Here is a 125,534-nt window from a genome sequence, read left to right on the forward strand (position 1 = left end):
TTGTAACATTAACATTAATTAACATATTTAATACTTTTTAATAAATAATACATTCTTAATTTATAATTAATACTTTTTGTAAATAATACTTTTTAAATCAGTTACAACCGACTTAGAAGGTATGATTTCAATTTTTTCTTAACGTTACAAGGAGTAATATGTTCTCGTACAACGTAGGTAGTTCATTAACAAAATTAAATCATTCCAGCTGTTTAAGCGTGAAGTGAAACAGACAGACTTTCGATTTATAATATTACTATGGATTATATACTAAAACCTTCTCCGAAACGCGTTGCATCCTCTCTATAAGTGTTATGTGTAAAGATTGAAAGATAAAATCTTGTCTAAAAGGTTGGTCTATAAATATTACTAAAAAAAATTCGATGGACTGTATGAACTCCGCTAAAACACATGGTGAGGTGAACTGAGGTCATTCCTTTCGACATTTTAGTGTAAAAGTACACTTAAATAATACTTGATATATTATATATTAATAGCGTAAGCCGATTTTTGTCCCAGTGATTATGGGACGATAGCTGCACATAAACATGACTCCTGGTCGAAGAGGATTCTTGAAGGCAATTAACTAAATTGTTACGATTTAACAAAGATCTAATTTTAGAGAGAGGAATAAAGGTACTGGCCTGTTGGAGAGCGGTACTACAGCTTTGTAAGAAAATAATGAAAAACGTAAACAAAATTAGGTAAAGTTAATTGTTATCAACAAACTCCAATTCTAACTGACTGATGATTTATTTATAATTGATTGAACTGATTCATTTAAATGATGACCTCCGTGGTCGAGTAGTGTGTACACCTGTTTTCATGGGTACGCCGAAGTCCCGAGTTCGATTCCCGGCCGAGTCGAGTTTTCTATGTTGTCTTGGGTCTGGGTTTATATGGTACCGTCGCTACTTCTGAACTTCCATAACACAAGTGCTTTAGCTACTTACATTGGGATCAGAGTAATGTATGTGATGTTGCCCAATATTTATTAATATTTTATATATTTAAAAGGTTTCATCATTTTGGCACCGAATGAAATAAGATGAAACATTTCTTGCCATATTATATGTATATCGAATATGGCATACCTAAAAATCTTTTGAATAAACGCGTAGCTTCGCGGGAGACCGACTAGTATATTTTAAATCGATTTAAATCTGTCAACTTTAAATGCAATGCAAAATATTCATTCCGTTCTCCAAACACGAGATGACTACACGTCCGAACTCCGAGTTTAACTTGAAAATGTGTATTAACTAAGTTAACATACGTGTCTAACTTAGCTCATAAGCTTTGGTATGTCGTTATGAATTGTTTGGAAACATGAAACGTTTGACGTTAAGTTGTTTGAGTGATGCTTAAACTACACGCAGTATCGGCGTCATCTTAAATTACCCAGTACCATGAAATTCACGATCGCCACGTCAATAATTAATATTTTATATCACTTGGTGGTAGGGATTTGTGGTATCTCGTCTGGGTGGGTTATTCATTAGATATTCTACCGCCTGGCTGTAGTGCTCAGTATTGTTGTGATCCTGTATCAACGGTAAGTGGGCCAGTGTAGCCACAGGCAGGGCCGGACCTTAAGTTTAGGGGGCCCTGGGCTAACTCAACTTAGGGGCCCACCTAAGACATATCTGAACGTAGACTTGAATGAAATTAATTGAATGGGTTTGATTAATTGCAGGACTCGCAGGGCTGCCAACCATACGATCTGTTTAATTTAATAAAGTTATAGATTATTTCGCATTATAAATCATAGCTTTGCTTTGCAGTTTCACGCACTTTAAATTTAGACGATTGACTTTTGTTTAAAAGAAAAAAAAAACAACAAATATTATCTAATCTGTATTGTTTTGCTGTCGTTACTCTTAGTCTCACGCACACTAAGAAAGCTTGTAAACACGAATGTCAGTCACTCAATAATGCGCGCAGATAATAATTAAACAAGGGGGGGCGCGCCTTCTTAAATAAATACATCTATACATATAATAACATTGGAGTGTCTGTACTAAATGCATATGTATTATACACAGTAGATATACAAAAAGAACATCATTTTCAATTTTTGACTGTCTGCCTGTTTGTTCCGCCTAATCTCTGGAACTGCTGGATCGATTTTGACGGAACTTTCACTGGTAGATAACTGATGCAATAAGGAGTAACTTAGAGTACAACAATAACTTTTTTGTTAAATTCAAAGGCGCACGAAGTCGGGGGCACAGCTAGTCTATAATATAATAAGTGCTAATCCGTATCGGTCAGTGTACAAACACGTAGATAGGGGAACTATGACGTCATTACTGATAAAATATTAGCGGGAATCCGCCATCTTTGATGATTTCGTGGTTTCGAAATATCAACGGTTTAACGAGCTTTTACAATTAAAATATGTTTATTTAATTTGAATTACATTTAATACATATTTAATATTTATTAATACCTAAGTTTTTATTTAATATATAGGTGACATATACAAATTATCCTTTCTGAACGTACGTGACGTATGGCGATAATTTTAAGTTATAATAAGCTTAAAATATTATTAGTTAGTTTTCAGAGTTTATTTTTTGTGTCAAGAATAAAATATAAAGAGAATAAAATAAAAACATAACACACACTACGATACGTTTAACAAACACATGCTTATGTATAGTCCATTCTAATCGAAGTAGGAATAAAGATAAACAAACCTTAGATTTACGTATTCCATGTGATTTGCTAATAGCTCAGCTATATTGTGTTATAAGAGTTTATGATGAATATATATTTATTTATAATACAACATTCCTACGTATCTTTCGAATGAACGCATCTAATATTTTATTGGCAATGAATTACGAATTTCGACCAGTGGTTAAATATTAGTAAGTTAAATATCAAGCTACCATTTTGGAATTGAGGAAGCATTGAGCCGAGATGGCCCATTGGTTAGAGCGCGTGCATCTTAACCGATGATTTCGGGTTCAAACCCACACAGGCAACACTGAATTTTCATGTGCTTAATTTGTGTTTATAATTCGTCTCGTGCTCGGCAGTGAAGGAAAACATCGTGAGGAAACCTGCATGTGTCTAATTTCAACGAAATTCTGCCACATGTGTATTCCACCAACCATATCCCGCTGAGTTTCTTTCGCCGGTTCTTCTCAGGTCCGAGGTGCTGAATTCCGAACCGGTGGTAGATTTTTGACTATCAATAAGCAAGTGCAAACACTTCTATATTGAATAAAGATTTTTGACTTTGACTTTGACCAGCATTGGAGCAGCGTGGTGGAATAAGCTCCAAATCTTCCGCTCAAAGGGAGATGAGGCTTTAGCCCAACAGTGGGAAATTACAGGCTGCTAATGTAATGTAATGTAAAAAACAACAAACGTTATACCAATTCAATGATAGAAGTTTTGAATACAAAAAAAAACCGTTCCTAGAATTCATCGAGCCGCTATCAGCCACCGTCGTTTTAAGCACATACAAACATCGTCCTTACGCCTTTACAATAAGGATGTATGTCCTTTACAATAAGGATGTATGTCCTTTTTGATATGAAGGACGATATTAGCTTTAGTAACGGATTTAAAACATTAAGAAAAAGCTACATTTTTTACATTTAACAGTCTAGTCAAAACGAGAGGACAAAAGCCAAATAAACAACATTCGACAGCAACTTGACGCGTTATCATTGGTCGAGAGCTTAATTAATCTATGATATTCATTATGAATTTGCGGAAAAAATGCGTTTTAAACGTTAACGAAATTGCTATCGGAACTTTGGAAGTTAAATTTAAATAGGTATAAGTAATTGAGTGGAATCTCTTCTATAAAATAACATGTCCTTTTTTTAATAGTTGTAATGGAATAGGCGTTTGTCTTCAATCTCACCTGATGGAAAGTGTAGATGAAGACGAAGGTGGTACACGCCCAGCCAAAAGAAACCTGTTCACTCTACTCTTAAAGGCTTCATAAAGTTCAACTCATCGGGAAAAATAGACCCAGAAAGGTCGTTCCAAATTTTGGCGACTCTCACCAAAAAGTCCTGCCTGACTGACTGATTCATCATCGCCGAGCGTAAATTATTAAAGTTAGGGCCAAGAAATTTGGTGATTAGCATCGTTTTATTGAGTAAACACCCTCTAAGGAGTAGATTTTGGAAATCCTACTCTTAAAGGGGTAAAACAAAGGTTAAAAGTCGGTATGGGAGTCCGCCATTTTTTTGTTAGAAACATGTAACTTCATTTTTTGGATACTGATTAAAAATAAGTAGATACGTATTTTAGCGTTTCTGGATATTCTACAATAAGGGTTGAAATACGCACCAATGTGGTATACAAAGAGGCCTTAAATCTTTACATAGTATAAAACAAAGTCGCTTACCGCTGTCTGTCCCTGTGTATGCTTAGATCTTTAAAATTGCACCCGTGCGTCGCTAGTTTAATATAGATCAATATGGCCCTTTACAGCATGTAATTTTAATGTATATTTTCGAAGATATTACAGATTTAAAACACAGGGACGTAGCGGCTTGTATTGTTACAACATGTTAGAAGATATTAGTATTCATTATCGTACTAATATCTATTGCCTCTGACCATCAGGTGGCCCATTCAACCAATTCTACCTATACGACATTAAAAAACTGTATAATTAAACATATCTGTGAATTTTAAGTAAATCGTAAAAACATTTTTATCGTTCTCCAACTTTAGAAGAGATAAAAATACTTTGACGGGTTTTTATTATACACAGATCTGAGGTATTCCGCCGACAGGTAACGTTGCCCTAGACAATGAGAGAGTACTACTTACAATTACCAAAAGGCACAATTTATTCCAAATGCAGTTAAGATAAACCTAGCATACATTTACATATTCCTTTTTGTTGCTGGTAGGGCTTTGTGCAAGTTAACCTGGATAGGTAGCACCCACTCAACAGATACTGCTCCTCCTAACAGCAATGCTTTTGTTATGTTTTGGTTTGTCAGTCACAAGGGACATAACATCTTGGTTTCCAATGTTGGTGGCGTATTGGCGATGGAATGTTTAATACTTCTTACAGCGCCAATATTTGTGGGCAATGATGACGTTTGATTAAAATAGGTACCCTGATCGATGCTAAAATAACTCTATCTGTTGCTAACTCTAAGGAAAAACATAGAAAAACACTTAACGACTGACCGCTAAGACATGAAGCCGCGGACGTCAACTAGTCTTAAATATTAATAGCGTAAGTTGTTTTTTGTCTCAGTGATTACGATACGATGGCTGCTCATTACGAAACAGTTAAAAGAGGAATCTTGATTGTAATTTACTAAATTGTTACGATTAAATAAATAATTAATTTTAGAGCTTGGAAAAAAGTAACTAGCCGGTTAGAGAGCGGTACTACGGCTGTAAAAGAAATAAAATGAAAACGTAAACATTCTAACTGAACGAATGTTGATATTTGATATTAAAAAAAAAAAACATTTAAAAGAGGTTTCATGATTTTGGCGCCAAATGTAGATTAGTGACTTGCAGTTTACAATGAAATGAAATCAAAACAAAACCTGTCAAAAGTTTCGATATTGCTAAAAAATATTTTAAAGTATCGCGGGAGACCCACTAGTAAGTAATGAAGTGTGTATTAAAACTACAATTGCTTAGAAATATTTGTATCTACCTCGGATAGCATTTCCGGTGACGACGTTATACAAACAATTTCCGAGAACCTGGCGATACCGTAAAGTTTAAAATATTTCTGTTAGGCGTATATCATCCTTACGACGAAACGATACTGCACGGAATAAATCAAGAATCAATCTTTAATATACGTGTGACTAGTAGAATTATTGTTATTTATTGAAATAATATTTACTAATAATTTTACGAGACGGTTTCATTGTAATGTCTAAAACTTATTAGCATTAGCATTAGCATTAGCATTAGCATTAGCATTAGCATTAGCAGCCCGTAGATGTCCCACTGCTGGGATAAAGGCCTCCTCTCCCTTTGAGGAGAAGGTTTGGAGCATATTCCACCACGCTGCTCCAATGCGGGTTGGCGGAATACACATGTGGCAGAATTTCGTTGAAATTAGACACATGCAGGTTTCCTCACGATGTTTTCCTTCACCGCCGAGCACGAGATGAATTATAAACACAAATTAAGCACATGAAATTTCAGTGGTGCCTGCCTGGGTTTGAACCCGAAATCATCGGTTAAGATGCACGCGTTCTAACCACTGGGCCGTCTCGGCTCTTATTAAGCTAAAGGATATTACAAAACTAATGACTTTGATTGCAGAGCTTGGGAACGAGATGATCGCCTGCAGACAGTTTCAAATAATGATAATATTTTTGTATGATAACGATAATTGTAAACAAAATCCTGCTGAGTCTATCTCTGGTTCGTCTCAGGTCGGAGGTGTTAATTTCCGAACCGAGTCTAAAATTTTGACAATCTATCAAAAAATCAAATCTGTAACATCTTCGGAAATATTTATAATTACATGCTGTGAAGGGCATTATTGATCTATATTAAATGCACAATGTATTTAAGGTACTTAATTGGATAAGGATAAATACTGTATTGTTTAAAATCGCTTCGAAAATAAGCTATTATTTCTCGTAAAAAGTAATGAATAAATAATTGTTATTGTTATGCCTAAGAGGTAATCTTTTCAGGGTGTACAATAATGTAGAACATTATTTTGATCTATCTCAAAGGGTTCAGCCAGCGTTTGCCATTTAAGCACAAAAAATGAGTTTATTTACGACATCGCTTTGGAAACCTCTAAAATTATCAGTGTTTCTCTACTATATTGTGCATGTATTATACATATAAACATTTATCTTGAATCAATATATCTATTATAAAAAAAACCGCGTCGAAATCCGTTGCGTAATTTTAAAGATCTAAGTATACATAGGGACAGACAGCGGTAAGCGACTTTGTTTTATACTGTGTAATGATATTATAGAAGAAAGGTCTGCACTCCCTTATGTTGTTTAGTGCACTCTCATATTCGATGGAACAGCTAACCGACCTAAAAGAGTTCATACGCAACACCAACGGTTTTAAAACGGTGTATAAACCGCCACCTTCCAGACTCCGGGCTGTTACTAAGAAATTTTCGACAGAAAAACCCGATCACTTTGCATAAATAAAAAAAAAAAGTTTGTCTGTGTAATAAGTAATTAATAAATTTTGTGTTCGATTTCATTTGGTTTCATCGAATTTCAAATCACAGACATTCAAAAAAATATCACTTTAAAAAAAATCAATATACGATTTAAGAACACTAGCGCCGCGATAAAATATCTTTTTTATTATATGTATCAAAGAAAATAATCATACAGCCATCGGAATATTATGTAATTTCATTAATACAAAACATTTGAAGATAAATATTTACATTTATAACATATAATATAATAACAATTGCAATGCCAACTGTTTAAAGCAGCCAAAGACCACGTGTGTCCGAACAAAAAGCGCGCGAAATGCAATACGGGTAAAACTCAATCTTAAAATATTTTAATTAAAGTTTATTTTCCCTTGTTCAGAATCAACTGCTTACCGTCACATTGTAATGTAGATCGTGAGAATAAAATAATTACATTGAAATTTCAACCTTATTTTATAAACAAATAAGTCGTGATTAAAATGACGCCTAACGAAATACCTGTTTGCTGACCGACAATGACCTCTTGAAAAAGCGAGCGAAATGTTCTTTGATATGATTAGAGCTAATGGAAGAATTTATGCTTTATTTCAAAAGAGATAAAGTTGAAATTTAATTGAATACTTCCATGTGACAGTCAGCTGACGTACAGATTATGCAATAATAAATCACTATAAATTCCTATTTCGGCTTTAGATATTTTTTAATCGATCAAGGCAAAGGGGGTAACGCCTTCAGCCGATTTGAGCTTATACCTACTTAGACTAAGATGTTTTTATACCTCGATGGTTAAGAGGGCTTTGAAAATTTGGTGTTATACATGAAATAAATATAAGTTGTCATAACTATTGATAGACATGACCGATTTTGATGAAATAAAGGTTAAAAGGTGCTTGGTATATTTATTAAATTAATTCAGTGATATATTTATAATGTTGAAGAGTTATACGAACGAATAATGACAACTAAATTTAAAATAAATTGTTATCTTGGTTTTAACTTACAAATAGACATAAATTTTATAAGCGGCAGTTATTTTTAAATTACAGGCGGGCACTTTAATTTAGAACAATCATGTATATAATATCTAAACCAATTTCATTGTCTGTTGTCACCGACGTCTTAACCAGGCTGCATATTGAAAAAAACTCGGGCGCCGCGCAATGGGGACCGCTTCGCCGATATTGGTTAAGTCCTGGATCATCGGATCATCGGAGTTGGATCATTGAAATATTTTGGGGTTCTCTGTCACCAATGATTTCATGTTTTTTTTTTTTTTATATATTGCAAGTATAGTTTGAAATTCCGTCTCGCTCAGTTTAACTCTTTTATTTAACTGTGTTTATTCTTAGATATACTACGAAGAGATAAACACGTGTTAGCACTTCTGCCTGGGCTAATACTAGTGGGGCCCCCACTTAAGACACACCTGAACGTAAACTTGAATTAAATTAATTAAATGGCTTTTATTATTTGTAGGATTTGCAGCGCTACTAACCAAACGATCAGATCAGTTTAATGAAATGATGGATTCTTTCGCGTCATCGTCTATTTTTGACTTTGACTTGATTTAGCTGGGGGCCCCTTGAGTCCACGGGGCCCTAGGCTGAAGCCCAAAAAGCCATACGGTAGATCCGGCCCTGACTTCTGCGTTTATTTTTAATAATTTGGTGGTAATTATGGTAAGTTACCCCTGAAATATTAACCATTCCTATCATCACCAATGCGACATCAACCTTGGAACTAAGATTATATCTGGCTCAGATTATGAAACAAAAGACAATAGCACGTGCACCATTATTAAAGCAATGAAAGCAAATACAAACTGCAAATAAAAAATAACGAAATATTTTTGTTAATAAGTAATTATTAATAATTGAGATGACGTCATTTTTGACGTAAAAAATGATGCGTTGTTGGCACAGACTCACTCACTTCAAACCGGAACACAACGATATAAAGTATCGTCTTTATAATATTGGTACAATTCAAGGATGCGCCAAGCATTTTTGATTGTCAGTACAAGTCTATCAAGATAATTAAATGGCACCCCGTTTCGGAATGTAAAAGAGAAATATCCTGTTATATTTTATTTCGTATATACTTATAGCGGTTTAAGAGTAAGACGGCGTATCTACAACGAAAATTACAAAGAATTCTGAGCCGATAAAATACTCATTTATTTATTTAAGACACTAAACAGTCAACGACGCAATAATAAATAAATACACAATTTAAATTATTCACTAAAACATAGCTGGCTTCGTCGAGTACGTTGTGTTGCTATTTAAAAAATTAAAGTCGTAAATATTGAAATAATTATCGTACGGAGACCGTCAAATGGTCCATAGAGAATTGTCAGCCATTTCGAAACAAAGATGTTACGTCCCTAGTGCCTGTAGTTACACTGACTCCTTCAACAACAACAATACTAAGCATTGTTGTTCGGTAGAATATGTGTGGGTGGTACTCGGATGCCTCAAAGCTCAGTCACTTATATAGAATTATCAAATTATTTATTCGTCTTTATTCTTCTTCTGCGCGGTTAAGGAAACATGAAAATAAATAGTTCAATTTGTCTGTTTATATGTAGGGGGTAATATCCGGAAATAATGATCAAAATCATTTACTTTATTTAAGTAGGCTTTTACTAGCACATTTAAATCGTCATTTAACAAACTATTTGAAGTTAAGCTACCATCGGTTCGGAATGTAGATTCTACTGAGAAGAACCGGCAAGAAACTCAGTAGTTACTTTTTTCAATCCAATTCTAAAATCACTGGTACAAAGCTACATTATTTCTCAGCGATATAGAATAACAATTATATATAAATAAGAAAAAAATATCTAACAAGTCATAGAGACATATCTCTTAAAACAGAACATATCTCCAATGTGAAATGGTCGGTCGGACATCTGTCCGTAACAATCGAATATTGGCCTTTGTTTATTTTAAAAACAATTGAAAAATTGCACTCATGCGAAGCCGGGGCGTGTCGTAGATCACTTGTCATCTGGTGGTCTGTCAGTACATATTCTAGTCTAACACTTAATTACTATTTTATTTAACAAAAGCACAAAATTCACGCTTGTCATGTCAATAGTCTTAATTTACGGATCAAACTTCTTGTAATAATAATGTTATATATTAAAACCTTCTCCGAAAAGCGCCGCGTTGTCTGTTATAAGTTTTATGTATATTGGTTAAGCAGTTTTTTCAGTTAACTATTAAAGTAATAATGTCTTCTCCTTTATTACTAGTATATTATTTTACGTGAATTCTTTACAAACAATAAAAGTAAATTCTCAAATAATGTTAAACATAGAACAATTCAAATAATCTAATTATTATTCACGTCAAACCTTATCCGCCATTATTAATTCGACGTAAAATTTCTCAAGAGGTCATAGACATTTATAATACACTGACAAAGGCATTAATTCGTACAGCCAATATAGAAACTATTTTGTCTAAACCTCTAAAGACCTACCTGCACGCCCAGAGGTCGTTTAAAAAAATATTTGTAACCAAAACGTTCCTACGTTCCCAGAAACGTTACAAAATAAAAGAAACCGGCATCAACGCTCGGAACCTGTTCAATGGTAATGACGGACAAAAAAGGCCAGTTCTGTAAAAAAAAACTTCGCCTATCAGCTGATTTCGCCGCGTTGAGGCGCCCTTGTACTATGGTAGCGAATTCCTTAGCTGTCGCTAAACTATCGCTAAATTATCACAAGTATAACTAGCAATAAATATAAAAGAAGATCTTTGTTCGAATGTTTTATACTACAGTACTGACTCACAAAAAAAGTATCCTTATATTTAAACATTGTTAACATAAACAGAATTAGTAAGTTAAGTTTACAATAATAGTTTTTAAAGCAGCAAGTATTTCAAGGTTATAAAAACATTGCGAAATCAATAACATAGTAGAAGTCACGTGTGACGTGTTCACAGCTGATTCCCGCCAAAACCGGCGTCACAGCGCCGGCCACCATTTTGTAAAGATAATAAAGAAATATTACAATCGTCCTATTGTCGAAGAGAATCTTGTTTTCGCGTTGACAATAAATGTTTGTTAAGCAATAACGCTGTAAAGAGTTTAAAACGTCCCACGACGATAACAGCTGATTTCGACCAGACGTTAGCCATTTTGTTCCGGCCCGTTCGGAAACCAGTTACGTTGCTACGCCTGTGATTTAATATGTTCATTTCGTCCTCATTAACGTATCACTCGATATAATATCGAACGATTAATTCAAAGAGTTTATAACCAATAAGTTTTGTTATGAAATATTTTAGTTGCAAGTGCAATGTTTTTTTTGTATTTAAAAAAAAAACCTTGGGATAATTTTATATGTCCTTTGTTATTTAAGAATGGCCTAGCGGTGAGAAGGTTGGATTGTTTGAAAAAAACATGGGCTGGAGCCGATCTTTTGTGATGTCCACTCGTGAAGTCATATTTGTCTGGTTAAAAGGAAAATGGGATAATATTGCAATTTGGAACTACGATTAAATATAATAGGTCCCTTTTATTGTAACATATACATAAACCCTTAAAAGTGAATACAATTTGTAGATATTTTAAAAAGAGGACAATTCTTTTATATGTTGCACGTCCATATCTAAACTATGAATTGAAAAGTAACAATATATTTTAGATAATTTCTAAGACGCTGAAACAATTCTACGAGTTTAAATTCATTATAATTCATCAGGCTTCATCTTCGGTACTAATAAAGGGGAGTATTTAAGCTACTCAGCCGATGTAAGTACTTGTCATACCAAGAAGGTTTTAGTACGTAAAGTATATTTCAAATTCAGGAACCACCGAACCGAAATTGATGCTTCTTGACTTTCATGCAGGATATCTTTACATAGTATAAAACAAAGTCGCTTTTTCTGTCCCTATGTCCCTTTGCATGCTTAAATCTTTAAAACTACGCAACGGATTTTGATGCGGTTTTTTTAAATAGATAGAGTGATTCGAGAGGAAGGTTTTTATATATAATACATAGATTATAGTTAAGTAACACTGATAATTTTAAAAGTTTCTAATGTGATGTCGTTAATTTATAAATTTTTTTCGCTTACATTGTAAACGCTGGCTGAACCTTACGAGATAGATCAAAATAATATACTTCAGTATTGTACACCTTAAAACGGTCTTCAAAAAAGTCCGCGATGGTATATGTCTATCTCTTAGGGATTACCCACATTGCACCCGTGCGAAGCCGGGGCGGGTCGCTAGTATTATATATAACTGTATTTAAGTAACACTATGTATTTCAAATGTGGGATAAGAGTAACTACTGAGTGAAAGAAACCGGAATACCGGTATACCTATACCTATAATACACAAGCAAAGTCGCGGGTTTTATTATATAAGTAGGTATGAAAAAGAATTAGTTCTTTCTTGTACTTCAAGCCTGCTTCAAACCAAAGTTCATCAAATCAAAATCTAATTACATTTTATTCATGTAGGCGTTTACAAGAACTTCTGAATTGTCATTTTACAGAACGTAAAAGTAAAGTTCCCTTCGTTTCGGAATGTAGATTCTACCGACAAGAACCGGAAAGAAACTCAGTAGTTACTCGTTCAAGCTTGCTTCATATAAAATTTAAAAGCACTACAGACAGACAGAGATACTTTCGCATTTTTAATATTAGTATAGATTATCGCTATAGGGATAAGAAGATAACTATACAAGACCTTCTGGGTGGGCTACTTTGAATTGGAGTGTTCCGGTTTAATCATTGAGCCGCTGTGATACATAACATCAATTAATTATATCATAATCATAATTTGTAAGCTTTGTTAGCTTCTACCAGTGCCAGTCTTTGATAATTTAAAAGCTGAAAACGAGATAAAAAGAATAGCAACGAACAGTTGGACACTAAGTACACGCACACTAGTAAAGTAGTATGATCTTTATGACGTCACGCGTACAGAGATAATAAAGTCGGCCGATTGTTTTAGTTCTTTTGTAGATATTTAAATTATCTAAGATAGAAAAGGTACAAGGACTAAAATAAGGGCGTGTAATTTTTTTCGTTGTTGTCAATTTTATAAATAGACAAAGACAAAACAGCTTAGAGCCTTTATCTCCAATGTTTGTAAACTAATTTTCTTTTCTGTCATTTGATAGTAATTGATAATCTTTAGTTTATTAATTTACTGTGCGAAAATAATAATTGAAAATTTCAGACAACTCAATATGTCTGTATCGTAGTTTATAGAATTAATTAACGTTAACAAAGCAATTATGTTGATTATTTATTTATTCATAGTTTAGGGATTAGGATTCTTTATAATTCAATCCTCATTAATTATAGAATTAGTAGTAGTATAGAAAACCACTTATCTCTACATAATATAAAACAAAGTCGCTTAATACCGTCTGTACGCTTCGATCTTTTAAAGTACACAACGGATTTAATGTGGATTTGGTCAATGAACAGACCGATTCAAGAGGTTTGTATTTATTTCAACTTTCCTATCTGGATAAAAACAAGAATTTTCATTTTATGTTCGTTCATCAACTTAAAAGTTGTGTATGGAACCTTATTGTCATATTGTGAAGCCGGGACATTTAATTATATTTTCTAAATTTGTATTGTGAACCACATAAATGTACTCTAATTGCTTTTAATTATTTAAGATTTGCGTGTCATTTGGTTTTGGTAATGGTTACCAATAAATATGGCCCTATAATAATTGTTGCCCTGAAACATAATTTGTAAACTATTTATTTCTCATTAACTTTCCTCAGTCTGGTAATCGTATATAAGTAAACAAACAAATAAGTCTATGAAGTTAAAAATCTAGCTTCATAATTATTATTATTATCATCGGACATAAAAATGGACAGAAATTGACAGAACATTCTCGTGAAAAAAAGCAGGTACGGCGTGACGTTATTGATGACGTGAAATAACTTGCTCCTTACCGAATTTGATACGGTTCGGGGTGTTTTTGTGGAGATATCTGATAAAGGCGCCAAGAAACAATAATAAAACGATTTTTTTATCATATTTTCGCAATCCCATGCTTGGACAATGGCTTCGCTAATAACTGGGAGATCGATTCGCAAAAATGTCTGGATTTCCAGTGATTATTATTTTTGTTATAGTTTTTTCGGCTCAAAAGTGTTTTTTATTAGATATTCTAGGTCATGCTAATCTTCTTTCCTTGTTTCTATTGTAGCTGAACCTGCTGCTTTACCCGCGTGAAATTTATAAAACTTTACCAACATAAACTCACTAACCTCACAAAACTATATCTACACCAAGTTTTATCTAAATCGGTTCATCGGTTTAAGTGCGAAGAGGTAACAGACAGTTATTCTCGCATTTATATATTAGTATCGATAAATAACAGTGACTATACCTATACAGGCTTTGTGCAAGCCTCTGGATTACACACATCAGATATTCTACCGCCAAATACTTAATATGGTTATGATCTGGTTCGAAGAGTGAATGAAAGTACAGGCTCAATAACCTCTTGGTTCCCAAGGTTGGTGGCAGATTGGCGATTTAAAGGATTGTTAATATTTCCTACAGCGCCAATGTCTACGGACAGTATATTCCATCATGTGGACTGATGAACTACTTTCCAAAAAATTAAATCAATGTCCGGTCAGCTATGGGTTCCAGGATGATAAGTCTCTTGTATCTGTTATTATATTGGCTCAGTCATCATTCAATCAATAATACAAACGATTTTTGTTTCGTTATGGAATTACTGTTATGCTCTATAGCATATAAATGTGGCGCTTTTAATACAATGATTGGGATAATGAAGGCAGCACTTAATTTGCAATGTTACGTCCAAAATATCTATCTATACATTAGTATAGATTTATTCGCATTTATTAAAATGCGAAAGTAATTCTGCCTCCCTGTCGCTCTTCCATGGCAAAACCACTTAACTTAAGTTTAAATTTGGAGTTTTATATTTGTGAGATTAAAATTTCGAATCTTAGTAACGTTTTTGCTAAATGAGTCAGATGCAAAGCTAATGAATACCCTGATGGATCAGCACTAAGATAATTCTACTAATATTATAAATGCGAAAGTAACCCTGTCTTTCTGTGCTCTTTCACGGCTAAACCTAATTTGATTATATTTGGTATGAAGCAAGTTTAAGCTCCAAGAAAGACATAGACATTTTCACGATAATTTCAGTATTTTTATCGAATTACTCGTTTTAATGTTTTCATACTTGTCAATAAGTCTTTGTATGTAGGTTCGGTCGGCCGTGACATTCCAAAAATGCAGCCTCGTGCATAAGTTTTGTCTTGATTTTATGGTGTTTGGGCTCAGGTATATTTAAGTACCATTTACGGGTTGAGTAGGTAAATCTATCCTTCACAGTAGTAGCGAAAGCGATTTCGTGACGCCCGCCGACGAGACGGAGATGGTACCTCTGGTTTTTTAGTAGGTATTCCAGTACTAGGGCGCGCTAGGCGTCCTGGGCACTATTGAGTCTCACAAAGCGCTTCAAATGGGGGAAACGGGTTAGTCGTTCTTACAGAGAGATAAAAAAAATATCTGCTGGTAAATAACGTTGTATTGCTGTTAAACAATGATGGTTACGTAAGTCTAAACTAAATACTAAATAAAACTAGATAGTTTCATACAATTTAAAGTTGTGTCAATGTTTCTACAATTGCTGATGTCATTAGGAGATGATTAACTCAGCTCTTTCGCTATATTCTCTGTTCATAGTGTTAAATGAACAAGTTCTGTGATTTAAAAATTAAAAAGAGTAATCATTTTTTATATTTGTCTTAATAAATGGACTGCACTAAATAAGCTGGTGGACGTTTTATGAAGCATTACTGCTAGTGTCATTAAAATTCATCACTTGTCTAATTTTCGGTCAATACCGTACCGTAAATTTGACACTGTAAAGTTTTCTTTTGTAGCGTTAATGTTGTACACAATTTGAGTGATTCTTCCCAATTAAAAATTATAACTTTGTTGACCTTTTCATAATAAAATAAAGAAATCGTCTTCTAAGTCTTATTTATAAATCAATAATGGCGCCATTCGATACCAACTCTTGGAACTGAGATGTTACGTCCCTTGCACCTGTAATCACACTGGCTATACTTTAAACTGGATCACAACACTAAGTACTACTGTTTGATGCTAGATAATGTGATGAGTGGGTGGTACCTACACTTTCAAAAGCCCTACTACCAAGTAAATGTTTACAACAGACCCAACACATGTATAAAAATGTTTACATACTACTAATGTAGTGAAACACTTATTAGAAATGATTAGCGCAGTAAAGAGATTTAAGTAGTTGTTAAAAAAATCACAATAGGTTTATACTTGAAAGAAAATCGCCATACAATATAGGATTCGTCTTAATACTGCTCACTGTCTTTTATTTCTTTGTCTCGCTTTGAAAAGTCGCTAAAGAATTAACATTTAAGGCTGCGACGGCTCAATCTCTCATTGTGGTTTTGAAATATGACTTTAGATTTCTGAAACAGGGTTAAAAATGCACAAAGAACACAATTTTAGCAAGAATTTGCTGTATTTAAAACGTAATTATAAGCTTTTTGAGTAATTAATTGCAATGAAGGTTTTGTGAATGTGAATTAGTTTTATTGTTACAGACGGACGTGTTGTTACCGTAGAACAACGACGGATAATATATGTTGAGTTATAAATTAAACAGAAAGAAAGTTTTGATTAGTAATTAGTTATATCTTTTTCTAAACAACGACCTTTTTTACACAATTCCCAGACATTTTGACCAATAATAAACGTAATTACTACGACTTAAAGACTAAAGTATACCCAATGAACTGACTAATTAATCTTACGTACGAAACAACAGAGATTACCAATGATATCATCATAAAACATGGAACAAACGAACCGCGTTAAAATACGCACGCAAGGAAACAAACAATAACACACACGCAAAAACCATATAGTGAGCAATGTAATTAATTAATAATGCCATACGTATTTATGTGACGTACCACGAAATTTCTAATCAGCTAGTTAGTAATCATTTTTGATGACTTCATCATCGATACACATCGGAAGGAGGGGGGGACTCTTTCATCAAACCATACATTTTGTAGGAAATTTTTTTTTTTCAAATAATTTAGATGATTATTTTGAGATAATGCCAGTTAGTAATCATTTTTTGAGAACCATCGAATCGACATATTTTATTCCTGCTGCCTGTATTAGCTACCACAGTCGAGAGTTTTCGTACAGGAAACTGTTGGGCGTCTCATCATAATGAAGCTACTTACGAAATATTAGGTTGATAGTAAACAAGTGCATTGCAGTAAGTATTATAAAAAAAAAAACAAAAAAAAAATTCTATATGCAGTATTTTTATATAATATATATTATCATAATTATATTATTTATCATGGATCATTTATATATTATTTTAAAATGAAAAAAAAAGTCTCTCAAAATCCAGCGAAGATCTGCTGTGGTTCAGTAAAAATATAAAATAACACCAAAATTAAAAAGTAAAATGTAAAAAAAGGGACGGGCAACTGTGATCCAGTGGATGTTGTAAATTAAATAAAAAAAAAATTAAAAAAGAAAGTAAGCAAGTTCAAAAATGGACCCTGGATCCTGGTCTAATATAGATATTAGACCAGGATCCAGGGTCCATTTTTTAGTCTTGTAATAAATATCACTAAACAAATTAGATATACAGTTAATAGTATTGCATTGTGATCGTACATATACTATTGTATCTACCAGGATCTACGTTTTTAAATTTCAGTCTCCGCAGTGATAATATATAATACTATTTGTCGCCTGCGGCTTCGCTTGCGTTTTAAAGGGGTTGGTTGTCATGTGTTAGGCAAAAAAGTATCCCATGACCGTCCTTGGAGTTCAGTTTTGCTTCTGAAAGAGCGACAGACGGACAGACAGACAGAGTTACTTTCACATTTATAATATTAGTATAAAATAATATAATTTGATAATTAATAAATTTACAGCTCTTCTCAAAAAATCATTGATAAACAAGGCATATTATTCAATACAAGATTATATCAATGATAAAAAAGCGTGGATTAACATATGTATGGATAAAATTTAATTGTTCTTTAATTAATTAAAATAATTTCTCCCTGTAATTAAATTAACATGGTGGAATGGAGTAACTACTGAGTCTCTGACATTTCGTTTCGATGGAATCTACTCTCCGACTCGACACGACCATTCAAAATTCTTTGAGCCTACTTGAATAAAGAATACTTTCATTTGACTTGATTATGGAGTAAATTCATTCATTTCTGAATTGGAATTTGTGTTTCGATGTTATACAAAAATATAAATAAGTAAAATGACAAAGCAATCGGTTTAACGGCTTCTGTGTTATAGCGCCATCTAGTGTTCCGGTACGGCCTTATAGTGGTATTTATACCAAACTAGCGACCCGCCCCTGCTTCGTACGAGTGCAAAGTGGGTTATCCCTAAGAGAAAGTCCCTTTTAAGATGTACAATATTTACTGTAGTACATTATTTTAATCTATCTCGTAGGGTTCAGTCCACGTTTGCAATTTAAGCGCAAAAAAATATGTTTATTTACGACACTACATTAGAAACCTTTAAAATTATCAGTATTTCTGAACCATATAATGCATGTGTTATACATATAAACCTTCCTCTATAATCACTCTATCTATTAAAAAAAACCCATCAAAATCCGTTGCGTAGTTTTTAAGACCTAAGCATACATAGGGACAGACAGCGGGAAGCGACTTCGTTCTGTACTATGTAATGATATATGGTGTTCGGTACAACAGTGTTAGTCGTCAAGAACAACAATCATAAATCAGTAATACTTATTGTTGTGTTGTTGTGTTTGAAGGCTAAGTCAGTGGAACTACAGGCACATCTTAGCTCCCAAGGTTGGTAAGGAATGGAAGAAAAGGAATATTATTTCCATGGGCGGTGATGACCACTTATCAGGTGGCTCATTTGCCCGCCCGCCAATGTATTACATAAAAAAACGTAATCTTTATTTTATTAGTACTTTAATGCACATTGTGTACACTAAAGATCACAACAGAGTCACACAAAACGAAATATCTGCAAGAAAAAACGGTGTTCGAAGTCGTTCGTATCTCACTCAGATAACCTTTATGGGAGAAGTTAGACAATAGGAAAGGGGCCGCCATTATTGACATAAAAAAAAAAACTTTTGTACTAAACTAATTTACATGAAAACTTTTTGAGCAGATCAAGATATATTAATAAAATAGTTATTTATAAATATCAACGAACATCAACTAATATTAACAAAATTTCAAATAATCAGCCATAGTTATTCAATAGTCTAAACTTAAAGCGTGTGAAAAACCTTTCTGATAATATTATATACTAAAAACTCCTCCGAAACTTAAACGTAAAAAATCGTATCACATTCAATAATATAGATCTAATATTATTCGACGAAAACTTGTTATAAATCGCATGCAATTTGAACAGGAAATGACGTATGAGTTCTAATCGAATTTATCACAAGATTAATACATCGTGATATCGAATAACGTCAAAATAGTCCCGATTTAATGTAGCATTACAATTGCTCGTCCGAATTCATGTATTACGTAATGACGCGAAACGAAACATATGTCTGTCTCTTTCTTGCCAAAATATAACCTAAACTAACATGTTTTTAATAATATTGTTAATTATTTCGTTGATTTATTTATTTCATTATTAAAACTATTGAGAAATTGAGCTTCTTTGGGTCGTAGTGTTTATCAACAGTCTTCTGTTAGGCTAGGAATCCTTTAGAGACGAAGGTTTATAACCAGAGGTTCAGTATGTTAAGGGGCTCAAGATCCACTCTTAAAAACAATACACGCAATGCAGTGCGATTCTGTAAGAATTCATTTCGTATCTCGCTCGTGAAATGACTTTCCAATGACAAATGACAATCGACCTTCAGTGATACGCCATTTTGATACGTGTATAAAACATTTGACATAAAACGCTCATTATCTGCGGTGAGATTCGAAATTTTATAAAACATGAAACTTGAATGCGTTTTAAACTAAATTGAATGCTCCGTTAACAATTATTTAAAGCCAAACAAAGATTTAAATTGAAATCTTTGCCGCCAAACAGTAATAATCAGTATTGTTGTGTTCCGGTTTGAAGGGTGAGTGTCTAGCTACAGACACAAGGGACATAACATCTCAGTTCCCAAGGTTAGTGGTGTATTGGCGATGTAAGGAATGGTGACTATTGACTAATTCTTATAGCGGTCTTACTATCAGGTGGTGAATTTGCACGCTACATATTTCATAAAATATTATCGAAATTAATCTACACTAATATTATTTTTTATTTTACGGCCTAGCGATTGAACCGAATTTGATGAAATTTGTTATGAAGTAAGTTTAAACCACAAGGGATCATAGGCCACTATTTATAACCGTCATTTGTCAAAAAACACTCTTAAACGCGACCGAAGCCGAAGGCTACACCTAGTACCTAATATTATAAACGAGTATTTTTTTTTAAAATTGAAATAAAGGTATTATTATAATAAAATATTTGAGTAAAGTATATTTTGATTATGATAGATTGAAGTTATACTTCTCCCGGCCAAGTACGAGTAGGACTCGCGCACGAAGGGTTCCGTACCATTATTTATAAAAATAACGGTTCACGGTTTATGCATGATATTTTTGTTAATGTTTTTATTTTTTTATTTGAGTTGATTGAATGAAAGGTAAATTGCGGTTTACGATTTATGACGTATTAAAAAATACTACTTACTAGATTTGGTTGAAACCAATTTTCGGTGGAAGTTTGCATGGTAATGTACATCAGATATTTTTTTTTATTTTTTCATTCTCTTATTTTTGAAGTTACAGAGAGAGACACATATTTTACCACTTTGGAAGTGTCTCTATTCAGCTTAGAAAAAAAATGATATTAGAAACCTCAATATCATTTTTGAAGACCTATCCATAAATACCCCGCACGTATGGGTTTGATGAAAAAAAAATAAATGTTTCAGTTCCAAAATTAATTTTAATTTTATTTATTTAATTTAATTAAATTTATTTATTGTTTTTTTTTTCTATTTTTGTGCGGTTCTTTTATCTATCTTAATGCGGCTTACAGAATACATCTACATACCAAGTTTCAGCAGTATAGTTCTTATTGTTTCGGAAAAAAATGTCTGTGACGTACGGACAGACAGACAGACAGGCATGACGAATCCATAAGGTTTTCGTTTTTTGCCATTGGCTACGGAACCCTAAAAACATGTCAGTGTATTTTTAAGACGCGCGCGCACGATGACATAAAAACTACACGGTGAAGTTGCTCGCTAAACTGACAAACAAGTGTCAATTCGCTCGAAATAGACAACTTCACACCTCATCTTGTTTTACAATGTTTATTTTATTGCAAATTTAAATTGTGTATGTTCAATTTTGTGTGTGTGTGAGTAGTCAAAAAAGAAGAAATTAAGTTTATCATAATAATAATAACTATTTTATTGTAATTGATTTATGACATGAAATTAAAATTAAGCCAAGATGGCCTAGGTGGTTAGAACAAGAATTATCAATTAATTATTTTGTGTAAAATATCGTGAGGAGACCTGCATGTGTCTATTGACAAAGAAATTCTGCCACATGTGTATCCACCAAACTGCATTGCAGCAGCGTGGTGTAGGCTCCTCAGAAGGTAGAAAAGGCCTTAGCTCAACAGTAGGACATTTACACGCTGTTATTTTCATTAAACACTAACTTTCTCACGCGAGTGTGTACACGCAACTTTGTTTTCTCAAAGGGACAACATCCTCCTCACAATTCAAAAGTTCGCAGTTGTTTCTGCAAAGATGTGCTTTCTCATGAACCGAGCTGTTTGCTTAAAGCCGGCACGTTCAAATAGTAATCATTGTCTTTACAAATGTTGCTAAGTCGAAGTCGGAACGTCCCGTTAAACATGAACGGTATTTAAATTCAAAATTATTAAATGTATTGTCTATTCCAATCGATGTATAAGTTAAGAGACCTTCTAAGATAGGCATATCATCAGGGAGGCACCTGCACCCTGGATTAACAGCACTAACTGGATGAGCTTGTAAATAAATGCATGATAATTTCAGGTCAAAATGTACTTTATTCGAGTGCTTTAGAATTGTATTACGTAAATTAAAACTTTTTGGAATTTATGGAATCTTTTATTTTGTACATTTTTGTTACACGCTTGCTTGTAGACTTTGGTCTGAGTCCCAACCTCTTATCAGATATTATACTACCAAAGCAGTATTCAGTATTGTTGTGTTACGGTTTGAGGGTGAGCAGTGTAACTATAGGCACAAAGGACTTAATATTAGTTCCCAAAGTTGTTGTCGTATTTCCGATGTAAGGAAAAGTTACGATACGAATTGGGAACCTTCAAGAAAAGAGCGTACTCCTTCCTTAAAGGCCGGCAACGCATCTGCAATCCCCCGGGTGTTCAGATGTCCATGGGCGATGGTAGTCACTTTTCATCAAATGAGCTTCCTGCTCGTTTGTCACATGGTTCACATTTCTTACAGAGTGGTGACCACTTCCCATCAAGTGGTCTATTTGCTCGTCCGCCTACATATATAATAAAATCCAACTCATACGATACATCTCCCTACTAGAATAAACAGTCTCACATAACAGGAAAACGTTTGCTCAAAAGTCCAGGAATATTTCGTTAGCAAACTTAAGTTTGCAAGACAAATATAAACGCCTGTGTTATCTCGTTACAGTGAAGCTCTTCGCTGCGACTGTTATGGAATTTATGCTAATTCCTTTGTACATAATGAGCTATCCGTCGCGACTTCGCACGGAGAATAAGGGGCTTCATAATAGTTCGTATCGTAATATATTTAACTCTGTGTTAAACTCATAGTCGGATTTAAAGGTATCGAGGTCCTTGGGCTACAAAGGAGTGGAGGCCCTAATAATTATATTATGAATTAATTGGAATATTTTATTTAAAATAGTTTTTTTGACTTTATGTCGGAATTTCTGTCGTGGCCCCTCTCAAGTGAAGGCCCCGAGGCAGTTGCCCCGGTTGCCCCAAAATCCGGACCTGATTAAACTCACAGTCCGCATGATGTACTCCGACATTAGTGTTGCATATCAATACTCCACTATCAATAGACAATCGATATATCGATAGTATCGTCACGTGTGAATACTATCGATAGTATTGCAAAATCCATTTTTACCCACAGCCTTTTTTGATATCGATAGCCAGTGATTTTTCGCTGTTACTCTCTCAAGATAAGCAATTTAGTAAGCCAAGTGACGACACTATATTTAAATAAGTGTAATTAAATTTACGCCATTGAAACTAATAATCGTTAGTATAAGATTTAATACGATTTGTAAAAGATATAACGTTTAAAACTATGTTGGATCGACATCTTCAATAACATACTGACATTTAACAATAAATCACTTGTAGAGAGAATTGCCTTTAAGACGTTTGCTATCGCCTTTTTTTTCGAAAGGACAGTGACTGTTGGCAATAATGGCGTCCACAGCGTCATCTGGTGGGTAGGTATGTTAGGAGCCCACTGAAGAGCTTAGAGTGCACGCCTCCTGTGAGGCCAGACTTCGGCTTAGGATCCCGACGACGTCTGGAGGGAGGAAATAGTGTGCTATGAACCCAATACTACGTCTAAGCGCGGACGGCTGATAATTCAAGAGGGTCCTTGACCCTCCGGTGGGGTCGGTGTGTTTGTAACTACAAATAATAATTAATTGCTATCAACAAATGTATTAATAAAAAATTTGAGACACTATACAAGTAGCGCCATCTCTTGGCAGTAATCGGAACTATAACCGACAATGGTCATTATTTATATATTTATAGTTATATGTGTAATGTGTGTTATATATGTAGTATTTTATTTATTTGTAATTTAAAATAATTGTACCCCATCCCACATGTATTTTACAAGTCCTCAAAGATTGTCTGGGAGAGATCGCTGCTTTAGCGATATGACCGCCAATTGCACGTCATGCAACTTATGTTAATACAAATGTCAAATTTAGTTTTAAGTATTGGTGTGCGATAAAGAATACATAATTCATCGTCATATTTCTGCATTCAGAATAGCTCCGCCCATTCGTGGAAACCGTAGGAAAATCCTTTAAGAATTAATTAGGACTGGAGGCCCTTCGTTACGGTAGCATGCGAAAGCGATCCTGTGATTCCCGCCGAAGAATGTAGAGGGTACCGCTGGTTTTTGGAGGATTTTATAGTGTACTGGGGCGCATTAGACGTTTTGGGCACCGTTGAGTCCCACATATCCTCCTTTTTTTTCACTGGAAAATCGCATGACGCTTTTCCCCTACATAATGTGTGGGGTATGTGGGGCTCGCCGGCGCTGAAGGCGCCGGAATACCCACTAAAAAACTAGCGGTACCCACTCAGTCTTTACGGTGCGGTGGCCGCATGCTACCGTAACGCGCCGACGGTTGGCCCACCATGGGCCTCCAAGCTAAAGTAGTTCCCAGGGTACAGAGTACCCTCCTACACCCGGCGACGTTTACCCCGGTCCCACATATCCCCCTACTTCATGTGGGGGAAAACCGCAACACGTTTTCCTTAGAGAAAAAAAAATACTGGAGGACCTATTATTCTCCAAATATGTAAAATATTAACACATCAATTTATTGTGTGGATTAATTATATGCAAGAATTATTTTTATATTTTACTAAATTAATAAAGATTGTAGAGTTGGTTTTTCTTATAAATATTTAAGTACCTATATTTAATTGATATATTTATTCTATATTTTTCAAACTTTTATTATCTGTGTGGCTGAATATTTTAAACAATGTCTTAACTGTCAATATTAAAACATCGTTAAAACATTTAAACATTCGTTTTAGGAAATATATTGTTAAGTACAAAGACCTCTGTGCTATGTCGACGCAGGGCTGCCAATATTTAAAAACAAAGATAAGAATTGAGAAATAATGAATATTATTTCTTAGTATAATATCCCTGACCTAACTTCGTACGAGTGAAATAAATTTTAATAAAATTTTACAAGCTGATCGCAGCGCCATCAAGAGTTCGCTTAAATCACTCAAAAAAGTCATCAGAATGCGATCCGTTTAGGAGCAGTTCAGTGACAGACACACGTACAGAATGATTATATATATATAATAATTATTAATAATTTATTTGTGACATTGTTTGTACATTCGATGATGATACTTATTTTATATAAGAAACAACACTCAATTTTAATTATTTGGTGGCAGGGCTTCCTGCAATCCCGTGTCGGTAGGTACCACCAATTCATCATATATTCTATCGCCAACTGACTACAATGAACATCTCAGTTCCCAAGGTTAGTGGCGCTTTTGGTGGAATTTATTTCAAACAGGTATAGACTTATCCTTAGACCAGGAGACAGTGGCTGAAAATTGTATTTCATTTGTTTAAAGTATTGCGACCGTTCAGAGGTTAAATGTATTTCTAACAGATCATAAAAAATCTATACAATTGGGTAGGCAAGGTGGTACGACGACCTGGTGAAGGCCGCTTGTTGCACAAGACCGCCGTTGTGGCGATCTTTGGGGGAGGCCTAAGTCCATCAGTGGACGTCTTACGACTGAGATGATACAAGATACATTTATAACAAATTAGTCTTGTAAATAATAGTATATTATTAATAATATCTAATTAATATTTGTATTTTAATTGACACAAATGAGCAATAACGACTAGTAGAGATAACCCCCAGCTTTCTCGAGTCACGCCTCCTGGACTATAATAGACATCACACAAACAAATCGAAACATAACAGTACTAAGTGTGCCGTCTTGCTAGATATAACCCAGACGGGGTTATATCTACTAAGACGGGCTTGAACAAAGCCCTACCTACAAGTCATAATTAGTGAGTTTTTATAAAACCACTATTTAATTTGTGCATATATTTTAATGATAATATCGAAGTGATACGAAGACATTTTAACGCCGAACAGTATTGGTATGTTCCGGTTTGAAGGGTGAGTGACTTCAACTGCAGACACAAGGGACATAACATCTCGGCGCCCAAAAGCGGCGACGTATTGTCGTGATCTACGGAATGAGTATTATTCCTTACAGCGCCAACTTACCAACATACTTAAGGTGGTCCACTTGCCAAACAATTACATAAAAAATGAAGCTTTGGAATGCCGTATCCCTTATCTAATGGTCAAATTTAGCAGCAGCCCTGCCTGCCGGCCTCTCACAAGGTACTAATCGCCTCTGCTCGCTTCCGTTCCATTCAAAACGGACAATAAACAGACTGGCGAAATTCCCTCAAGACCCCATTCATTGGAGTATTTGTACGTTCAAGAAAATAGTAATATTACAAAAAAAAATGTATTGAGTGCGCTATTTATAGTTTTCGTGGTATGTTGATATGTGTTTTTTTATTTATTTTAGGAAGTCAGTGTATAGACCATTTGATTTTAAGTGGTTGCCACTTGCACACTAAGGAATACTAGTAATAAGTAGATGCCCCAAGCGGCTTCGCCTTCGCTGTCCTCTTTCTGAACCGATGTAATGTTAAAGTATAACAAATTATATTTATAATATACTAGCGACCCGCCCCGTCTTCGGACGGGTGCTATGCTGCCACTAAATATTCTACAGAATGTCTTACAACGTTCACAGTTTTTCAGTCGTTAGAAAAGACTAACCGCTAGGTCCTTGCGTTTTAAATCTGTAATATCTTCGAAAATATTCATTTAAATTACATGCTGTAAAGGGCCATATTGATCTAAATTAAATGCACAATGTGTTTAAGGTACATAATTCGATAACGATTAATGCTGTATTGCTTAAAATCGCTTCGAAAATAAGCCATTATTTCTCGTAAAAATAAAAATTAAAAAATGATTGTTGTGGGCTATCCCTAAGAGCTAGACATATACCATCAGTCTTATTTGAAGACCTTTTGAAGCTGTACAATACTGCAAGCGTTTGCAATGTTTTGCAAGAAATGTGTTTTATTTACGACATCACTTTATAAACCTCTAAAATTATCAGCGTTTCTCTACTATATTATGCATTTATTATACATATAAACCTTCCTCTTGAAACCTCATCAAAATCCGTTGCGTAATTTTAAAGATCTAAGCATACACAGGGACAGACAGCGGTAAGCGACTTTGTTTTATACTGTGTAATGATGATGATGAAGATACCTAAATTCAGTTTGTCAATGGATTCGTCGTGATTTTGTTTAATACAATTTATCTACGGCAGTTTTCCTAATTGTAGAACACTCTACTCTACCTTGATTGAATATCAATTAAATCAGTGATGACTTTATAAAAAAAACCTTATAAAACCACAAATAAATAAAGTATACTCAATAAAATATTGTATTGATGACTAGTTGTAGACCGCGTCATCGCTCGCGTTTTAGGGTTTAGTTGTCCGGTTTAAGGCATGTCTGTCGCTCTTCCACGGCAAAACCATAGAACGAAAGTTTAAAGTTGGATTTATACATTTGTAAAATTTAAATTTCGAATCTGAATAACGTTTTTGTCAAATCTAATGTGAATACCCTGATATATTAGTACAAAGATAATCTGTATTAATATTATAAATATGAAAGTAGCTTTATCGGTCTGTCCGTTGCTCTTTAACGGCCAAACCACAGAACCGAATTTGTGAAGGAATGAAAGGCTTTATATACCTAACACCTAACGACCAACCACTAAAACTAAAAATTACGTATTTAAATAACGCGCGAAAACGCTACTTTGACAATATGTCGCTGCAATGGGGTCGGTGACGTCACTTGCCTGTATTGTAATCTGTGGCACATATAATCCACGTACAGTAGGCAAACGAGGTTAACACAGTTAACAGGTTAGTGACGTCGTCATAAGCCCGACCAATCAGGAGCGTTTTGTGTCACGTGACAAACGTTTAAAAAATGCATTTTTATTTACGGATTTTTGGATAAATTAATTATTATTTTCAACTTTCGTTAATAAATAACCATTTTTAAACTCATAATATATACTGATTACAATAATTGACACTTTAATTTTCGCATTGTCAAATAGCCTATTGCAAGTACGAGAAAGTATATAATAATGAGTTAACTTTAAAAGCCAAACATGTGTCTATTATGGCCGGCACGTTTCACAGATAACAATAGCCGGCAGGGCTGCCAGCAGCTCAATTTTTTTAACGCTGGCTCACTGAAATTATACAGACTCAATTTTGCAAACGAAAAAAAAAAACATAAGTTACAAACGACCTCGTTTTTTTCCTTATCAATATGATAACAATGGCGGATTTAGGAGACCGGGGCAACTGCTCTGGAGCTTCCACAAGAGAGGGAACAATAGAGTTAACAATTTTAATATAATATGTGTTTAGATATCTAGATAAAGTCAAATTATTATAATATTACTAGTTGTCGCCCGCGGTTTCGCTCGCGTTTTAGAGGTTTGGTTGTCATGTGTTAGGCAAGAAAAGCCTATGTCCTTCCTTGGAGTTCAAGTTTGCTTCATACCAAATTTCGTCAAATTCGGTTCATCGGTTCGGTAGTGAAAGAGCTACAGACAGACAGACAGAGTTACTTTCACATTTATAATATTAGTGTAGATCAAATACTAATTTAAAAGTTACAGATAGTAAACATCATATTGACAAATTGATTCACAGAAATGAAAATGTTTAAATTAATTTGTAAATTGATTAGGGCCTCCTTCCTCTGTCATTGCAGGGCCTCCACTTAATTGAGGCCCCAAAGACTCTAGGACTTCAAATCCTCTAGATGAGAATGATTTTTTATCACAATTGTTATAAATTTACTTAGTTGATTGGGCTTTGTGCAAGTCCGTCTGTGTAAACACCACACACTCAGCATGTATTCTACCGCGAAACAGAAATTTGGTATTGTTGTGTTCCGGTTTGAAAGGTGATTGAGTCAGTGTAAGTACAGGCACAAGGGGCATAACATTGTTGATATGAGAAATTATTAATATATCTTTTAGTACCAATGTCTATGGATTGTGTGAAAGACGATATGGTTAGAATGAATGTTACTTGTGAGATGATGTCCGACAGAGAAGTATGGAAGAAGAAGACCTGCTGCGCCGACCCCAAGTAAAATAGGGATAAGGGCAGGAGAATGATGACGATGATGTCTATGGGCAGTGATGACCACTTACCATTTGACCTTGATACTCTAGTAACTCACGCAAAATATATATGATTTTTTATTATTTATTTTTATTATCTGACAACCCTGATAGCAAATGAAAGTTAAGATGTCAATCCTCTATTGTCTATGACTTCCGGTGCCCTTTGACGATCTATTTACATTATGCTCTTGTAGAGACGTAAATATTTTTTTTATTGTCTTTTTCTAAAGCTTTTAAACGCCCATTGACCAAATTAATATAGTGTGGATTTTTTTTATTTCCAAAATCATTATGTCATCCTGACCGATTTCGGTCACGGTGAATCTCAAGGGAGACCAGCCAACTAAGGTGGACATTTTACAGTGCACAACTGTGCGCAAACAGCACTCGCTATATACTCACTCCCATAATCTGATGGGACGCTAAATCCGAAACGACCGAAACATTTCGGGCGCATGACGAACAATTTTAACGACCTTGACGACGCACGGTAGTGTCTTCCAGACGCCGTGCTGTTACTGAGAACGTTTCGAAGGAAAAACCCAATAACTTAATGGGTCTGAGCTGGGGGTTTGATACGTTCAAGACCCAGGTCGCATCGATCTCCGTATTTGTGGCCTTATATTTAGAACATATATAATTTCTAAAAAAATGATGAGCTACTTTTACATCACGGAATCACATTTCTTATGAATTCCAACCAATTTTGTTTTTGCGAACATTTTCTTAAATTTAAAATAAGCGGGCTGGCAAGTGGAGCACACGTAGATCTAAGGTAGTTTTCATCGCAAACGCTCCACTAATCTTGGTAACTAAGATGTCATGTTTCATATCCCTGTAGTAACACTCACTCAACCTTTAAACCGAAACGCAATAATTCGTATTGCTATTTGTCGGTAGAATAATGTGCTACGTACAAAGACGGGCTTGCACAAAGCTCTACCATTAAATAAATTGAGATATTATTTATGATGCCATAGTCGAAGCGATATTTATTAGTTCAGGCACAATTCTAATAGAACAGAAAACGCATTTTGTAAACCCCGAAGACAGTTATCAGCTGATAGGAGGTCGTACTGTGTACATCTGATATAATTTGTATAATGTAAAGCTTTGAGGCATGTTGCGCTAAAACTGGACTATGGAGTGATAGAAAAAGTATTAACTTATTGTCTACTAATAACCGAAAAAAATCACCCACAACTACAAACACACACTCACGCACACGAACGCTCGCAAATATGCACATACACGAGAACAAATTACCATTTCTTAATACTCCAAATTGATAATGTAATTCTTAAGTTTAGTCTTTCTTATATTTATTGTAGAATTAAATAAAATGTTCTTATCCTAGAAAGAGACCCTTAGCTCAGGGCAAACGTTTAGGCTCCTGCCTGCCGCACACAATTGTACTTATTAAGGCATGATTTTTTTTGTATATTTGTAATGGAATAGGCGTTGGTCATCCATCTCACCTAATGAAAAGTGTAGATGAAAACGAAGGTGGTACACGCCCATCCAAAAGAAACCTGTTCACTCTACTCTTAAAGGCTCCAACTACAGAGTTCAACTTATAAACTGTAATATCTGTGGAAGAGAATAAATAAAGTTATTACTATTATTGTAAACTTCAATTGTAATAATCAAGACTTTATTTCACAACAGGATTGTACATCGCCTTGTAAATATTTCTTTTTATTTCGACTTCATAATCACTAATACTATCATTATTATCTCTTAAAATATCTTTAATAAACTTCCTAGTGTCATTCGTTTTAAAATTAATATTATGTATCATTGCGTCACGAATATTAGCTTTTAAATAATCTTCTTCATCGACACTTGCGTCTGTGTTGATAAGTTTATTAATTCTCGGCTTTAAATGTTTATTGGTATTTAGGTCATTGATATCTGGAGTAGATCTAGTAAGATCTGTTGTATAGTATCCAGTTTTGTAAATTTTTTTATTGGTATTACGATTCAGTGGAATCATTTTATCCGTTTTGAAATCTTTATGATTGCTAGATTCAGGTAGTACGCTTTCTAGGCTGATATCTGCTTGTTTATCGTTATTATACTCAGTATCTGAGTAGTAACCTTCACTATCATTACTGCCATTGGAAGGTTCTGCATGTTTTAGATCAAAGTTATCGCCGTCGATGTTAAACTTCCTTATTTTGCCGTAGTATCTGATTCTGAAAGTCGTCGTTTTTTTGGTCGTTGTTGTCATTTTATAAAGATCTTTCTTCACGTACTTCCGTATGTAGTATTTGCTTTTTCGCATCGGTGGTTTGGGTGTGGTCGTGGTGGTGGTCGTCGTGGTTGTCGTCGGTCCTCTCCTGCTTGATCCTCTTTCCTTCTGGTTGATTATTTTGAATTTCTCTTTGTATAATTTCATTTTGTGCCTAAGTCTCTTCATGATTGTTGCGTTTCGTGCATATTCCATGTATACGGTTGACGATGTTGGTTCTTTTGTTCGGAGATCAAATTTTACCATTTCTTTCATGTATCTGTTAGTTGATGTTTTATCTTATAAAATAAAAAATATTTAAGTTAATTTTAATGTAATAAACATGACTGCTCCGTTGGTATAGTGGCTAGATATAAGGGCACAGAACCAGACATCCTGGTTTCAACTAGAACACAGGTTAAAAAATTATTGTTTTTTTTTAAATTTAATCTCAGAAACCGTGTTGGGCCTGAAATCTATTCGATCGTATCAGATTTGCCATCGAATTATTAGAGTGAGGGAATAGAAATTACAGCTGTCACACATATTATGCGTAGTTCACTGAACTTCTTTAATATGGGCCGCAGATATTTTTCAGGTTGACACACTTACCATCATCTTCCAAAAATTTGGAAATTCATATAAATACTGAAAGTTATGCTTTTACATACATATACCGAGTACATCGTAAGAATTAACAGATCAACACAAAACACACACCACACATACCCAATGGTTCAATTATTTAATAGCTTCAAGCACAATGCACGAGGTGTACATACATAAGCAGCCCGTAAATGTCCCACTGCTGGGATAAAGGCCTCCTCTCCCTTTGAGGAGAAGGTTTGGAGCATATTCCACCACGCTGCTCCAATGCGGGTTGGCGGAATACACATGTGGCTGAATTTCGTTGAAATTAGACACATGCAGGTTTCCTCACGATGTTTTCCTTCACCGCCGAGCACGAGATGAATTATAAACACAAATTAAGCACATGAAATTTCAGTGGTGCTTTGAACCCGAAATCATCGGTTAAGATGCACGCGTTCTAACCACTGGGCCATCTCGGCTCTCGAGGTGTACTAGATTGTAATACCAGCACCAAATGTGTAGGTCGTAGCTAGTTCACTAGTGTAGAACTGGAGACCAATTTTACTATCGAATTGTCACTTTGTCGTAATCGAATCGAAACATGATCGTTGACACACCTAACTAGTTGCGGTTCAGTCGAAGTTCTATTACAATAAAATCTAGAGTGTATCGTAAGTCAAAGTCAAAAATCTTTATTCAATATAGAAGTGTTTACACTTGCTTATTGATAGTCAAAAATCTACCACCGGTTCGGAATTTAACACCTCGGATCTGAGATGAACCGGCGAAAGAAACTTAGCGGATTTTTTTTTTTGTTTTCTTTTTGCATGTAGGTACCATAATAATTATATTTTAGTTATTTGAAACAGCCTGGAGGCGATCATTTAATTCCCAAGGTGTGCAGTCAACTAAAAAGTCATTCGTCACCTTTATACATTAGTAGAGTCGATCCTCCGACTTATAATTCAATACGGATGTTAAATAAAATGTTGTCATTCTACGTTTCAATGAGTAAATTATCTTTTTAAGCAGCTGACATTAAGTTGAATATCAAGAAAAAATATATGTAAAGATATTTTTTACATCATTCTTTATAAACTACTCGTATATATTTATTTAAAGTTTGACATAATTGTTAGTGCGTTGACAGTCTTAGTTACCTTCAACTCCGTCGCCAACTTGACGCCGGCCTCCCATATAGTTACTTCCTTCCAATCTTTGTTTCACAGCATTTTGTATTTCTAGCCTTAATAATTTATCTTTAGCAGTTCCTTCTATTCTTTCATATGGCATGAAAATTAACACCTTAATAGCATCACTAGCTATATCGATAGGTTGTTTGTTATTTTTGGGATAATCTTGTAAGTCTCTTAGGAAATTCGCAAGGTCATGAAGATCTCCTTCTTCGTATATTGTATCAGCTATGTCCAGAATAGCATTCCAGTCGGGCGCTATATCTTCTCTTCGGTTTTGAAGAGCACCCACTCCGTTTTGTGATTGTACTGTCAACAAAATAAGACGTGAGAGTTAAAAAGTCGAAACTACTAACATTTTTTTAAATAAATTCGATATACAATCAAGTAGACTCTTAAAAGTACTTTTGAATCGTAATTGTATTTAATGTAAGGTTACCACTCGTTTAGATTGTAGATTCTACCGAAGAAAAGCAGCAAATAACTCAGTAGTTACTCTTTGCCAACATTTTAAATACAGTTCAATTTATATTTATACATCCTGTTTAAGATTCAATAAGTATTAGCTTCACGCATTTTGTCATCTTTAATCTTGTGTTGAGTAATATGCCTTGTAGATTTGAAGAGCCAAGAGGGCCTTCACCAGAAGTCATTTTCTTATTAAAATGGGGGTAGATTTACGTGGTAGAATAAATGATAATCTTCGAGATACAATCGACGTAATTTAATCAGTATGCACAGATATAGTACGATGATTGCGTAATTAGGAATCACTTCGACACAAATATAATTTCAAATATTTAAATAGCGGTGTGATGGCGGTAGTATTCAGTGATTTGTCACAAGCGTGATGTGCGGGCGCCGTCTCGTTCGAAAGTGTCATTCAGGCTGCCCGCACTGCCATCCACAATGACGCTTCGCTACGTTGACAGCTTGTCAACCTGACATCTGACGGAAACGCCGTCATACCAATTAAAGAAAACGATAAATTGGTTCGACGTAATTCCGTGCATTTATCAAACTTCAATGAATATCTATCTTGATTCTATCTGTATCTTAGCTTTTAAAATTGTTTTTAAGTAGTTAGGCAATTGATAAGTGGACTACCCGTAAGAAAAACTAACCACTCACATTGCCAATACGTCAATATTAGAATTATGACGCATTGTCCCTTGAGCCCGTAGTTACCTTTCAAATCAGAACACAATAATATTAACCGATACCTACCTAGATGGTCTTGCACGACCAAGTACCTTTTTATGTCATATCTTGGCGGACGGGCATATGGGCCACCTGATAGTAAGTGGTCACCATCGCCCATAGACAATGGCTCTGTTAGAAATATTAACCATTTCTTACATCGCCAATGCGCCACCAACCTTGGGAACTGAGATGTTACGCCCTTGTTCCTGTAGCTACACTAGCTCATCCTTCAAACTGGAACACAACAATACTGAGTACTGCTGTTTAGCGGCAGAATATCTGATGAGTGGTTGGTACTTACCCAGATGGGCTGGCACAAAGCCCTACCACTAATTAAACAGACATTTAAAAATTTCAACATTTAAACTTACTTTGGAGAGCTTCAGTGGACGCTAAGGTCGCAACGTATACCATCGAAGTGAACGTCTGCTGAACTATTGGTCCCAACATCGCTAGCTTATTGAGGTTGTTGAGTCTGCAAAATATTGACATTGCTTGTTTTATATATCCACTAGCTGTGTCCGCGACTTGGTGCGCGTTGTTTGAATTTAAGTTATTTGGATATTGTAGCGTGATTTTATTTTTTATAATATTCTAATATAAAAGTAACCTAAGTTTCACCTTATTACATCCGCTATCTGCCAGTGAAAGTCCCGTCAAAATTGGTCCAGCCGTTCCAGAGATTAGCCGGAACAAACAGACAGACAGACAGACAAAAATTGTAAAAATAAAATATTTTGTTATATTTACCGTGTATACATACATATGCATTTCGTTAAAACGGGTTATTTTAATATTACAAACAGACACTCCAATTTTATTATAAGCATAGATTGTGATACACCCACACCTAATGTCCAATTGAATCATCCAGAAATCACTAGATACAGGAAGACTTAATAGGTTAAGACATACTTCATTAATCCAAACCGAAATACAGAAAGGTGAAACGATTCAGTTAAAATTACACAGTCAGACAGAAATTACACACACGTACTAAACATAAATAAAAAAAAAATCGGCAAAATAAACACGCTTTCTTGCCATAAAATTTAATTAAATTTTAAACCTTGTTTATTCCCGCAGAAACGATGTCAGTCATTTTGATGACGTCAGATTGTTAAAAACAAGTGTCGTGTATGTACGACCGGTACTCATTCACGTTAACAGCTATTTTTTTTGGAAAACAATGAATTACAATCGCTATCGTTGCAACTTGGAATTTGTAATGTACAAATACTAGCATTTAAACTGCAGAAAAGTTGTTTATCAAGCCAGAAATATTGAAATGACAGTTTTTGCCTATATGACGCCACACCACGGCGGCTCGTGTTTTAGGTCACGTGATATTAGCATTAGCATTAGCATTAGCAGCCTGTAAATTTTCCCACTGCTGGGCTAAAGGCCTCCTCTCCCTTTGAGGAGAAGGTTTGGAGCATGGAGTGAGTCGAGATGGCCCAGTGGTTAGAACGCGTGCATCTTAACCGATGATTTCGGGTTCAAGCCCAGGCAGGCACCACTGAATTTTCATGTGCTTAATTTGTATTTATAATTCATCTCGTGCTCGGCGGTGAAGGAAAACATCGTGAGGAAACCTGCATGTGTCTAATTTCAATGAAATTCTGCCACATGTGTATTCCGCCAACCCGCATTGTTTATACCTACCGCAAAATATTTATACCTGGTGACTTCGTGGTGTAAACCAACAATGAGATTCTTAAGGTCATCCGGTTCCTTTTCGGATAATTTCTTTAACGCCACGACCAAACCTGCCGTGAAATACCCTTCACGGGTTTCTTTTTTTACTAGAATGAGTTCATTAAGTAGACGATTTCTTGCGGGTTTGCTTGTCGCTGAAACAGTTGAAGACTTACCAAGTATTTAAGTGTTGTTTTAAGTGGTCAAGCAATGGTCAAACTATTAATAGTCTTATATGATATAGATGATGATCGGGCAAATCGGCCACCTGATGGTTAGTGGTCACTTCATCCTATAAATAAGAAATATTAACCATTCCTATTCTATATGTCCTTTGTACCTTAAGTTACAATGGATCACTCACCCTTCAAACCGGAACACAACAATACTGATGTTTGGCGGTAACATATCTGACAGGTACCTGTCCAGGCTTGCACAAAACCCTACCACCAAGTATCACCAAGTAGTCTAGCTTACGACAGCACACATTTTAAATTTACTGGTAGATCTAATATTGATTGACAGGAAATGGGCCAGCTGATTATAAGTGATAACTACTGCGGACACTTTATACAACGGCTACTGATTTAAGTTTAATGTACTATAGAAGTATTCGTTCACTTTACGACATTCTTATGAGTGTTTGCATAATTTTCCCATTACTCCTAATTCCCATTACGTCGAAACAAAATATACTTTATTCAAGTAGGCATCTACAAGCGCTTTTGAATCGTCATTAAGCAAACTATATTAACTGAAGCCACCACCGGTTCGAAATGCAGATTCTACCGAGAAGTACCGGCAAGAAACCAGGTGTTTACTCTTTTTCAAGATTTAAAAATACAAAGTCATGTTAGTTAAATATAATTATATAAATTTGTATATAATACATTCTGCCTCAAAATCAACTAGAGTTGTTTTGGCCTTTATAATATTAGTACAGATTAATATAGACATAACTCACTGGGCACAGTTATTGTCGACTTTTGAAATATATCTTCAGTGAAATCCGGAAATTCTGGTATATATGACGTAGACGGACTGGTAGCAACAGTACTTGCAGCAGTAAACGTAACGCTTTGCGTTTCAAGAATCGTTTCTGTGTTTGTTGCAATTGTATCTTGTAAAGTTTCCGTCTGATTTATTAATTGGATGTCATCAATTGAGGAAGTTAAATCAGTTACGATGTCAGGTATATTCGTGGGTGACGTGTCAGCTTGTGTTTGTGTGTCAGTCGTCGAATCAGACGCGTTCACGTAGAAATTTATATAATCTGGAGCCTTGTCTTCCCAATCTTCATAATCGTAATCGAAAGTGTTACTTTTTCTTGCTCTATGAACTTTACCGTTTGCTTGTATTCTATGCACGTCGTATTTAGGTGATTTTTTCATGATTTGCGGCATAATTTCATATTTTTGTCCTGTAACTTAAATGTGACTCAGTAAATGGACGGAGAATCTGATAGAATTGGACCTTAAATTAACCTTAACCCTGTCAGTCACGTAGTCAAGTATTAAGCATAACATGCAGCTAGGTGGAAACAGAGTTCGGGCGAGAAGTGGTTTTCCAAAAAACTTGAATTATTTTATTAAACTTCTCCAATTTTAAGAGACCTTCTGGGGACGGTATAGGATTTGAATATCATCGGCCAATCGCCCATAGGCTCGTGTAACGCCTAATTTGTCTTTATAATTTATCTCTTGTGTGTCGGTAAACTTTGTCAGTAATGACTTATGTTTAGGGCCAAGTTCTGCTGTTCGTACATGTTGTACATCACTATCTGCAGTGGAACAATGTGTGTAATGAACTTAAATTAGTCAACAATCAAACTCAGAAAGATCTTGAAACGAGAAGATTGGCTTAATGAAAATCTGCTTACAACTTCCAATTAGAAAAAAATACCATTAAAAATATAAGTTTCTATTTAAGGAAGCTTTGTGTAACAACCGCATTTTGTAAATTTTTTAATGATACCAGTTACCATCGGCAAGTAAATGCAGATATTCTTTTCCATCAATAAAATATAAATCTGTAAATAGTATAAAAGAAAGTCGCTTTCCGCCGTCTGTACGCTTGAACTTTTAAACTACGCAACGGATTTTAATGCGGTTTCCATCAACAATCAGACAGTTTCCAGAGAAAGGTTTACATCTTTAATACATTTACATTAAAATTTATTGATTGACAATGTTGTCTCTAAAACATATTCATTTTTACCTTCACTGAATGTGAATAAGCAAATATCCAAGAAAATACCAAGAGTGAACATATCCAATCGCGACATTTAACTAACATACTCCTAAACAATAAAAACGTATGCGCGCGCAACTAAACACACACAATGACAAATATTACAGATTCAACGTTACACACAAGCATTTCTCTTCAAATATATTTATTAAAATCAGATGCAGTAAAACTATTTTTATAATACAGCGACGATAAATTTATAACAGGTATAAATTGGTTTGGTTTTGAAATAGTTTTATATCGAAGGCGATACACTTTTGTTATCTAAGGCGCAGCGTTCACTGAGAGAGTACCGTATTTTATTTCAGGCGGCTCATCTGATGTAAAGTCACTGTCCCTGCCCATGGATATCTGCAATACTATACATTAAAGGCTTTAATGTATGTATAGGATCGAAAAACCGCCGGCAAAAGCTGGTTCCACAGAGTGGTTGTGCGAGGCAGAATTTGTTTATAAATGACGTTGTTGTGGATTTTTGGACATCTAGGTGGTGTAGATGAAACTTTAAATTCTGACGTAATATCCTTAGAAAAAATTTATCCAAATATATCCATGATTAATCAAAACAATTCGTTGGGACATACTCCGTATAAAATTCGGTAGATAGAACAGAGTAATCAAACTTCCAAAAGCCAAAGGACCAAACAGGTCGGAAAGGGAAGGATAATTCGAGCTGCTCTGAGTTGAATACGATCAAATAGAAGAAGTTGGCATTCAAGTTGCAGTTGCCCCTTAACAGTGGCATAGTTATCGTAGGACCAGGTGGTGCAGTGCACCAGGGACCCCGAGCTCAGGGGATCCTCTAACCTAAGCTTTGAAATGAGCTTTGAATAGAGATGACGTATGGATTTAGCCTACTAATGATAAATTCAACTCACTGTATCCTGTACCCCTATTCTTATTCCTATCTATAATTTTGAAGGGCAATATCAGTAAAAGAGGGGGTGGAAGGAGGGGGTGAGGGCCCGATTCTTTTTCTATGCACTAGCCCTTGCCACACCTCGCACCTTATTTTATTTTATATACGTTTATTTTATTACAAATTTAAATTTGGAACGTTTTAACTTGAGAGCGAGTGTTATAGTATTAGTGAAAATAAAATACAAGACATTTATCATAACAATGATATATATATATTTCTTTTTACATTAACAGCCTGTAAATATCCCACTGCTGGGCTAAGGTCTTCTCTCTCTTTGAAGAGAAGGTTATACGTAAAGAGAAAAGGTGTGGACTGTAAGAATCATTATTTGCATGCAATTAAAAACTATTGTTATTTACGCCAAAGAAGTAGAACATCTCACGACATTTTTATGAATGTTGGAGCATTGCTCCGTTTAACATAGGACAGATTTTTTTTTTATGTCAAATCGCGCGTTTTTTCATAATAGTGCAAGAAACCAGCTTTTCTAATATGAAGTACGTCTGGGAAATCGAAATATGCTTCTTCTTCCAAAAAAAATAATATATTCCTCAATAAATAAAAATAAAAATGTTATTTACTGTAACTTAATTCTAATTATCTCCCATGTATAATTTTTCAATTCAGTTCATGCCCGTCTGGGTAAACCACATCATAAATTCTACCGCAAAGCAGCAATACTTAGTATTGGTGTGTTCCTCCCATCTCAGTTCCCAAGGTTGGTGGCACATTGGCGATACAAGGCATCCAATTCTATATGTCTATGGGCATTGGTATTATTGGCCAGTAGGCCTACCAATGGTAGAAAAAAGTGCTGTGAATCCAATCTCTAACCCCAACCTACGCCACCTGGAATTGCTTCTTTGCTTTGTAGATCTTCACCAGGATATAGTCTACGCTTTATAACACTATCCAGTTCGGTCACCAGCAATTTCTCTCTAGCAGTTCCGTGAATTCTTCTGAACGGCCTATCCATGTATGCTTGTAGAGCTTCGTCGATGACATCTCTCGCTGTTTCTGTGCTGTTCGGGTACCTTTCTATATCTTTTATAACTTTTGCAATATCATCTATATCTTTTTCTATGTAGACGGTATCTACAACGTCGATTAGACCGTTTACATCTCTCTTTAGAACAGCATGTCTATTTTCTAACGCATATTCTGCGTATTTAAAATGATCTGAAAAAAAAATTGATTTATAATTTATTTTGATTCCGAAGTTCCAATGTGTCATTCAAGTGCATGTTGGGGAAGTGGTGTCCTTATGATTTCGGTTAGGGTGGCACCACTTATAGTAGAGTAACCTACTTCCACTCTCTATTCCTTCACTCGCTCCATCTCCCACTCGACTAAAGTGCAGGACCAATGGATTGACATCTTCTATGAATGTTTTCTGTAAACATTACCGATTGCCAAATTCCTTGCTGCTTCCAAAAATATCTTATAACATTTGATGAGATGAGCCGAGATGGCTCAGTGATTAGAACGCGTGCATCTTTACCGATTATTGCGGGTTCAAAACCAGTTATCTAAATTCAACGAAATGCTGCCAGCAGTCGGAGTTCGGTAGAATAACAATTACATATTGTTCGTATTATCTCGTCTTATTGCCTCCACTGGTGACAGGAGACCTGGTTTAGTTTTCGACCAGAAGATCGGAATTGCGATTCAACGGAAATGCTGCTAGCTGTCTTGCCACCATTCATGATCATGATTAGTCAAGTTTTAACATTTATTTGTAAATTATAACTTACTTTTAATAATTAATTTAATACCTTAACATTGATTTAAAAAAAAATCCATTAAAACCTGGACTTTATAACTATTATAAAATCTTTGATCATGTGACTTCAACCTTGTTAATTTCACAATAAATGTCACCTTTGGATTAAAATTGTCATGATCTGCAACTTCAAAAGCCACTGGACCAACGAGGCAGTTACGGTTACTTACTTAGCATAACATCAGAAGGTTCAGAGGCTAACATCTGAATCATCGCTTGGAACACTTCAGCCATCATTCCTCCGAATAGTAACATTCTACCTTCAGCATTCAATCTGCAAAAAAAACCTTCCCGTACTTTTTCCTAAATCACGTAAAGTCGATTCCAATGTAAGGAAAGATAAATTAATAACTTTGATCTTGACTTGACATGCAATCATTGTTCGAGATCGTAAGTAATCTGTGGTCGTCAATCATCTTGGAATCGTCAAAAATGGCGGCTTAAGTGTTAGCGAATAATCTATAATAATATCGAAACTTCGGAAGTCAAATTTAAATGGATATAAGTAGTTAAATGTAACGTTGTTCAAATTCTAACATTTTACTCTCATATTCTGCGGTGAATTTCAATTTTCTTCTCACAGAATGAGATCACTGAGATCTACTGATTGTTCTTGAACTCATGTAATGGAGTCAGATAATAGTAAGTTCTTGGGTCACAGAAAAAATGGTATTCTTGTCATTGTCACGTTGGCTCTACTGAGATCATATTAGGAGTTTGAACCAAGAATATGAATAAACTGCAAATTATTTATCTTTCGTAATTTTTATGATATTGGTAGGCAGACAAGCAAATGGGCCACCTGATGGTAAGTGGTCACCATCGCCTATGGACAGTGCGCTGTAAAAAATATTAGCATTTCTTACATCGCCATTGCTCCACCATCCTTGGGACCTAAGATGTTACGTCCCTTGTGCCTGTAGTTACACAAGCTCACTCTTCAAACGGGAACACAACAATACTGAGTACTGCTGTTTGGCGGTAGAATATCTTATGAGTGGCTAGCACAGCACATAGTCGCACCAAATAAAAGTTATATTTACAGTTATATTTATTTCATACCGTTGAATTTGTGAATTCAGTGTTGCTAATAAAGGTGTAATTTCCTTTGGATTCTTTTCAGTCAACATTTTGAAGAGAACAATTAGGCTTGACGTGAAACGACCTTCCTTCTTTGAGATCTCTTTTATATTTTCGTGGAATGGATTCTTAGTTACTGGAGACGGTGTTGTAACTGTAAGAGAATATTACAAAGTAGGTTTTACCTATTGTCTTGAGTTTAGGCAAATTTCCCATTTATTTTTCTTATTTTTTAATGTCTATAGTTATATAATGCTTTGAAAAATAGCTAATTAGAGCATTAGTAACCTAGTTTAGTTGTCTTAGGTCATTCAAGTTTTACGCAAATATCAATGAGGTATATGGTCTTAGTTTAATATCTGTAATATCCTCGAATATTTAAATTACATGCTGTAAAAGGCCATATAAATGGTTATCCCTAAGAGTTAGACAACTATCGCAGACATTTTGTAGACCTTTTTAAGGTGTATCTGTTACGTAGTTTTAAGCGTGTAAGTAAACATAGAGACTGGCAGAAAGCGGGAAGCTACTTTGTTTTATACTATGTAGTGATACTAAAATTATAAGAATTCGTTTTGTCAAATTAATTGAAGTTGATTAATTTGACTTCAAACACCAACATTTTCACAAGTTTCACAAGTGAACAAATAAGAATAGAATAATTAGCTGGCATAGACAATAGATGTAAATAAAATTCCTCTATAGGTCATGAGAATCTTCTAGTCTTACACTGCTTGTCAAAAATAGCCATAAATAATACTTAAAAGAATAAAAAATATATGTACCAGTCTTTACGTAAGCATATTGTAGGGGTGTTGCTTACTTTTGCTGACTAGAGTAAAGTTAATAATTATAAAAAATTTATAATATAAATTAATTTAACACAAATAAGGAAATCATTTATATATACTAAAATTAGAAAATGGTCAAATGTTGATCCCAGGGGAACACCTACAGGTATATTTAGTTTAGTTAGATAGAAGATAATGAATATCGTTCGTGTAGCATTTGGAAAAGTCACATTAAACGTTGCACATGGTTGTAGTGCTTTGTACAAGCCTTTTAAGCTAATTTCTCAATCTACTATAAATTAAAAAGAAAAAACATAATAATATATAGAAGATAATAACGACCCAATTGTTTTTGATATTGGTTTGTTTATAATTGGTTGTAAAGAATATCAGATTTTTACGATTGTTCGATATACTGTTCGGTATATTATAATTATTAATTTGTTAATAACATTTGAGATTGTGAAACTTACGGTGGTCTAAAATATCGTCAGTTATTCCCGGAAAGTAAGTTTCGAAATGAAAAGATGGCGGTGAAGATGTCTCGACGGCTGTATTCGTCGTAACGAAGACTTCCAACAAATTCTCTGTTTCATTAGGAACAGTTATTACATGTGATGTTTCTATGTTTATGGATGGAGTTCTTGAAGATTCAGATTTATCTAAAGTTTTAGTAATAGGACTATTTGTAATAGCTCCGATAGTCACATCAGTATTTGTCAAATTTTTAATTGACTCTGTATAATTTTCAACATTTGTAAAATTATTGACAACACTCGTCTCTCCGATTGTCAGTACTGTATTTTCTGTATAAGCTGTTGTTTCGCTTAGTTTAACAGTGGAAGTAATTGTAGTTGTTTCAATAGATCCCTGTCTTAGCAATGTTTGTACATTATCATCCCAGTCTTCATAATCGTAATCAAAGTAATTGTTTTTACGATAATTATTTAAATAATGTCTTAAATTATTTATTCTACGATTAAATACATCACTACTTAGTGTACGTTTGTTATAAATTGGTTTTAATTTGAATCCTGAAATTATTAACAAAATACTAAATTAATGCATATTTGACTCAAATTTCAAGCAATCTTAAAAAGAGTCAAAGGAACTGTTTGATTAATAATAATCTCTTTCTCATCTTATTTCTGAACGATTTCAAAAACTACTTCTTAGATCTTCGATCGAAGCTTGTACGCTAATGAGTTAACGCCTTGAGTATCTTGGATCAAATCTAGGTAGGCTTTGATCGCTTAATCTGTCAGAGTCCCTTTTCTGTCCAATTGTGAAAAAGTGTAGAAATAGGAATCTTTGTTAGGTTAGGTTAGGACACTACTATTTCATGTGCAGTTAGCAAGCAGCCTTGGGATGATAGGTATTTGATATATATTATTCCCGGGTGTATTCACCCTGAACTATACTTGACCTTGAATACTAAATAATTTTGCGCTAAAAGAGATATCATCTTAAAAAATACCTCGAAACGTCTGTGCGAAGTGTGGCGCAAAACTGTACAACAGTAAATATATCGCAAAATGTATCATCGAGTTAAATATTACGTGATTAATAATTCAATACGAAACAATTTACTTTGTAAGAAATGTACATTTTATGAGCGATTGTTTTTATTACATATCAAAACGAAATCCGTATAGTTAAATTTTGTTGAATGTTAAGAATTTAAAAATACAATTTTTAGTTATAAATTAGATCAGATAGGATTAGGTGAGTTTTATTTATATTAATGTTGATGGTGAAAGGGACAGCGATTCATCAGTAAAGTCGCTGGAAAAAGTAGTTCAAATTATATTCTAGAAACATCTATGACTTTATGAAGTAAGGTGCGGATAAAGGAGAATAATCAAGAACCTTAGTAGCCTAGTAGAATGTAAAGCCAATGCATTGTACCCGGACGTCCAACTAACGGTGATACGTGTATTCATTTTATAATTATTATAGAAGATTTTACACATCATATTCTTAAATTTTACGCTCGTTTTCCACGGTGAGTTTCAAGTTTCTTGTTACAGAATACCTCGACAGTGCCTGGTTGAATAAAGAACCCATGGTTGATAGCCACCAGTGCCGAATGTTTCGTTCTTTATTTATTCATTTCTGACACCCTTTTTAGACTCTCGTAGCCATCGTATTATAATTACTATTACAGTAAATCTCATTTGTTGTTATTTCTTTGTTTAAATGAAATAATATTTTATTTTTTGGTATAAAGCATACAGTCATTATACATTAATACTTAAAACAGCTGCTCTAATTTAAAAAGTTAGTGAGCTAGTAATAACTGTCAGAGAAATAACATTTTCGATCCCAAAGTGGAAACACTGGTTTTGATTTCCATAAGTATTAATGTCTTTTGACAGAAATACCTCATTGATACTCGTTACTTGATAAGACCTTGAGAACTCAAGGCTATTCTTCGGCGTAAATTTATTTAAAAATTAAGGGTACTCATTAAAGTCATAATAGGACAATAATATACCAGCAACTTAAATTAAATGCCTTTCTTCTGAAAGTTATTGCTAGCTACACAGTATCCAACATAAATGCATAGTCTTGAGAACTGAAGGCATCAAAGTTTGTAAAATCAGAGTTTATTGGTCATTCCAATAAAGGTTATGAAATTTAAAAGCAACCAGAGATAATTGACAGCATTCTACAACTGTTCCAAGGATCTCGTATTGTCCTATTGACATAACGGCTACAGGATACAGGACTTAAGATCGACAAAACAGGAATGTTCCTTTTACGCACAATAATAAAACTATACGCTATTTGGGCACTATGATATTACCCATTGTTGGCTAGTCTCAAAATCAAAGTCAAATCTTCATTGAATATAGAAGCGTTACACTTGCTTATTTGTGACCGTCAGAAATCTACCATCAGTTCTGGTACTAAATACCTCGGACTTGAGAATCGGCGAAAGAAACCAAGCAGGTATTTTTTGGTCACTGTTCTTCAAATGTAAATGGTCAAAAATAACCAAATAGACGATTTTCATAATTGCTTAGAATAATTAAGAGCAAAGTCGGTTGGACGAATCTAGTTTTAATGTAATACTTGCTGAAAATGCGTGTGCTACCGTTATCGTTTCTTTTGACATTATTGGGTACGTTATTCTTATGAATTTTAAATTGTCGGCATCAGACAAACATTTCAAATAATGACAGGTTTTGGAAAACATAACATGTTACAAATATCTTATCTCGCGACCAAAGACATTCGTAGATAATGGAATCGTAGGAATGGTTAAAATTTATTTTGGCACCAATGTCTATGAGTGTTAGTAGCTACTACTCACTGGGTGGCCAATTAGACTATCCGCCTGCATACTTCATAAAAAAACATAAGCTTACATCATAATCAAATAGAAAAACGTAGAAGACTATTTTTTATTTGCGAACTGTACTTTTCGGATGACAGTTGACAGGTCAAGGTCATTGAAATTCCTGTTCTTATTTGAATCGCATTATGCTGAAAGGTAGACGATTATTATAGTATAAAGTAAAATACGGAAGGGATGAATGTCGTATTGTAAGAAGTGTGCTGAGTGTGAATGTAGATAGTTAAAAGACGAGAGCAGATTTAAAATATGTGAGATGGACTGTAGAAGGGATGACATGAGCGAGAGCGGTATAACCGACAGATAGGGATAGTGGCGAGAGAGAAAGGAAGACAGCACATTATATAAAAATGAATAAAAGTTATGAAGAGTTTAATCTAAATAGTAGTCATTTCGCCGTTCGATTGTATAATTTGATATAATAACATTAATTTAATTTTGTAGATACAACAAAAGCATCTAAAGGCTCAAGTGTGGACCTTGCATTAGAAACCGTATTAGAATTTAATGACGCAGTTGATTCGGGTGTCTTAGACAAGATAAAAGGAATCATAAACGATATCAGAAATACTTTTAAGGAAAATCCAGAAGACAACGTTCCAGATGAAAAGAAGAAGCCTTACAATTTTATAGATTTTCTCAAAGATGCTATTATAGCGACTAATTCTTATAAAGATGACGAATTAGTTGAATTACTCGACATAATTCATAGCGAAATAAATGAAATGGATTTAAAAGATGTTGATTACATTAGAGATTATTTAAAAAACAATATCGCTAACATGAAACGTGACTCCAGAAAAGCTCGAAACAATCTAGACAATCTATTAAGTAATTTAAGAAATACTAACGGCAATAGAAACGACAATTTCTATCTTAATTTCATCAATTCATTATACAAGAGAAATTCGGAACAGAAGTTTCTTAACATTCTAAATAGGTTGAATGTATTTCGTCGCAGGTCGGAAACGGACAATGAACTGAGAAAATTTATTAAAACAGCACTTCGCGATTTGGTTTCGGAGTTAAATATAACAGATGATAAAAGAAGGATATTGGAAATGTTGTTTGACGAATATAATCGCAATGCAATGAATAATAGAGCTTTGAGTGAAGTCGATGATTTCAACGTACAAACAAAGCTACCACTTTATAAACAGAAACTGAAAGAAATAACTATTCACAATAAGAAACAACATACCAATTCAAAATACTTTAATGAAAAACCAAGACATACAAAAGACGATAGAGTTAAACTTACCCACGTGACATTGTATCCAGAGAATTTAGAAATTATAAAAAAAAGAAAATTCATCCCAGATACAAATAATAAAATACAAAATGAATCTCATGGGGATATTCGAACGGATAAAAATGAAATTGACACGCAAGAGCGTATCACGTCATCAGGTGACGTTAATTCAAGTAGTGAAAAGGAAAGTGACGAAAAAGATCGTACTAATGAAATTATTGATGGCGTTAAAAGTGATACTAGATACAAGCGGACAACACAACGGAATAAATCTGCAAGATTTAGGTAAATTCATCAAAACCAAATTACTAATATTTTGAATGAAAAAAGCTTTATAAAGTTATATCTGTAAATATTCCATTTCGGAACAAATTACTTTTGTTAAGGGTTGTACAGTTAATTTTTTAAGGGGAAAACTACTTTAGCCTCGTTGAGCACCTTTTGGTAGGGCACATGCTCTTGACTGGCGTAGCCGTGTGCTGTTCGATTTAGAAGCTTTTTGGATGGGACGTGTTGAATAGCAGTATGACGTATTGTGCAACATTAGTGCAGCATAAACTTGTTTTTTCGTTTGATTATTATTTGAATTTTTATTTAAAGATAATGAAATTTCAAATTTTAATACTAAACGTTCTAAGTTTTCTCTTCTAGCGGCAGTTCCTATAACTAATAAGAAATGTCAACGTCGTAGATATTTGCGGTGTAAGAAATATAAAGCATTCCTTACATTGAAAAGGTGCCACAAACCTGAAGAACTAAGATGTTATATTCCTTGTGTCTGTAGTTATACTGAGTCACTAACTCTTCCAACTTTTGAAGATTAAACACAAGCCCTATTACCTCAAACATTTGCTTATATAATACTAGCTAAAATGTGTTTATTTACGACATCACATTAGCAAACCTTAAAATTATATATGTACCATATTATGCATGTATTATAGCGACTTTGTTTTATACTATGTGGTGAATTAACAACATATGAATCTATTATAATCATTTTACAGATCTAAAGCCAAGACAATTGGAAAAGTTAAAGACGACATTTCCGAAACAGATTACGACAGTACTGCAGAAAAGTCCTCACAATCAGCCAGTGGTTCTGACAATTCGGAACAATTCGGTAACTTGCATAAATACGATAAGCAGACGAATAAAAATCAAAAAAATGTACACAAAAGTGATGTGAAAACACGCAAAAACAATTCAACGTCTTATAAAATATTTGAAACTGATAAAATAAGACGCGCCAATTATCCAGAAACTTCTAGAAATGAAATTAAAAAAACAACATTGACAGAGCCCATAACAAATATGCAATTAAAAAAAAACTTTGATAACAATTCGAAAAATATATCTAAAATTTATAATTCAAGGAGAATAATGTTTTTAACTAACAACACATCAGTTACTACCGAACCTATTCATAATACAAGTGTTACTAGTATAAATATTACCGAAAAGTTTTTATTAAGTACACAAATAACTAAACCTACTAAAGTAATTGAAAATACGGAAAAGGTAACCGAGACAACGATTACACAGCTAACAACGGAAATTGCGAATGTGACATTATTTGATGTTAATAATTTTATTAAAAATTCTGAAGTACAAAATATAGAGAACGCTGAAAAGAAGAAACTTATAGAAAAGAAAATGAAAGAAGATTTAGATAGTTTGTTTTCTACGACAACTACTTCAACTACAACCGAGGCTTATGCGGATATTTTTAAAGGTATGGAAGACGAATTCGATTTAAGTTAAATATGATAATAAAAAAGTTATCACAGAAAATCGTTTCATTTTAAAAATTCAAATGTGTTGTGTTTGTAATTAATCCGGATTCCAATATTAAAATTAAATACCTAAAAATTACTTGGTATTAAACTAAAAACATTCCAAAAATTTTAGTTCTGTTATTTAATATATAATTAATATGTAATAAAACAAATGGGCATTGCATAAATATATATCTACTTTTGGAAGCAAAATACGTATTTTTTTTTTCCATAAATGAGTAATGCTATTTATTTAATACCCGTGTCGCCTTGAAATGTTATGCAAAATTTTAATAATGATGCGTCATTTTATGCAGTGTTATCTTCGAAAATTATTTATATTTCGGCAAAAACGGCAAATAGAGCACAAGTGTGTACAAACACAAACAAACACAAGTGCTTTATTCACTTACATAGTCCACTGAGACGGCATTTGAAGCATGACGAGAGAGCCAGCTAAATCCAGGACCCCGTAATCCGAAACTTTATTAGCTTGACGAAACAAACGAGAAAGTTCTGGCAAAAAAGTGATTTTTCTAAAAAAGTATCTTTCAGCTAAATAAAATTAAATGTGGATAAGTTAGTAAATAAGCACGATAAATGTAAAATACTTTTGTTGCCATTTTATTGACCAATTATTATAGCGTGATTATTTAATATTAATTTAAGATCCCGAACAGAAAGCCGAAATAACTAAGCCAGGGTAATTGAGAATCATTATTATCATCATTACCATAAAATTAATTTTATACTTCGAGCTGGAATTTACACTTGATTGGTCGAGCTCTAAACAATCTGTGGTATTGTGAAAAAAATGCATTTTGAACGATGACAAATTTGGTATCGGAACTTTCGAAGTCAATGTGTATATAAGCTTAGCGGAAGAACTGCTTAAAGTACATTTATAACATAAATATTGATAAAATAATGTTAATAAAATTTTCGATTAAGTACCTATTAGATTGAACTAAAATTATATTAAGATACATTAAAGGAAGGCACAGACTGCGCAGTGACAGACAGGTACATCAGATATATGGAGATTTGATCGATAAAAAATATGTATTTTTAATTTTTGAAAGCACTGATAATGTTATGTGATTATAGTATGAATATTTTTTTTGGATAGCTGTCAAAACATCGCAGTAAATTTGCACGTTTAATTACAGCTCAAACTAAGCCAATGGATTCAAATTAACGAAATACACTGTGAAGTTTAAAGTGAACAAAAGACAAAGCGGCGTAGTGGAGCGCATATCGAGACCAGAATGAACAAATAGAGTAGTAATTTTTTGAATATATTTCTTTATTACGAAATAATTACTTTAATACATTTTAATTAAAATTTGACATAGTTTCTCCTTTCTAATAAAGTTTAGTATTTGGCAACACTCAACATTGGCAAGTTGGAAAACTGTTAACCCAGTACTCTCTCAGTGATATTGTTTTTGACACGCCTTCGTGTTTGTTCATCAGTTATTACTTATTTTATCGTGTATTTAGTGTTATTTTAATGTTAAGTGTGTGAATTTAAGTGTATATCGTAATAATTAGTTAAGTGCATACCTAAATTAAGCTTAAAACCATCATATTATCTCCAAATAACAGGTAAATGATTAAACAATAAATGTCAATACTTTACACGATCAAATAAAAAAGACCTCTTAATTATAAAGTTCTTTAAATATTTCGCGATTTATAATTAAAATGCATAATGGTATTGTTTGAATTTATAACTTATCTATATTGTTAGTATAAGAATCGATTGTGTTATCCTTTAATACTTAAGTTAGTGCATTTTTAATCCGATCGAACTTATATCGCGGACTTGAATGAGTCATTTTCAAGTACTTTCACGACTTAATAAAAGGTAGGATAGGTTGCATATCTAAGACCTAATTTCTATATCGACATTACTAATCGACATATTTATACAGGAAGTGATACTATAAGTACTCGGATTTATCTACATTACTTGCATGATGCTAGAAGTACGATTGTTAGTAAAGTGTTTACAGAAACGTCCCTTCGTTTTTGGGAATTTAGCTAGTTAGACTAGTTATTAAAAAAAAATCTAAATCAAAAGTTCAATCTTATTTAAGGATGTATTGGAATTACAAACAATGTGTATTTATTAGCAGAATGGCTGTATAAGATTTGATCCAGAGCCATTCAATATTAAAAAAAAGAATATATGATACTTAATTAAGTTTGAATTTGTCCATTAAAATCTCTGGTTCTTAATATGAAAAGAGATAAGTTTAATGTCTTGTGGTTTTTCTTAATTATATATATCTATACTAATATTATAAATGTGAAAGTAACTCTGTCTGTTACGTCTTCACCATGCCAGAATGACCAGATTCACCCAACGCTTATTCTACTAAAACATAAAAATTTAACTTTGTTTAAATAATTTATAAAATTGTCCTTGAGCATATTTTCAGTAGACCTATTTCTTTTTTTTAAATTAACATATTCTTAAAATGGAAGATGGATTGGTTGAATGTTATACAGGTCCCTTACTAATTGTAACACCTCTTAGTAAAAATGGCTAGATTTAGTAAGTTAGTCATATTTATGTATTTTAATCAATAACAAAACAATGCGTAAAGAAATTTTCTCCAAAATTTGGCTGCATAAATAAACTGAAAAAGTTAAAAGTCACATCCCTCCATCTGTACTGATCTCTTTTAAACTACGCAACAGATCTTTATGCAAATTTTATGAATATACAAAGTGATTCAAGAAGAATTTGATATGATATAGTACAGGAAAGCTGAGAATTTTCTTATTTTGTTTTATAAATCTTAAAGATGAATATAGAACTGAATTGTACCTGTGTGAAGCGACCCAGCTCCCTGACTAGCTCTCGGGGTAACTAGTCAGTTTTAGAAAATGTTCAGCCGAATAATAATGTTCTGGCAAATAAGATGTTATGTTACTTACCTGCAGTTACTGGCATACTCGCCCTTCAAACTGGAACACAACAATACTGAGTATTGCTCTGTTTGGTAGTAGATTATCATGAGTGGCTGGTACCTAACCAGATAGATGAAAAAAGTTGCATAATAAAAAATTGCTTGTATATTATAATTATTATAGATTTATTTGTAGATCTCTGATTGTAAACAAAAGTTTCTTAATTAAAGTGTACATATTGAGTGTCGGCACATTGTATTTACCCTAGCCCAAGTAACTATGTCAAGTAATTTATCAAAACAATGGTTACATATTTTTGTCACAATGTATATGGACACTGTATAAGCTGGTTTGATTTGTGTTGTTTCATATACATGGTGCATATTTTGTTATCCAATACATGCAGATTTATTTATAATAAATTTATTTTACTGCATGAGAATTATAAACACAAACTTAGAACATGAGAATTTGTCCCGTAACCTTTTTTTATGTAAAAGGTCAAGAAATTGGACCACCTGATGTTAAGTGATCAATACTGCCTATAGACATTGGTGCTGTAAGAAATATTAACCATTCTTTACATTGCCAATGCGCCGCCAACCTTGGGAATTAATTAACCCTTTGTAGCTGTAGTTACACTAGCTCACTCACCCTTCAAACACAACACAATACTAATTAAACAAACAGTAAGTTAAACATAGACATCTTTCAGTGGACTGGGTGCTTTAATTATTATTAATGATGTCTTTTAATCATCACTAACCCGTCTGGTCACAAAATCGAATGGAATTGAAGTAGGTTAATAATTCTAAGACAGCCCATTCTGTATGTAAAAGTCCTTCGATGACAACAATGAACCGAAAACGATTCGAGTAGGAAGGGTTACATTTTATCGAGGTTATTTCCACTTCTATCCTCTTTTGGCTTCCTCGATTCCATAATAACGAGCAGATATCTTTATTTTAAACAATTATTTCCTTATTAATAATTGAATTTATTCGTTGTAGCTACGATGGCAACTATGACGGATCCCTACGGTACGACCGGGCAGCTCACCCTGAAATGGGATCCCAAGAACTTGGAAATCAGGACGATGTCAGTGGAAAGGACTTTGGAACCTCTGGTATTGCAAGTGACCACCCTCGTGAATAGCAAGGATAAGGCGGCCAAGAAAAAGAGACGTAAGTTTCATCTTTAATCGTATAAAACTATTACTTCCTAAGATTATTATCATCCACCGGTGATACCTTCTAACCGTTCATGATCTCCTGGTACATGAGACACTCGCTCCATAACCAAGATTGGTCTCGTCCACGTTCGGTGAGATCCTCTCACTATTCTTGTTCTCCTGGTACATAAGACGCTTCCACCATGATTGGTGTCATGCTAGTTTGGTGTGACCGTATCATCGTACCTCGAAGTTACCTGAAGCCCTCAAGGACTTATCTAACTTTCGGTTGTACAGCAACTGGTCAGGCAGTTACGTCGCTATAGTAAAGATACCACACTCCATCACTTGAGCAGTGAATTCAGAGCATTAATTTGAATAGAATAAGATTTCTCCGGGTTCCGGTTATATAGGGGGTTTTTTTTTCAATGGCATTGGTTAGCGGACGAGCATATGGGTCACCTGATGGTAAGTGGTCACCACCGCCCATAGACAAAGGCGCTGTAAGAAATATTAACCATTCCTTACACCTATGCGCTACCACCCCTGGGAACTAAGTTGTTATGTCCCTTGTGCCTGTGATTACACTGGCTCACTCACCCTTCTAACCGGAACACAACTATAGAGAGTACTGTTATTTGGCGGTAGAATATATGATGAGTGGGTGGTACCTACCCAGACGGGCTTGCACAAAGCCACCACAAGCTACCACCAAGTAAAACACAAGGGTCTCACAAGGATCTATTCTTAGTTCATTTCTGTTCCTCATTTCTATAAAAGATTGTATTATTTGCTGGTGGCATTTCTTATATTCTTAAAAATATATGACAATGTTATGAAAAGTATCAAAAATTTACTATTGAGTTGTAAAAATTTTAAATTACTCTTAATGGAACAGACTTTCTATAAGAAATGTTCGTTTCAAATCATTCATCGCAATATTATTTTTTTATTTATAATAATTAAAGCTGGCAAATCGAAACGTGCAAGTGCTCTGGTCGCGACCGTGGAACGAGCTACAGAGATATTCATAGAACGCGGTCAGACGATCGCTTATGAAAACCCAGAGATCACACAGGAGATGCTCGCCGCTGTTGAGGAAGTGCGGAAAGCTGGTGAGTCGTGTTCATAGTATTAGCATTTACAACAGGATCCCAAAAATCGTACAGAACCCCAGTCGTTCCTTTGATGCCAAATTAAAAAAAAAAGAATTATAGAATGCTTGCGTGCGAAATATTAGTGTACAATTAGTGAGACAATGGTTGTTAATTTTGGAAATAAAACAACCGCCTCCTCGCTATTAATTTGTCATATTGTGTCTTTCGTCGGTTCTTCTCAGGCCGGAGTATTTTCTTTTCCGAACCGGTGGCAGTGTTTAATTTGACAATCAATACATGATATTTAATAAAGAAATTTGATTTAATTATCTGTTTCATTATTTGTATGAAGACATTCGGTATGACGTGCTCTTAAATGTTCTCAGTGTTCCAATGTATACTAATCGTGATGAACGGTTGAACAGTATTGAAGTTGATATAAACACACTGGCTCACTCACCGATATAACGTTTCAAATGGAGCGTAAAGCTCTGCATGTAATACTGGACAGTCGGTAACAAGTCGCATGTGCAGGCGCGGCGATGAGCCTGGCGGCGCGCGAGTTCTCGGAGGAGCCGTGCGCGTCGTCCGTGCGCTCGGGCATGGTGCGCGCCGCGCGCAGCCTGCTGTCCGCCGTCACCCGCCTGCTCATCCTGGCTGACATGGTGGACGTGCACCTGCTGCTGTCCAACCTGCGCACCGTGAGTACTCCACGACACACGTGGAAATATTATCTAGTGTACAAAGTGTTATCTGTTCGGCGGAAGGTTCTCTCTTTATTTTATATAAACCTTCGTCGTAAATATAAAAACAAATTGAAAAAAAAATTCCACTTGTCAGCTTAGAAACGCATCAGCTATTAGTAGTAGTAAAGTTAATCGAGCGTTATAATATTCATTTACAGGTGGAAAATGATCTAGACAAGCTAAAGTCCGCGTCGTCGCAATCCGAGCTCCTGGAGTCGGCTCGTCAGTTCGGCAGATCAGCGAACGAGCTGGCAGCCCAAGCTGCGAGACGCCAGAAGGAGCTGAAGGAGCCGAGGATGAAGGACGAGCTGGCTGCAGCGAGGGCCGTGCTGAAGAAGCATTCGACCATGTTGCTGACCGCTTCCAAGGTATGATTGAATCAAATATGATCAGGAATTTTCGTATGGTTTAGTAAAATTTTGATCGGTGATTGTTACTTTAGCCTAATAATAAGTAATGTTTCTAGCGAAAAGTCGTTGGTTCAATCTTGACCTTAGTACCTAGATATAATTCCACAGTTCCCGTAATTCTGGCTTCAAAACCCAGGACGAGCCGATAAATAGTTATTGGGTTTTTTGGTCGAATGGAATCTGGAAGTTGGAAGTGTACGTTCCCGTGTCTCGGAAAGCACGTAAAGCCGTTGGTCCCGAGCCTGAACTGTTTCCGGTCGTGTCGGATTTGCCGTCCCATCGGATTATGAGGGTCAGGGAATAGAGACTGCACCTGTGTTTGCGCACACGGCTGTGCACTGTAATATGTCCTGCGTAGTTGGCTGGTCTCCCTTGAGATGGGCCGCTATGACTGCAGTCAGGTCGACAAAATTATCAATTGATTTTCCTGCTTGGTAAAATATTCAATACAAACTAATTAATCTTGTAAAATTACAATTGAAGTGTTCGTAAGGGGCTCCTTGGAGTAAAATATGATGTGAGTTGGTTTCCTAATAAATAAAATAAATAAAAATCCATTATTGCTTTGCCTTTTTATATATAACTTGCACATTACCTAGTTTAATGCTGACGGTACTTTGTCAGACGGCATATATCACTTACTTTAAATAGTAATAGACAAAAAATATATATAAAATTAACATATCGTAAGCTTCGTATGTGTCAAAAATAAAACCTGACCAAATATTGATCCTTGAGGGACGCCTATCATTTCACACTGTAGGAGTGGGAGGGCATTGTGCAAGCCCTCGGGTAGGTACCCTCCCCCCCACTTATCATACATCGTAATCAGGTCAGGTATTATATAAAAAGATTTTTAAATAATCATTTTGATTCTAGTCTTAAATATTTACGTTGATACTTATTCTATCCGTTGCGTAGGTGTACGTGCGGCACCCCGAGCTGGCGGCGGCGAAGGCCAACCGTGACTTCGTGCTGCGCGCCGTGTGCTCCGCCGTCGACACCATCGCCGCAGTCGCGCGCGGACGCGCCCTGCCCGCCGCCGGTACCGACACAGTCCCCTCCCTCCACACACACACACTCACACGCACGTGCTACGGCCGTGTGCTCTGTCACTGACGCCTACCTCTCAACACGCTTACGAATATAAGATATATATACTTCACCAAAAAGCCATGCTGGAAAAGTTACATACTGTATAACACTATGCTACGACCCGCGAGGCCGAAGCCCTAAAATGGAAACGAGACATACTTACAGACCATTTATATTTTCAGGTTCAAATCGGGTGCCCGTCGAAGGTCCGGGCGAGCTGGCGCAGGCGCTTGATGATTTTGATGTGAGTTGAGTTTATGATTTCTGATTGTATTGACACAAAATTGACTCGCTACTGGGCACAGAATGTAACCAAGTTCTTTATATATATAATTTGAATAATGTGGGGGATGCCGTTGAATGAAATTGGTTGAATACAACAGTGTACGCAGCACCCGTTTATATTTGTATAATGGTGCGTTGTTTCGTATTTAACATCATCCTGTCCTCACCAACTGCTTTAGAGGTTATAAAATAGTCTTATAAACGATGGAGGTGGTGTGGGCTGTGACAAAACCTATCATTTCATAAAAATATAAAAAAAATAAATAGAAAAAAAAGGTTTGATTATCCTTACTCCTCCTTCCATTGCAATAGACTTTAGGTAAACCTCATAACTAACTTTCCATAATAAAACACACGATATCATTGTTCTTTGTAATTCTTATAGAATTGTTAATAAACAAGTACTGTTGTGTTTTCAGGAGCGTATGGTGATGGAACCGCTGGCGTACTCCGAGCTGCGCACCAGACCCTCACTGGAGGAGCGTCTCGAGTCCATCATATCCGGAGCCGCGCTCATGGCGGACAGCTCCTGTACCAGGTGAGAATTGCTTTGGTAACGCCTGATATTATCAAACCAAACGGTTACTTTGTTTTGGAAGACACTTGTAGACCTTAAAACCAACAAACAAATGTCAGTGTTGATGTAATTGTTAACAGTGAGGACATTTTAATTTATTTTTTGAGTACGAATATGTATACTATTATAAAGGCGTGAGAACCTCTGTTTTAACTGTCCGTCGCTCATTCACGCCTCAAGCGCTAAACAGAATTTGGTGAAATTTGATTTGAGGCAGGCGAGCATTCTACCATTGAACAACCCGTATTGGAGCAGCGTGGTGGAATATGCTTCAAACCTTGTCCTCAAAGGAGGCCTTAGCCAAGCCGTGAGAAATTTAGAGGATGCTAATGTAAATAATGTAGTTGGTTTAAGGAAAGCTTAAATGGAATACATATATTTATATCTAACACGTGACATAGCCCTTAAAAATGGAAGCAACGAATGATAATTATATGTTTGTTCGCAGAGACGAGCGCCGTGAACGTATCGTGGCCGAGTGTAACGCAGTCAGGCAGGCCTTGCAGGATTTACTCCACGAGTATATGAGTAACGTATGTATAGTAAAATTTAAAACCAATATAAGTCGACCCTTGTATTTAAGACCTTTGGTAGTTGAACTGGTCACCAATAATGTGCCTGTTGTTAAAGTCAAAGTCAAAAATCCTTATTCAATATAGAAGTGCTTACACTTGCTTATTGATAGTCAAAAATCTACCACCGGTTCGGAATTTAACACCTCGGACCTGAGAGGAACCGGCGAAAGAAACTAGGCGGGATATTTTTTTTCCATTTTGCATGTACAATGATAATTATATTTTAGTTATTTGAAACAGCCTGGAGGCGATCATTTCATTCCCAAGGTGTGCAGTCAACTAAATAGTCATTAGTGTTGTAATATCATTTAGTTACACTGGCTCACTCAAGCTTCAAATCGGAACACAAAAATACTAAGTAGTCGATTTTGGCGGTAGAATATAGTGAGCCCGTACAAAGCTCTACCACAAAGTATATACCACTCACTGATTAATCACGAAATCTCAGAAACTACAACACGTACAAACTTGAAATTTGGCAGGTAGGTTCCTTATATGGTGTAGATTTTACGAAGCTCTACCGCTTAAGGGGTAAAACGGGGGTTGGAAGTTTACGGTCCAGTGCTTACGAGAGTAGTAGTACGAGAGAGTTCGAGTGAGAGTAGGGACAGCAAAACAATTGGAACATAATGTGGAGTATGCCGCAGGCCGGGCGCGCCGAGCAGTCGGAGGGGCTGGAGCGCGCGCTGGAGCAGATGTGCCGCAAGACGCGCGACCTGCGCCGCCAGCTGCGGAAGGCCGTCGTCGACCACGTGTCCGACAGGTACGCTCGCAACCCACAACGTCCGTCGACGGTTATTAATCCGTGGTCGTCTCGCTATTGTAATTAGCATTAGCAGCCTGTAAATACAATTGTATGTCAATCAAATACGATTTACGTTACGTCATTAACAGCCTGTAAATATCCCACTGCTGGGCTAAAGGCCTCCTCTCCATTTGAGGAGAAGGTTTGGAGCATATTCCACCACGCTGCTCCGATGCGGGTTGGTGGAATACACATGTGGCAGAATTTCGTTGAAATTAGACACATGCAGGTTTCCTCACGATGTTTTCCTTCACGGGCACGAGATGAATTATAAACACAAATTAGGCACATGAAGATTCAGGGGTGCCTGCCTGGGCTTGAACCCGAAATCATCGATTAAGATGCACGCGTTCTAACCACTGGGCCGTCTCGGCTCGCTCGCTTGTTATTCTAAGCCGACTTTTATTTAATTTTATAAATTATTATTTTTCAATTTATCTTTATTAACAATAAAAGATCATTGAGTGCCGGTAATTATATTTTGCGAATGGCAACAAGAATGTCTGCGGGGAAGGAGGATACGGTAAATCGATTCATTCGGTTTTGAGCGTTGAAAGAAATAAAAAAAAGGAAAAATGTAAAGTCAAGGGAAAATAAAGAAAGTGATCGTGATGATTACGGAGTTTAATTTTGGACATATTTTGTTAAGTTTACACTATCGCGTAATGTCGAAGTGCTATATTATGTTTTCTATGTACTGGTGTATTTATTACACTATAACGATTGAGAAGTAATCAAACTTCACTGATTTTGAATTTTAAGACATTTTTGGAACGAAGTTTCTTTTCGCCGCTTACGATAAAGTGAACTGGTGGAAATTCTCTCTGTCTCTTTTTTTTTAATATTATCTGTCTCTTTTTATTATGTACGGTTTTGTATAACATAATCCCATCAAAAACATAAATGTTAAAATGAGAGCCAAGTCCAATATTATGATATATACCTTGGTTGTTGACTTCAACGACAAAAGAAGTGAGATCTAAATCGGTGCCAAGTACAATGGTCCTTCCTGAAATTTATTTATCACTACATAAAATATCATTTCTTCTTATAACTTAGGATAATATATTATTGCCTTAATAAGATAAGTCAGACCGACTTGGCTTTTTTAAATAAAATAGTTTTATTTCATTATGGTCATATGTTTATTTATTTAATTTTGTCTGGTATTCAATATCTATAGTAATTTAGTTCCAAACAGGTATTTAGGAAATGTCTTTTTCTTATTTCAATGTGATATCGTACCTCAGCTTCCTGGAGACGAACGTGCCGCTGCTCGTGTTGCTGGAAGCAGCTCGGAGCGGCAACGAGAAGGAGGTGGAGGAGTACGCGGTCGTGTTCACCGAGCACGCCAACAAGCTCGTCGAGGTCAGTCGCGACACACAGTCACGAGTCGACAATCACCAAAATTATTATTATAAATATTGGACAACATCACATACATTACTCTGATCCCAATGTGAGTAGCTAAAGCTCTTGTGTTATGGAAAATCAGAAGTAACGACGGTACCACAAACACCCGGACCCAAGACAACATAGAAAATTAATTAACTTTTCTACATCGACTCAGCTGGGAATCGAACCACGGAGGTCGTCAAATCAAATCTTCAAAAATCAAAAAATCAAATATTACGCGTTATTCGTAACTTTTGAGCATCGACGCGAGTTTGCAGACGTGAGTGACGTCATCGCTGGCGCTTGACCGCGAGTAAATATATAATATGACCGTGCCATACTGTTGTTTGATCAACCTTAATGAAGGAAAAAATGTAATTTAGTATCATATCAATAGGCTATATGACTTATTTTTAAAATACATTTTATATTATTTAGTAGAGGTTAAGGAACCCAGTAAAAGTTACTTAACTTTTAACGCCATATTTGCTGAAAAATATCAAATTAAAAATTGAATATTTAAATGGCGCGCGAAAACGCTACTTTGACAATATGGCGCTTCAATGGGGTCGATGACGTCACTTGCCTCTATTGTAATCTGTGGCACATACAGTAGGTCAACGAGGTTAATGAGCAAGTGACGTCATCATAAACCCGACCAATCAGGAGCGTTTTGTGTCACATGACAAACGTTTAGAGAAATGCATTTTTATTTATGGTTTTTTGAATAAATTAATTATTATTTTAAACTTTCGTTATTAAATAACCATTTTTAAACTCATAATACATGCTTATAACAATAATTGACACTTTATTTTTCGCATTGTCAAATAGCCTATTGTGTCTACTGTCGGTCGTGTATTCAGCCTCAATCGTAGAACGCTTAGGTGTAAAACTTGACAACTGGACTGTTATCGTACTGGACTATCTTCCCGTAGCGAAGCATCGGTATAATTTCAAATTAATTGAATAGCAACGAACGGTCATTCGAGATATCGGGAGTCGGCGACGTCGCTCACAGAGGCTAGTGTGCGCAGGTGGCGGGGCTGGTGTGCTCCATGTCGGGCAACGAGGACGGCGTGAAGATGGTGCGGCACGCGGCGGCGCAGCTGGCGGCGCTGTGCCCGCAGGTGGCCAACGCGGCGCGCGTGCTGGCGGCGCGCTGCCGCTCGCGCGTCGCGCAGGAGAACGCCTCCGCCTTCGCGCGCGCCTGGGAGCTCGCCGTGCGCCTGCTCACCGACGCCGTCGACGACGTCACCACCATCGACGACTTCCTGGCCGTCAGCGGTGAGTGCCCGCGACTCTTGTGCCATATGGAGGCGCTTCGAGGAGTCGCCTTCGTCGGGAGAGACGAGGCTGGACCACTTCGTATTATGTGGTCACCGCCGATAGACGCTAGTACGGTAAAAAAGCGTAATCATCACCGACCTTGGGAGCTAGTATGTCCCTCGGACCTGTAGTTACACTGGCACAGTCTTCGAACCAGAACACCACGTAATAGTGAGTGTTACTGTTTTGCGGTAGAATATGATGAGTGAGTGGTACCTAACCAGGCTACCACGGAGGCAGGTGAAGTAAAACTACCCCGTAGATAATAATAAATATGTTACGTACAAATGTAATTGCATCAACGTCCCGTCTGTGACAGAGAACCACATTCTGGAGGATGTGAACAAGTGCGTGGTGGCGCTGCAGGAGGGGGACCCGGACTCGCTCGAGCGAACCGCCGGAGCCATCCGCGGGAGGGCCAACAGGTGAGCACCACAGGATAGTCGAACTCTGAGGGCTCTTTGTCTTATCAAACGTTTTAATATTCAGTAAAATAGTTGGAAGGAAGTTGATTTTAATATGATTTTGACGTACACAGGGTGTGTTCCGTGGTGACTCAAGAGATGGACAACTACGAGCCCTGTATATATACGAAGCGAGTCCTGGAGGCGGTCACAGTGTTACGCGATCAGGGTGAGCGATAGCTTTATTTATAGTACTTTTTTGTATCTGTGACGTCAATTTTGTGTTTTTTTTTTTTCAGGATTAAATTATAATAAATATCATACCTAAATCTAGCACATAAAATATGTATTCAAAAGACTTAGAGATTTAAACTTAGCATAGATAGGCAGGCGGATTAGTGGGTCACCTGATAGTAAGTAGTTACCCATAGACATAGATACTTGGTGGCAGGGCTTTGTGCAAGCCCGTCTGGGTAGGCACCACCCACTCATCAGGTTCCGGTTAGAAGGATGAATGAGCCAGTGTAATCAGAGGCATAAGGGACATAACATCTTAGTTCCCAAGGTTGGTGGCGCAAGCGTCTTTGTCTATGGGCGGTAGTGGCCACTTACCATCAGGTGGCCCATTTGCTCGTCCGCCAACCAATACCATAAAAACAGAAAGACCATAAAGAGATTACCATTCCTTGCATGACCAATGCGCCTCCGACCTTGGAAACTAAGATGTTATCCCCCATATGCCTGTAGTTACATTCGCGCACACTTCAAACATAACAATACTGAGTACCCAGATGGGCACAAGGCCTACCATCAAGGAATGTCACTCTCAGATTATAAAACAAAAGCCGAGGAGGGCAATACTTGTCGTATTCCGGTTTGAAGGATTAGCGAGTATAACAGGCTCGAGGGGCAAAGTCAAAGTCAAAAATCTTTATTCAATATAGAAGTGTTTACACTTGCTTATTGACTGTCAAAAATCTACCACCGGTTCGGAATTTAGCACCTCAGACCTGAGAAGAACCGGCGAAGGAAACTCAGCGGGATATATATTTTTTTTTTTTTTTTAACCATTTTCCATAATATCTTAGTTCTCGAGGTTAAGGAATGGTTGTTATTTCTTACAGCGTCATTGTCTATGGGTGATGGTGATACTATCAAGTGGCCCAGATATATTTGATTAGGAAGGAAGGTCCAATCGTGAAATGTATCATTACGCAGTATAAAACAAAGTCGCTTACCGCTGTCTGTCCCTGTGTATGCTTAGATCTTTAAAATTACGCAACGGATTTTGGTGCGGTTTTTTTTAATAGATAGATTGATTCAAGAGAAAGGTTTATATGTACAATACAATAGAGAAACACCGATAATTTTAGAAGCTTCTAAAGTGATGTCGTAAATAAACACATATTTTGCGCTTACCCGCTTCAAAAAAGATCTTCAAAAAAGTCCGCGATGGTATTATACGTCTATCTCTTAGGGATATCCCAAAGCAACCATTTTTTATCCTTTTACAATATAATAAGCTTTTAAAGAAAATGAGCCATTATTTCTTTTTTACGGGTAATAATGGCTTATTTTCGAAGCGATTTTAAGCAAAACAGCATTAATACTTATCCAATTAAGTACCTTAAATACATTGTACATTTAATATACATCAGTATGGCCCTTTACATCATGTAATTTAAATGAATATTTTCAAAGATATTACGGATTTAAAACGCAGGGACGTAGCGGTTTGTATTGTCTAACGACTGAAAAACTGTGAACGTTGTAAGACATTCTGTAGTATATTTAATGGCAGCATAGCACCCGTGCGAAGCCGGGGCGCGTCCTTAGTTAATTATACAAATGAAACACATAATTAAAATAATTATTTAATAACACAAAAATTTTATAATATGGCATTGACTTCATAGAAATCATAAAACTTATAAGTCTATACATTATGAGTATTATTGTAACAGAAGGATGTACTTATTCGATGTTATGAAAACCGGCAACCTCCTGGATATGTTGTGTACCATTGAAGAATAGAAGAATCGGTTAGGCAGTTAAGCTCTTAAGCAAAACGTAAAGACGTTGAAAGTTCCGATGAGAACTACAAAACGCCAGCCTCCCTGGACTGACTCCCCCCTCCCCTACCCTCACATTCCTCCAAAGGTATAACTGTATTAATAAAGTTCTAGTTCTGCTTAAAAAAAAAAAACAAAAACAAGCGATTCGAACCGACTGTACTTGTCTGAGCTGACAGATATTCGTTATCTCTTTTTGTCTCGGGCGTTTAAAACTAATGTCGTCTCGCTCTAGTTTTAAGAGCGAAACATTGGTCGTTTTATAGTTATTAGTTCTCCTTGGGTGGATGCGCTCGAATGTACTCGATTGAACGCAGAATCTCCGCTGGGATCGGAGGGGGTGTGGGTATGAAGGGACCCTGGAAATAAAAAGGTTTTAGTTAGTTAATCACTGTGATCAGAAATTTTCCATACAAAACAGTCTTAAACTACTCATTTTTAAATGGCTTGTTGACTTCCAGGCAGGAGACATAACATACATATATAATTGTATTTAAGTAACATGACTGAATTTTTAGACGTTGAAAGAGAGTAACTACTGAAATTCTTGCCGGTTCTTCTCGGTAGAATCTACATTCCGAACCGATGGTAACTTTACTATAAATAGTTTGTTAAATGACGATTCAAAAGTGCTTGTAAAAGCCTACTTGAATAAAGTATATTTTGATTTGATTTGATTTGGAATAGTCGGAGCGACTTTCGAGACTTATAAATTGGCTGAGATATGACGTAGGTTGTTGAATATGGCGGAAAAATCATGCCGACTTGGAGTTTTCCTGGCGCCGCGTAAATCAATAAAGTTATAATATGTATTAGGTAAGAACCGAGAAAGCCCAGTGGTTAGAACATATGCATCTTAACCGATAGTTTCGTATTCAAACCCAGGCTGGCACCACTGATTTTCATGTGCTTAATTTGTGTTTGTAATTTATCTCGTGCTCGGCGGAGAAGGAAAAAGTCGTGAGGAAACCTGCATGTGTCTAATTTCAACGAAATTCTGCCACATGTGTATTCCACCGAACCGCATTGGAGCAGCGTGGTGGAATATGCTCCAAACCTTCTCCTCAAAGGGAGAGGAGGCCTTAGCCCAGCTATAATGTATTAGGATATATTTTCCGTACGTCGTGACCGTGTTAGTGTGAGCGAATAAGCAATAATCATTTATTTCGGGTAATTCATGTACTTTAATTACGCTCACAAGCATATACAAGTAGGTTTCAATGTTTTTCAAATTCGAATTTACAAAATTTTTCATAATTGGAATTAAACAAATACTCTCGTAATCACCAATGAGATCTTCCCAAAAAATGCTTTAAATTTTTATTAAAACCCGTCTACGTATGAATCATGTTCTGCAAGTAGGACGTGATTTTAAAAGTTTACCCAGTTATCGAGTTAATTCAAGCAACGCATTAAATATCGATTAATTTCAATCGATACCCCCACTACAATATATTCCAAAAATACTGTTTTTTTTTTTAATTTTTTAAATACTACACGTATCATTTCGAAAGCACCGTCTATAAGTAGCGGCCGATCAAGACTCTTCTAACGATATTTCACTTGTCTGACTGTTATAAGTAGCTTAGATAGAACCCCTCCCCCCAACCTCCCTTTAGTGAGTACTTTTTTCCCACTTTTATCAATTACCTGAACATTGTAGCCGTTTTCATCGGCTGTGTACTGGAACTGCACGACTTGGCCGTCGGGAGCGGTCCATCTCGCTTCTCCTTGGGCTACCTGAGCTGGTACCTCAGCCTGGAACGAACCAAAGAACCGTTACCATTAGTGTGATGGGACTTTTTTTTAGTTAAGTTCGATATCATATCAGTAAAACTCGATAAAGGATAATGTGATGATGAAAAAGTATGTAGTTAGAACTTCTTGATTTCCATGTCGAATGTCGAATCCAATATTCGAAATGTCGAAAAATAATAACTTCTGTGTTTCTTGCCGATTCTTCTCAGTAGAAACTTCGCGTCGAACCGGTGGTAACTTTTCATTGATTACGATCTTGGTGATGATTCTATTTCGGGTTCAAACCCAGGCTGGCACCACTGAATTTTCATGTGCTTAATTTGTGTTTATAATTCATCTCGTGCTCGGCGGTGAAGGAAAACATCGTGAGGAAACCTGCATGTGTCTAATTTCAACGAAATTCTGCCACATGTGTATTCCACCAACCCGCATTGGAGCAGCGTGGTGGAATATGCTCCAAACCTTCTCCTCAAAGAGAGAGGAGGATGATTTAGTTCTAACCGATATCGGTGGCCAATCTCATGGGCCAGCCAAATACGCAGGATATATTATAATACTCTAATCCCTCATTCTTATCCAATTGGATGGCAAATACGAAACAACCGGCCAGAGTTGTATGATCAAAATAGATATAGATATATTGGACGACATCACATACATTACACTCCGATCCCAAGGTAAGTAGCTAAAGCACTTGTGTTATGGAAAATCAGAAGTAACACAGAATCAAGATAACAGAAAAAAACTAATGAACTTTTTCTACATCGACTCGGCCGGGAATCGAACCCGGGATTTCGGTACACATTTCGGTGTACACACTACTGAAAACGTAATTCATTTTTATTTTACTCCTTTAAATGGATGGGGGGGGGTATGTTATACTCACTCCGGGTATGTTCTTGAGAGCGCCCTGTTCCCTCGCAGCGATACCGTTGTCGGTCTCATAAGACCAGATGTATTGTCCCTCGCTGCCAACGTCGAGCTCCTGCTTCAGGATCTTGGCCTGCGACTCGTCTGGCTTGAGAATGTGTGATACGTCTGCGCAGACGCACGCCACTAGGGCTGAGACGATGAGAAATTTCTGGAAGGAAATTATTGGAGAGTTAATATTTTTAAGTCTTATATATAGATAGGCGGACTGGATCACGTCATGGTAAGTGGTCACCACTATAAACATTGGTATTGTAGGAAATATTAATCGTTCCTCTCATCACCAATGCCTCAACAAATCAAATCCCTCCATTAAATATAGAAGCATTACACTTACTTATTTATTGTCAAAAGCTGTGCCCGCGACTTCGTTCGCGTTTGACTTTAAAAAAAAAGTTATTGTTGTAGCCTAAGTTACTCCTTATTACATCAGCAATCTGCCAGAGAAAGTCCCATTAGGTCTAGCCGTTCCAGAGATTAGCCGGAACAAACAGACAGACAATAATTTAAAAAGATGTTATTTTGGTATATGTACCGTGTATACATACACGGTATGCATTTAGTTAAAAGCGGTTATTTTTGTTCGATACGAAACCCAATAATTTTTCATGGAACCGATCTTTTGCCTTATATTTAGCCACTAGACGAGACATTACTGTATAATATTAGTATGTGAATTATAGGTACATTAAAATTTTTACGTTTCGTTCTCAACTTCAAATGTTGACCAAGTACAAAACGTATACAGCTTACGTGAGCTTCATAACTTGAATGACCTTCACATATTGCCTCCGGCGTCGAGATGTACCGTTTGTGTTACGAAATTCGTATTCCGTATAACGCGTGGGGAAAGTAACGAGCGCGGGCGGATTTTAATGTTTAAATCTGTTATTATTATAAACGCATATATTAACTCCTTCTTTCAATTTAAAAATACAATTATATGCCTCATTTATTAATACGTTTTGAATTTATGAAAATCGTAACGACTCATCGAAGCTAACGCTTCTAACTTGGACGCGTTACCGATGTATGTTTAAATGTCAAACATGCTATTCGACCTTCCGTAGCTTAATGTAAAGAGTATTTAATATGATAATCTTCGAAAAGTTTAACATCGCTAATGAATGATTAGACGTTCTTTGGAACGTAGTTCTATTGCGCGGCGTACATAGAGCGGACTGACGGAAATCGTCACATAAAGAATAGGCGTTATGCGCCTCGCGATCTTCCCCTCTCTTTCCCTCTATTATGTGAACTATATCTCTCGTTACTCTACCCTAAGGTTGCCTGGACGAGTAAGCTGTCTAGCGATAAGGCCGCCTCTTGTGCATCTTTCTTAAATGTAATTCAACTTTATGTTTAGTGGTGTAATAAAGAGCATTTCGATTAGATTTAGACATTTATAAAAGGGATTTTATCTTGTCAAACGTCGATTTCGTTCCAACCGCGTGTAACACGACAACTCTTATTTAAGTAACGCCTAAAATACCTGAACCGATGCACGTAGAATTTGTACCGGAAGATGATGAGCGTTTCGGAGAAGGTTTTCGGATGTAATATTATTACGACGTTTTTAAGGCAGTCATGATTGATTTTGACCAAGTTTATTTTCAACCGCTTGGCAACTCTGCTGGACATATAACACACAAGCGTGTAGGGATTTCGTGGAGGTTACAGTAGATATTTTTATAATAACGTCTCAATTTCAACGATTAATCATCTTTAAATATATTTAGTATACTGTTAGTGGTTTGGTATATCTTGTTATTTAATATATCTATATGTTTGTTAAAATAGTTTAATTCGCGTTATATTAATAAAACATCCAAAAATCTTTTAAATGTTATTGAAAATTGTTAGGGTTGTCACAAATCGTTTAATGCCTCAGGGGGACGTTTGCCTACAGACGTTTAAGTAGGACCCTGTCTGTGCAAGTAATTCTCTTGTACAATTGTACACCAATAGACACATAAAAACACATTCAAGAAAGAGGCACAAGAGGCGGCCTTATCGTTAAAACAGCGATCTCTTCCAGGCAACCTTAAGGTAGAGGAAAGAAACAGACTTAAAAAATGGTAGGGGTGTACATAGCAGAGATAAACATAACACATAAATACATTACAGAGAGATAATAATATCTTTATTATATATCACGTTATATACATGCATATGCATATGTATGTATATAACGTGAGGTCCTGTCACATAATGGGATGTTTATTCAAAGCAACCGACTCGACATCACAGATAAACAAATGCAAATTTAGTTTGTAACGTGAAACGTCTAACTTCTCCGAAATTCGTAATTTTTTTAGGGTCACAGAGAAGACCAGGGTGAACTTAACCTTACTTAGTTCCTTGGTTGGTATTTTTACTGTTTGAAGGCTGAATGAGCCAGTGTTACAAGGTTAAATTGAAAATAAATAATCGTGAACTTAGTATTTGTTGATTTTTGGGCAGTACATATAATAAAATTGGAGTGTCTGTTTGTAATATTAAAGTAGTCTAAATGCATATGTATGTATACGGTACATATACCATAATATTTTTTTTTACAATTTTTGTCTGTCTGTCTGTCTGTCTGTTCCGGCTAATCTCTGGAAAGACTGGACCGATTTCGACGGAACTTTCACTGGCAGATAACGCATGTAATAAGGAGTAATTTAGGCTACTTTTATTTTAGAATTATATATACAATAAAAATAAAATCACGCTACAATATCCAAATAACTTAAATTCAAACAACGCGCACGAAGTCGCGGGCACAGCTAGTATATAAATATAATTGTACTTTATTGATATACTTTGAAATGAAAATTGTGGAAAAGAGTAACTATTGAGGTGGTTCTTCTCGGTAGAGTCTACTCTCCGATCCGGTGGCAGCTTTACGTTTAATTCAAAAATGTAACACGTAGATTCAAAAGTGCTTTTATGAGGCTACTTTAACAAAGAATATTATATATAAGATAACAACAGGTGCAAGGGACAACACCTTAGTTCCCAATCGTTGGTGCGTTGGTCATGTGAGTGCACCAATGTTTGGCGGTCGTGATTCACCATAAGGACGATAACGGACGGCAATATAAAAAAAATGTATTTTAAATAAAAAAATAATTACTCACCATTTTCAAAGGCGGGTCGTACAGTTCAAGAGTTAAGTGCAACTGTGCGGTTTGACGTACTGACCCGTCTTTTATAGTATACGATGAGGCCCTGATGTTACGTTTCGTAGGTTGAATGTGTTAACCCGTTTGAACTCGTCTGCGGGTCTCGGGGACCTTAGCACTTTAACGAGCTCTCGGTGACAGTTGATGCCGATTTCGTTTGTTTGTTTGTGCGTTTTAGTTCTGGGTAATGGAACGTCTGGTCACATTATTTGTTTCGACAAATATAAATAGTTTTTTTACGCGATTGTCGAAATAAGTGCGAATGAATGAGAGTTTATTTATTCTAATAAAATGTTTGTATGTGTGTGGTATCTTAAGAACCAAAAAAAAAATCTTTGTCTTTTAAGCTAGTATTTTTATGCTCCGATCAAATTTGAAATATGTTTTGTTCGAGTAAGCTTTTACGAGTACTTTTCAATAATTTCAATAGGTTAATTTAAAGGTCCCTCTCGGATAATGTTTCGTTCTAAAACACCATCTTTTGTTACAAAATAGTTTAGATAACGCAGTTCTTGGTTAATATATCTTTATTAACATTAACATACATTACATTAACAGCCTGTAAATTTCCCACCGTTGGACTAAAGCCTCCTCTCCCTTTGAGAAGAAGTCCAATGCGGGTTGGCGGAATACACATGTGGCAGAATTTCGTTGAAATTAGACACATGCAGGCTTCCTCACGATGTTTTCCTTCACCGTCGAGCACGAGATGAATTATAAACACAAATTAAGCAAATGGAAATTCAGTGCTTGCCTGGGTTTGAACCCGAAACCATCGGTTAAGATGCACGAGTTCTAACCAATGGACCATCTCGGCTTCGGACATCAATATTCCGCTAACCTACTTATATAAACTTTAATTTTATATACCAAGTTCTGATAACAACTTCGCCGAGAATCAAAGCGCAATTTTTACGTATCACAGAATTATTATTTATTCTAGCTTACCAATGATATCGCGTCTTGTTACTGTCAAAGTTGTTTATGTGTCTTTTAATTTTGTGGTTGGAGTTAACTATGAAAATGCTCCTAGCGAACGCTTAGATCACTTTCGTCCCTGAGGAAAGATCCGCCGAATCACGAGCGGAGCACTCCACGGAAACGGCTCTTTATATCGACACAATCCCGCAGCCTCTACGATCAGAGTCGAAGACAGCCATCGCAGTGGTTTAAGTGGATGGGAATCTCACATGGTACCTTATTGAAACTTCCACTGCGTAAAAGGCTACAGAAGTGGTTTACTTGGTGGTAGGGCTTTGTACAAGACCATCTGGGTAGGTACCACCCACTCATCAGATATTCTACCGCCAAATAACATTACTCTGTATTCTTGTGTTCCGGTTAGAAGGGTGAGTGAGCCAGTGTAATCACAGGCACAAAGGACTTAACATCTTCATCTATCATCATTAGTTCCCAAGGTTGGTTGCGCATAGGTGATGTAAAGAAGGGTTAATATTTCTTACAGCGCGTTTGTCAATGGGCAGTGGTGACCACTTATCATCAGGTGGCCCATACGCTCGCCCACAACCCAATGCCATAAAAAAAAAGAAGTACTTGGGTCGTGAAGACCGATAACGGAAATTATGTAACGAAAGCTGACGCGATTATACATAGTGTTGAATTGTCAACTAATAATTAGTCAATTTAATACGAAAGCCTTGATGGATCACGAGGGTTTGACCGAAGATAGCGTGTTCTAAGCCGCGTCAACAAAGACGTGAAACTGGCGCGTCTCGTGTGTGACCGACTCGTGTGCCGTGGCGGCAAACGTCACGGCGCTCTCTTATACCCTCACGTGTCTCCGTCCGCTCTCTGCTGTCTTACTTCTTTGCTATGTATTATTACTAGCGACCCGCCCCGGCTTGGCACGGGTGCAATGCTGACACTAAATGTACCACAGAATGTCTTTATATACAACGTTCACAGATTTTTCAGTCCGTTCAGGGCAATATTGATATATATAAATGCACAATGTATTTAAGGTATTTAATTTAGTGCTTTATTGCTAAAAATCGCTTCGTAAATAAGACATTATTACTCGTAAACGGTAAAGTATAAAACATGGTTATTGTGGGTTACCCCTAAGAAATAGACATATACCGTCGCAGACTTTTCTGAAGACCTTTTCAAGGTGTACAATACTGCAGTACATTATTTTGATCTATCTCGTAGGTTTCGGCCAGCGTTTGCAATGTAAGCTCAATAAATGTGTTTATTTACGACATCACATATCTGATGTGATGTCGTAAACCTCTAAAATTATGATTCATGAAACATACCTCTTGAATCGCTCTATCTATTAAAAAGAACGCACCAAAATCCGTTGCGTAGTTTTAAAGATCTAAGCACACATAGGACAGACAGACAGCGGGAAGCGACTTTGTTTTATACTATGTATTGATAATGATAGGGAGATATACTCATTGCTTAGCGTTAAGATCGCAATGATTTACGGGCCTACAGGTGTAAATAGTCGCAGCTTCGATCCGGACCCCTTTGGGCAATTATCGTCCCAACTAGCATAAGCTTTAAACTTAATTAGAGGGGTGAATTGATTTATTAGTAATTGGTTAAAATAGGTCATTGCTACTATTATTTGATTTTTATTTTTTATAGTATATGTATATTTTGAGCAACACTCCCGGCTTAACACGGGTTCTAGGAAGTATTTTTAAGTAAGAGAAACTGTAACGTCAATTTATTTTTCAAGCGTTTATTAAGACCACCTCTCGTCAAGTGGTCTGAGACCAAAAACTTTTTGGAAAATTAGATAATTTTAATTTTCATTTTTCGAACATTTTCTTTCAAGTCTTATTTAAATATTTTTTTATTTATTATCCTTCAAAACTAAAGAAAATCGCTTGAAAAATAAAGCAGAATTGTACTATTTGGTGGTAGGGCTGTTTGCCCTATGCTTAGTATTGTCGTCTTCCGGTTTGAAGGGAGTGAGTGTGACTACAGTTACAAGGGACATCTTAGTTCCTAAGGTTAGTGACGTATTGAAGATGAAAGGATTGGTTAATTTTATTTTTTACGTCGCCATTGTCTATGGGTAATATTAACCACTTACAATCAGGTGGACCGTCGGCCAGTCCGCGTACCTATATGATAAAAAGCGACTGTTTCTCTTTGCCTGTTTCTATCTTTATCGAAATATTTCATAATCCCAAACGTTAATGAAACCAAGGCCAAAATATTCGTTACTATACTTAATCTCTAAAAAGTATAAAACAAAGTCGTTTCCCGCATTTCATCAATAAACAGTACGTGTATAATACATGCAACATCATTATCATAATGACCAGTCTGTATCACTCCACTGCTGGACGTAGGCCTCCCCCAAGGCGCCCCACTGAGCCCGATCTTCGGCCCTTCTCATCCATGTTCTACCGGTCACCTTCCGTGTATCGTCGTTCATATTAAATAAGATTGACATCTGTGTTAAGCCGAGACGAGTATTACATTTTATTTACAACAATGCTATGTATATTCGCAGTAACATTGATCACTTGATATAATCACTGATAAATAATCATTGTATGAACACGAGACGTAAGTATAAGCTTATAATGCCAAGCTTCCGAAAACACAGAATCAATAAATCCTTCTTGAGGCAAAGTATTAAAGTAACTTTACCTATTCGTAAATTTAAACTGTTTGTTAAAAAAATATTTATAAAATGAGGCGTATTATTCAACACAAGATTGTGTAGATGATAAAAAAGCGTGGAATTAATACTTGTTGACTTTCAGGCTGGATATATTATATAAAAATTAATTGTATTGATTTATATATGAGCCGAGATGGCCTAGTGGTTAGAACGCGTGCATCTTAACCGATGATTACGGGTTCAAACCCAGGCAAGCACCACTGAATTTTCATGTGCTTAATTTGTGTTTATAATTCATCTCGTGCTCGGCGGTGAAGGAAAACATGAGAACCTGCATGTGTCTAATTTCAAGGAAATTTTGCCACATGTGTATTCCACTAAACCCGGCGCAGCGTAGTGGAATATGCTCTAAACCTTCTCCTCAAAAGGAGAGGAGGCCTTAGCCCAGCTGTGGGATATTTACAGGCTGTTAATGACGTAACGTAAATCGTATTTGATTGACATACAATTGTATTTCAAATGTCGAAAAAGGGTAACTTGTAGATACTTTAAGTAGATACTTAGTATCTACAAGTTACCAGTGGTAACTTTACTTATTATTACTGTTTTGTTCTGTAAAATGACGATTTCAATCTACTTGTAAAAGCCTTTGTAGCCTATTTGAATTATTTATATTTTGATTGGATTTGTATTGTTTAAATGTTATCATAAAACGATCATTGTTGTATTTGTGTTAAAGGAAAAAAATCTTTGTACTTTTTTTTAAAAAAATTAAGTCCAAATAGGACTTGAGCGTGACTTATTGTGATTTTATATAAAATTCTAAAATAAGCTTCCTCCCCATTTCTCTATTGAACTCCCCGTTGTGACGGATTACAGCCCGATCTTATTACGAGAGCTAGGGTCTATAGATTCTCTATATTTACGCACACATTTGTGAACTGTTATAAGCTGGGCAGTTCTCTAATCCTTCAGTATGTTCCGTGACCGAAATTCGTCACGGGGACGTACACAACTTAATACATATTTTTAAAAATTACAAATTCCTGGTTGTGACATTTTGCTTTCTACTGTGACACAATCGACATCACTACATATTATAAAAGTAATAATAAGTCTATCTGTCTGTCTGTAAAAATGCTGAACGGATTTTCATGAGGTTTTCACTAATGGACGGTTCACAAAGTTTTAGATGTGTTAACTCATTATAGTATAGAGTAGATGTCTGATAACGCCGTGTTAATCAAGAGTTATATGTATTACGATACAAACATTTTCATGTAGATCGTTATTCTGTCCGTGTGGAGCCGGGGCGGAAAGTCAGTGTATAAAGTAATAACGTATCGAAAGTAAAAGTTAGGGGACGCCGAGTCGATTAACATAGCTACTTAGAAACGGCGACTAGATATGGCAGTCGGGAGGATATAGCCTCCGGTCGATCGAGATGAGCGAAGATTGCTCTAAACTGATTTTAATATGAGACCTTATACGACTAATATTATTATAAAACTATTTTCGCACGCGTGTAAAGGGGGGGGGGGAGGTGTCGGGTTGAAGTATCCTGTGTCGCGTTTGCGATCAGTCTCTCCGTCTCTTTCTTTTATGTACGGTTTTAATTCAACTTTATTTTTTGTTTTTGAAAAACATATCGTATAGCGATAGGAACTTTGTTCCAACCGGATGCCCAACGACAACTTGTTTTTTGCCTACTACGGAATAATGGACCAGTTGATGGTAAGTGATCACCGCCGCCCATAAAAGCATGGGCTATGGGCATGTATATAATATTATAAAATACAATCCTTACATCACCAATGCGACTCTAATTTTTTTTTATTCTAGTATTTTAAGGGGCCTTTGTAGGCAGCCTATACGTCGGCCCCATCGTTACACGCTACATTTAATCGGAATTGGTTCAAAAAGTATGACTAAATCAGTTTGGGAGAATTACTAACGAATTCATAAATTTTAATTGCTGAAATACTCGTAGGGTTACTAAGAATGGAATTAAAAGCACCAATATTAAACAAATTTCAATTTAGTTCATATTTTAGTGTTTATCTCGACACTAACCTTAGGCGCTAAGATGTTATATCCATTGTGCCTGTAGTTACACTGGCTAACTCACCCTTTAAACACGAACACAACAGTGCTAAGTATTGCTTTTTTATGGCATTGGTTGGCGGACGAGCATATGGGCCACCTAATGGTAAGTGGTCACCACCGCCCATAGACGAAGACGCCGTAAGAAATATTAACCATTCCTTACATCACCTAAGCGCCACCAACCTTGGGACCTAAGATGTAATGTCCCTTGTGCCTGTGATTACACTGGCTCACTCACCCTTCCAACCGGAACACATCAATACAGAGTACTGTTATTTGGCGGTAGAATATCTGATGAGTGGGTGGTACCTACCCAGACGGGCTCGCACAAAGCCCTACCACCAAGTAATAAGCTGCTAGAATATATGACGACTGGATTACCCAGATTTGGTTCGCACCAAGCCCTAACACCTCCTGCTAAGGATATACATATGAAGCCCAATAATTGTGTTGTTTGGGAAGTTTTGAAAATTAATGAGAAAAGAATTCGTACGGTACGTGAGCCGAGATGGCCCAGTGGTTAGAACGCGTGCATCTTAACCGATGATTTCGGGTTCAAACCCAGGCAGGCACCACTGAATTTTCATGTGCTTAATTTGTGTTTATAATTCATCTCGTGCTCGGCGGTGAAGGAAAACATCGTGAGGAAACCTGCATGTGTCTAATTTCAACGAAATTCTGCCACATGTGTATTCCGCCAACCCGCATTGGAGCAGCGTGGTGGAATATGCTCCAAACCTTCTCCTCAAAGGGAGAGGAGGCCTTTATCCCAGCAGTGGGACATTTACGGGCTGCTAATGAAAACGGTGCGTGGATAAATATAATTTGATTTGTTAAATAAATATGATCGATGTTTACACAAGGTTGTCATGTCTACTGTTTTTTTTTTTTGTTCGGAGGATCTGGTTGAATGGGGTCAGTGTGTCAGATGATACTTTCGTTTTCGTATAAGGGCAGACGCACACGGACGGAGACAGATAATAAAATTATTGAAGTTTAACTTTTCTTGGCGCAAAATATTATGAGTGATTGTTTTTTACAGACATTAAAACTACACGGTGATTTCGCTCGCTAAACCTACAATCAAGTGTCGGGTCGCTCGATATAGACAACTTCTTACCTTATCTTAAATTACAATGTTTAAAAAATAGCTTAAAAAGCGGCTTACCCACAAACATTGACCCCTAATTTTACCTCCTCGAAGGCTGAAATGAAAAAAGTAGTTTAATGCTTGAATAAAACACCACTCGTTCCCAAGACAGAGACAGTTTATTTACTTGTATTCCTAGTCTTATATAATTACGTTTGACAAAGGATAGCGTGATTCAGAAACACGAATAAAATGAACCACGACATCTATTGATATATAATAGAAACGAAATTTATGTTTAAAAATTATACAATGCTCCTCCTGGTCCATCTTCATACCAAATATCATATAAATCGGTGCAGCTTAAACGTGATGTCTAACTCAGACATACCTTAATAATATTACTAGCCGTGCCCGCGACTTCTTGCGCGTTTGAATTTAATAAAAAAACGTGACTTTATTATTTATTTTTTTATAAAATTCTATAATACAAGTAGCCTAAGTTACTCCCTATTACATAAGCTATCTTTCAGTGAAAGTCCCGTCGAAGTCGGTCCAGCCGTTCCAGAGATAAGCCTGAACAAACAGACAGACAAAATTGTAAAAAATGTTATTTTGGTATATGTTCTGTGTATACATACGTATATATTTAGTAAAAATGGGTTATTTTAATATTACAAACAGACACTCCAATTTTATTGAAACGAAGTTCCGTATCGCGCGTTGTGACAGGGGGCTAGACGGAAAAAATTCTCACGAAAAGTTGTAACGACACTTTTTGCTTATTGTAAGCTGTGCGGCGTGCGCATGTTTCTCTCTCTCTCTCTCACTCTCTCTTATAGAAAGCAAGCCAGATATTTTCATATCTATTTCGCATTGAACAGTGTGGTGTCGCGACGATTATTTTTGTTGAGTGTATACAGGTTTTTTGTACATAATAAATAATTAAAAATAATAATAATAATTACTTATTATAATAAGAACTGCTTTCCATCCGGGTGTCCCTTGACACCTCTCAACTTTTTATATGTATAGATTGACAATTCGCGGTTGCAGAAATGTTTGATAAATAAAACGAATATATGTTACACAAATAATTTAATCATAATCGCGGTATATTCACACGAATAAATAAATTTAGTTTTCGACCCATCGTTACAAAATTTTAACAACAAATAATATCAGTCAATTCTATAATTGTAATGCATGAATATATTAAAGTTAATTTTGAAAAAGATTCCGAAATGTATTCCTCAAATCGATCGCAATGCTTCACTGACTATAAACTACTAAACCAATAATGATAAAACTTATACCAGAAGATGCAGCACGTTTCGGAGAAGGGTTCAGTATATAATATTATTATATTAGTTAAATAGTTTCACATTTTAAGTTTAGATCATTGACGTGACGTGAATTATTTTCTTGTAACGAAATACATCAAATAACAAATGGCAAACTACTGGCTTTTGGTCGTCAGGATTTAGCCATCAAAAGTATCCTGTCCTTTCTTGGAGTTCAAGCTTGCTTCATACAAAGTCTTATCAAATTTGGTGCAGTGGTTTGGCCGTGAAAGAGCATTAAACAGACAGACAGAGCTACTTGCATTTATAATATTAGTATAGCCGTCATCAATTTTCGTTTCGATATTTGAGCTTCAGTTCATTGGCCTTGAAGAACAGTTCCCAGAAAGCCAATCTGTCGTGGAAAGGTCTCCTCTTCAGCGTCAATTCCTCGTCGATGTCCAGATAGTTGTATGTTTCGTTTGTTACCGGAATCCATTTGAACGGGAGGAGCTCTGTGGTGTCTGGTGTTGGATTTCTGGAATTATACGAGAAATGTGTTTGGGTTTAGTGTTGGTTGATTATTTTTGAAGATTCAAGAGGAATGGAAATGTCTCGCTGCTGGGATGATGTTTCCGTTTTGAGGAGAAGATGCTTCACAAGATTAGTCGCGACTTTATCCTTCAACGTCGAGTACGATACGAATATATAAATATATGATTAATGAATGAGAGTGATTAGTGAGATTCTTGCCGGTTCTTTTCGGTATAAACTACATTGCGTTCCGATGTTAAAAAAAAACACAATAAATAATCTGGAGATTGTAAGTTTATGAAATTTAAACAAAATATAGAAGCACTTTTGAATTGTCATGTATGTTATAAAATAAAAATTTTTAAATGAGAATTCAACGGTATATTTGTATATATTGTATATAACTTTACATTAAGATGGCCTGCTTTATTCAGGCAATAATATCTTACTAGATGTTAAACCATCGATGTTATCCGGTCTTTTTGTATATATAGTTTTTATTTTTTAATATTGTATGCCTCTATAAGGCAAGGACTGAGGACTTTAGCAAGCATTTGATTCAGTAACATGACGATTCAAAACTTCCTATAAGAGCCTACTTGAAATTTTGCTTTGATTCGATCTGAAAATCTAATTATATGTAATGATGCCTTTTTGTAAACTTCTATCCTCGATAAATGTGTTTGACTTTATGTATAGCACATAAAGTTACTATCCATTACAGTACAGATATTTCACCTAAAAAAAAAGCATAATAAAAACCGTACCCGTATTTGACAAAATTTGTCCAAAGCGTGGTCATCTGATCAATGATCCGCTGATCGTCTTCAGACGGCGTTGCTTTGTCGTAGGACAGATCGAAAAGGTAACCAATTTCGTCAGCATGCGATGCACCCTCAGCACCGACATTTGCTTTATTCTTCGCAAAGTTCCTTCCTCCACTGTATGAGAAGACATAATAGAAGATATCCTTGGCACCATTCTCGAGGAACTTCTTCAAACTCCTCTGAACGGGATACGTGAAACGGTAGTCGGAACTGAAATCAGCGATGCTGCTCTTTACTTCGTCGCTCACCTCCTCATCACCGATGTAAAAGTGTCGAACGATGTCTTCCATCGCGGCGAAATCGTCATCGTAATTGAAGTTGATCTCCAATAGATCGTTGAAGACGTTCAAGTATTTATCGACAGTTTTGTCAGCGTAATTAACAAGTTCCTCGTTATTATTGAAACCGGTTAGAACTGGTATGTTTCTCACTTTAGGCACGTCCAGGTTCTGTGGGTGGTCAGTTAGGAAACCTTCGTCGTTATCGAATTTTTTTTCAACGCAAGCACGGAACTTTATTTCCAATTCGGAAGTGGCTGCGATAACCAATTTCGTATCAACATCTTTAAGGAACGCTAATGCTTCAGATACTTCGTCTGTTTGAAAACCTAAATGTTCAGCGATTTTAAGAGGAGCAGATGAATCCGATTCTACTAAAGCCCAAGGAGACAGTGCTGAACCACTTTGCAGGATTACCTGGTTGAACAACCTCTCCTGGTTAGAGTATAAGTGGTATTCAATAGCCGCGGCCCCCGCGCTTTCGCCCATCAAGGTAATCTTATTGGTATCGCCCCCAAAATAGCCAATGTTATCTTTCACCCAACGCATGGCCAAAAGTTGGTCTTTGAGACCTTGGTTTCCAGGGACGTCTGGTGTGTCTAAACACATGAAACCGTATGGGCCTAATCTGTAATTAAGGGTGACAAGGATTACGTCATGTTGGATGAGAAACTTTGGACCGTATAGGTATCTGTTCGCAAAGCCAATGGTGAAGCCCCCGCCATATATCCAGACCAGGACTGGCAGCTTGTTCCTGCTACTGGCTTTATTTGGCACGTATATATTTAAATGCAAACAGTCCAGATCTCCGACGATAGTGTTACCGAACTCTTCGACTTGTGGACATATCGCCGAATCATCGTAAGCTTCGAAGATGTCGTCGAATTTGGGGTAAGGGTTCGCGTTCTGAAACAAAACGTAATTCACATATACATTATTAAGTATTATACGTACATATTATACACACACACACCAGTGTGTGTGTATAATAGCTTTACGTGTTTTTCGACTCCCAACTTCCAGACTACTGAGAAACTTTCGCCGCAAGAATCCAATATTTTTTTATCGATTCGACCTGGAGTTCAAACCCAGGACCTCGGGACCTGCGGCCTTATATTACACTGGGTAGTGTTGTAAAAGAGAATAAACAAGGAAGTAAATATACATCATATTGCATTACATTAGCAGCCTGTAAATATCCCACTGCTGGGCTAAGGCCTCCTCTCCCTTTGATGAGAAGGGTTGAAGCATATTCCAACACGCTGCTCCAATGCGTCTGGAAATACAGACGTGGCAGAATTTTCGTTGAAATTAGACACATGTAGGTGCTCACGATGTTTTCCTTCACCGCACGAGATGAATTATAAACACAAATTAAGCACATGAAAATTCAGTGGTGCCTGCCTGGGTTTGAACCCGAAATCATCGTTTAAGATGCAAGTGTTCTAATCACTCAGCCATCTCGGCTTCAGACATAGACATGAATTGTAAGAAATTTTAACCCTCCCTTATATCGTCGATACGGCCCTTTTGTCTGTAATTACACTGGGTCACTCACCATCCAAACACAACAATACTAAGCATTGTTATGTTGATGTAGAATCAAAGCTGAATCTTTTCGCGTGACCTTCATACAAGACACGCCCTGTTTTTATCAAAATCAAATATTTCATCATTTATCTCACTCTGTAGTCAAGTGCTAACTTGACACATATATGAGATTAGATCCCGCTGTTACTGTACAATATCTTGCGATTATAAACTTCACTAGTTGCTCACCGCGGTTTCACCCGAGGGCTACAGCTTGTTAAATGATCAATAATTGGACTATAATACTTGAAAACAATTTTTTCAGTTCCGATTGATAGCTTTTTTTTTATTTTAGTTGGTGGATGGGTAAAAGGGTCATAAACATTGGCGCCTTAAGAAATTTTAACAATTCTTCACATCGTTCTACCTTGGGAACTGTAATGTTATGACCACTATATTTAAAACTGACACTTGACACTACCTAGACGGGTTTACACGAAGCACTACTACCAAGTAAAATATTGTTAGTTATAATATACTAGCGACCCACCCCGGCTTCGCACGGGTGCAATGCTGATATTAAATATACTACAGAATGACTCACAACGTTCACAGCTTTGTTGTCATTAGACACTAAAAACCGCAATATCCCTGCCTTTTTAATATGTAATATCGTCGAAAATATTCATTTAAATTACACCTTGTACAGGGCCATATTGATCTATATAACATTCACAACGTGTTTAAGATTAATGATGATTCGAAAATAAGCCATTATTTCTCGTAATAAGAAAGGCATAAAAATGGTTATTGTGGGTTATCCCCAAAAATAGACATATACCATCGCTGACTATTAAAAAAAAACACATCAAAATCCGCTGTGTAATTTTTAAAGAAGATACACAGGGACAGTAGACAGCGGTAAGCGACTTTGATTTATACTATGTAATGAAGTGTCATATCATCAAATGTACAACCATTCCCACCGATAAAGTTATTGATATTGAGGGAAAAACATTTTAAGTAGTATGTTAGTAAATAGACTTTATGTAAGTACATATAATTCTACTGTAAGTGTACCTGTCACACTGATCTGCACCTTAACGACTTACTATTCAGATGGGCTTTCATCAAGCATTACCATCAAGTAAAATTTCAGAGATATTCGAATCCTTTTATCGAACTAGACTTTTATAAGTTCAAGATTAGTCTACCCAAAAAAATTATCCTGTTAAATAGGTTTCACCAAAAATACTGACTCAAAAATAAAAAATCGTTTTAAATTACTTTGAATATCACTCTAATACTAATGGAATAATGGTAATACTTACCCCAAAAGGATTGTCCTCGTTGACCTGAGCGTATGGTATGCCCAAAAACATGGAGTAGTCGCCATCATCAGCCCTGAGACCTCTAATCAGACCCTGCTGCGTGTCCACCAGGGGATCCAATCTGAGGGTACCCTGCGTGAACCCAATCACCAGCACCAGAACCCAAGCTGTTGCCCACATCTTCGAAACTTGTGTAATGAAATCACATTGACTTTGAATAGATCTTAGATGGCGTTTATCAGATAAGGTTATCGGATCTGGAAAGATAGATTGATAGCTATTGATACTAAGCTGGAAACAATTGATTTTATATTTTGCTATCTTTTACTCTTAACACGATCACAATAAAAATGAACCAGAACCATATATTCTAGTTTCTATCTGCGTATTCGCCTGTGATGGAATGGGGGGGGGGCGGTGGTAGGTAAACTATGTTATTTATTGCTCATGATAACTTGTATGCGTGTTCGGTTGAGTGGTTAACGGAAAGCGTTACAAACTTTTGTATGTATAATATTAGTAAGTATTGACTGCAACGACGATTCACATTTTCTTATCGATACTAATATTAAAAATGCAAATGTTACTCTGTCTGTCCGTCGCTCTTTCAGGGCCTAAAAACTGAACCGAATTTAATCAAACTTTTGTATGAAACAAGCTGCAACTCCAAGTAAGGTCATTGGTTTCTGTTTACGACGACCAACTCTTGAAACGCGGTCGATAACTAGTTTTATAAGAAAAAATAGACAACCTATTATCATAACTAATTTATAAATGCAATGTGACTTTGATCGTTCGTTTGTTACGCTTAATATTTACGATGGTGTATTGTTTGCGAATTACCTAAGATAAAAAAAAAACAAAGATTAACGACCAACTCATCATTTATTTACAGTTGACAAAACAAAACTAAATGTTAAATGTTAAAATAAACTAGTAATAAATGTCGTCATTTATCGTCAAGTCCTTGAGTCTGCGTTCGTTCGCTGTGTAGAAGAGCTCCCAGAATGCGAGTCTGCTGTTGAAAGGTCTCGATATCATCGTCAAATCTGAGTCTATGTTCAAGCATGGAACAGTTTCATCTGTGACCGGTTCCCACGTCACAGGTAGCTGTTCCGTTTCGTATGGTACTGGTTTTCTGGAATGTTCGAAATTTATTACATTTGTGATATCATCTACGTAATACTTAACTCTTTAATGAGTCGAATCGATTTGTCTATCGAATCGAATTGTCGGGTCTTAGAAGATGTCGCTTTAATGTTCGCGTGGAAACACTTTATTTAAAATATGAATGTTGATGTTTAAGTTCTTCCTGACGATGTTTGAAGGTATTCTCTTAAATGAAAACTTTGTATTTCAAGCCATTCCGAGTAGATACCACCCACTTATCATTTATTCTACCGCAAAACAGCAATACTTCTTATTTTTGTGGTTCGATTTGTAGGGTAAGTGAGCATACGTAAATACAGACACTTACAGGATCTTATCTCACAGGGCTAATATTTATGGCAAATAGTGACTTACCACCAGATGGCTCATTTAACCGTCTATATAAAAATACAATATTTGTATTTAAATAATAACTATAGTAATTTACACTATCATGTGCTCGCGGTATGTTGGGGTGAACGTCATTCGAGCGAACGCCATTGGCGAGAGCGGACGTGTCGCTCGCCCATACTGTGATGTCGAGCCAGTGAACCGTTTAACATGTGTACACTACACGATATATTTTCCGTCTAGTAGATTTGTTTAAAAAAAGGAGTGTTAAATAGATGCGAAAGACGTTAATTTTTAAAAAAGAATGATATAAATATAACTGTTCTAATAAAAAGATTGGTAACATGTAAATGTCGCACTGCTCGGCTAAGACCTCTCCCTTTGAAGAAGAAGGTTTGGGCCCTATTCTCAATTCATGGTGGATAGACATTTGGCAGAATTTCGTTGAAATTAGACACATATGGATTTCCTCACGATGTTTTCCAAACACAAGATAAGCACATGAAAATTCAGTGCACGGAATCATCGATTAATATGTACGCGTTCGGATCTCTTGGCCATAGAATATTAACTTAAAGACTGATAATTATATTTGTTTTAAAACTTGAACCAAAACACAATCAGACATCATCATCATATCATATAGAATCATATGATATATACTATTAGCGCCATTTTGTAAAAGTTTTCCCAAACTCCTCTGTAAAGGGTTATTGTAAAAGAAATCGCCCTTGAAATTTATAATATTGGTGTCATCTTCGCTCAGGTTTGCATCGGCTACGTAAAAATTGCGGACGATATCAACCATTTCATCAAAACTTTCGTCATATTTAAAGACCGATTCGAGTGTTTCGCGGAAATAATTTGGATTTTCAATGTAATCGTAGTGACTGTTCGCGTTCATTAATAAACCTTCGCGGTTTGTGTATCCAGCGAGTACGTTTATACCGTTCACTTTCGGCGCGTCTGTTCCGTAAGGCATTTCGACCAATATGCTCTCAACATTATCGAATTCTTTCTCTAAACATAAAGTAAATTTCATTGATAATTTTGACGTCGCAGCGTTTACCAATTTAGGATCTGCCATTGATAGGAACTCTAAAGCTTCGGAGTTGTTGTTAGTTTGCAAACCTAATTGTTCTGCAATTTTAATTGGAGCATTCAAGTCGGGCTCTGAAATAACTTGAGGTTTTAAAAGTGTTCCGCTTTGTAGGATAACATTGTTGAATAGTTTTTCTGTTTTGGATACGATGTGAGCTTCAACTGAAGCGCTTCCAGCGCTTTCGCCCATTAGAGTTATCTTGTTAATGTCTCCGCCGAACGATGCGATGTTGTCTTTGATCCATCGTAAAGCTCTTAGCTGGTCTTTGAGACCTTGATTGCCTGGTACTTCTGGAGTATCGAGACACATGAAACCATATACGCCAAGTCTGTAGTTTGGGGCTACGACTATTACGTCATGGTTGACTAAATATTTCGCCCCATAATAGTTTAGTTTGTTGTAGCCTACGCTGAATCCACCGCCGTGAAGCCACACGATTACTGGTAATTTATTTCTAGAACTGGCTTTGTTTGGTACGTAGATGTTCAGACGTAAGCAATCGAGGTTTCCGATGGGATCGCTGGCCAGCATTTGAGGGCATTCCGGTGGATCTTCATATGCGTCGTATATTGCATCGGAATACGGGTAAGGTTCGGCGACCTGAAATTAAACAAAATGTAATTTACACATACATGATTATATCCTCCTGACCGATTAAGGACTTATCAACTACGCAGGACATATATAGTGCACAAGTGTGTGCGCAAACACAGGTTCACTCTCTATTCCCTCACTCGCAAAATTAAAGGAATAGTAAATCAGACAGAACCGAAAAAAGTTTAGGTGCAGGATCAAAGACTACGTGCTTTCCGAGGCACGAAAGTCTTCGAGATTCCAAGCTGCTGCTGAGAATTTTAGGCGGAAAAATCTAATAATTCTATTTCGGTTCGACATGGAATTCAAAGGCAGAACCTCGGGACCTCGGGACCAATATTCTTCATGTTACGTTTATAAATCAATAAAATTGGAGCATCTGTTTGTGACATATGCATTACTGCCTTTTAGAAGATTAAGCTATTTGTTAATGGGCCATTTGATGGCAATTCACCACAGCCCAAAGACAGGCACTGTAAGAAATGTTGACCATCCCTCACATCGTCGGTGTTCTCCTTGTGCCTGTTTTAATTACACTGGGTCAATACTGAGTATTGTTATGTTGGTGTAGAATTAATACTGAAAAGCTGTCACGTGACCTTCATGCAAGACACGCCCGGTTTTTTATCAAAATCAAATATTTCAACATTTATCTCACTCTGTAGCCAATTGCTAACTTGACACATATATAAGATAAGATCTCGCTATTACTGTACAATATCTTGCGATTATAAACTTCACTTGTCGCTCTCCGCGGGTTTAATGCTAGCTAGTATAGCTTGTTTAATGATCAAGATTTAGACTATTATATACGAAATTATTTTTTCAATTCCAATTGATAGAATTTTTTTCGGTTTGGGTAAATGGTACTCGTGGTGAATGTACAACACTGCCCGCATTGGCGCCTTGAGAAATTTTAACCTTTTATTCCTTCCATCGTCCACCTTGGGAACTGTTATGTTACGAACATTGTAATTAGACTGACTCTCTCACTTGATCTTAGAATATGTTTTGAGTGGATAGTACCTATCTAGACGGGCTTGCACAGAGCCCTCCCACCAAGTAATTATAGAGAAGTACTGTTTCTTATAAGTGTCACATCATCAAATCTACAAAACTTTCCCACAGATAAAGTTTTTAATATGCAGCGTAAGGACTTAGCTAGTAGATACTCTTTTTTATGTGAGGCTTTTATAAGTTTTAATTAAATATAAAGCTACTAATAGTTCAAGATTGGTCTGTCCAAAAAAATATATGAATTTTGATTGTTATGAAATTTTAGGTTGTAAAATCGCTTAACTTAAAATACTGGGATATTTATACTTAATGGGAATTAATTTGAATACCAAAAATACTAATGGAATAATACTAATACTTACCCCAATTCAAATCCGTTTATCGAACTAGTCTTTTATAAGTTCAAGATTAGTCTACCCAAAAAAAATATTCTGTTAAATAGGTTTCACCAAAAATATTGACTCAAAAATAAAAAATCGTTTTAAATTACTTTGAATATCACACTAATACTAATGGAATAATAGTAATACTTACCCCAAAAGGATTGTCCTCGTTGACCTGAGCGTATGGTATGCCCAAAAACATGGAGTAGTCGCCATCATCAGCCCTCAGACCTCTAATCAGACCCTGCTGCGTATCCACCAGGGGATCCAATCTGAGGGTACCCTGCGTGAACCCAATCACCAGCACCAGAACCCAAGCTCTTGCCCACATCTTAGAGGCTAGGGTAATGAATTCACATTGACTTTGAATATATCTTAGATGATGTTTATCAGATAAGGTTATCGGATCTGGAAGATAGATCGATACCTATTGATACTAAGCTGGAAATAATTGATATCTTTTTACTCTTAACACAATCTCAATAAAAATGAACCACGTATTTAATATACTAGTTTATCTCTGCGATTTCGCCTGTAATGGAAGGGGGGATGTTTGGTACCGTATGTTCTTTATTGCTCACGATAACGTGTATGTGTGTTCCGTTCAGTGTAAATGCTCATAATTGCGTAACAAAAATAATCACTTACGCCTTTATAATATTATTTAGGATTGACTGAATATTTGTAACGACGATTCACACTATTTTATCTATACTAATATTGACGACCTCCATGGTCAAGTAGTGTGTACACTGGTTTTCATGGGTACGCCACTCCGAGGTCCCAGGTTCAATTCCCGGCCGAGTCGATGTTGAAAAAGTTCATTAGTTTTCTATGTTGTCTTGGGTCTGGGTGTTTGTGGTATCGTCGTTACTTCTGATTTTCCATAACACAAGCGCTTTAGCTACTTACATTCGGATCGGAGTAACGTATGTGATGTTGCCCAATATTTATTATTATTATAAATGCAACTAACAAACAACTGAACCGAATCTGATGAAATTTGCTTGCTTGAATTCCAAGTAAGGTCATAGGTTACTGTTTATTTATTTATTTATTTGACAACACCAACAAGCAGTACAACAGTCATTATGAAAATTTGCGTAGTCTTTAATAGGTACGCAAAAAGCAATATCTACCCCCTCCTCACGTTGGTGGAAACTAATTGTTTTTGGGAATTGTGATTGAAGACTCTCATCATTCGGGTTATATGGCCTTAGATAAAAATAAACCAACAAAAGAAAAAAAAAACAAAGATTAACGAACAACTCACCATTTATTTACCGTTGACAAAACAAAACTAAATGTTAAATGTTAAAATAAACTAGTAATAAATGTCGTCGTTTATCGTCAAGTCCTTGAGTCTGCGTTCGTTCGCTGTATAGAAGAGCTCCCAGAATGCGAGTCTGCTGTTAAAAGGTCTCGATATCATCGTCAAATCAGAGTCTATGTTCAAGCAGGGTATAGTTTCATGTGTAATTGGTTCCCATGTCACGGGTAGCTGTTCCGTTTCGTATGGTACTGGTTTTCTGGAAAGTTCGAAATTTATTGCATACCTGATATCATCGATGTAATACTTAACTCTTTAATACTTCGAATCGATTTGTCAATTGGGACATATAATAATATTTAAAGTGTGAATGTAGATATTTATGTTCTTCATAACGGTACCAGAAGTTAATCTATGGTAAGGTTTTGTGCAAATCCGTCTGGTTAGGTAACACCCACTCATCAGATATTCTACCGCCAAACAACACTCAGTATTGTTGTGTTCCGACTTGAAGGGTAAACTGAGATACAGTCTAAAGGAACATAACATTTAGTTTTTTAGTTGTCATATATTACCGTAGCTATGTCTTTTGGCGGTGGTGACTTTATATCAGATAACGTTTTATCGAATGACATATTGCTGCCCATATTATACTTAATGCTCATTCGAACGAATCAAATACAGGTACATACTTGTACGCTTATGTATGTATGTATGTATGTATGTATGTATGTATGTATGCTTATGTTTATTTGCGAGAGAAAGAAAAAGAGAGAGATCGATCTTTAGTTTCCCAACCTGTTGTTCCATAAATTTGATTTGAAAAACCACGAGATGGGATGATTAATAGTTTAATTATTGGATTCAATAATCTATGTAAATAGTTACTTTGTTTATTGTATGATATAGACACGCAAACCACCACCGCCCATAGACATTAGTGTTGTAAGAACCATTCCACCAACTTTGTTTGCCTGAAGTTACAATGGCACACTGATCCTTACAGTAAAAAAACAGTACCAAATGTTTGTACCGTACCCGTATTTAGCGAAGTTCGTCCAAATTGTCGTCATACGATCAATGACCATTTGATCTTCGGCTGATGGAGCAGTTCTATCATCACTCATAACAAACAAGTATCCGAGTTCGTCACCATGCGAAGCGCCTCCCAAACTTATGTTATATTTATTCTTTATATAATTCAAATCTCCATCATATGAAAACAAATATTGATATATACTATTAGCGCCATTTTGTAAAAGTTTTCCCAAACTCCTCTGTAAAGGGTTATTGTAAAAGAAATCGCCCTTGAAATTTATAATATTGGTGTCATCTTCGCTCAGGTTTGCATTGGCTACGTAAAAATTGCGCACGATATCAACCATTTGATCGAAACCTTCGTCATATTTGAAGACTTCTCCGAGTGTTTTGCGGAAATAATTTGGATTTTCAATGTAATCGTAAGGGCTCTTCGCGTTCAGTATTAAACCTTCGCGGCTTGTGTATCCAGCGAGTACGTTTATACCGTTCACTTTTGGCGCGTCTGTTCTGTAAGGCATTTCGACCAATATGTTCTCGACATTATCGAATTCCTTCTCTAAACATAAAGTAAATTCTATTGGTAAATTTGACGTCGCAGCGATTACTAATTTAGGATCTGCCGTCGATAGAAACTTTAAAGCTTCGGATTTGTTGTTAGTTTGCAAACCTAATTGTTCTGCGATTTTAATTGGAGCATTCAAGTCGGGCTTTGAAATAACTCGTGGCTTGAACAGTGTCCCGCTTTGTAGGATAACATTGTTGAATAGTTTTTCTGTTTTGGATACGATGTGAGCTTCAACTGAAGTGCTTCCAGCGCTTTCGCCCATTAGGGTTATTTTGTTAACGTCTCCGCCGAACGATGCGATGTTGTCTTTGATCCATCGTAAAGCTCTTAGCTGGTCTTTGAGACCTTGATTGCCTGGTACTTCTGGAGTATCGAGGCACATGAAACCGTATACGCCAAGTCTGTAATTTGGGGCTACGACTATTACGTCATGGTTGACTAAATATTTACCCCCGAAATAGTTTTGCTTGTTGTAGCCTACACTGAATCCACCGCCGTGAAGCCACACGATTACTGGTAATTTATTTCGAGAACTGGCTTTGTTTGGTACGTAGATGTTGAGACGCAAGCAATCGAGGTTTCCGATGGGATCGCTGGCCAGCATTTGAGGGCATTCTGGTGGATCTTCATACGCGTCGTATATTGCATCGGAATACGGGTAAGGTTCGGCGACCTGGAATGTATATTTCATATCGTTCATATCGGTCATGTAATATATTAGAAAAGCGTTGATGGTCCAATAGGTCCATACGATTTTAGCGAAGTCTGCGAGTTCAGATCCGCGTAAGTACTACTAAGTTTTGCGTGTGCTCAAACAGGTGCACTCCCTATTTGATCATTCTCATAATCAGATAGGACGGCAAATCCGTCACGACCGGCAAGAGTTGAGGAGCAGGTCCAATATACGTGCTTTTCGAAACACGGGATTGTACACACTTCCAACTTCTATACTCCGTACTATCACTGAGAATTTTTCAATAAGAATCTTGATCACTATTTATCGGCCCGACCTGCATTTTAAACCCAGAAAATAGGGTTCTGCTGCCTTATGTCTAACCACTAGAACAACGAGGCAGTCAATGAAATATATTTTATATAAAAATAATATAAGCATTACTTTTCGCCCGCGTGATAGGAGGGGGTGGTCATAGTTTATAGGTATAAAAATAGCTTAAGAACATCCTTGAAGTTTAAGAGGCTTTGTACTGAATTTTATCAAATTTTTGATTCCATGAAAACGTCTCAGAGTTACTCTCGCATTTATAATATTAGTATAGTACAGATTATAATACGTACCCCAAATGGATTCTGTTCATTGATCCTGGCGTAAGGTATACCCAGAAATATAGAATAGTCTTCGTCAGTCCTCAGACCTTTGACCAGACCCTGGGTAGTAGACACCAAGGGATCCAATCGAACATCGCCTTCGACGTAATTAAACGCCAAGAGAACGAACAGGCTGCCCCACATCGTAAAATGAATAATATCGAAATTGCTAAATACTCAATTTATACTAGGTTATTCCGACTGAAAACATACGTGATGCTATTGCGTGCGTTTCCGACGCGTTCGGTTGATATTTTATTTTTTCGCTGGTAATTATTATTGCAACGAAATTCTTTTACGCGACTTACAGTTGAGTGAACTATTTTTCTTATATTGTTTTTTTCACACGGGATATTAACTAACATCTCATCACCATTAAATTATTCCCATATTTTTTTATAATAATCCATAGACATTGGCAGCGTTAGAAATATTAACCATTAAAGGGAATAAGTAAGGAATAGAGAATTTACCGCCAGAAGAGAAAACAAAAAATTGGAATATCAAAGAATAGACTATATTAATGTTAGATGACTGTCTAGACGATTCTTCTCGGCAGACTCTCAATTCGGAACCGGTGGTAGAACCGGAACCATTTTAGTTAATCCTGTATAATGACGTTTATTAAGAGCTTGTAAGAGCGTACTTTAGTGAAGTATGTCTTGTTTCGATTGCTGTCTTTATTTGTACGTTTAAATACATACACTGTCCGCCCCGACTTCGTATGGACGAAATTCATACGAAGTCCATCAATTTCATTATTGTTGAAATTTTTCGAAAATGTTTTCTTAATGAACGTCTGCGTCGCCAAAGAAGTAACTCCTTTAATTAAGGAGATCTTGTAAAAGTGAACCGATTTAGATGATTTTTTTGTATGGAGATAGTTCGAGTCCAGGGAAAAATATAGGGCGAGAAGTAAAATAGGGCGTGGCAGTTCGTGCGTTAAAGATGTAGTTTTATCAATTTCGCGTGAGTAAATCCGCATGCTCAGCTAGTCGCTTATATAGCACAGCATATAAAGGTATGTATATTACGTTACAAATTACATTTTTTTTTTACATAAAGCATATCTTATTATAATGAAATATAACAACTGAATATATAGTACACGCGTACACGAGACAGCAGAGAGCGGGCGGAGTGACGTGACGGTATGAGAGAGCGTCGTGACGTTTGACGGCACGACACACGATACGGTCTTACGCCCAAATGCCAATGACTGTTTAAAGTTAAAAACTACTAAATAAATATCATTCAATTTGTGTTTGTAATTTATCTCGTGCTCGAAGGTAAGGTTAACATCGTGAGGAAACCTGCATGTGTCTTCTTTGAATAAAATTCTGTCACATGTGTATCCACCAGGGCACATTGGTACTAACGTGTTGGAATAAGCTCGAAAACTTCCCAAAACGGGGATTTGGCCTTAACGATTTTGGGAGACATTTACAGACTGTTAATGTTATATATACTACTAGCGAACCGCCCCGGCTTCGCACGTGTGCAATGCTGATACTAAATATACTACAGAATGTCCTACAACGTTCACAGCTTTTTTGTCGTTAGACAATACAAACCGCTATGTCCTGCGTTTTAAATCTATAATATTTTTGTAAATATTCATTTAAATTACACGCTGTAAAGGGCCATATTGATCTATATTAAATGTACAATGTGTTAAGGGTACTTAATTGGATAAGTATTAATGCTGTATTGCTTAAAATTGCTTCGTAAATCTATCCCTAAGAGATAGACATATACCATCGCGGACTTTTTTGAAGATCTTTTTAAGGTGTACAATACTGTACATTGATTTGATCTATCTCGTAGGGTTAAGCCAGCGTTTGCAATGTAAAACAATATATTTGTTTACGACATCACTTTAGAAACCTCTAAATGCATGTATTATACATATAAACCTCTTGAATCACTCTATATATTTAAAAAAATCGCATCAAAATCTTTTGTTTTGTCGTTTTAAAGATCTAAGCATACACAGGGACAGAGAGACAGCGGGAAGCGACTTAGTTTTATACTATGTATTGATATAATGTTAGAAGCGAAATTAAGATCCGTATTTTTCAAAATCTATGAGTTTGAAGAAAGCCGGGTGATATTTTTAATCGACTTAAAAAAAAAGGAGTTTATCAGTTAGTCGTGTATGTCTTTTCCATCATCATTACATAACAAAATCGCCTACCGCTGTCTGTCCCTGTGTATGCTTAGATCTTTGCAATTACTACTAGTAACAACTAGTAGTACTAGTCACAACTAGTAGTCGCAAGCGGCTTCGCACGCTTTTTAGGGGTTGATCGTCTGGCGTCGGACATAAAAAAGTTAATCTTGCTTCATACCAAAATTAATTATTTATTTTATTTATACATAGGTTCACAAACGGAATACAATCAGAACATACATTAAAATTACGGACTCACACAATTTTGATCTAGATAACATTCCTTAGCGTGTGTTGCTCATAATCAAAAATTAAAATTAATATTTAAATCTATCTAAATAAGCTCGACTCAGTGGTTTGACCATGATAGATCAACAGACAGACAGATTTACTTTCGCATATAATATTGGTATGGATAATATAGGTATATTTGTAGAGACCTAGTCACGTATGTATATAAATGATTATATAGTCAACTCCATTGTATGAACAGGTGTAACTAACCTTGATCTACAAACAGTTTATCTTTAAACTATTTAAACGAATTTTTGGCCATATAGAGGACGTTTTTGACAATCAATAATTTACATATATAGGTAACATAGTACATAGTGATATTTTTTTGATGGAGTAGTAGTTTTGTTTTTATGGTATAAGTTGGCGGACGGTCATATGGTCATATGGTCATAGCCTGATGGTAGTTCTCCACCGCCTATAGAAAATGGCGCTTGAAGTAATATTAACCATTCCTTACATCGCCAATGCGCCACCAACCTTGGGAACTAAGATATTTTGTCCCTCGTGCCTTTATTATGGTAACAATTTTCATTCTAAACTATCCATCTGCTACAGGCCCCTTTTAAGAGGGGTATGCTTGGTACTTGAATACTCCAATGCACAAAATGAATTATAATCAAACTAGTTCGTTTCCAACGAGAACACAACAGTACGGGTATAATAAACTTCTGGGTAGGTACCACCCACTCATCAGATACTCTACCGCCAAACAGCAGGACTTAGTATTGTTGTGTTCCGGTTTGAAGAGTGAGTGATTTATTTGACATAAATAATATTCTATTAAAATAGAAAAATATTTATGTTAAATAAATCTAGGAAACTTTTCTAAAAAATATTAGTCCGTAATACTGGTCACTCACCCTTCATATCAAAACACAACTTCTGTTTGGTGGTAGAGTATATGATGTCGTACGTACCCACACGGGCTGGCACAAAGCCCTACCACCAATAATGTGAAAATCTCAAGTTTGTTTACATCAACTTCTGCAAACGTTAGAAGCGAAATTAAGATCCGTATGTTTCAACATCTATGAGTGTGAATATAGACGAGTGATATTTTTAATCGACTTCAAAAAAAAGGTGATTATCAATTTGACGTTTATGTCTTTTCCAACATCTTTACATGGTTTAAAAAAAAGTCGCTTACCGCTGTCTGTCCCTGTGTATGCTTCGTCATCAGCCCACATCATGTTGGACCTAGACCTCTCCAAATGCACGCCACTGTGGTCTTTCTTCGGCAACTCGCGTCCAACTCCTGCCAGCCATCTTGCGCAAATCGTCACATCACCGTGCCGGAGAACGTCCTACTCCACGTTTGCCGAGACGCAGTCTCCACTCTAGAACACGTTTTCCCCAACGGTTATCGGTTCTACGACAAATATGGCCGGCTCACTGCCACTTCGACTTACTAATCCGGTGGGCTATGTCGATGACTTTGGTTCTCTGACCTTATTTCTGATGCGATCCCTCTGAGAAACGCCGACATAATTAAAATTGCCCGCGGGAATTGACTATGGAATGATTTTTTTTTAATATTCGAAGTCGGAATCTTGGCGTTATAAGCTTATCCTTACGTCTCGTGAACATACAATGATTATCACTGATTCTATCAAGTGATCAATGTTACATTGAATATACATAATATTGTCGTAAATATATTGTGACGCAACAGCGAGTAATCCTACTTTGTTAATAAAATCCCGAAGGGAGTATCTATATTATAAAAAGGCCGAAACTTTAACAGATTAAATATCTGTGGCGTTCCGCAATAGTAACATCACACACACTACTCTGATCCCAATGTAAGTAGCTAAAGCACTAGAGTTATGGAAAATCAGAAGTAACGACGGTACCACATACACCCAGACCCAAGACAGTCTACATCGACTCGGCCGGGAATCGAACCCGGGACCTCGGAGTGGCGTACCCATGAAAACCGGTGTACACACTACTCGACCACGGAGGTCGTCTTTGTTAATTATATATTAAAATATTCAAATGTAATGTATAATATGAAGTCGTTCTTAGTAAAAAAAAAAAAAACAAAACAAATATTCAATTTAAATAAATTAACAGCGAAGGTCTGTTTATTAAAAGTTCAAGGTGCGTATAAATTTATTTAATTCGAATCGTACGAAATATTTGATGAGATGTTTCCGAACGAAGTTATTTAACGCGGCTCACAGTTCTAGCTCACGAGCTTACGTAAGGGGATAGCGTTGTTTCAGGCGACTCTTCCCTCTCTTTCTATCCATGTCTATCTCTTTCTATTTTATACACAGTTTTATTCAAACTTTTCTTTTGTTTTTATTTTTTTGTTAACAAATTCATCATTGCCACTTTATTATTCTAAAAGTTTGTTGATTTATTTAATTGTGTCTGTTATCATTACCTAGTACCCATCAAAAACATAAATGTAAAAATAAGAGTCAAGTCCAATAGTATGGATAATATATACCTTGGTTGTTGAATTCAACGACAAAAGAATTGAGATCTAAATGGGTGCCAAGTACAATGGTCCTTCTTGAAATTTATTTATAACTACATAAAATATCATTTCTTCTAATAATTTAGGATAACATATTGTAGCCTAAGGTCTTGGCTAGTTCTTATATGTTCATAAACACTAATTGTAGTTTGAATCGAGTTCATATCTAGACAAGTACCATTGAATTTTTGCATACTTAATTTGTGTAAATAATTTATTTGTAAATTATAAACACAAATTAACAGGCTTAGAACTTGCGAAGGCTATAATATAATTCGTATATGAGAACTAGCCAAGACAGACCTTAGGCAACAATATATTATCCTAAACTGCGGTAATAACAGAACCACAGTTTTACCTAGTGTAATCAATTCTGTTATTGTTGCATATCGAGACTTGATGGTAGGGCTTTGTGCAAGCCCGTCTGGGTAGGTACCACCCGCTCATCAGATATTCTACCGCCAAACAGCAGTACTCAGTATTGTTGTGTTCCGGTTTGAAGCGTGAGTGCGCCAGTGTAACTACAGGCACAAGGGACATAACATCTTAGTTCCCAAGGTTGGTGACGCATTGGTGATGTAAGGAATGGTTAATATTTCTTACAGCGCTATTGTCTGTGGGCGGTGGTAGACCACTTACCATTAGGTGGCCTATTTGCTCGTCCGCCTACCGATAACACAAAAAAAAATCGATAGCCCACTATCGATAGACTATCGATAGTGGGCTATCGATAGTTAAGATGTTGGAGATAGTATCTATAGTCTATCGATAGTATTGTCACGTGTCAATACTATCGATAGTACCGATAGTATCGATGGGGAGCTATCGATGTGCAATACTATCGATAGTATTACTTTTAACCTAAACTATCGATAGACCAAAATATTCGATACTATCGATAGTATCAATAGTATCGCTGCTCCCAATAGTATTGCATACAGAGAGCAATATATCGATAGTATCGATAGTATTGCCGTAATCAATAGTATAGCTCACGGAGAGCTATCGATGGTATTGATACAATCGATAGTACTATCGATATCCTGAATAGTTTTCGAGATCAACTATCGATAGTCAAACTATCGATAGTTCTACAACGCTGTTCTACACTGTCGCAGTTGTTATCGTTCACATCTTGTTAATCGTGCAATATGATGCTTAAATAAATAAATAATTATTATTATTGTTGAACAATGTAATTGTGGTCGTGTCAAATGCATTAAGGCAAAGGGAGCTCTGCAGTAGCCCGATTTGAGCTCAATACTATAAGGTCGTATTTCCGTGCTTTTAGTATGCGACTAAAATCGATTCCAAAAATACTTTGTTTAATAAATATTTAGTACGATGACATCATGAAGCAATAAAATATTGGTCACAGTCTGAACATCTGTTAATATTTATAAAATTTTGTTATTTATTTCTATGGAAGTCACAATAATGTAAGGCAATATAATAACCCTTCAAAACATAAATATGAAATGAGAGCCAAGTTCAATATTATGATATGGGCCTTGGTTGTTGACTTCAACGACAAAGGAATTGAGATCTGAATGGATGCCAAGTTCAATGGTCAGTCCTGAAATTTATTTATAACTACATAAAATATAATTTCTGTTTATAACTTAAGAGAATATAGCCTAAGGTCTATTTTATGGTTCGCGGGAAACAGCTAGTAATTAATAAATGAGTTTTACGTTATTATATTTCTAATTAAATTTTATTTTGATATTCCAGTGATGTCAAAGTTCGCCGTCCGTGTCGACGCGGCGGTGTCTGCGCTCGGAGATGGCGCGGGCGCGGGCCTCGACGAGAACGACTTTATCGACGCATCGCGTCTCGTTTACGACGCAGTCCGTGAGATACGTCGTGCCGTGCTCATGAATAGGGTAAGATTTACGGAAGTTTTGTGGGTAGGAACACCCACTCGTCATGGTATACACATATATACATTTTATAACTTTTTATAAGAGCCGAGATTGCCCAGTTCAAACCCAGGCAGGCACCACTGAATTTTCATGTGCTTAATTTGTGGTTATAATTCATCTCGAGCGCCGGTGGTGTAGGAAAACATTGTGAGGAAACCTGCATGTGTCTAATTTCAACGAAATTCTGCCACATGTGTATTCCGCCAACCCGCATTGGAACAGCGTGGTGGAATATGCTCCAAACCTTCTCCTCAAAGGGAGAGGAGGCCTTTATCCCAGCAGTGGGAAAATTTACAGGCTGCTGATGATAAGTTTGCCGTTTGGTAGATTCAAGTCAATTGTAAAAAATACATTGGTAAAGAAGGCATATTATTCGATACAAGATTATATTGATGATAAAAAAGCGTGGAGATCATGCTTGTTGACTTCCAGGCAGGAGACATAACATACATATATAATTGTATTTAACTAACTGATGACTATATTTTTAGATATTGAAAAAAGAGTAACTACTGAATTTCTTGCCGGTTCTTCTCGGTAGAATCTACATTCCGAACCGGTGCTTTACTTTAAATAGTTTGTTGAATGACGATTCAAAAGTGCTTGTAAAAGCCTACTTGAATAAAGTATATTTTGATTTTGATTTTATAATAAGTATTCAATCTGCCGTTTAACAAATTTAAAAAGTTTATTAATTTAATTTAATAAAGAAATATTCTTTATTAAAATAATACATACTTTTTTAGAAAAAAAAAAGCCTGGATTTGGGCTCGGGTCCCATCACTTGGGATTGAACAATGATTGTGAATAACATCATCATTGTAAATAGTTTATTTAAAAAAAAACAACTATGCGAGATTCTTGCCGTTTCTTTCGCTTTCCGAAACGGTAGTAGTATTTAAATATTGACGATTCAAAAACGCTTCATTGTTAAGTTTAAAATAAATTAAATACATTTGATTTGGTTTAATTTGATTCAACACGCGTCAGTATGATTGTCAACACGTATAGAATATATCTAAGTAAAGTTTAATATATGAGTTCCCTTCTAAATAAATCATTTGAATATCCAGAGGTATAGTTAAAATAATTGAGTTAGTCAGTTATGTTATTAATAAATATAAATATTGACTTTGAAAAAATATAGTCCGAGAGACAACACGCATAAAACGTTTCGAATTTCTTAATGAAGTCTCACATTGCCTACGACAAGGCTTGGATTAATTAAACAATTGATGAATTTGCGTGTAGGATGAGGAGGAACTCGATCCGGAAGACGTCGATTTAGACGAACAATACACGTTGGAGACGAGGAGCAAATGTAAGACGTTACGTCTGTACGATAGTGCTTTGACCGTTGCATGTTTTCGTTTCTGTGTTCGACAAATGTATCTTGGTAAACGGCATGCGTCGCCCGGACTACGTTTGTGTGGGAATAGATTTTATGTTTTTTTTTTAAACATTAGATAACATTACAAAGCGTAAATAGGTCGTTTGAGTTAGATTTGATATGAATATTTGTAAATTCGTGAACTGTTTTGTTTTATGGAAACGAAGTTCTTTCATGATTGAACTAAGAGAGGGGAGATATAGTTCCCCTTGAGGGCGCATAACGCCTTTTGCTTACGTGACGTTTTCTGCCAGTTGACTCAACTGTATGCCGCGTAATAGAACTTCGTTCCAGAAACAAATACGGCTGGCAGCTGCCAGTTGTTCAGAATCGATTATTTACGCTTTGTTTATGCACTCTCGTCCATTTACAGCTTCCGTGTATTCATCTGTTGGGACTTTTTTTTGTTGTGTTAATATTTTTTTGCAATCGCTGTGATTCGGTTCATAAATAACATTGTGATTGGTGGAATATGAAATATCAATATCGTTTACTACAAGGGATCTCTAAGGCTTTGTTAGAGTAGACAATGTGGGGGATAGGGGGAGGGGGGGGGGTCGAAGTCATCTTCGCCTTGAAGAGAGTGGCCGCGGATGCATTATATCAACCGATCCCGCAGCCTCTCCGGTCTCGGCACCGGCGGCCATCGCAGTTGTTTTAGTGGGTAGAAAACCGGCAAAAACCGGTTTTGAACGAAAGGAATCTCGAACGAAGGGCGACAACTGTATGCGAAGAATTTAACATTAATTTACCTTACGCCACAAAGTATTCATACATTACTCATCATCAACATCAACGCTAAGCCTATTGAAAAAAGTTTAAAAAAAATTGTATTCGGAACATAATGGTTTATATAACGTTATCGTTAAAAGAGAATTTTTGGAAATTTCTATTTGGGGGGGGGCGTCGTTGCGATTTTATTGATATTCCACCAATGACGTCACTCATCGCATGCTTCTTTGTGTTGTCTTTGCATGTGTAGACGAGCGATGACCTCGACACTGATACCGAGTTCGAGCCGGTCGAGGATATGACGATGGAAACGAGGAGCCGCTGTGAGTACGATGCGACCAGTAGCTTTTTTTTTTGTATATTCTGTAAGAGCTACGTGTATAAATTTGGAAGGTTTATTTTCATAGTGAAACTTTTTTATGTATAATCGCAAGATGTAAATTTGACTGCAACGTTTGTGTGCAACGATTTCGATGTATAAAGGTTTCACTTGTGCAATTGCTTTGTTTGTCAGTATTTTGTAGAGTTGATAATGTTTTCGAAAAACGAGTTCAAGTCACCTGGTTTGGTCAATCGTAATTTTGATGAATTATTGCATTTATGTTCGATATGTTATTATTATTTAATATATAATTGTTAAAAAAAATATCATATAATTCTTGCCTGTAATCATTGGTTATGTTTAATTTTATTTTTAATACATACTGTGCAATGTGATAGTACATGGTGAGACTACTTGTAAATAGTAGAACATTTGCCACCATCAGGTGACAAATTTGCTTGTCCGCCTTTTAAATAAAGTAAAATAAAAGCGGCACAGGATATATTGAAGTGTCTCTTACTCTCATAATCAGATAGGACAGCTAAATCGTCATGAACGGTAATAGTTCAGGCGCAGAACTAACTATACGTGCTCTCCGAGGCACGAAAGTGCAAACATTGCCAACTTTGACAGTCCAGTTCGCTATCAAAAACCCGATGAACTGCTCGGGATCTGTGTACTTTTAATCTAGCCACCAGTTTCGACCAACATGGACACATAAAGCCAAGTTAATCTACGTGAATCAGGGGGAAGGGGGATTGTTACTGTCACTAGACCATAACCACGTGACTTGAAAATGTTTCCTTAAAGAATAAATCGATCATTTTCTTATTCTCAGATTTGTCTAAACGAACGATTATATGAATCAACTCTGGTGTAAGAAAATTGTGATTTGTTTATTTTTTTAATTTTGCTTTAATCTTCCAGCGAGCGCTCACACCGGTGAGCACGGTGTGGACGAATATCCGGACATAAGTGGCATTACTAATGCTAGGGTAAGTTTAATTTTAACTTTAGTTAGAAGTTATATATGATAGGACTTTGCACCTCTTTGGGATCAAAATCCGACTTAACTAAATGTTGCTTTTAGTGAGAGTATTTGATTACATATATAGTAATCGTTTTAGAAAACTTTAATAGCGTGATTCAGGTTTATATAGACGAGCAAAATTGCAGCCTGTAAACTGCTATGCGAGTCGAAATGGCCCAGTTCGAAAGCAGGTTCAAACTCAGGAAAGCAACACTGAAACTCCATGATTATTTTGTGTTTATTTCGCACTCGGCGGTGACGAAAGACATCGCGAGGAAACCTGCATGTGTCTGATTTCAATCATCATGCCACATGTTTATTTTCCAACCCGCATTGGATCAGCGTGCTGGAATTAGGTCCGAACCTTCTCCTTCTCCTCAAAGGAGACCTTAGCCCAGTAGTGGGACCTTTACAAGCTGTTACTAAATGTCCCAAACGGCCTCTTAAGGAGAAAGTTCGCTCACAATTCATCTGTTATAACTATCTGCGTCATTAAATATCTCGATGACCCGACAGGAGGCAATGCGTAAGATGACGGAGGAGGACAAGCGCAAGATCCTGCAGCAAGTGGAACTCTTCAGACGCGAAAAGATGACGTTCGACAATGAAGTCGCGAAGTGGGACGACGCCGGAAACGACATCATCATGCTAGCCAAGCACATGTGCATGATCATGCTGGAGATGACGGACTTCACGAGGTTTTTTTTGTTTTTTAGTTTAGCGGACGAGCATATGGACCACCTGATGGTTCTTTTCCTTACATTCCTTACATCACTGCCACAAACCTTGGGAACTAAGATGTTATGTCCCTTGTGCCTGTAGTTACACTGGTTCACTCACTCTTTAAACCGGAACACAACGATGCGGTACTGTTGTTTGACGGTAGGATATATGATGAGTGGGTGGTACCTACCCAGACGGGCTTGCAACAAGCCCTACCACCAAGTAAAAATGACCACTAGTTCTGGTTCAGGAGTTGAATTCTTCTAATAGAACCTGGATCATTGTGTGTAATTTTATTGAAAAGTACTTGTGGACTTAGTATTTGTTGTAAACACTGGTACTGAAGTGGCGGCAAAGGAAACTACTGCGTTTCTTGTTGGTTCTTCTCTGTAGAATCTACTTTCCGAACAACTGACATCCGTTCTTATTTAATTCAATTATAAAACGTTGATACTAAATACTTTTATGGGTATACTCGAATAAAGAATATTTTGGTTTTGAGTTTTATAAAGCCACCGGTTTAGAAAAGATTCCAAAATAATTTTCCTATTGACGTTCCTCGAATCAACTACTTTTCTTAGAACCGTTTCAAATGTTCTTTACATGATAACCAACTCTCTTTTTCAATTGTTATTTCTTTGACAGTCCGTGCCAGTAACAGTCAAATCGAGGACAGTTCCCACTCAAACTTTATTTAAAGACGAAACAACGCTTAACGGTTCTCTGACCAGCGCCATCTATTAAGGACCCGTCGATATAAAGCTGTTTCGACGACATATATATTAATAAAAATAGGCCTTAATATTAATACAATGGAACTCCAAATCGTAATACATGATCTCGTCCTATAACCAGAGGTCGAGGCCCGCTCAAGACTACGATGGACGTCATCAACGCCGCTAAAAAAATATCTGAAGCTGGTACCAAGTTGGACAAACTCACGCGCGAGATCGCTGAACAGGTGAGCGACTTGAAATACTTTTCGATATAATACTGGTCATCCCCCCCCCCCTAATCTAATGTTTGGAATTATTTTACTAATCTTGTAAAAACCTGCACATTTTTTTTTTATATGTGTTAGGTTAGTAAACGAATTATGATATGATGATTTTGGTCGTACACTCTATTCCTCTTCTTCTATATCTAATCTAATATGGCTAGATTTAGGTGCAGGATCAGATTTTACTTACTCTCCGAGGCATGGGAGGGTAAATACCAGCTTACAAACTGAATAACTCGGATTGGTTGACCATAGGGTGTATAACCTCAAGATGATGAACAACTACACTAAAATGACACACATTGAATTTAGCAGCTACTGGATAACCGTGATGGAACAAGCTTCAATCTCCTGAGGAGAAGCCATAGCCGAGAAATGACTTTTTAATAATATTAATACAACGGTTTATTTCCATTAACACAATTTTATTTACTTCGCTTCGAAGTTCACATTTGAGTCGTTCCAATTCCAGTGCCCCGAGTCGTCGACGAAGCAGGACCTGCTGGCATACCTGCAGCGCATCGCACTCTACTGCCACCAGATACAGATCACCAGCAAGGTGAAGGCCGACGTGCAGAACATCTCCGGGGAGCTCATCGTTAGCGGGGTGAGATGAGTCTTGATCTGCATAGTAGTGTATTGTTAGATCTCATTGGATTGGTGCAGGAGTCGGGGCGCCGAGGCACGCGATTGGTCCACCAGTTTATGCTTGTCGTCTATTGGACTATCACTTGTTCGGCTACTGTGATTTGCCCAAAAGTAGTTAAGGCGTAACAAATATACTTTTGCATTTTATTATGATAATGAGATGTAAGTCGATTCAGGATGTTTTGTATATTTCAATGGCAGGTGGAGTAGGGATAAACAAACCTTAGATTTGTAATAGAGGTCCTCCTGCTACTTAAATCGACTACTGGTAAAGGCAAGAACCGTTAGTAGTGTCATCTCTCTATTGATAGAATTATATATATAAATAAATACAGTGATATGAGTCCAGTAATTATATACATTTTATCACGAAATAGGGGGTATACTTGATCGTCAAAAATATACCCCCTTTTTTCAAGATGGTGGAACAAACTTATAGGAAATCTTGGTCGACAAGTTTTAAGTTAAGGGTTTCCAAATTACTTTTCGTATAAGAGGACACGGATCTAACTTGCCGGTTCTTCTCGGTAGAATCTACTTTCCGAACCGGTAGTAGCTTTACATTTAATTCAACACTGTTACATGTAGATTCTAAAGTGCTTTTATGAGCATACTAAAGAAGATTTTGTTTTTGTTTTTCCTTCTAGATTAACATGCAGTTACATTATAATTCTTCGCGTAATGATTAGTACTAGCCGAGATGGCCCAGTGGTTAGAACGCGTGCATCTTAACCGATGATTTCGGGTTCAAACCCAGGCAGGCACCACTGAATTTACATGTGCTTAATTTGTGTTTATAATTCATCTCGTGCTCGGCGGTGAAGGAAAACATCGTGAGGAAACCTGCTTGTGTCTAATTTCAACGAAATTCTGCCACATGTGTATTCCGCCAACCCGCATTGGAGCAGCGTGGTGGAATATGCTTCAAACCTTCTCCTCAAAGGGAGAGGAGGCCTTTATCCCAGCAGTGGGACATTTACGGGCTGCTAATGCCAAAAAAAAGAAATGATTGTACTTATTATGTAAACGTCTGATTTCCAGCTCGACAGCGCAACGTCTCTGATCCAAGCCGCGAAGAATCTAATGAACGCCGTCGTCCTCACCGTGAAGGCGTCCTACGTGGCCTCCACCAAGTACACGAGGCAGGGCACCATCGCTGTGAGTACCCGACAACGCCGCACTTACACAACACACGGTCATCCAATCAAACAATCCATTCCAATGGCAGGACGAGTTGAGATAAACATTACATTTATTATATTCCATGAGATTTAATAGTCTGATGTGTTAAACACTAAAAACTGTTATCGACTAATATATTTTTATTTATACTTTGTACCCGCGAGAGAAAAGTGGACTGTAGTTTTGGTAAAAATAGGGGTTGTTACCTCAAAACTGGGCTCTGACTTGTGAAGACACGTTCTTCTTGGGAGCGCTCCCTTGGTCTTCATACACTCGAAGAACACAGCCAAAGGGATGGGTGATATTATAGGAGAAGGATAAGTCCGTTACACAAGCTAATTTCAAAAGCGCGGCGCACTCACACAACACACGTTACCGCGGCTCACACCAGAAGGAAGAGAAGAAGGAAGTACGTCATACGTCAAATCATTCCATAGACAAACATTGACCTAATAACCTAATACGCTAAACCTAAATACGCTACATACTTTTACTTCCCAAGTTCCGATAGCAGTTTCGTCAACATCTAAAACACACACAGATTATTAAGATCTCGACGAACGCTGTCGTCCCAATTCAAGGTCACGGATGAATGTTTATCTTAAGTCCTGCCGTTGGAATCGACTTGTCTTATAGACGTTTAACGAGTTTTTGGAATATGTTTAAAATAAAGAAGGATTAGCTATTTTTTTTTAGTAAAATTTCCAATTTTGATTACAAATAAAAAGTAAGATAATTATTTTTAAAAAGTGTCTACAGTTGATAGACATAGGGGGGGGGGGGTGTTTGCGGTTGTTAGACTACGAATTGTACTAACAGAAATCTTATATTAGTGAATTATATACAGCATGTGTTATGATATATTTTATTGAATAAATCGAGCTTGAATATCGCTTTATAAAGCGCTGAAACCGCTTAAGACGCTTATGATCGTTCAATAATGTAATTGGTATTAGAATGAATTAATACGCTTTAGATTGCTATATAATTTTGTTTAGTTAACACCAGAAGGGACGTAACATCTTAATTGTCATTGTTGAAAGTACTACTTGGTTTAAGGCAAGAAGGAAAGGGAGGGTTCCACCCCTCCCCACCGACTCGTCATATCTTCTACCTCCAAGCAGCAATGCTTTGTAAAATTGTGTTCCGGTTTTAAATGTTTGAGTGTAACTACAGGCACAAGGGACATTACATCTTAGTTCCCGAGGTTGGTGGTGCATTGGCGATGTATGGAATGGTTAATATTTCTTACAGCGCTAATGTCTGTGGGTGGTGGTGTCTTAGCATCTTGTGGACCATTTGCAGGTCCACCAACCTGATGAAATAAAAAATTGAAAGTCTTGATGTAGTTATATATAGGGATTGTTTTATTAGTTTTATCGTTTTTTCACTTGGGTGCAGGAAAATCTTAAATTGGGGGGGGGGGGGCTTGTATTGTATAAATTCTTATTGATAAATGAATGGGTCGGCCTATTGAATATATCACTAGGGTTTTGTGGTAAGTGATTCTCAAAGACAGCCAGCTGTAGGGAAGTTAACGCTGATTCGAATTTAAGTAAATATATGTCATAGTAACGAATATATTTTAAAAAGCTTTTAAACATATTATATTAATTGAAATAATATATTTTTATTTCCTTGCGGGCAGAACAACTATGTAAGTTTGTGTTTATATTGAATGGTAATTATTATTATTATTTATTTATTTATTGCATGATTTAATAGCTTAATTGACTTCGTGCAAGCTCTGTGACGCTTGCACGAAGTTACACTAGTGTCTGACCGTAGTTCGATTTTTGGCTGAAGTCAAAGGCTTAACTTAACAAACCCTAAGAAATTAAATAAAAGAATCTTTAAAGAGTGTTTGTGTGCTGAAATATATTACAACACTAATGACTTCTTTGGTGATGCTGTTGGTGGAAGAGATGATCGCCTTCAGGCTGTTTTAAAAAACGAGAATGTATTATTTGTTATAAAAATAATTATAAAATATGTCCTGTAAACAAAAACTCATCGAGTTAATTTCGCCGGTTCGTCTCAGGTCCGAGGTCTTTATTTCCGAACAGATGATAGATTTTCTGACGTTCAATGAGCAACCGTAACGGTTCTATATTCAATAAACATTTCTGTCTTAGACTTTGGTCGAAGGTCACTGTATCGTAAAATTCGGTCGGACACTACCAAGTGTTCAGCAATCTATCGTATAAATATTACTTTTAATAATTTTCATTTTCCTGTTGCCTCTGTTAATTTAATAATATTTTTCTAACCGTACTTGCACGAGTTAATAAATTTGCACTCTGTTTAAACTCTCATGTTTGTTAAGCTGAAGAAATGAATCAAACTGTTGAGCTATCTATCATAAACTATGGTTAGATATAAGGCCACAGATTCTGAGTTCAAATCCCAAACCGGGCCGATAAAAAATCGCAAGTGTACACTCCCGTGCCTCGGAAAGCACGTAAAGCCATTGGTCCAGCGCCTGAAGTCTTTCCCGTGTATCGGAATTGCCGTGAGTGAGAGAGAGAGCACCTGTGTTTACTCACTCACTCGTGCACTTCAATTGCTGAGTAATTATCATTGAATTTAAGTTTTACTTATATATATACAGAAACATGAAAATACATGAAAGCGGAAACTACTAAAACCTTTACTTGGTGGTAGGGTTTTGTGCAAGCCCGTCTGTGTAGGTACCACCCACTCATCATATATTCTACCGCCAAATAACAGTACTCTCTATTGTTGGGTTCCGGTTAGAAGGGTGAGTGAGCCAGTGTAATCACAGGCACAAGGGACATAACATCTTAGTTGCCAAGGTTGGCGGCGCATAGGTGCATGTAAGGAATGGTTAATATTTATTACAGCGCCTTTGTCTATGGGCGGTGGTGACCACTTACCATCAGGTGGCCCATACGCTCGTCCGCCAAACAATGAATTAAAAAAAAAAAACCGAAAAGCCTTCTCCGATACGCGATTCTGATATAAGTTTTATGTATATCGGCTTAGTAGCTTCAGTCAGACGTAGCCATTTATTAGTATAGATTGATATTTACTATATTTATATGTAATATGACCAATATATAGTTATGTAAGTATTATATAGTCAGAAGTGCTTTTATATCTATACATATAATAAAATCGGAGTGTCTGTTTGTTATATTAAAATAACCGCGTTTTACTAAATGCACTAAATGTACCATATACCAAAGTATTTTTTTTACAATTTTTGTCTGTCTGTCTGTTTGTTCCGGCTAATCTCACTGACCGACTGAACTTTATAAAGTGAAGTAAGAAAAGCGAATACAAAATAATTAAAGTGATTAATTGTATTCGCTTTTGTTGCTACGCTTTAATGTTGCGGGCGCTCCATCTGTTTTTTATCTTGTGTTTGATTAAAGTTACATGTACATTAAAGTTACACTGGATATGTTATAATGAATTAAATTATGAAATATTTACATATTTGAACCATATAACCATATTTGCTTATAAAGTATTATTGTTCTGTGGACGGTACGAACATTTCTTTTTAATCAATTTTGAATGACTTACAAAAGCACGGCGCGTCTTATTTTTCCTTTCTCTCAAATCAATCTATCTTATATTTTATTATCGATGAATTAAGGTTGAATTTCGACCAATGGGCGACTATTGTTAAATACTTCGTGGCTTTGCACTAATCTATATGGTAATTCCAGATCTTTGAATCTCTTTCTTTTTCTATCTGTCCCTTTCTTTTATTGAACCTCGTTTCTTGTTATGGACTTTTAATTACATTTTTATTCCTCGAGATTTATTTAATTATTCACAAAAGTCATTAATTTATTTCACTGTTTCTGTTACTTAATATATAATATATATCGAAAACAATCATATTATTTCTTGTATGTTAGCTGTGTGTGTCATAATTAAAATATTCTAGACTATTCCATTCTATTTTACGTTTAAAATATTTAGTAATTTGTGTTTGAATGATTTAAATGTTTTTAAGTAAATTAATTATTAAATTTAAAAAGTATCTTTATATGTTGAATGTGATGTTCTAGACACATAGAACTATTAAATTAATTAAATATATATATCACATATTTCACTATGAATATATTAAATATTTCTTCGTAAAGTATATTTATATTTAGATATATAAAAAAGGGGCCGTTCCAAATCACCCGGATTTACCGTTTATGACGTTTTCCAAACGTTAATTTCATTGGACTGACAAGTAACGGTTTTCTCGTGTCAATCGAATCAAAATCCAAGAAGCAATGGCTAAACACACTCATACGGAAATATTGTCCAACTTACCTGAACCATGTGTTTTGTGAACGCTCCCGAACAACATGGTATTATGTTCATATTTAAAAAAAAATAACATATTAAATTCCAGTCGCCGATAGTCGTGTGGCGCATGAAGGCGCCAGAGAAGAAGCCGCTGATACGCCCCGAGAAGCCGGAGGAAGTTAGGGCGAAGGTCCGCAGAGGCAGCCAGAAGAAGCAGCCGAGCCCCATACACGCGCTGGCGGAGTTCCAGAGCCCGGCCGACAGCGTCTAGTGAGTCAACTCCCACTATTGTGGCAGGAGGAGGACGTATAAACAAAGTCTAGTTTAACACAACAAACAGTTCTTGATATATATCTTCATTTATAATACAATATTGTTCCATTTAACTGCTTGTATACTGCTTTAGTTTTATTTGCAAAGTTCCGATCACAATAGTATTTAAATCTCGACCAATGATGTCGTATAAAGTCAAGGTCGAATTTGTCTGGTTATCCTTACTCCTCCTGCCGTTGGAATGGACTATTCATGCTTGTGATACAATATGCTTTAAACGTTCTCCTAAGAGGCAGTGATTCCAACTTATGACAAAATGTTCCCCTAAATGTCTTTTAAAAAAATATCATAATTGGTGTTCTGTTAAAGGAGGTTATTTCAAATATAAATTCAAAATACATTTATGTAGTATAAAACAGCTATTGTATTAGTGTGGGTGCGTTTTACACATTTACTAACACTAATTCAGGATGTAATAATGTCAATGAAATTATAAATGTTGATTTTTTTATAATTTAACTTATTTTGTCTACATTTTCGTTTCATACTTTTTTTTTGCCTTTAGCACTTTTCTTTTGTTAATTTTAAATAAATTAACACCCTGTACACGTTGATTCCACCAAAATTTTGGGAGAAACCCCCCATGTTGGCATCACTGCTTAGAGCGTATTAACCCAACTATTTATTAAAATTCAAACATTTATTTCGTAAATAATCTAACTGAAATTATTTCAATATAATTTTAATTGTGTGTAATCTATTTCAGATCGCGTCGAAGTTCATAAATTTAAAAGAACGTGATTTTATTTATTATTAAATAAATAAATTTTAAATATGTATAATAATAAACGTGTGACGTTACACTAATATCGCTGTCTCGTTCACACCGATGTATCGTCATCGAATAGTCGAATATTCGGCGTAACTCACTTGTGATTGGTTCACTCATTCATAAAAAACCTCACTAGTAAAACTTGTATATTTATTCTCTGTCTCCTTCTATTCCATTGTGATGAAAGCGTGTGTGAGAGAGAAGGCGAATATGCAATTTGTAATGATGACTTAAGTATACAACGTCCGGTCGTTGAGATCATGCGTTCTGACAAGTTCGTGGTCGAATGGTCGAGGTTACTTTACAATAATTGTGAAGAATTTAAAATTTGTAGGGGGGGGGGCTTTGTTAATTACCTAATGTTAAGACATTAATACTGTCGCATTTTTAATCCAAAATACACGGTTTAATCATTAGTTTATGAGTTTTGTTCACGACTGTACAGAAGAAAGTAACCATCTCAACAGCCGGACTTTATATGGTGAATCATTTAAGGGGGTCGTCTGGTAACGTGTTCATAATTCATTTCACAATAAGTCAATTGTTATAACGTAAATGTCGTATGTAAATTAAATTAAACTTTCGGCCCCCTCTTAATATATACAGACTGACGAATCGAAAATATAACAGCATTTATGTGTACTATGCATTATTTTTGTATAACATACGCTTATGTGTAGAGGACATGTCTTAGCAATTTATTTGGGCAAACGTTTGGCAAACATTTGGTAAAGATTTGACTTTGACACGTTGGACAAACATTTGACCATATCTATGAGGATTTTTTTTTTATTGTAACAGAAAGACAAATATACGTAGTATATATATATATATATATATATATATATATATTTAATAAGTTATAATTGTAGTGAACTATATGAATAGTATTTTTTTCGTTTAATTCGTACAAAAATCGCTCATTATTAAATTAAGTTTCGAAAATTAACATACATTCATTTTTTTTTATTAAATAATATTGGAACTGGTGACTAATGAATGTGGCTAACTCAGAATGACAGTATTTTCAATATGGCTGCAATTTCAAATTAATCGAATAATGTAGTTTATATTTCAAGCATAAAAAATCTACTAACTCACGAAGGCTGCTCCGCGTTTAATTTAATAAAAAAAAAAAACAATAAATAAACATAAAAAATTTAATCAAATTTGAATTGTTTTTCTGTCTCTACTCATAGTCGTATCACGCACACTAAGACAATTTATAACTAAAGTTTTTGTGCAACTTCAGTTATGTGTGCAGCTCAAAGCTTGCGAATTGGTTTTGAATTCATTCCACACAACCGTTAGTTATGACATATCTGTACACAATTTAGGTACCGATGGTAAAACAATAAAAAAATATATTAGTAAATGGATTAAATGAAACCGTATCTGTTCAAATTTTCTATTTATTATTATTAATAATAATCATATATTCATATCACGTTCATTATATAACACATGAACTAAGTAAAATTGACTGCACCGTTATGGCATATCCGCCATATTGAGTATGTCTGTTGCTATATTCCTTTGTCAATTACATTATTATATTAGACCCGTTGCAGTAGGTAATGAAAATCAATTAATAATAAAAAACACTACAATTTTTTAAGATAAAATGTGAAATTATAAAACTCGACTGAATTCAATGAATTACTTTTTTATTAATATGTTCAGTCGTTCAAAAGTTATAGAATAATAAATAAGGTCACATACATGAACTCTGATCACATTACTCTTTTGGTCAATCGTGTAATTAAATTAAAAATAACGAATATGTGGTACTAAAATTGTAATTGCACACACAAACATGACATATATATTAACAAAGCTGACGTGCACAGCACATTTGTTTATTGCATGACTTATAACTACGTAGATACGCTTCTAAACTCACAGACACACATATAGTAGAACATTTACTTATTTCGGCCTACGATTAGCTCTTATTGACAAGTGACTGTAGTGTGATTAGGATAATATGATATTTGGATACACTTTTAATAGTTAGTCAGTCAGTATAACTACAGGCACAATGGACGTAACATCTTGGTTCTATAGGTGATCTACTTAAAATCAGTTGGTCGAATTTTCAATAAAAAACATTAGCACTGTAAGAAATATTAACCATTCCTTACGTCGCCAATGCGTGACCAACTTTGGAAACTAAGTTACGTCGACTGTGCCTGTAACTACACTGACTCACTTCCCTCGAACCGGAATACAACAATACTAAGTATCGCTGTTCGGCGGTAGAACATCTGATGAGTGGATGGTACCACCAGGTAAACTATTAGATACAAATAGCAATATCTAAAACCAACAATTTTGTTGAAAACCAGTTCACAAAAACTTCTGTACCTTAAATAGGTAGTCAACTTAAACCTTAATACGTGAGTTTAATTTAGTAACGTTAAAATGAGGGGTTATACCTCGCGTAACATACAAGTACTATAATTTCTATGGTATAATACAATGGCACGAGGTGTAAGGATAACTGTGACCTTGGATTGAAAGAACGTCATTGGTCGAGACCTTAAATAATCTGTGGTAATTGTGAACGCAGCGAAGTTATTATCGGAACTTTGGGAGATATGATATATAGAAATATGTAAATCTAAGGTTTGTTTATCTTCACTCCTCCTTCCATTGGAATGTACCTTATATACCGTATGACTGTTACTAACGATGAATTAGATGTAACTTTGTCTACATTTCGTACGCATCTTTATTGAAATTAACCAATGTTAAGTAATTATTTAAGTCGATACATTCATTCCCATCAGTGATCATTTTATTCGATTTCAAAGGAACGTTTTAACGAATTCAACGAAATTGTAAACTATTTAAGTCTATTTATCGTAAAGTTAAGATCGCCAAAATGTCTATCTAGATTAAAGGCATAGTTTTCGTATTGTAACGCGTTTTATATCCGATTTTAATACTAAAAACTCTTTAAATTTTGAAGGAATTATATTTTAATGAACTGATGTTAGAGTGGTGTTGTGCGGTCGATAAAGACTACAGGAACGTGAAGGAAAATGTCAGATATCGGTATGATGTCAAAAGGAAGTCTGCCTTTGCTCAGCTGTATCATAAAATACCAAAAATATATACATATTTATGTCAAAGATGCAATAATACTTCGAATTTAAAGGGTTTTATAAAATATTTAAAAAATAAACGATCTTTACGTCAGTTTTATTACTGATATGACATTATGACACAGATAATAATATTTTAATTATATCTGTTTTGAAACGTCAAGTTGACGTTTGAAATTAAAGGAGGTCGGTTATGTTTTAAATAATCGTAATAGATAAAAGATAGTTTTAAGAAGAAATTATAAGTATTATTGGTAGTAAAAAATTGTAATATTAATTCTTGTTGTTAAAATGTATAATAAATTGAATATTTTTTAATTTTATAATGATGGCTATGATTTGATTGTGTTTATTGAACTTTAAAAATGAAACATAAACTTGAAGGTTATCAAAGTAATTTTGAAAATAGAATGTTTAATAGGACAAAAAAAAAACTACGCAAGCTACTTCCGGTAGAAGAACCAACAAGAAAAGTTACTCTTTTTATGCTTAATTTTAATATAATACTTTGTATTAATGAGTATTTTTTAGTATTACACATTTTGCTAACAAGAATAAATATATGTTCAAAAAACATTTTTCAAAGTATAGTAAATAAGTTTAGTGACGCATAGCAATATTTTTTTGTCTGTATTATGTATTTATTTAATCTGTGGAGTTTTGAGGTAAGAAGACGTATCTTATTTATCGACGAATCATAGTATAAAGCAAAGTCGCTTCCGTCTGTACGCTTAGATCTTTTAAAATACGCAATGGATTTTAACGCGGTTTCATTAAAGAACAGATTGATTCAAGAGGAAGGTATAATATTATAGTTGAGAAAGGCCAGAGTATTTCAACTTTCTTAGCCGAAAAAAAAAAAAACTATTTATATACATATATAAACCCTTATTGTATCCGTGTGACACTGGGACGGGATTAGTTCTGTTTAAAGAAAATACCTCAATATGTACGAAATTTACCCGATACAGTAAAAACCAATTAAAAAGAGAAAAGTTAGACATCTGACTGTTAGACTGTTTTCAAATTAATAAACGTATAGATATTAATTTCAGGTAATACTATAGCGATCAAACATATTTCTCCTTACCTCAACACTCAGTAATTTAATCTAAGCGCTTGGTTGCGCGACTGGCAGCTCAACCGTATTAACGTGTTAAAAGCAGCTCATGGCGGCCGACCCTTGTCTTACATAATTTTATTTTTAGAAAAAAATATATATATACCATAAAGAAATGACAATTTGTGTTTAATAAGTTTTGTTTTTATGATTTCTCCTTGCCATTTTCGTTTTTACAAGGAAATTTGTTTTTTTCTTTTTTAATATCAAAATGACAGATTCAAATGTTATTTTTTTCTCAAAACTTTGCTTCAATATATTAATGTAGAATTATGATGAAACTTTTGTAGACATTTTCAATTTTCTAATAATGTTTTAACGATAGTATTGTCGTAACAATAAAATGTATACTCGATTTATCTGACTTTTTATTTCAACCTCATAAAATACATTCAGGATTATATTTTTTTTTTATTGAACGCACTTGATTTAAAGTGTCCACCACCACATTACCATGGCCTAAACTACTGTTCTGTAACATTTAACATGGGAACTAAGATGTGATGTCTGGTTGTGCCTGTAGTTACACTTACAAGTCAGTGTAACTACACATCAAACTGTAACACAACAAAATAATAGTTTTAAAAGGTAGAGGTAAGCCAATGGCATCCACGATTGTCATTTGCGAAGAGCTTGACTCCGTTGATAGGTAGGTTTTAGTACGTAGACACTAAAATTGCAATTTGCATGCTGCAATGTTTTATTTTGCTCCAGATAGTTGAAAATGAATGAAAATAAATCAATCAATAAAAGTGGTTTTACAAATACTTGATTAAATTCCAAAAATTATAACATACTTACATCAGTTGTAAACAAACTTTAGCAATATAATGTTGTCTTAGATTTTCGCGATTATTACACATTGAAATAAAACTAGTTCGTGGTCACGAACACTGCAAAGTGCTCGAAACGTCGGGATGTTAAAATAAAATAATTAATATACGCGATTAAATCCGTTAAAAAAACTAGTTTTATTTCAACTTTAGCAATATTTTTTTGTCTTATATAATAAAATTAGTTTAAATGTAGAAAATCGTGATTTTTGTGTACATTTTCTTATTTAGTGGAAGTTGTTAATGTTCCTTTTAAAATAAATTAGTTTAAATAAGTTTTATTAAATTATTATCAAGTTCACTTTAAAAAAATTGTCACGTGTCACTCAACAGCAGCGCTTTTCTCCCAATCCAGGATGAGTTCAGTGACACAGATACAGAAAAAATATTTATATAAATATATTTTTACTAAAAAAGAAGTTAACAGGGTCTGTCTTTTCAATATGGGAACTGAAACGAATAAAATAAAAGTCAGTTATTTTATTCTTAATTTATTTAAAACTATAATAAAGTTTGGCTTCAAATACATTTGTCTTACACTTAAATATAAAGGTAACAATATTAAACTAATTACACATAACATTTTTACAAGATTTAGTTAAATATATTTGAATGGAGATAAAAACAAAAAATTTAAATGGCCGTTCAAAAATACAGGACAGGAAATGTTGCCATAAACAATAATATATATTAATATTATTGTTTAAGAGATTTATTTTTTAAATTATTTCATTCTACTTGTTACCTGTATAACCATCACATTAAAGCAGTATGAAATAAATTACAAACATATTAATTTGAAGGAGATAAGATAAATTATTACGACATGTCATTTTATGCGTTATTAATAAATTATAAGTCATTCATGATGCGCCCGCAGGGTGACATGGAAGCACACCCCGTGAAGTTAAATGTCAAGTCGCTCGAAATTAACAACTTCACACCTTATCTCATTTTACAATGTTTATTTTATTGCAAACTAGCTGTGCCCGTGACTTCGTGCGCGTTTAAATTTAATAAAAAAGCGTGACTATTATTATTTTACATATAATTCTAAAATAAAAGTAGCCTAAGTTACTCCTTATTATCCGCTATCTGCCAGTGAAAGTCCCGTAGAAATCGGTCCAGCCGTTCCAGAGATTAGCCGGAACAAACAGACAGACAGACAAAAATTGTAAAAAATGTTATTTAGGTATACGTACCGTGTATACAGACATATGCATTTAGTAAAACGCGGTTATTTTAATATTACAAACAGACACTCCGATTTTATTATATGTATAGATTTAAATTGTGAATGTTTGGTTTACATTTATCAAAATATATTTTATGAATAAGTAGCTTATTGTTCTAGATGCTTAATCCTTAGCAAAAAATATGAAAAATTGTTTACTAATTGTCAGCCAGTATCTTTTATTGTGTAATACTGTTAATTAAAAAAAAACACATGCCATAATGTTCATATCTGTTTCAAATCTACTTTATTTTCAAAAAAAACTCATAAGATATCACTTGTAAATATATTTTATAATAGTAACATGTGTCATCACCCGTTCCAATCGAAGGAGTTAAGATAAACAAAACAAACCTTACATTTTCATACAAACAGTTCTCGATTTATACTTATTTATAACACAACACTATTCCACTTAACTTATGTACACTATAATATAACTTTCAAAGTTACAATCACGAGTAATTCATTTTCTACACCATAGATTATTCAGATCTAGACGACATGACAGTTCAACATTGTTTATCTCATGTCCTCCTGATGTTGGAATAGGATATTTGACTGGTTTTTAAAATACTATTTAGTAGAGGTTAAGGAACCCAGTAAAAGTTGTGTTTTTTAATTTTAGTACATATTTGATGCAAAATATCAAATTAAAAATTCAATCAAAACGCTACTTAGACAATATGGCGTTGCAATGGTGCCGGTGACATCACGTGCCTGTATTGTAATCTGTGACACATAATCCACATACAGTAGGCGAACAATGCTATCAAGTAAGTGACGTCATCATAAATCCGACCAATCAGGAGCGTTTTGTATCACAAAGGGTTTAAAAAAATTCATTTTTATTTATGGATTTTTGAATAAATTAATTATCATTTTCAACTTTCGTTAATAAATAACCATTTTTAAACTCATAATATGGTTACAATAATTGTCACTTTATTTTTCGCATTGTCAAATAGCCTGTTATATACAAAGATTAAACTTGCAGAACATAACAATGTCAGAATTGCACTAAGCAGATCACATCTAATTTAATTCACCTTGATCTTCTTAGTGAGATGTTCGCTATCCTCATCAAATATAACTTCATCCAAGTCCCGTTTCACAGAATTCCTTTTCACATTTCCGTCTAGATTTTCCTTATTTGCTGTCTTTTTACCTTTACCCTTCCCTTTGTCTTTGGTTGCGTAGTATTCGTCTATTTTGTGACTGTCTTCACCTGTAAGCGGTTCTAATTCGATGGTTTCGTCGAGTTCCTTGTTTATTGGTTTGTCTGTTTGTTCGTCTTCGTCGTCTGATTCTATTATGTTACGTTTTGCTTTCGGCTTCGAACTGCTCGCTGGAATTAATATTTAGATTATTCTAAATTTAATTAAGCCTTCTTTTATATTAAGAACGACAATCTAGCAAATTCTAACCCTAGACATTAAGACTGTTCAAAATATAACACTTCATTCATGATTTAATTATGTTTTTGTATATACAAAATAATATTCCAAAATACACATTAACAGCCTGTAAATTTCCCACTGCTAGACTAAGGCTCTCCCTTTGAGGAGAAGGTTTTTTTGGAGCATATTCCACCACGCTGCCCCAATGCGGATTGGTGGAATACACATGTGGCATAATTTCGTTGAAATTAGACACATGCAGGTTTCCTCACGATGTGTTCCTTCACCGCCGAGCACGAGATGAATTATAAACACAAATTAAGCACATAAAAATTCAGAGGTGCTTGCCTGAGTTTGAACATCAATCATTGGTTAAGATGCATACATTCTTACCACTGAGCCATCTCGATGCTTACAAAATATAATTATATTTTTATATATGTGCCTGTTTTCTTTCATGTTATAAGTATGCTGAACGGCAAATGGGCCACCTGTTATGACGTGGTCACCAAGGCCCGTGGACATTGGAGGTGTTAGAAATATTAAGCCTCTCATACTTTAAAACTGGCTCTGTGTGGCACCACACAAAATGCGTCTAAACATAGTATAGTACCATTGATACATTGAACCTTATGTGAGGTTTCAAGTATTGAATGCAAATTACATTAAGAGTCTAGATGAAGAGTCTCACCGCTAGCATCCTCGGCATCACTTTCATCAGATTGAGATTGACCATTCTGATTCGTTATAAAGAAATTGGTGATAGGTTTCTGCCATTTGGGAGTCTCTCGAGGGCACACGGAATTGCCACCACTGTAGCTCCTGGATGATTTCTCTCCGTTACCTGAAATGAAGACAAGAACATGAAATTCACGCGTCTTTTTTTATGAAATGGCAGGCGGACGGGGAAATAGACAAACTGATGGTAAGTGGTACCCACAGCCATAGACATAGGCGCCGCAAGAAATTGAAACCATTCCTTTCATCTCAAATCCGCCACCGAACTTGAGAACTAAATCATTATATCCTCTGTGCATAGTTACACTGGCTCACAAACTGTTTAAGCCAGTGCAGCTACTTATTTAAAAATATAACATACTAAAACCTTTTACGAAACGCGAATTATCTGTATATTTATTAGTACAGATGTTGATCATATACAAAATTGTCGGATTTCAGTTGCAACTATTCTACAATTACTAGCAAAAGGCACAAGATTTTAATTTTTTTTTGCTAATTTATCATTTTTTGTATCTCTTATAGTTTTCATAAGACAGCATTCTGATATTCGTGGAGGAGTTATCTATATTTTTTTATATTTGTGAACCAACCACCATTGTTGCAGCCTGCAAATAAGTGCTAAATCTTTGCCCGGTAATTGGACATTTACTTAGTTACTCCACTTCAATTTACAACAAATATACAGTAAAAGTTAAATTAACTCACTCGAAGAAGCTGCACTGCTCGGAGGTGGAGCTGCACTGCATCTTGCTTTACTACTTTTGCCAGACGACACTAGATAACAAACAAAACAATTACTTTAAACCATAATTATTATTAAAAAAATTGGAGAAAACATATTCATTACAGTCTCAAACATTTTATTTTTATTATCTACAACACTTAAGCTTGTTAATGGTCAAAGGAATAAAAAAAAAAAAATTGGTTTACAGAGCAGAATGCACAGAACTATTATAATTTATAAAACACTTATCAGACCTGATGAGTGAGACAGGACCCGAATCTTAACTGAGATGAGTGTTATTTAATCAAGTATTCATGGTTTCTAATTGCGCCAATTGACCACAGATTATTTTGCTTATCGTAGAGAACAGAAGATTGATCAGACATTAAGGATCGAAAATTATGATTCAACTATAAAAACCAACATTATAGTAAGTTTATTATATAAAATTGTTTATTCTTTAACAACCAGCCTGATATTAACTTAACATCTTAACATTTTAAGATATAATCTTATATTAACGATAAAAAAAACTCAAAGAAATTAAAGTAATAAATAATAAAACAAAATCTCTTTAAGTACAATATAGATTTATAGATTTTTTTGCAATATTAGATTTATAGATTTTATAACTTAACTATAAGTACAATAATTAGTTTGTACGGGTATATATGACTATGGATTACTTCTTAAGCTTCATCTTGCATGTTTTATTGAGATTACTTAACAAGATTATTGAAGCAAATTTAAGATTGTGGTCCAGAACTTTCCACAATTCTTCCAAGTTTAAATTACAGATATTACTAAAGATTTTAATACTGTGCATCATTAATATAAATATAAATATTGGACAACATCACATACATTACTCTGATCCCAAGGTAAGTAGCTAAAGCACTTGTGTTATGGAAAATCAGAAGTAACAATGTTACCACATACACCCCGACCCAAGACAACATAGAAAATTAATGAACTTTTTCTACATCGACTCGGCCGGGAATCGAACCCGGGACCTCGGAGTGGCGTACCCATGAAAACCGGTGTACACACTACTCGACCACAGACTAGGTCGTCGAATCATTATACCACAAATTTGTATGAATTTAAAAGTTTAATTTTATGTTTTGTAAATTTTATCCTACCAATAATAATTCATAAATAGACGCTTGCGTTTTCATTTTTGTTTTCTATAACAGTATGTCTATCGGTCAATTACCTCTATTAAATTTAATAAGATAAATATCACACAATGAAACATATCTAAAAAATGATATATTATCTTTAGTAAGTTTAACATAACAGATCTTATGTATGATATGTTGATGTGATTTATCATTTTAATTACTGATTTTAATAACATACCATCAGCAAGGTATGGTCGAAGAATACGTAAATAGTTTTCATAAAATTTTCATTTAGCTAACCTACCTTTAGCGCCTACCGATGCTTTTGTCCTTGCCATACTTATTGTTTATACTCTTAACTTTCACACATAACACTAATAATTAAACTTTTTAATAAATAATAATCGATTTACTTTGATTGTTGCAAATAATTATTAAAGTTTGCAAAATGTTAGTAAAATTGGCGCGAAATATGACATTGAGAACTTAAGAAGTTAAAACTGTCAAAATAACTACACAGATAACAAAAAAAAACTAGTTCAATAAAATCAAACGAAAACATTACATATAGTTTTTTTGGTTCTATTTATGGAGCCCTTTTTTCATACATTTTGGTAGATACTTTTTCGAGTAGACTACTATGAAATACGTTTCCTTAGGTCTACACTCCATTTAATAGTCAAAAGCCTATTACAATTTAGAAATAGTTTCGACTGTCAGAGCTAGTTCTTATAACTGTTAGCTAACAATGTATTAATTTAATTACGCTTATGTACTTTATCAGTAAGAACTACCATTTTTATTTAAAAAATTTGTTATATATCAATGAATCAATTGGCAATTGGCATCTAAAGTCATAATTATCTATTTGTTATATAAGTATGTATGTATATATCTCATATTTTATGCGATGTATTATAATAAATAATATATAATATCTATAGTAATTTATACTTCATTACATAGTATAAAACAAAGTCGCTTACCGCTGTCTGTTCCTGTGTATGCTTAGATCTTTAAAATTACATAACGGATTTTGATGCAGTTTTTTTAATAGAACCCTACGAGATAGATCAAAATATTGTACTACAATATTGTACACCTTATAAAGGTCTTCAAAAAAGTCGCCGATGGCATAAGTCTATCTCTTAGGGATAACCACTTATTATTCCTTACACTCACAATAACTCACAATAATCCCTCACTTTTTACGAGAAATAATGACTTATTTTCGAAGTGTATAACATGAATCCTTATACAATTAAGTACTTTAAATACATTGTGCATTTAATATAGATCAATATGAGCTTTTACAGCATGTAATTTAAATGAATATTTTCGAAGATATTACAGATTTAAACCGCAGGGACATAGCGGTTTGTATTGTCTAACGACTGAAAAACTGTAAATGTTGTAAGACTAAGTTTATTTAGTATCAGAATTGCACCCGTGCGAAGCCGGGGCGGGTCACTAGTAATATTATAAATGCAAATGAAACTCTGTATGACTGTTGCTCTTTCTTTCAAATGAACCAACTTTCATAAAATTTGGTATGAAACTTGAGCACCAAGGAAGGATATGTCCTTTCTTTGTTATGCCTAAAACTTGACTATCAACCCTTAAACCGCGAGTAAAGTCGTGAGGAAAAGTGTACATATTTCAATATATTATATTATATTTATTATATTACTTCAGTGTACACTTCAAAGCCGCTGTTACTACGTCGATTCCTATACCCAAAGGGCTCCTAGAAGAGATTTTATTTATTTAAACTGTTTTTTTTTAATGTGGATAATTGTATATCGATAATTAATGTCGAGAGCCGAGATGGCCCAGTGGCTAGAACGCGTGCATCTTAACCGATGATTTCGGGTTCAAACCCAGGCAGGCACCACTGAAATTTCATGTGCTTAATTTGTGTTTATAATTCATCTCGTGCTCGGCGGTGAAGGAAAACATCGTGAGGAAACCTGCATGTGTCTAATTTCAACGAAATTCTGCCAGATGTGTATTCCGCCAACCCGCATTGGAGCAGCGTGGTGGAATATGCTCCAAACCTTCTCCTCAATGGGAGAGGAGGCCTTTATCCCAGCAGTGGGACATTTACGGGCTGCTAATGCTAAAAAAAAAAAAAAAATTAATGTCAACCCGCAATGAAACACTGGAGTTAGGTTAGGTTAGGTTAGCATGTAGAATAAGATTCTACGGATACGTTTAGATCCCAATACATATCCCAGTCGATTTTTTCCGACATCATCAACAACGATCGTTTTATTTCAGCCATTTAGCACAAAACCTTAATAAATTATACACGCATTATCCGTGGATTGGTGAAAACCGTAGGAAAAGTCGTATAGTCTATTCCAATTGAAGAAGGATATCATTTACGTACGATTTGTTAATAGTTCAGCTATACGCACGGCCAAATAAAATACAACATCAGTCCACTAAACTACTTATATCCACTTTAATTTTAGTTCCAAAAGGTTTCAAATCCATAATGAATATAACAGTGAATTCAAGCTCGCGTCAATTCGCTGTAAAATATTTTTTATTTGGGTTTTGTCTTAGTGTGGTTGAGTGTCGGTTGAATGATTTCGATTTGGAATATATCTAATGATAGGTTGTTAAAATTTATAGATTTGATTTGCTTTTTATTTAGACGTATTATAAATTTGAATATAAGTACAGAAATCTACATAGTGTTAAATAGTCACTTCCCGCCGTCTTTACACTTAGATCTTTTAAACTACGTAACGGATTTTAATGCGGTTTGCATCAATAAACTGATTAATTCAAGAAAAAGTATATTTGTATATTTTAGTAGACCAAATCTGAGAATTCATTAATAGCCGAAAACGAAATGTTTTTTTTTGTGTTTGTACGTCAATCTAAGTTGTATATAAAACCTTATTGTAACTGCGTGAAGCCGGGACGGATAGCTAGTATAAAATATACACTGAAACCACATAACAAATTCAACATTATTTTATTCAAATGCAACTTTAAAAAGAGTATTCTTAAATTTTAATTCTAAGCCTTACAACTACATGACAAAAAAAAAAACATAAACAAAAATTACCAACTAGAACATTGAAATCTTTTATTTAATTTACACATGCAATTACATATAATTTATTAATCTATTAAGGCATTTACTTCGGAGACGATTAAAATTAACGTCTATTCATATATCTTGGTGACGCATACGTATATCATACTGGTATAGACATCTCTTTCTAACCCTATACGTTAGAATGAAAAAGCCATTTATTTTTACTTCTGAATTATTTCAAAGTTTGCGTATCGTTAATGTTGAGGATTGAAAAGGAAAGAGGACTGAAATGGCAAAGGAGTTTTGACCTTGAGGAGCAAGGCCAGCTAGGGCATAGGCATAACTTAGACATTTTTTTTAGTAGACGAGTCCTGTAGGACACTTCACAAGATGGAAAGGGTTTATCAAATCCATATCTATCATTAAGCAGGCCTACCCAATCGTCAGGTGACATCGGCATTTTATTGGAACAAATATACATATGTCCAAGAGAGAACTAATGTGGGATGAATGAATGATTCTTATCAAAGAATCGGTGCTAATCAGTTTTCGGGACCACCTTAATCAGGATGAATGCTTAAAAAAACAATGACACATTTAATGAAGTTTACAATTTATACAACGTCGATGCATCATCAACCTTTGGAACTAAGATCTTACGTGACTTGTCCATTACACTGGGTTAATAAAAAATTATTATTGCTTCTTGGATTTGCTGGTGAGGTTAGATCAGTCATCTCTCATCAACAACACAATGAATACTGCAACATAAAATTCCTTAAAATATAGCTTGTTCAACAGGATACATGACGTAGTCCTGTAAAGTCGTTGATTTTTATACAATACACTTAACTGCCAAATTCGATGGGCATTAAATAAAAAAAAAATGAGGAAAAGGGCGAGGGAATTAAAATAATTAATAGCATATAGCCAACTACGGATATGTAAATGTATCATTTAGTAGTTTTCACATGATTGACACACGAAGAAAAAAAATTGTACACATATATGTGATGATATTGGATTACATGTGAAGCACCGTATTTAAATATTGGCAATTAATGTATCATTAAGTCGTTAGACGTTACTTTATTGGATACTTATTAGGTAAGTAAGCTGGCAAATGGGCGACCTAATCAACACCCATAGACATTGGTTATACGCCACTAATCTTGGAAACCTAAACTTTGTCACTTGTTCCTATAGTCAACCAGACAATTCACATTTCAAACCGGAACACAACAATACTGATGCTGTTTGGTCGA

General features: G+C 35.6%; 6 protein-coding genes and 1 long non-coding RNA gene across 10 annotated transcripts; 2 read left to right on the forward strand and 5 right to left on the reverse strand.

Moving 5' to 3' along the window:
- Positions 1–30,754: 30,754 nt before the first annotated feature.
- On the reverse strand, positions 30,755–38,657 carry LOC125075375. Its single transcript, XM_047687117.1, has 7 exons — positions 38,505–38,657; positions 37,252–37,707; positions 36,271–36,442; positions 34,961–35,064; positions 33,354–33,695; positions 31,411–31,901; positions 30,755–30,766 (listed from the first exon to the last, which is right to left on the reverse strand). Exons 1-7 carry the CDS (start codon positions 38,569–38,571, stop codon positions 30,755–30,757), a joined length of 1,644 nt encoding a protein of 547 aa, XP_047543073.1. The 5' UTR covers positions 38,572–38,657.
- A 1,926-nt stretch (positions 38,658–40,583) lies between these two features.
- On the reverse strand, positions 40,584–42,329 carry LOC125075342. The gene is made up of 3 exons (XR_007120200.1): positions 42,305–42,329; positions 41,413–41,516; positions 40,584–40,638 (listed from the first exon to the last, which is right to left on the reverse strand). It is a non-coding gene; the product is annotated as an uncharacterized LOC125075342 (long non-coding RNA).
- Positions 42,330–46,196: 3,867 nt separating this feature from the next.
- LOC125075376 lies at positions 46,197–49,490 on the forward strand. Its single transcript, XM_047687118.1, has 5 exons — positions 46,197–46,240; positions 46,919–47,326; positions 47,885–48,011; positions 48,734–48,849; positions 49,336–49,490. The coding sequence occupies exons 1-5, from the start codon at positions 46,201–46,203 to the stop codon at positions 49,488–49,490; spliced, it is 846 nt and encodes a 281-aa protein (XP_047543074.1). The 5' UTR covers positions 46,197–46,200.
- A 1,456-nt stretch (positions 49,491–50,946) lies between these two features.
- LOC125075134 (catenin alpha) lies at positions 50,947–111,733 on the forward strand. Of its 3 annotated transcripts, XM_047686732.1 has the most exons (23): positions 50,947–51,112; positions 53,437–53,610; positions 54,566–54,712; positions 55,229–55,395; positions 55,599–55,808; positions 56,772–56,895; positions 57,128–57,189; positions 57,650–57,768; positions 58,256–58,340; positions 59,030–59,145; positions 60,438–60,555; positions 61,620–61,869; positions 62,231–62,336; positions 62,450–62,544; positions 98,325–98,476; positions 100,888–100,960; positions 101,887–101,954; positions 102,506–102,687; positions 103,568–103,673; positions 104,185–104,319; positions 105,402–105,518; positions 109,930–110,093; positions 110,863–111,733. In XM_047686732.1, coding segments are annotated over exons 2-23 (2,766 nt in total). In that variant the 5' UTR covers positions 50,947–51,112; positions 53,437–53,441; the 3' UTR covers positions 110,864–111,733. The 3 variants fall into 3 exon arrangements, with proteins under 3 accessions (XP_047542688.1, XP_047542690.1, XP_047542689.1); XM_047686734.1 differs by lacking the exons at positions 100,888–100,960; positions 110,863–111,733 and adding an exon at positions 99,767–99,836 and having other exon boundaries at positions 109,930–110,460; XM_047686733.1 differs by lacking the exons at positions 50,947–51,112; positions 110,863–111,733 and adding an exon at positions 51,267–51,374 and having other exon boundaries at positions 109,930–110,459.
- LOC125075137 (larval cuticle protein LCP-17-like) lies at positions 64,577–70,226 on the reverse strand. Its single transcript, XM_047686737.1, has 4 exons — positions 70,201–70,226; positions 67,032–67,226; positions 66,038–66,145; positions 64,577–64,746 (listed from the first exon to the last, which is right to left on the reverse strand). The coding sequence occupies exons 1-4, from the start codon at positions 70,201–70,203 to the stop codon at positions 64,657–64,659; spliced, it is 396 nt and encodes a 131-aa protein (XP_047542693.1). The 5' UTR covers positions 70,204–70,226; the 3' UTR covers positions 64,577–64,656.
- On the reverse strand, positions 77,976–83,523 carry LOC125075136 (esterase FE4-like). 2 transcript variants are annotated; one of them, XM_047686736.1, is made up of 5 exons: positions 83,422–83,523; positions 82,835–83,091; positions 79,636–80,879; positions 78,669–78,872; positions 77,976–78,005 (listed from the first exon to the last, which is right to left on the reverse strand). In XM_047686736.1, exons 2-4 carry the CDS (start codon positions 83,012–83,014, stop codon positions 78,683–78,685), a joined length of 1,614 nt encoding a protein of 537 aa, XP_047542692.1. In that variant the 5' UTR covers positions 83,015–83,091; positions 83,422–83,523; the 3' UTR covers positions 77,976–78,005; positions 78,669–78,682. The 2 variants fall into 2 exon arrangements, with proteins under 2 accessions (XP_047542692.1, XP_047542691.1); XM_047686735.1 differs by lacking the exon at positions 77,976–78,005 and having other exon boundaries at positions 78,135–78,872.
- A 6,345-nt stretch (positions 111,734–118,078) lies between the features above and the next one.
- LOC125075259 (PCNA-associated factor-like) lies at positions 118,079–121,685 on the reverse strand. Its single transcript, XM_047686956.1, has 4 exons — positions 121,519–121,685; positions 120,072–120,140; positions 119,317–119,469; positions 118,079–118,573 (listed from the first exon to the last, which is right to left on the reverse strand). The coding sequence occupies exons 1-4, from the start codon at positions 121,550–121,552 to the stop codon at positions 118,266–118,268; spliced, it is 564 nt and encodes a 187-aa protein (XP_047542912.1). The 5' UTR covers positions 121,553–121,685; the 3' UTR covers positions 118,079–118,265.
- Positions 121,686–125,534: the final 3,849 nt, after the last annotated feature.

The sequence above is a fragment of the Vanessa atalanta genome, chromosome 30 (assembly GCF_905147765.1).
Source record: "Vanessa atalanta chromosome 30, ilVanAtal1.2, whole genome shotgun sequence".
Taxonomy (NCBI): Eukaryota; Metazoa; Arthropoda; class Insecta; order Lepidoptera; family Nymphalidae; genus Vanessa; species Vanessa atalanta.

Excerpts from the sequence above, each read along its gene's own strand:
- LOC125075375 (XM_047687117.1), bottom strand. The coding sequence starts at position 38,571 with ATGTCGCGATTGGATATGTTCACTCTTGGTATTTTCTTGGATATTTGC. Across the intron at positions 35,065-36,270 it reads TTACACCACGAAGTCACCAG|ACTCAACAACCTCAATAAGC; the intron begins GTATAAATATTT and ends AATATTTTGCAG. Across the intron at positions 31,902-33,353 it reads AGTTGGCGACGGAGTTGAAG|ATAAAACATCAACTAACAGA; the intron begins GTAACTAAGACT and ends TTATTTTATAAG.
- LOC125075376 (XM_047687118.1), top strand. The coding sequence starts at position 46,201 with ATGCGTGTGCTACCGTTATCGTTTCTTTTGACATTATTGG. Across the intron at positions 47,327-47,884 it reads TAATTTAAGAAATACTAACG|GTGACGTTAATTCAAGTAGT; the intron begins GCAATAGAAACG and ends TCACGTCATCAG. Across the intron at positions 48,012-48,733 it reads AATAAATCTGCAAGATTTAG|ATCTAAAGCCAAGACAATTG; the intron begins GTAAATTCATCA and ends ATCATTTTACAG.
- LOC125075134 (XM_047686732.1), top strand. The coding sequence starts at position 53,442 with ATGGCAACTATGACGGATCCCTACGGTACGACCGGGCAGCTCACCCTG. Across the intron at positions 55,396-55,598 it reads TGCTGTCCAACCTGCGCACC|GTGGAAAATGATCTAGACAA; the intron begins GTGAGTACTCCA and ends ATTCATTTACAG. Across the intron at positions 104,320-105,401 it reads GGGAGCTCATCGTTAGCGGG|CTCGACAGCGCAACGTCTCT; the intron begins GTGAGATGAGTC and ends TCTGATTTCCAG.
- LOC125075137 (XM_047686737.1), bottom strand. Across the intron at positions 66,146-67,031 it reads CTCTCAAGAACATACCCGGA|GCTGAGGTACCAGCTCAGGT; the intron begins GTGAGTATAACA and ends GGTTCGTTCCAG. Across the intron at positions 64,747-66,037 it reads AAAACGGCTACAATGTTCAG|GGTCCCTTCATACCCACACC; the intron begins GTAATTGATAAA and ends TTTTATTTCCAG.
- LOC125075136 (XM_047686736.1), bottom strand. The coding sequence starts at position 83,014 with ATGTGGGCAACAGCTTGGGTTCTGGTGCTGGTGATTGGGTTCACGCAG. Across the intron at positions 80,880-82,834 it reads ACGAGGACAATCCTTTTGGG|AACGCGAACCCTTACCCCAA; the intron begins GTAAGTATTACC and ends GTTTTGTTTCAG. Across the intron at positions 78,873-79,635 it reads ACAAATTTTGTCAAATACGG|AAATCCAACACCAGACACCA; the intron begins GTACGGTTTTTA and ends GTATAATTCCAG.
- LOC125075259 (XM_047686956.1), bottom strand. The coding sequence starts at position 121,552 with ATGGCAAGGACAAAAGCATCGGTAGGCGCTAAAG. Across the intron at positions 120,141-121,518 it reads AGCATCGGTAGGCGCTAAAG|TGTCGTCTGGCAAAAGTAGT; the intron begins GTAGGTTAGCTA and ends TTTGTTATCTAG. Across the intron at positions 118,574-119,316 it reads TGATGCCGAGGATGCTAGCG|CGAGCAGTTCGAAGCCGAAA; the intron begins GTGAGACTCTTC and ends TATTAATTCCAG.